This window comes from Lichenostomus cassidix, chromosome 2 (genome assembly GCF_008360975.1).
Source record: "Lichenostomus cassidix isolate B80296 chromosome 2, HeHo_3.0, whole genome shotgun sequence".
In the NCBI taxonomy this organism is placed as follows: Eukaryota; Metazoa; Chordata; class Aves; order Passeriformes; family Meliphagidae; genus Lichenostomus; species Lichenostomus cassidix.
The window spans coordinates 108282729-108426831 of record NC_139482.1 but is presented as its reverse complement, the minus strand read 5'-3'; the positions used below and the strand labels follow the sequence as shown (position 1 = coordinate 108426831).

The window sequence follows — 144103 nt, the reverse complement described above, 5'->3', positions numbered from 1 at the left end:
ATTGCAATTATAGTGTAATACTGCTCTCTGTACTAAGCTCTCTTGTGATGAACATACAGGTAAGTATCTCATGTAATCTGGATTTCAAAAATATAAGTGATCTCTACAGTCACAAATCTGGTACTTCGCATTTGAAATTTTAAAATGTTCACAGTTTATAATGTTAAGGATTGTAGCCATGGTTGAATTTATGAACAGTCTCATTTGTGTCTTCTTAACTCCATGTAAATCTATGTGCATATCTTAATTGAAAGCGCATTTGCAGGATTATTTGCATGAAAACTGCTGATGAAGACGTGTGGAAATAGGAAAGTTATTTTAAGACAGCTATAGTAGGGTATTTTCCTATCCAGGATGTTTGTTAGCTCTGACAAATCTTTGTTAATTTTGTCTGGCTGTTTTCATGAATCTTTGGATTCCAACAAAAGCTAATAAATCCAGCTATGAATGCTTTAAATACAACTACATTTCAGAGAATATGAATCAGAGAAGGACTACATATATAGCATCGATACAGAAGAATACACATTTGTTGCTTTGTGCTGTGCAGTAGCATTTGGAGGAAGACTTGCTCCCTCATCAAATTTCCATACATTTGAGCTGCTCTTGCCCAAAGTTAGGGTAAATTGCATGACAAATGTTAAGATCATCAACACCCGTCCCAGGGAATCAAAGTAGCTGCTGACCTTTAAATGTGAACACATTCACACACCAGTCTCCCAACCATCTGGTGTGACCTGACATTTCCATTACTGGCACTCCTGTCTCTCACAGCCCCCCTCCAAAACATCACAAATTTGATGATTTGGGCCCATGCTGACTGCCATCTCCCTCTGCAAAGTGTCCTCAGGGAGGGACATTTTTCTTCCTCTGTCCCTTTCATTCCCATGTTTACTTTTTTTTCTAAATCCTACTGAATCATAGCCCTATTTGTCAGGGGTGTTAAGGGAGCCACTAAATCTCCCAATCCCAGGATCTGGCCAACATGCCCAGCCCAGGAATGGTCCTAGGTGATCTCTACATCCCAGTCCTAAGGATATGACTGCTGCTTTTCTTCCTGCCAGGTCTGGCTACCAGCAGGGTTGTATCTGATACACACTCACACACAGAGAGGGGTCCCTAAAGTGGCTGTGTGGTCAGGCTGCTGCACACACACAGAGCAGTGTGGGCAACACAACCCCTCTGTAATGCTACCCAAACTCACAAGGGCACACAACCCTGTCCTCTTCCTCCCATCCAGGAAATCAGAATGAAGGCTCTCTGGGAAAAAACTGCATGCCCTTATTCTCCACACCCATAAACACATCCAAACATGCACAGTCCCTTTGGATGTTAGCATGGCCTCTAAACCTGTTTAATATCTGTGTCTGGGGGTCCTGGCAGTGGTATATAAGTCACCTTCTGCTTGACAGATAGGGCAAGTCCTCCAGATGTGGAAATGTTTCCTCCAAGTCATCAGCTAGTCCAGCTTGAAGCTTGCTAGTGAGTTATGTGCACATACTGAGAATTAAATTCACTGAAGAAATATCAACACACACAGATCTCTCCAGTTGCTAGCACTTAGACCTCTCACACACCCACACGTAATGTGATCCCTTTGGCTGCTGCTGGCACATGGACCTTTCAAGAGACACACAAAACACACCCACCAGCCCCTCCAGTTGCTGGTCTTTACACCTACAAGCCCTATGGCCCACAGTCCCCCAGTTCCTGGCACACAGACCCTTCCATGCAAGTCCCTCCATATGCTAGTACCTAGATCCATGAGCCCTAAGACCTGTGGTCTCCCCTGGTCATTGGCACACAGATCTCTTCTGCATGTGGGTCTCTCCAGGTACTGGCCCCATTTCCCCCAGCTTTTCTTTATATCTTCTGATCCTTCCCCTAAACACCTTATAGTCATTTTTGCATAAATCTACAAGCATTTTATGATAGCCTGTATCTCAAGCAGCCTCAACTTTTCCACAACACTTATGTTAATCATATTTTCCCCTTCCTATCAGTTAATAATTGCTCAGGTTGACATTCTTGAGGGTTCTGCCCGAGTAGTTCCTCTAATGGACCATCAATCAGTGGCTGAAGCATTCTGGATCCTCATTATTGTCTCTGTTGTGACTTCCTCATTAATGTTTGTGTGTCTGTGAGGCTCATTTATCACTTTCCTCATTACTTGTTATTTCTTTTATAGTGAGTAGATCACAACCAAGTAACTTAATGAACCAGACGCTCCCACACTCCACAAACTCTCACACTAATGACTGACAGCTGCAGCAGGAGAACTACTGAGAACTGCTGGGCACCCTGTGAAAACAGGTCCAGCTCGCCTTTATTACAGAAAACTGCATAATGATAATATAGCAAACTTAGACTTTGCTGTGTTGACTGAAAGTCAGGATGCAGTTTTCATGTTTTCTGCATGTTCAGGTAGACTTGAAGGACAGGGCAGACATGTTACACAACATATTTCCATTTTTCTCCATTGCATGACGGTACACAGCACTAAGTCAGACACTTCAGTGACTTTAGCACAGTATTTTATCCAGATGATGAATTATTTTCCAGACTTTATGAACTTTTATCATGATGGTTGAGATAAAAGGAATAGAAAGAACGATGATGTAGTTGTGGTTTGCAGTGATGTTCATCTTGTGTCTTTGATGCTTGCTTGCATTATCTTCAGAAGGATGTTTTAGTCTAAGTGGGGAAGAAAAAACAAACCCACATCTTAAAAGTGTGTAGGGAAGAGAAATATGTGTACAATGTAAGAGCATTAGTTGCAAAGAAACCAAAACAATTTACTGGAAGGTCATAAAGTAACAGTGTCAAGTTTCTGACACTGCACAGGGGTACTGCAACTCAGTGGAGTATCACACAAAGAATATTAGTGTAAAATTAAAAATGGAACTTTGCTGTCTGGAAGGACTTTTTCCTTCAGTTTGTTTACAAAATTTCTCCTGTGCCCTGTGAGACCCTCTAAACTATGTCACACTTGCTATTTCCAAGACAAGCCTCTATTTAAAGTAGGAGTCCATGTGTCTCAGACTGTATGAAATTTCCTATGAAGACCTGCCCAAAAGTTGCTTCTATCCAGTACACGGCATTTCTGATCTGTCATTCAGACAGTTTTAAGTGCTGTCTTCTTTTACCTTTCCCTACTTTTACCTTTCCATGGCTACTTCATGCCTTGCATAAAAAATGGCCTTTGATGATGGAAAATTATTTCTAGATTTGCTTTTTGTTTTGACATTATGGGATACATTTTTTAGCACTATATCCAAGTATTTTAAGGGGAGATCTTTAGTGGAATAGGCAGTAATAGATGAAATACAAGTATACTGTGTAGAAAATATGGTTTAATTGTGAATTGAAAATTAACTCCTTTGTTCACACTATCCCACTCAATGTAGGCTCTCATTGGGGCAAATTGGAGGGGGATGGAGTAGAACAGACTTTGAATTAAGTGGGGTTTTGGTGTTTGATAAACTAGTGGCACTTAATGGAGCTCTTTAATTTCCCAGCTTGAGTCTTTAGACTTCGAAAAGGTGACATTTTCCCATTTACTTCTTACCGAATTTGATTGTTTACTTTTTAGTGAATATAGACAGGTGTGCACATGTATGTGTATATTTGTTGGAAGGGGCAAAATACTTACTTCTTCTAGAGTCATGGCCTCCTTATTCTCCCTTTCTTTTCTGTATTTCTTTTTAAGGCACACTGCAGTTGTGATGGTGACAATAAGCATTACCACAAATACAGTTATGGTTGAAGAAACAGCTATTACAATATTTTCTCGGGTTGAGCCTTTCCTTTCACACTTTTCTCCCATGTACCACCAGTTGTCACCTGCTGGACATCTAGAAAGCAAAAGAACAAACAAACATGTTATCACCTAAAGATTAAAGACATCAGAAAATGTCTGCTTCAGAAAAATGGCATCTCTGATGCAGTTTCTATATCCCAAAGCATAATGAAGTTATTTCAAAATGGATTTGTATTTTAAAGTTGTTTTGAGTGGCCCACTGTCCTTACACACCCGAATGTGCTTCTTTCAGCTTCCTGCTGTTTCACAGGTTGTGCCTTCAGAGAAAGCCTTTGCCAGAAAACCCAAGTGCCTTGCTGGTCTTCTTGACTGCTTAATGCTTGGATGCAGCTGATCTAGAGAGGTTTTCTTCGGCTTTTTTTAGTTTTTGAATTTAAAGAACTTGTAAGAGCTGCCTCTGCCCTCCCCCAAGAAAGAGGAAAGAAAAGAAATGAACAGTCCAGCAGTCATTTGGTTTTAGGACTGAAAACAACCTCTGGGCTTTGACTTCATCACCTTACCCAGCACCACAATCAACTCTGAAACATTTTATAGTGAGCTCACGAGGGTCCAAATGATCTAACTGCAAAAAAATATATATCCATGCAGTACTGCTGAATGCACACCCATCCCCATCTTTCTAACCTTGGTTATTCCTTATGTATTGATTTTCTAGCTCCTCTCTAAGCCACTTATTCAGAACTACCTCAGTCCTGAAAACAAGTCTGTTTGCAGTGTGCTGAAAAGATACTGCCTGCTGGGGGGACTCCAGGTGATTCAGCTTGAGCAGATGTATCTCATTCCCACCCATTTCCCAACAGAAAATTGGGATGGAAACTCACTGCTGGTCACACATTTCTGTAGGACAGAAAGTAGGTCACAAAAGCACTAAAGCTTCAAATAGTCCAAAGATGTCAGAAAATAAATGTTCTGTTTCCATAATTTTGAAATGAGGCATAACATTCAGCATATTTTTTATTTTTGTCTTTTTGGAACCACGTCTTGACATTTACTCATATTTGTGACCTGCTTCTGATGAGTTGCACAAGAATTATTTTTAAAAGGTTTCTAAATGGGGAGATATAACACTGAATGAGTCATCCTGAGTCTTGTGGAACTCTGCCTTTATGTTTTCCTCACAGCACTCCAGTCTACCTGCCCTGGCACAGCATATAAGTCTACTGTCTTCAGCCTTGGAGCTTATTTGAGAGCTGGAACAATGGTAATCAGGCAGGTGGGTTATGTAAATGTATCCACAGAGAATTAAATGAAAATTGATATTAATCTTGTTGCAGGGCAAACAATATTTTAGTCCTTAGCTTTCACTGCTGCTTTCAAAGGTGAATGACTACACTTTGGTAATTCATGGTCATAATTTGCACTGTACAATACTCCTGAATCAAATTTTAAAATAATGTCTATGCTGCTTCCTATCTGATAAGTATTAAAAATCTTCTCTACTGATATAAATGCTCTTTTCTTTCAATTACATTTATTCAACTCTTCTACATTTTGCTATAGAGAATAATAAGGACTTGGAGTAATACATTGCTGAAAATAATAAACACATTTAAAATATAATTTACAGGGAAGTCAAGCAGAGTACTTCAAAATGATCAGATGCTGAGGTTAGGAGCTTTGTTGCCCAAATTGGCCATAAGTTCAGTCTCACAGGAGCAGTTGCAAATACTTGCCTTAATCAGCTACAATCTGTCTTTCCTTTCATTAGGAGCAGAGATTTATTTTGTTAGAAACTTTCATTACTCATCCTAAAATTGCATTTGAGAGTGAATAAAGGCAGTTACCTGCACACTGGTGCTCTGTCTACCAGAACACACACACCATCATTTTCACAGGGGTTGTCTGGGCAGAAAGTTGGAACCTCTGGATCTTCAGGCTGGGTGGTGCTGCCCGTGGTGGTGGTGGTGGTGGATGCACTGGTGGTGGGGGGCTTGTTGGTGGCAGTAGGGCCAGGGCCAGGTTTGGTGGTGCTGGCACTTGTAGTCGTAACAACAGGGGGTGAAACACTCGGCTTAGCTGGCAGGAGATGCGATATATCTGCACAGTGAACCCACAAGACATCAGGCCTTTGCTTCACGTTATTTTTCTTCCTATTCTAATCACAATTTCTAGTAATAAAGAGCAATAAGTCTGTTCATGGGTATAATGGATAAACAGTCGTTTTTACCTTTCAAGAGCATGATGTACTTTGGAAATGTGCTCTAGATTTTTTTTCAGAAACAGGTAGTTTTACTCAAATTACTCTATTGAAAATAATTTGCACAGGATTAGCATTGTTTTATACACCTTCACATGAGATAAAGGAATTATACTGTGCATGTACCTGTTCACAAATTTATTAAAATGTATGATTTGACTTCAGATACAGGCATAATTCAAATACTGCTCATGTACAAAGTACATCATGTGTATTTACATCTACAGAACCAGTGACTTAGTATCTAACACTGTGTTTATTGCATTGTAAAGAGTACCATCCATGTTTACATACCTTCCAGTGTTAAAAGAATATAAACACCATCTTCTTTAATAAAGTTGCGGCTTCTAAGTCTCTCATGAGTTAAAAATGCACTTGTTCCAATTCCTGGGCCTCTCATGTATTTAGTTCCATTGGGAAAAGTTGCTTCAGATCCCACTATATCTGGCCTATCCCAAATAAAACCTGAAGAGGATCCTGGGAAAAAAAAAAGGTAAAAAGAATGTGAATGTGAGACCACTCTGGATTTGTCTCTCAGCAGAAACCTCAATTGCCTGAAATTTCCCACTGATGAGAGGCACAAGACAATGGAGATCTTCAATGATTTGGCTTAGCCTGAGGTACTGAGAAAAGACTCTACTGGAGATGAGGTTATTGGAGAGCTAGTTGAAAACCTGTTGTATTGTCTTTTTATTTATTTAAAGTGTAGCGATCAAGAAGGTAGGTAGCACATGAATCATCTGTAATGTGAGTTAATGCAGTTCTTCTCAAAAGAGAGCATCTCCTGCAGTAGATGTTAGCAGGGCACAAGATATTTGAACAACCTGAATGATCATGGATCACTGATGCCTGCAAACCTGTTCTAAATCTCAAAGCTGAGCCTGATTATCCATGAAAGAATCTGACAGAGGGAGAAAGAACTGCCTGCTCCAATGCTTCTCTGGTTAGAGAATGTGTGTTGCAAGGCTTCTCTTGGGAATCTGAGACTGTTTGCAATATATGAATAAACAATGGAGAAGGAGCAGAATGCAAACAGGCTGCACATCCACAGATCAGGGAAGGAAAAGGGATGAGCACTGTAGCTGTAACAGCAGAAAGCACAGGGAAAATGTCAAACATCTATGGAAGATCTGGTGTGGTGTGTGTTTCACTTACAGAGAGGGCATTAAGTCTTTCTAGATTATCCACTTTGTTTTCATGTAGAGCCAGTGTCATAGGAAAAGGAACGTAAAACATATTATTTTTAAAATAATAATGTGAATTGGGCATTTTTGTGCCTTCCTTCCTTTCTAGTCTGAAAGCCCAGAAGACCAATTCAGTGGTAGAGATGGTTTCTTTGGCAAAATGCAGAAAGTCATGGTGGCTTAAATCCAAACTTCATCCAGGGATGAATATGGGTGTTTTCTTTAATCTCTCTCTATAGAGATTCCTACCATTTCTCAGAGTTACATTTTACTGCAAGTGCCTCCTTTCCAAGTTATTGTGGACAACAGCCCTTATCTTCTCACACCTTGAACAAGTACAGATTACATAATATGAATCAGTACTTTGTCCATCTGGAGGCTTGTGCTGACACCACTGTACCTTTGACAAGGAAGGCAGGAATTTGTTTGATAGCTGCACTTTTATCTGGTATGAACTTCCTATTTGTTAATTCAGTATTTTATTTTCATGCCTTCCGGAAAACTTCTATTCTCATTAAAGCAGAAATAAATGCATCCTTACCATATGAAAGAAACTTTAGGAATAGATCAGCCACCTGTTTCTTATACAAATGTAAAAGAGAGAGAGACCCAGAGTCCCAGCTTAATTTGCTTGTAGGTCTAATTTTTTTTGTCTGTGGATCAGTATTATTGTTGCTGCAAACATGTGAAACATTCCAGAAGCTAATACACTAACTTACACAGAGAGGTGACCCCTAGTCTTTTTCCTGTGTTCTACATGCTTGATTTTAACTAACCTGATAATGTCTCAGGGTCTGTTGTTACACTTCTTTGGTTTGACATCCGTTGACGAATATCAGGGTGCTGGTCGAGCAGGATCATGGTACCTTGTTGCCATGGGCAGGGCCATTGCAAATGATCATCATTGGCTCCAGAAATCAAGGACAAGTATATTCCTAAATTAGATGGGTTATCAGTGGTACCATTTACATACAAGGTGACCTGAAAAGCATATCCTTTACTAGAGTAAAAAGGTGGACTGTATACTGTCCCATTTCTCCCTGCTGGACTTGTGTTGAGGAGATGTGTGAAATTTCTGATATGCCAGACGTGGTGGGGACACTGAGTTTCTGACAAGTTGATGTCATCAATAGAGAGGCCTCCATTTGATGAGCCACTTCCTCTCACGCCTTCAAACACAACTCGGAATTTACTTGTGATGTTCAAAGAAACATGATGGAGCTGCCAGTAAGTCTCAGGTGAACCTGAAAAACAAGGGTAGAGATTTCTGAATCAGCAGTACAGACAAACACTGCACAGGTCTGTGGATTCTATACCAACATTGTCTAAGAATTTTTCATGTCCACTGCCACTGATGTGATGGAATATTTCTTCTGTAGATGTTACTTTGCAGTGCAAGACCATATTTGCTCAATAAAATATTTCAACAGAATTAATATGCATAATAGTGCTTGCTGAAGGGTCTTAAAACTGCTTTTTCTTTCACATTTTAAAATAAAATTTCATTAAATTAATCCAGATGCTGTGATAATTAAATGCACAAAAATAGTTTCACCTGTATTATTAAAAGGAAAAAATTCAGAACAAGTTTTATTTAAAAAACTGAACAACAATGTGCCTCACCAAAAAATATTCCAGAGGATTCTGGGAGCCTAGAACTACAAGACTAGTTCATTCATTTGTTTTTGTATTTTTAAATGGCTTGTTGGAAGTTTGCCTATGCAGAAGCACTATTCACCCATCAAATGATTAATGGTACTAAGGTCAAATTAAAGCCAGCCATTTGCAAAACCTACTTCATGCAATAAAACCTCACAGCAAGTTTGATGTTGCATCCAAAATTGCCTGCACTAGCAAATTCCACTTGACTCCAAGAGCAGTGTACACAAAAGCAAAGACCTCTGCATAGGGGCCTTGTGAGGTCAATGGAAGTAGAAAACCCTTTTTTAAAAGTACGTTAGGCAAAACAATTTCTTTTACTGTCTGGTTTTTGCTCATCTGCACAGAGGACCAGCTGCATTTATTGAACAAGCAGTGCCAATTCCAGGTACAGAACTCATGCATCACTCTCCTAACAACCCTAAACACAACGCAGTAGATCTTAAACATGAGTCTTAATTTCTTGACATTTTTCATTACTGTTATAATTAGGAGGTAAAAAGTTAACCCAGAAACAAGAAAAATACCCCACTGTTTTCCATGAAATCGTCTTCTGCATAAGTGAAATTATTTTTACATGTAATATGTGCAGTTCAAAAATCTCCATCTGCCACAAACCAGTGGGAAGGGTTCAGGGATTGTCCCTAAGCTTCTTGAACGTTGTGGTTCAGTGCAAACCCATGAGCAGCTGAGCCAGGCTGTCAGACATGGGTGGAAGAGGCTGTAGTGTCACTGCTTCTTCCAGGTTGTTGACTGCATTTGTAACTTCTCACATGAGAGAAGTGAAACAGCTTGGAGGAAAAATGATCTTAAGCCATTCCTGAAAGTTTTGCCAGAGATTGTCCAAATAGGGTGCCTGTTTGGACACATGTGAGATCAGAGACTTCAAAGGAAATTATGGACTTGAAAAGCAGCAATGGGAGATTGGACCTAACAGACACACAAGAGTGTTTGTCAGGAAGGCAGAAGTCTGGAGAAATTAATCTTGGTTCAAAGTACGGTTTGTAAGAGTCTGATAGGGCTCAGACTGATGTGAAGTCTACATTTGCTTCCCTGTCAGCAACCCTGACACTTACAGTGAAGATGCTTGTTAGCACAGAGGGCACAGAGGGTGAAGCCATAGAGGTGAAGAGTGGAAAAAAAGAAAAGAAAAGAAAATCAGACACCAGCAGCAGCTGAGCCTAAAGGGACAAAAGGAGAAAGAAATTATGTCTATTTGATAAAAGAACCTGCTCAAACCCTTCAGCAAGACTGAACTTGGTGTAGCTGCAATGGACACCACATAACAGTTAAATATATGTGAAAGTAATTTAATCATAAGGTGACTTTGGAAATTCTAGCTTCAAGAGCTCTTGTCCATTAACTGACCTCAATTACTCATTCTGTAGGCCATAGGTTCCTAAAACCACAAGAATTTAATCTTCAAACTACAACTCAAGACATGATCTGCTGTCCATATATTTCAGTTAAGTGATTTCAAAACTTGTTTTAAAAAATAATTTAAATTTTATCTTTTTTGAAATTGTTTATTAGATATTCCAGGGCACTTATGCTTTCCATTTCTTTATTATTACTTATTCTAATACTCCAGCTTCATCAGTTGCTATTGATACCAGCAATTCTAGAACAGTTAAAATGATTGCTCATGGAATTTTAGCTATTTTGGTGAGAAAGCCATCTTGATAATGTGAGAGTTTGAAATTTGTGGTAATTTATTATATTATAGGAAAACAGCTGACTGAGGATCCATCAGGTATAATTTCAACAGCAACGAACCAATTATGTAGATAGAGAAGAAGCCAAAGAACACTAGGAAATTAGTAACTTTGCCACAATAATTTCCCCCAGTACTTTGAAAAATATTAAGTGCAGATTAAAACAAAATGCTATTTTATTCCATACCTTTTATCTCTTCAATGAATCTCAGAGTACCATTTGGATTGGCTGATGTGTACTCCTTGACCCAGACATTCAGACGGTCATTTTCATTACCACTGTTGTATAAATAGAATTGTAAGCACTGAAAGCCCCTTTTGGGATACAGAATTCGGCTCTCCAGGACAGCTTTGCTTCCTTCTCCTCCAGCACTGGTGTTGAAATGCATGAAGTAGCCAGAATCTGCCAAAAGTCAATGAGAAATGAGCATTAGAGGGGAGAGAAGACAGAATTTTCTTGGTGTACTGATTTTCTTAATGCTGTATTGTAATAACTCTAAAAGACAGAGTCAGGTCAGGGTTAGGTAAATCTTGTGCAAATCTCTGACTGAGGACTGGGTCCTGTTCGCATTCTCCAAAGGCAAAACTATTTTATTTGCAGCTTTTGTCCTCATTTCATTGTCTCTAGCAAATTGTACTCAAAACCATGGGTTTTTACTCTTTATGCAGTGTCAGTAACTCACAGTTGACTCTCTGGAGGACTAGTTTAAGGTCTTGAACTCTTGAAGCTTTCTGACAGGTTCAGATAAATCTAGCTAGATTGTCAATTAATTTTTCATTTCAGCCCTGGTAATATACATAATTTCAAAATCCTACTCCTTTCCAAGGACTTATTGAGCACTTATTCAGGAAAGCAGCAGTCTATCTGGTGTGGCTGTACCACAGGTATCTCTCATGCCAGGATGAGACACTAAGACTGAAAAACAGATCAAAAGAGATAAGGACATTCGGTCTCCTCAAATAAGCAGAAGATCGAACATATCACATGATGTCCTTAAGTATGTAGATTTATGTTGCTTAGTTAAAAAATAAACTGTAATTTGTCAAAAAATAAACAGATAAGAAGGCCAAGCTTGAAGCAAACTCGCACACCTCTGCAGAAAACCCTTCCCAGAAAGATAAGAGTTTTTTTCTCATACCTTTGCATTCTCCCATATGAGTGTGATCAGTATTTGGCCCAGCAGGAACCTGAGACAAACGCTGCCAGTCACTGTTATCATCTGAACTTTGAATCATGCCACATATATTTTCAAGTTCAAAACTGCATGTGTCCATGAAACTTAGGGAGGAGGCTATGGCATTAAAAAAAAAAAAAGTTAATCTCTATTACATAACACATTTTAATTCTGAAGGTCTAAAGCCATGAGCAGAGAAAGACTAAATGCAAGCACCAAATACTCAGTGGCTTCAAATATGATCAGCATTCATATATACAATGTTCAGGAACTCAAAACACTGGGTGGTTAGCACTGACACTGATAAGATGTCATCAGGAACACTCTGGGCCCTTAGCAAGCACAGGAGGGCATCTGCTAATTATCATATTACATCTTTTAATTATAACAGGAACACTAATACCAACCCAATTCACACACCTTCATATTACAGTAAAAAGGTCCTGACACTTTCCATCCATTCCTCTGTTTGTTTGGGCCAGTCTACACACGGACACAGATTTTCGTAAAAGTTCACTAATGTATCAGCTGGAGTGCTTATTTTGAAATACAGAAGAGCAGAAGCTATTTCACTGTAATAAAAAAGCCTTGATTTTTCAAATGCTGAATTGATAAAAGGACCAAAAATACATTTGGCAAAAGTATATTTTGGACCAGTGGATATTTCATGTCATACAAATTTTACAATGTCTTTCATGTAACAAGTTAAAAATTAAGTGAAGAAAGACTGTGCAGTTGAATATGAAAGGGAGAACACCATATGAAATATTTTCTCTGTCTAAAGCAACCTCTGGATATGTGAAAGGTAGCACAGTCCAGGTTTATCCCTGTTCTTATTTTTGTTTCCCATAGTACCATGTCTGAGCTCTGTGTAATACCAGCCATGATTTGAAAACAACTAAGTTAATGAAATGCTTTTTAAACTATGTATAAAATAGTGTGGCTTAAAGGTTTAAAGGTTTACAGGTTTCATTGCATAACAAAAAGACCTTGAGTATCACAAAACTCAACTTCAATAACATGCCAAATGCTTCACTTTAGCTGTAGCTCTGACTCTGGGAAGCACTTAAGTATGAACTGCTGCCAAATCAGTTCTACTGCTGAAATATTTTTTGCTGTCCTCATGCAAAGGTAACAATCCTCTAGAGGCTGCAAGGTAATTACAGGTGTTGTATGACTGATATTTTTTAAGATACAGTATCGGTATGATGTTGTAAAAACTAAGAAAAGGCCTTCACAGCAAATGTTATATTGACTGCTGGAGAAAGAAGGTAAGAAAAACAGAGAATTATTAGATGGAGTGTTGACCTGAATGACAGGAAGAGACAAAAGCAAGACTCAGTAGCTTACAAAGTATTTCTGAGATTCATTCCTGAAACAGAGGAAGGGGCAATGAGTGAGGCAGTTTGTGAACTCCATCTGCACCAAGAGCCAGATACTTTTGTGGTATGCAGTGAAAGACTGGACTTGGGAGAAAATACATGGGGAATGAGTGCAAGTCCTGACTTTCAGAGGCCAAGGGAAACCTCATGGTCAGTTCTGTTAAGCAGGATGCTCTAAGGAGAAAGCAGACTAAAATCTACAGTAATCACATGGCCTGAAAGACAGCAATGAAGTACAGATTGGAGCAGCACTAAACTATCAGTCAGTATTTCTTATTGTGTGGGTTGTTTTCTTCAGTTTAAGATACAAGATTCACGTCTTTTATGCAATTTCCTGTCTGCATGGGCCCCTAGCAGAAATTCAGCTTAAACTTTTCCTTAAATCATGTTCAGCAAATGAAGTAATCTTTTGCATGGGTCAAGGCTGGGACCTGTGAAGCACCATTCTCCCTGGCACAGGTGGGTGATCTGACAATATGTATGTCTCTGCAAATATCATCCACACTATACACATTATATGAAGCCAAGAGATGGACTGAGGAGCAGGGCAGATCCTGATTGCATTGAATGTGGTGGCAGTTTTGTCACTGATTTCAACAGCACTGGGGCTTTTTTTCATTTAGGGAATGTGCCTATGGGTCAAGAATAAAGATAAATTGTCATTAGGTATTTCTGTAATGCACAAGAATGATGGAAAATATATAAGATTAATGGAGAGGAAGAAGGACCCCATCCCCTGTTAAAGACATTCTTAGCTGTAAACACTTTTATAATTCCTAATTGACTGTGCAATGAGTGCTAGAATCTAAGGCTGCCTGTAACTGTGTGTTCAGTTTAGACCTACATGAATAGAAATATTTTCATCAGAACTGTACACTCAAAAAACCTGCACCATTTTAATAAACCAAGTTGATAATTGTTTAAGGTAACTGTATAATGAGGCTTAACATATAATTGTAAGCTAGTACTCACTACTTGGGATACTGTGAAAGTTTTCATCTGAATGCCAGGGCACACTGCATGCAGCAACAATTACAGAATCATATTCCAGTTTGATAATAGAACTATCTAGATTTCTTTCTCTTACTTTAATTCAGCTTTGTAAAATAAACCCTACCTGAGCAAAATAACTCTTTTGCCCACTTTTGTAAGAGACCAGGTTTGAAACTAAACACAAAAATTTTAAAAGCTTGCCTTTTATTCATAACAGTATGTGCACCCTATTTGCATGAATACCCACTCTGTCTCACAGGTTCCATGAAAGTGGAGTAGATATGACAGCCATGGCAAAAATACTCATTTCTGTGCAGTGCCTGAGCAACAGGTGTGGAATAATACAGGGGAAAACAAAAGGCTTTGTGCAGAAGCACACATTTTAAACAGCCACCCAAGGGATGAACAAAAATCAGCTGCTGAGCAAAGCTGGTTTTTAACTAAAGGTCAGATAAAATTACACAGAAACCTCTGCTACTCAGCAGTGTTTCTGCAGGAGGGCTATTATTTCTAGCTTCACCATTATATCTGGTGTTTTTAACACAATTCACTTCTCTAAATATGTTAGCATCTCTTTCACTTATGTCTGGTTGCATCCAGCATGTATGTATCCACCCTCATTTCTTTCAAATGCCAGAGGCATATAATGAAAAATAAATGGAGAAACTTACTGCAATTGTACAGTCGGTTCAGCTTCTGGAGGTCGTACTCACTGAAATCCATCCGCTGTCCTATGACATCCATGAACTCTGGGATGTTGGTGAGGATGGTTGGCTCAGTTCCATTCCTGAATGCTGTCTTGCTGTAGTGCATCACAGAATTGTAGTCATAGGGAACATTCAGGAAGTCTGATCTTTTATCATCATATTTATTGAAATTATGCTCTTTACCTAAGAGGCAAAATTAAAAGGAAAGATTGTCTGTTGCCCAAGAGAATCAAGTTTTGATATAAAGACTTACAGTGACAGAGAATCTATCAGATCTCCAAATATTTTTTTGTAGTCATTTACTTGTACTTACTCTGTAAAATAGTTTTATTTCCAGTATAGGGCTATTTACTTTCATCTTTCAGCCACTGATGACTTCTGCTGAAAGAAGCAAAACTTTTGCTACCAGAAAACCTTTTTCTGTGCAACTTCTTTTAAACTTTGATGGGCTTGTGATACCCAAAAGTGGAGAGAGTGTTTCAGTACTCAAATTAGTGCAATTTGCAACTGTTTCTACTCTGTATTCTCTTCTCTTTAATTGCTAGTCATTTTAAGTAACAATAAACAAGTTAGAGTTGTTATCAGATAAGCTTCCAGAATTTAACTTCACAGATATTTTCTGGACTATGAGCAAAAAAAACAATTGCTCACTACCCAAAGGAGAGTAAAGATTTAAATCAGTCAAAATACAGTAACTGTATTCTGGCCAGTGTAAAACAATTGCAGCAGTTTCAAATGGCCAACAATAGTGCAGCTTGTCACTAAAGAGTCAGCAAAATATAATGGAAATCAAATAACAGAGTCTAAGTCATTTTCTGTAATATATAATTGCATATGCACCTGACTATTGATCACAGCTAAATAAGAATGCATTAGATTTAGTCATTATCTACTTTTTCAGACTTCTGTGTGCACCTATGCACCTATGTTAGGAAAACATCAAGTCTGTGTATATAACTGTTTTTGAACAGCCTGAAAATCACAGAGGACAACAACAAGCTAAAGAAGCAGAGACAGAGCAAAGTCCTGAGGAATTCTGTGCAAACTCTCAGGGTTGTGCCAAATATGCCAACACTTACAATTCACAAGCTGCATTGCTAAAGTAACTGCTGGTGTGACACAGACCCTGAAAGGTCTCTCTTGCCTGCCCACCCTCTCCACACTCTGCTATCTCAGCTCTGCTGCCTGCACCAGGTGTAGCAGACAAGCAGAAAGCACTAGTGTTTTCACTGGAGATTTTTTACTGGCTTTGGTCAGACTGGGTTTTTCAGGGTGGGGAGTGTTTAGTTACTTTTATTTCATTAAGGGCTGCTAGAGTAAGCATGCTTTTAGAGTATTCATTTAAAAAAACTAAATTATCCTCTTCTGCTGCTCTGTGGTACAACATGCAGCATAAGAGGATTCAGATGTCTAACTAGGGCTTCGGAAACTGTCATGACACAAGGGATTACCACAGCAACAACAAATGGGGATTTCTGTCTCAAATAGATATCTCTTGATATTTAATTATTGATATATTGGCTTTGAAAAGTAAGCCCAGGTGAAAAAATAGCATGACCACCAAAGGATGGCTGGAAAGGATGTACCCCAGCTAAATCCCCTAACACCAGAGCCTGAAAGGAAAAACAGAGGAGTGACTGACCAGACTGAATCCTGTCCCAGACAATGGTCACGTAGTCATCCCGGTCAGACCGTGACTGCTCATGCCAGAATCCCAGGGCATGCAGGAATTCATGCTGGATTGTCCCAATCCTGTCACAGTTGGCTCCAATGGAGAGCTGCTGCAGCCCCATCTGTATGTTTCCCACCGAGGACCAGCAGCTGGCATTGATATAAAATGAAAGAGAGCTCTGTGAGATCCACACCATCCCCATGCCATGTGAACCCCAGACCCAGTCTGTTCAACAGGTGTATTTTTAAACTGAGCATTGAAGTCACATTTTGTTACAGAGAGAACTTTTCCATTGATCTGTTCCTTGTCATATCCCTTCCTCTCACACTTAGCTCTGTTTTGATGAACAAGAAGTTTTTTGCCTCTGGCTCTGCTAGACGAAAAATGTTGAGGTATTTGTGACAAAAGAAAGCTGATGAGGATTTCTGTGGTACTCTGGAACATCAAAGGCCATGGGCACATAATTTAGAGCAGTTAAGTCACTGCAAATTAACAACATTCAGCTAGACTACAGTATGTGACTGTAGTCACACTTGGAGCCTGTCCCTGTCATAAGGAGAAGGGGGTCCATGAATATTCTCTCCTCTGCCTGATTTTCTCTGTTCTATTTTGGCATTTTGCTGTGGCTACCAGGCAAGGTGTGCTTCTGCATGGTGGTTTTACCTTCTGACAGTTTAGTGAATTTGACAGTGCTTTTCACAAGCTCTTTTCTTTCTGGCTCTCTGTGAGATGCTGTGCTACAGCACTTGCTGCTGTCATACACTCCCAAGTAAGAGCAAAACTGCAGCTGTGCTGGAACTTTTTATTAAAGGATGAAAGAATTTAGTGAGTTATATGCACAGGCCAATAAAATGGCACCCCATGTCCACAAAGTAGCAGGCATGGAGAGCTACATTTAAATTGATATTTTATGCAGCAAATAAATCAATACTTACCCAATGAAGAACATAAAATTAATCAGGCACAAAATATGCCATAGGATTTGCAGTTCTATCACCCCAGAAATTTAAAAATACAAGCACACCATGTGCTTTCAAATTCTGTAACTTATTAGTGCAACATATTCCCCAGTATTTCATTTTCCACAGAGCAACACAGGCCTTACCTATTGATTACTCATTAGAATCACAACATGAGACCTGGTAAGGAGAACATGTAGCATCCATAATTTCAAGGTCTTTCCTTGATCAAGGCCTCATACTGGTTCTTGTGTTGTGCAGAAATCTAAGTCCATCACAGGCCTGGGTCCACCTCGTACCAAAGCCACTTCTGGCTTCACAGCTGCTGCACAGTGCACAGCAGGCTACAGACACATCCTGGACACTTGGCAAAACTAATGTCCAACTGACAGAGGATCCAGCTTCCCCTCGCCTTTAGTCTGCCAAATGCCTACAGCACTGTCATTCTACAGCCACAGGGGGAGTAAATACCTGGTCTGTGTCACCCTGCAGTGAGAATAAAGCTTAAATGAGTGGGACATGGCAGTCCAGAGCAATGGGCACCTAGAACCCTGTGTCAGCAGTGTCTTCAGGAGGGGAGAAAGTGGCAGAAAGTCCCAGCTTTCCCCAGGTGTGTGAGAGCTGTATTGCCTCTGACTCAGTGTTTTCTGCATTGCTGTCAGAGGCTAGAGGAACAGGGAAGTACCTGCTCTGACTAATCCCACAATCCCTCTTTCTGGGCTGTAAATAGACACATGCCATCAGTAGCAACCATCCCACTTGTTTCAGGCACATTTTTATACTAATGTCCTGCTAATCATTTTCTTCCCACAGCATCACAGATCACCAATATCAGCTCACAGACACTTTGACATACTAGCACCAAGCTGGTTAGCCAGGGATCTGTGTCAATCCACTCCTGCATGGATTCCCTTTGCTATGTGCCACAGTGGCAAAGAGCTGAAGTGGCCTTCTGGGAGTACTCCATGAAAACCTGATTGTCCACTTGCAAATACTAGAGATGATGTTGGTCCTCCCTGGTCTGCTAATCATTTGATTCTAGCACACCATGCTAGTTTTCCTGCTGAATGAATCCTGCTCTTCATGAGAAGAGTGAGGAGAAATGGCACATCCACTGCAGGTTTCCAGACTCTTCTGTGAACTTTGCAGACACATCTTGCCTCATCTGATGATCCTTCATTTCTGTGACTCACAACCAGCCCTCATGTATTTTGCTCAGCACTTAGGGTGGAGCCAACATAGTAGAGGTAGTAGCCAAGGTGAAAGGTGGATGAAGAATGTGTACAGGGAGAGGCTCTTTGTACAGGGTCTTGATACACTCTGTACCTACACCAAAGACTACAAGTGTATTTTCACACAGGACAGTCGACACAACAAAAGACAGCTGGCTTCTTTTGTGGCTCACTTCATTTGAATCCAAAAGGGTAACACACATGAGGACTTTACAGCCTGCTACAAATCCTTTGGACCCAAAGCTCCCCCACATTCCTATTTTATAGATGCAAGCCAAGATCAGAAAAGGAAAGATGATTTATCAACCTTTACTTGGTGTGGTAAAATTTTATGTTGCCAGGAACTTTGTGCGCCTATCTGCACTGTACCCTCTGGACTGAGGTCTTTAGTCAGCAGACAGAAGATTCCTAGCTGATTAAAAAAAACTCCAAAACGTTAGGAACGACAGAGCAAAATTGGGTTGGTTCACCCAGCTTACACCTTCCATTACGCCAGAAGTGAGGAATGGCATGAAATGAAAGCAGTTAGTTCAGGGTCAGTCCTGATTTCTTTGTATAGCCCAAGCTGACTCACTGAAACTGGATGGCCATTTTCAGGAGACCGCACCATTTAGCTCCAATCTTTTAAAAAGTTTTCTGCTGTGGATGTGTCAGCTGAGGTGATAGAAATATTTCAGGGCAAGCCATGTGCCAGGCAGGGAGGGCAAGATATGTTATCCAACCAGAACAGGTCATCTTCTTCATCACCATGACTCATCTATGTTTAATAGATGTACAAATGAAACATTGCGCAAAGGCCTCCTACTTGCCATCGGCTAAATATTGTGGTTCTTTTTCAGGTACAATTATTAGCAAATTCAGTGCATATTTTAGGGGATGAAGGATTACAAAATTCAGCTAAGTGAGATTCCCATTTAGCTCAAAAAGCCAAAGTCATTAGCACAGGAAAAAGCACTGCTCCAATTATATATCTTTTAGAGCTGAGTTTCAGTGTCATGTGTACAGCACAAACAGCAGCAAATATAAAGAGCCAGACACCAAAGAGATTTTGAAACAATTATCTGCTACAAATATCTCAGAACAAGCCAAAGGGAAAGAGAAACATTTTTACTATCAGAAAATCTTTTCCCATTTATGAATGCATTCTCATACCAGGAAATTATTTTCTGAAAGCAAATTTCCTCACCAGGCTATCAAGCTCAACCCTGTTCTCCTTTTCTAAAAGAGAAATGATTCAGAATGGATGGAGATTTGTTCTTGTTGCACAATTTTGACAGAGACTGTCTTAGAAGGGAAGAAGTTGAGGCAATTTTGACTTCTTTACTGGACTCTTATTTTGCAAAATTTTAGATTAAATAGTATGACTATTCATCAAAAAAGGTAAATAAAGTGAAACATCAGTAAAATAGATCAGTGCTGTACAGCATTTAAAAATGCTGCTTTTTTATCTGAATGCTCATGTGACATTGTTGAAATGCAATTCAATTTTTACATTCAAATTCATTGCCCCTCAGTCAGAACTATCATATTTCTCCTTGTTTTTCACTTTCCCCCTAAAAGCCAAGGTATACTAAGAATGACCATCTGAAGGTGATCTCCATATATCCAAAGATCAGTCAAGAACATAATTGCCTTGTTTCTGATATCTTTTACCATGTGCAGAAAATTACCTCTAAAAGGACTGGATTTCTTCTTGTATTTAAGAATAAATATCAGTAAAAATTGTTCATTACTTCTAAAGTAATATCTGTTTTGGAAACTATGACAGTTTAAAAAGGACTGGGAAAATGGAAACAACAAAAATGCAAAGTTATAATCATATACATGAGTTTCAGAGTGAATACTGTCCACAAAAGTAGTCTGAAAACAAACAGAATGAAAGTTATTTTGAATTGCTTCTCTTACCCACTTCCTTTGAACACAGATATGTAATTCTTCTCCCCTTCCCAAGGTTTGAAGTCAATACAGGTTTTCAGTCGATACTGTTCAAATGCCTTGAGGATGAGTCCCTTAGCATTCATTTCTGCAAAGCAAACAGTTCTTGTCAATACTGAACTCATAGATTTCTACTGTTATCCATATGGAGCAAGTCCCAAGGGTGGGTCTTGCTCCAGCAATCTTTGATGAAAATAAATGGGCTTTTGTTGGATTAAGACCCAAGTAGGGACCTAAAAACATAAATTAAGGTCTTGCATCACTGTATCTTGCTCTTGTTTTTCTCCTGTGTAATTTTCCTTTGATACTTATGTATAAAATATACATCATGAGTTTATAAAAGGGTAGTGTGGGGGTGTCTTAATTTTGTAGATTCTTTAATTTAATTTTTTGAGATTTATGTAAACAAGTATTAAATAGATAGGAAATTAAGACTTCATCTTTTACCTAGTGTAGAATGCAGGCTACAGATCTCTCACTGAATTTCTCCAGGATTTGAATTGCTCACATTATATCTGTGTTATCTCCTCTAAGCAAATTGCATAGTTTCAACTCAAAGATTTAAAGGATGGAGTCAAACTATGATGTGTCCCTGGCTCACGTTAGAGGATTTGGCAATGTGCCATTGCAAACTGTCTGTCAGAATGCCATTTAGCCTTCACTCCTGTGAATGATGCAAATGGCCAGGTAAGCTTCCTGCCCATAAAAATATATTCAGTGCCTTCTTTTCACTTCTGCTTAGTAGAGTTTCATGTCTCAGCCACAAGATTTCAAAACCAAAACAATCTGCTGGGCTGTAGCAGGAAAACAATTCAAGAAAGGAGGTGAGAACTGGCACTGATACCAAGATTACAGATCCTGTTTGTGCACACTCAGCCCCATTCCTGCTGTGGGAAATGGACTGCTCCAGACTAAAAGAGGAAAGGATGCCTCAGGAGCTTTATCAACCTGTGTTTAACGTTTCAATCAACACAACACAAAGATATTGTGAAGGGCAAATACTGTACCCAGGCTGTCCTCAAGGACGTAAGGGATAACATGGGGCCACCGGTAGTTGTCACCAATGATGGAGTTTCGTTCCTGCATCCAAGAAAGAAAACAAGTATGCAGTCCTCACTAAAAGCTGATTCGGCATCAGGGACTACAATAGTGCTAAAGCAAACCTACAATTCCAAGTAAGACATAAAAGAAAATAATGAGCTCAAAGACCTTGAAAGTTTACTCATAGGTCTAAGGTTTGGGCTTGTAATCCCTTTACTTCCTTCTATCAGTGGCTCCAACTTCCTGCAGCATTTTCTCCACAGAAATAACCTGAGATTTTGATGCATGTACATGGGAGCTTCAGCTCCTGTGGGAAGCATTAAGATCAAAAGTCCTGAATACTGTACAGAGATTAATAATTTTGTAATTTTCTCTTGCAAGGGTTTCTTTCTGTGCCTTTAGCAAGTGCTGTCCTTGCTTCCAGTGACACATTCAGCGTATTTCCCAAAAGGGAGAGTAAAACTCTATTTTCAGAGTACTCTCATAGTGCAAGACACATTGGGGGTTTCCTACTAGATATTTTTGAGATGTAAATTATTGGTTTTTTAGTTGATCAGATAAGGATGCTGGCCAGATGCTTTAAAATGTGGTATTACAGATCTAAATTTTTCATTGGTTTTAGTCAATCCACTTATAGGATGAAGGTTTTGCAGTTCTGCTCAGTGAATTTAATTGGCTCAGAATAAATATTGTACAGCTAAATGAAGTTTTTTTTTAAACAAACATGCCTGGATGATGATCGGTGCTGCTTAATCTCTCAAAAGTGCAAATATAAAAAAGGAAACAAGAAGCTAATAATATTGATCTAATCACTGAAGAGATCTCATGCTGGATAATGTTTCTGCAAATGCTGCTGACTCCTTCGCTGTCTATGACATTTTGTAGAATTCCATCCCTGATCATCTTCAGTTTATTGTTTCATAAACAGCATTTATTGCTTGTAGGAGCAGGATGAATCTATCATTTTCATGCCAGCAGTACTTTACATTTAAGTCAATGACATATTTTTGGCTTTGTATTTTATATTTGAACTCACCCCCTGAAGTTTGATGTCTCCCTCAAAAAGGTCTAGTCCTAAAGCTAAAGGGAAGAGGAGATGAACATTCGGTTATTGTATTGATCTGAGACTAATGAAAATTATAAAATAAAATTAAAAAAAGAGATTGAATTTTGAAAAACCTTCATTTATGTTGAAGATGTCCTGATCAATTCCTCCATCTATGTCTATTTCTGAAAAATAAAAAGACAAGTGAGGTAGGACATTAGCCCTTGCTGTTATCTTTATGAAGTGTGAAAATTAATGCAATAACAATAACAGTAATTATAAATCTGTGTCTGTCCTAGCGATGTTTATGAGCAGCTGGTTTTGTTGACTGCCTCCCGTGCATACAAATAGATCTCTAAACAGAACTCACCAGTTGTCTCTGGAGCAGGCTGGGGAGGGGGAAGAAAAAAAAAAGATATTATTAGAAAGGCACATAATGAAATGCAGCTCGCATTACTTTCTCAACATTATTAGAGATGTGATTCAAGCTCAACTGACAGCACTTAGCGCATGGCTTTGTATTGGATTGACTGCACCCACTGCCTCCTCATTTGACTGGAAATCTTTATTTGCTCATGGGGCAGTTTTGTGCCCTTCCCACCTCAGGCTGCCCAACAAGTAATTCACCCAGTACTGCTTCTGTGGAGGTTTTAGAGCTGCTTTTCTCTCAGAACTAAGGTAATGCTGAAATGTCCTTCACAAATGGGAAAAAACCAGAGACTATAATTTCTATGGAATCAAGTATTGCTACTGGTCAGCAGCTGTGCAGAGCCTATGGAAATTATGCTTAGCTTCCCATCACAAATCTGAAGACTGTGGGAGAGAATGAGTGGTCTGGTGTCACACAGAAAAGCTTTGAAGGACTGGGTACACAGCCCAGGTCATCTCAGCTCCAGTTCAGTGCCCTGTCTGGACTCAATTTATCTAAGCAATAACAATTCAAACACTCCCTTTGCAACATGGAGAATCCACAGATCATGGTGAGATATGATGAGATATACATAGAACACTTCTCCTTGCCAAAACATGCCTATAAAACATAACCTTAATTCTTTTATTTGACTAGAAAATTCATTTTTGGACTGCCTTGGACATACTTGACATAATACTATGCAACTATTTCTCATACAGTGAGTAAAATAATGAACAGCCTTTCTAAGCCATCACTACTGGGTGTCTTTTATTTGTATGTTTGAATAGAAGCTCACAAATTGAAGATAAAAAGCATTTTTGTATTCTCAGATGTAATATAGGTTGCAGATATAGCAAATGGAATAATATCACAGCAATTCTGGAAAAAAAGTGTGGGATTTTTGCTTTTATTTTTACTGCAGTTTCTGCCCTGTTTTTCTTTCTCCATATAAACAATTTGTTTTCTGTACTTGCAGCTTTGCGTGTAGGACTTCCTTTACCAGTCTGATAAACATCTGCAACTTCCACTAAAAGCAATGAACAACACAAGATCAAAATGCTGAAAGCCAGCAAAAATCAAGTCCATGCAGTCCCTAAGACAATTAATTGTGGTAATTTCTAACATCTGTATGATGTGTAAGACAACAGTATGGCCAGAATATTCAAGAGATATTCAAATGCACATGTTCTTCTAGACCTGAGTTCCCACACATAATGATGGGAATGATTTTGAGGGAAACAACTGTGAGCCCTAGATCTGGCTTCATATAAAAATTTTAAGCAAACACAGAAAAACAATCCTACCTCCCATTAAATTTCAAGGTTCAGAAAGAAAGATTTGACATTATCAGAATGTCCTATTTTAGCTTCATAATGAGAGGTTAATTTTTAATCTGGAATTAATGTCTTTTAAAAACTTCGGCAAATAGCAGAAAAAAAAATATTGTAAATACAAAGGCCAGAAATCTTATTTTATTATTTTGATTCACCTGAACTAAAATTAACTCAAGGTGTTGCTTCACAGTTTTTGTCAGATTTTGATGATTTAATATGATTGCCTAAGGGAGGAAAACCATTTTTGCCAAACCAAGTGGAGGCTACAATTTATACATCTAAGAGAGATAATTCCTAATTGGTATCAGCTGACACATGCAAACAATATCTAACTGTTATATAACAGGCAAAATTTTTATTAGACTTTTCTGCTTCTTTTTCTTTTCCTAATGAAAACTATCACCCACATATATCCTTGCTTAGTCTAAAGGAAGGATTTTGACCTAGAAGGATCAGTTACAGAAAACACTGAGTAGCATCTGTTTCCTCACTGAATTTCTCCTGAAACAGCTATGTATCAGCATTTTGCACTATGAGATATTTTTAAAATTTATCAGACTTTAAGATAGGTGACTCTTAAAAACCCAGTATCATTGGGGAAAAGTGACTGACTCCATTGAGAAACTGCTTCCAGAGTTGGGCAGATGCAAATGCTGAAGGATTGATATTGATCTCACATTTCAAAATTAACTGGCATCATTCAGGTTTACATTGATATATGAGAAAAAAGATGGGAACTTTAGGAAAAAAACCACAATCATATACACATATGGTTTAATAACTGCAGATACCTTCTTCAGACAAACCATCCATACATTTGAAATGTCAATAGACTCCTCCTACATGTTGTTGTTTTATTGCACATATATTGTATTATTTATTGCACTTTGTTATCGCTGCATAAGACAATTCATTATCACCGTGCATAAAACAGTATCTACATATTCAAGTTTTGAAATGAAAGTGCAGCTTGTAAAACAAGCTGCAAATACATGGGCAAAGTGTGTAACACATGTTTTGAAGAATTAATTTACTCCTAAACTATTGCATTTTATGTCAAAGATTATTGATGGAGGAGAGGAATCACACCCATATATGCTGAATCCCCTCATAACCCTTAATGATGAGAAAAAGGTTTCTGCAGTTCAAATAACTATAAATTACAATGTACCCATACCTAATCAGAAAGTATAACTGTGTTAAAGGTACAAACTGTCTCACTCCTGGAAGAGTTTGTGAGCAGCAAAAGCTCATAAACTGAAATCAGTAGCTAAGTACAGTGGTACTGTTGATGCACAAATCAAAATATGAGCCCCTGACTGAACAATACCAAATTCAACAACTCAGTGAAATCCATGCTGGTCCTCAGTGTCTGTAAACTGCCACTGAATGTTTTATACTGAAGGAATCCCTTCCAACACTTCTTTCCACTACGTTCCCAACAAAATTAGGTCTTTAGTCCTGTGAATATCAATAGCAAAATAATCTGTTTCAAAAGGAGCATCTCTGCATACAAGTATTACTTGTTCATATGGCAGTGACTTTGGTCTCAATACCAGCCTGATAAACTATATGATGCATTTCTAGTATCTGAAAGTATTGTAAATACACAACAAATTCATAGTCTTATGAAGAGGAAGGTTGTGTTAACTGAGGTATACCAAAGAGGAATGTAATCAATTGTATTTTTAAATCTACAAACACACAAATTTCTCATCATTTTTAGTATCAGTCCCTAATTTTGGACATGGACAACATGTGAATTAAGATATAGCAATGGTTGGTTAAACCATAGCTTGTGAGCACATTTAACTGACTAATAATTCAAGTGCCTCTTGGACAGGCGGGAGGAATCTCACCTACTGTAATCACGTTGTAAAGTGCATTAGGTAAAGGGACTTGCTCAGTAATCAGTGAAAAAACAAATGGGTAATTCCTATGTGCCTAGAATATCTATGGCACCACCATGATGCCCTGGCATCTCCATAAGATGATCCACCTCACCTAGCTTGGACATCTATTCAGATGGAATATACTAATTGAGTTGGATGAGACTCCCTAACCTACCAGTGTTTACTCCAGACTATAGTACTTTATTATTGGCATCCGGAAATTTGAGATTAGCCCTTCCTGGCCTTAGAACACATGGAAATGAAATAATTAGCTCTGGTGATCTGAAGCCACTCTCTCACACTAGACCTAGTTATTAGAAATCAGTTCAGTGTGAGATAACTTCTAGATATTAGCAGCACCCTGCATCACCTACTCTAGGGTTTGAGAAAGCCTGCAGTAGAACCTAAACAAGGCTGAGATTTGAGCTTCCAAAAGGTTGGGGCATACACACAGGTAGTAGAAATAGTAGGGAAGTGTGGGATTGGGGTAGTGGGGGATACAGGGGGACTATGTGAAAGTAAGGAATGTGAGGCTGAGTGCTTAATTCAGGGAGATGTATGAGCATGCGTTAGTGGAGAGGAAGACAATAAGGCTGCCACAGATTATTAAGCTGCATAACTTAGATAATGTTATTGCACTTAGGTGCTGTCATAAAAAGTAATACCTTACTCTGTAAATTCCCCTGAGGTTCTGAACATCTGAAACAAACTTTCAAGAACCTCTTGGTTTCTGTTCTCTGAATTAATTATTTTGTTTATTACCAAAAGTTCCTGACCTCTACAACAAAGCCTCCCAGCATGAGCAAAATGCTGTATTTCACTACAAAAGACAGGTAATATCAAAATCTCAACTGTTAGTTTTTGACCTGAAATATTTCAGCTGGATTGGAGGAACAGGGAGCAGTCATTTCCAAGTATATGCAGTGGCTAAAAAGGTATAAATTTCAATATCAATTATATAGTGTTATAGCAAACAAAAAAAAAAAATCCATTCAGATATGGAGTACTAAAATAAATTTCAATACTTGCTTCTAACCCCCAGACTTGATGTTCTGCTAACTTTGAGTACTAGTTGAACACATTTTGCTTAAATGGGGAACACAAGATAATCTATTTCCATGTCTAGCCAGGTCTGTGAAAAATAGCAACACTAAGACCCCAGGGAAACAGAAATAATTTATCTCTCCCACGCAAAAAACAACAGAATTCTTATTTTGCAGAATTAATAAAATTAAGTCTTTTCCTCTCAAGCTCATTTTAAGCTGCATCACTTAGTCATATAAAGAATATATATTCTTTGTTCTCTTACCAGACTCCAGACCATCTGAAGAAGAAGACAAGTTAGAAGCCCAGGCACAGAAAACAAGCCCATGTTGTTCTCCAGTTAGCAGTCTCATGGACAGAATTTTACACCAACTTGGTATTTAAGACAGTAAATATCATAAATCAAAACCTTTGTCCTCTCAACAACGATTAACTCACCTACCTTACCTACCTTTTTCTTGTCAAGTAAGCACATCATTGTCAAGTAAGTCCATCATTACTGCATTACAGTAACTAACATAAATACTTTAACTATCTTTAAGAACTGCTGTGAGAAAAAGCAATGGAGAGAAATTCATTGGATGAAATGGAAACAAGAAAAATGAAATACAGGGGAAATAGACACAGTGAAACATATGAAATTCCATCCAAATTTAGGAAAAAAAAAATATTTTCATTGTCAGTGAAATAAAGCACTGGGACAAGTTGCCCAGAGAAGTTGTGGAGTCTGTCTCCTTGATGACAATAAAAACACAACCAGACACAGATCTGAGTGACCTGCTGCAGGGAAATTGAACTAGGAGATCTCCAGAGGTGCCTTCCCACCTCAATCATTCTGTGATTCAGAGAATAAAGCTGACACTAAAACCTTTTGAACAACAGAAAACCAGCAAGACTCCTGGCAAGACATTAATATATTAATAATTGTGCATTTTTTGACAGAAAGTGAAAATGAGAAATGTGTGTACATAAAAAATATCTGTCAGCAACATAAATTCAGTATCCTGCTTTTGGAAAATGCAAAGCTATTTCTATTGTTGAAATGTATGACACACTGCATTTATCACTAGCTTAAATAATGACATCCTTATGTATTACTTAAAGATTCCATACAAATTAATTTTTTAAATGTCAGTACCATTGTGTGATCACCACTGTCAGTGACTCTTGGGTATTTCTTTCAGCTTTAAATGTCTCTTTTACTTCCTAGCTGTCAGTGAGGGCTGGAATTGCCACAGCTTCTTATTATGCTTAAACTGCAGGTACTTGTGGTAATTAAATGATGAGGCTTTGCTAACATTTTACATTCCCAGACTAACTACTTGCATTGACCAACACAAAAATTAAGAATGGCATTTAGATTTCGTATTGTAAATTCAGACTCACAAATTATTATATCAAACCTAATGGTATGTTGCATTCTGTTTTAAGTGTCAGAGCTGATAAGAAAGAAAGAAAGATCCTAAGTAATGAGGACACCTGAGCCATTTATAGCTGCTCAGATCCATACTTGTTTCATTGCTGATGCATTGAGAACTAGCAGTTGTAGATATTACTGCTCTTATAATGGTAGGGTCATTTTCTATGAAAGTAACTAAATATTATAATCCCCTACTCACCAATACTGATCGTGTCAACTGCTCTCAAATCAGTGATGTTTGGTAGGTCAAAAAGCTCTTTTGTCAAGATTCCTTCTGCAAGTTCAGCAGCCCTTGAATTCTGCACACTGTCACCCCCATGTGCTGGGAGATGATTGTTACGGGTTCTGGAGGATGCCCGTGCACAGAGAAACCTGAAATGCAACTGTGATTGCAAAGCAGATGTATTTTTATTAGTTGCAGCACCAAATAATACATACCGACCCCTGGATTTATTGGAAAGCTGCTGAGCAGGAGAAGGAGATGGAGCATGGTGCCCAGGCAGGAGGGGCAGGCAGGCACTGCACCTTCAGGGAGTCCCCTGGGTAGAAATGGCATGCATCCTGTCCTTTTCAGCCCCTCCACCCCAGAACCACACCTCATATCTCCTCCTCTTGGAGTGGAATTTTTCCAGTTACGACACCATCTCACACTTGGCCAGAGTGGGAGATGAGGCCACGATGGCTCAGGATACTACCTCCATATTAACAACAGCTCCATTGTATATTGCTTTTCTTTCACAGATTAAATTCTCAATACATTTTTTCTCTTAAGGGCCAAATTCCCAAATAAACAATAAGGTTTTCTTCATTGTCTTTTATTCGTTATCTTGTCAACATGCACAACAGCAACCCAAATATGGCAGGGCCTTAGACATGGTCCATGACACATACTACTGCATGGTCCATGGTTGGAACATGTTGATATTCCACCATATGAACAGCAGTATGATGCAACATGCAATCTATTAAAGATTGGATTAATGGTACTAAACAAGAAATATAACAAATAATACACGGAGACCCAATACTTAAGGCACAAAGTAATACTAATCCTTTTTTAACCAATTCCAACCCCATCCATTTTTTAACCAATTCCATGTCCATCCAGCAAATGGATTCCAGCTGGTGTCTTCTACAAAGTGTTTGGTAAGTGTCTCTAATTTCTGTAGTTGTGCATGGGCAGAGTTAGAATGGTCACTTAAGTTTATGCAACACAACTTATCAAAATCTTCACACTCATGCTCATGTGTTAAAAGCAAAAAATCAATTTATGCTCAATTTTGGAGCATAGCATATCTAATGCTGTCTACATCAATTAACAAATCAGACATAGCTGTGCTGGTAGTATTGCTAAACTTTGCTAACCAACAATTAAGTCTATTCAGGTTCATGAGGGCTTGTGCACTTGCAACCCCAGGGGCCAACGAAGAGGCAGTGATTATCTTCTCAGTGTTATAAAATTCAGATGTGTCTCTGCAATCAGGAGTAAAAAAATATGTTCTGAGTATAGCAGTGGTGAGTTTGATTTTGCTGGATCCATATTGCAGTAGTTATATTTGGAGATAAGAGGGTTAGTTTCCTTAAGGTGCATGGACTACCTTTAATTGCCATTGGCACTCTGACCCATGCTCGGTCCCCACAGATTAAGAAGATACTTTGTGGGAGTTGCATGTGTATACTTAAACTCAGGGTTAGCTATGCTGTGGTTGAATTATACCACTGTGAAGCATTTTGATCCCACAGTGTTGTGACATTGACCCACCAAGTTATAGGGCTATTTCTTGTGCTGACCAATTTAAAGATGGTACAACTACCTGCATTCAAGGTGCCTAAAATCCACAACTCCTGTGGGTGTAAAGCAGGGGATTTCCCGAGGTGGCACAGCTGTTGCCACACTCCAATAGCCAGGCAGGGATGCTGTTACACAGCTGCTGCAGCTCACAGAGAGTGAGAAGCATGCCAGTTAGACACCTTGTGGATGGGTTCTGAGGCATAGCAGTGCTAAGGCATGAGGTAGCCTGGCCGGTTGCCTTAGCCAGGGTCACCTAGATGTTTTGTTCCAGGGAGCTATGAGTCTGAGCTACCCTGTTAAAACACAAACAGAAGAATAGTTACTTCCCCCCACCCTCCTCCTGCTCCCACCTGTTACTCCTGCTTACATAAGTACTGAGCAGGTACTCAGTGCCAGTGCTGTTCCCCTGGAATGGCAATAGGAACTACCTGATTTGTTTCTGCTGCCATCACTTCAGAGGTGATAGGACCAGGCACCATGGAGGGTTGATACTATACCTTGGCACCTGAAAAGTAAAACTGCACTGGACCTTGAATGGATAGGGAGGGCATAATCCAAAAGAAAGTTGACCAAATAGCTCCACTAGGGAGTATATGAGTAGGAGTGGTGTTCCTAATGCCTAAAGTGAGTGGACTTTAATTTTCCCATAGTTTAAACCAGTGCAACTATACAATAATTCCTCTGAAACAAAGGTAAAATCAATTTTAAAAACAAACATACCTCTGAAAACTTCTCTGCTTTTCTCATCCCTCCTCTACACAAAGAGGCTTTTAATTAGGAGGATTTTCACTTTATCCAAAGGCACCCAGCCCATATGTGCCTAAACCATCCCACAATGATAAGCAAAGTACAGTCAGTAGGGACAATAGGGAGTGTTGTTTCAACATTGGCATACGCTGTGAAGGAGAGGAAAGATAACTTCCAGAACAATAGTTTTATTCAACAATGGTGAGAAATATGAACTGAGTTTTGTTTTAAATCAATAGTGAAGGCAGTTCAGTATAAAATTACAAATCACAAAAATAGAAGAAGTATGAAAATGACTTAAAGTGATGATTATAAGTAAAGTAATATTATTAAAAAGTTATATCAAGCTATGGAAAATGTTTCTTTAAGTTTCTTGTGCTGCTCTAAGCCTTATTTTCTTTGTGGACAGGTTTATGACCAAGGCTATGAAAACTGCGAAGGTCATAATTTTCAGACCTGATGAAACTTGGTGATTTACATCAGAAGCACTAACAACTCCAGAAAACTGCTGTAGGAGCTGGGTATTCTGCTTTGTATCCTGCAATGCCCCAGTATGACATTATGTCTTTCAGCAGATGAACTACATCACACCAGGACCTTGGTGGACATGTTCACATTGTGCTTAGCTCCTTGACAATCTCCCAGTTAGAGGTCACCTGGCTACCTTACTCTCCAGTTTTCCTTGAAGGGAAATCAGCTAGCTCTGTTCACATCAAAGCACGAGGGCAGCTCTGTGGGTAGCTCACTAGCAACTCTTCCCTAAAGACAGCACACACCAGCCTGCACTCTATAGGTTCTGACTAGTGTAGCTCTCCAACACTATTGCAAATAAACTCACATTCTTTTCTGTCATACTTCGGAACTTGCAGCACATGCTTTAAGATTCATATAATGAAATCTCCACTCTGGAAGACTAAAACAAAAATTACATCTTTCACTTTGATTGGAAAAACACATCAAAATTAGCAACTTGTAAGGCCACTCAGTGCTGCAGGTATACAGAATTTAACACAACAAAGCAGGGGGAAAAGAAAAATATGAAAAATACTTGCTTGTAACAAATCATTAATAGTTGCTTGGATTTCTGCATCTCTTCCTGGTATCTTAATTCTGGCATGTAGCCACCATGTGGTGTTAAAAGCCCAATAGGTAGGGTTTTTCAATTTCCAGCACTTCCCTGGGGGTTCCACTCCCCAAGGTCACCTAGCTGCTGTATTTTTTAAATTATCTCACCCAGAGGATTTCCTGTTTCATTAATCAAAAGGGTTATTATCACATTTTCATATGCTGGGGAAGCAGTCTTGTTTCTCATAGTAACAGACAGTGATTTTGCATCAGAGTATCAGCCTCCCCAATAAAATCTCTGCTTTCATCTCTTCCTCCTTCATTCTGTGTATACAACCTCACAAGGTGTACCACAGATGATCAGACCCTGGCCAATCATTTTCTGTGTGGCATTTAATACTATATCCCGGAGTAGCCAGGACAAGCAAATCAGTATTCTGTGCATTAGTTTTAAATACATTCTGCTTAAAAGAAATTTGGGCTTAGCACCAAGAATTTCTTTGAATCTTCTACATCCAAGGTTACGAATGAGAGTTTGAGATTGCTTAAAAAATCATCAGCAAGGGTATCAGCAAAAACTAGATTTAATATAAAGTGACAGCACGACAAAGTTTGTTGACAAGATTCACTCTACTACTTACAGAACAGTTAAGGCACACCAAAAAAAAGCAAGCAACAACAAAGCCAAATAAAATCCAGACAATCAAAACAGAAATTAACCAGGAACCATCTCTGTGTGTGTGTGACAAAAGGACAGTGAGGCAAGGATAAAAAGGAACATGGCTTAAAAGCTTAACAGCACTCAACAGTACTTTAACTTAACATACTTTAAACTTAAAAATTTAACAAAGGAACAACACTTAACTTATACCTAACTTATAACTTAAGCTTAAGTAACCTTAACTGAAATTATTTAACAGAGGAGTAACACTTAACAGCACTTAACCTTATCATTTACGTCTTAACCTTACTTACACGCCCAGTTTACTGAGATCTCAGATTGCAGTGCAGCAGCAGCTACAAACATTTTCCTTTGCAACATTATATTAGCCCTCAGCAGTTGGACATCCTTGTCGTTTGACTGTTTTTCAAGCTCTGTATTCTTTTCAACTGCAACTTTGTATGCAAATAACAGACATTCAGCCATGTGTCCACATGAATAAGCCGCTCTTTAGACCGTGTTTGAGGAGTTTGCACTAACTCTCCCTAATTTTTCAACACTCCCATGGGATCTTTAGCCTCCTACAGTTCAGGCCCAATACTTGTATAAGTTTCTAGCTTGTCCCATAAATGTGCTCCATGGTTCCTGTGTCCACCTGGTTGCTCCACTGGTGGAGCCATGGCCCGAGGCTCCTTTTTATGAAACATCTTTACTGATGCACTCACACAAGGATGTGACAATGACAACAAAAATAGTGAGGCCAATAACTCTGTTCTACTGGTATCATCCAGCAGCACCACAAACACAAAGGACTAAGAGTTCTTCCTGAAAGTACTGAAAAGTACTTGAGTTGTGTTTACAATATCCACATTGCACAACAAGAAGTGTATGACACTGATTATGCTTCAGACATAGAAAAACATTACTAAGTTCCCACACACAGCTGGGTACCCAGACTTAAATCTTGACCTCCCACATGCCACACCCACACACAGAACAGTCTGTCAGTACAGCTATGCACTTCGCTCTTGGCACAGCCTTGTGCTTTGCTGGCCAAGCCCTGTTCTTCTTTCACACACATACAGAACAGCACCTCTTGGTGCAGCCATGCTCTCCACTGCCCAGCACTGTCAATTTTTTGAGTCAGTTTTTGTGCTCTGGGCATCCCATTCTCACCACCATTAATGTTACGGGTTCTGGAGGATGCCCATGCACAAATAAACCCTGAAACGCAACTGTGATTGCAAAGCAGATGTATTTTTATTAGTTGCAGTAGCAAATAATACATACCAACCCCTGGATTTTCTGAAAAACTGCTGAGCAGGAGAAGGAGATGGAGCATGATGCCCAGGCAGGAGGGGCAGGCAGGCACTGCACCTTCAGGGAGTCCCCTGGGTCGAAATGGCATGCAACCTGTCCTTTTCAGCCCCTCCACCCCAGAACCACACATATCTCCTCCTCTTGGAGTGGAATTTTTCCAGTTACAATGATATCTCATGCTTGGCCAGAGTGGGCATTGAGGCCAAAGAGCTCATGATACCACCTCCATGTTAACAACAGCTCCATTGTACATTGCTCTTCTGTCACAGGTGAAGTTCCCATCAATTGACCAAATACATTGCTTCTCTTAAGGGTCAAATTCCCACCAGTGAAACAATAAGGTTTTCTTAATTGTTTTTTTCATAATCTTGTCAACATGCACAATACAAACCAAATATGGCAGGGCTTTAGACACGACTTTGGTCCCTGACACAATGATGGCAATGCTTTTGAAGGCTCTCTGGGTTAGACTGGCCATGCCCACAGCAATCATTACTTCAAACCAACTGGAACAGATCCATACATTGAAACCTCTGGTGGTAAGAACCTGGCATCTATGCTGTACAAATCTCAAAGGGCTCTGCTTTAGGCTAGCTCTGATTTGATCCCAAGGAGAGGGCATCAGTTGTGAGATCTGGACTGTATTAGGTAGGAATATGCAGAACATATTCTGGCTTAATTTCAAAACAAAGGAATTCAGTTTGGACACTCCAAAACTGCACTGGGATGTGAGCAGAAGTGTGGTAAATAGGAATGGTGATGCTGATAACACTTGCTTAAAAAAATACACTCCTGATCAAAAAGAATAGTGCAGCTGTAGCCATTATTTCTTGATTATAGTATCCTACAAGGGCCTTCCATAGATGGTGAATTCAACAGAAATAACACAATTTTGGTTTTACTACTTGGTGTTGGAAGAAAGCCTAAAACTCTGCTTTTCTGCTTCTTGTCAGCTCCCCTTTAGATGGAAATAATTGCTACAATTGCTCTCTGTTCCCTATCCCCACTTCTAAGACGTATCCACCACTGCTGGGAGCTCACAACAAATCCTTGTCAGTAGTAGATAGAGGGAAGAAGAGTTGTATGAACCTCTGTGTCATGACCACTGCTGATTTCAGGAATGCCTAAAAAGTAGAGTTACCAAAAAAAATGTATTAGAAGGTGTTGGCATATAGTGACAACAAACAGAGAAGGCACAAATATTATATGCTAATTCACACTGCTTTTTCATTAAATAAACTCAGAGTTTTGACACCTCAACCAGTCATCTGATAAAATAAACCAGGATGCAATGGAAAAATAAATAATATGTTAAGAACAGAACATCAGGACTTTTAATATAGAAGCTCTTGGCAGAAAATTCAGTGCCACTGAGCAAGTAGCTGAAATAGGATTTTGGATACATGTTGAGAAGAAAGTAATTCATATAGGGGCAGTCTTCAGGACATTCCTGTCTAACTATGGAAGATCTTCACAACAGATTTTATCGACTTTTGTGAACATGTTCTCTACAATGACAAACATCTTGCTTTATCACTGACTTACTGTCTATGTTCAGGCAATATACCTACCCCTTATTTTCCTTATGGGGTTTCCTACAGCACTCCTTGCATTTTTCTTACCGGATGATTATAGCCATATCATACCTCCGAGACTGAGGCCCACAGTAAGAAATAACTGAGTATTACTGGAGATGAATTAATAAAGAGTAGTGCAACTCATTTGAATAGACAGTGTGCATTTTCAGATGGACAAAAAAATGGCAGTCTTAGATTGTCTTTACTCCACAGTTAAAAGACATGAGAGTCTTGTGAATGGTCAGTCTATGAAGCTTCCTTAACATATAACAGCCAAAATAATACATGTCCTTTCTTGACATAGTCAGGGACCTGTGGAATTCAAGGATGTTTGCATTAACATTTTGATCTGAAGGTAGACTCCACCAGTACCTGGATTGCAAGCTCTGAGTTTGAAGAAAAATAAAAACATTAAATGCAAAGGAGAATGAGCAGGTCTTTAACCAGTCGATTGCTTTTTCCATTCTTGCAATTCTTTGCCTCGAACATGTTTCACAACTTTTACGAGTGCTAAGATATCTAATGAGCCCTGAGTAACTATAAGAGACACCTGCAAAATCTGAGCTTTTGCCAGTCAATTACATTTCTTTCCCCACAGACTCTCATGCTCTCGTGCTGCTAGTAGAAACAAGGAAAATGAAAGACATCAGAACTTGTTGTGGATCTTGCTGCAGATCTATTGCAAGTGACTGCCTGGATCTCCTGCTGAGTTCACTTTGCAAGCAGTAGACAGATGGAAAGCATCCCAGAGCAGACTGCATGTCCCCTGGGACAGGCACCATGTCATCATGCCTTCCTAGTGGCACTGTTGCCTGTGGGCTCTACCACAGCACAGTAATAAAGCAATAAAGTGCAGCGCTTTCCCCCTGCCTTGCTGCAGAAGAAGGAACATTCATCAGGCACTGTCCAATGCAGATGGGAAGCATCACCTGTTTTACTCTTCTTTGCAAAGCTATGTCTGTGGTAATAATCTGGGAAGAGACTGTAATAGGGGCAGAGAGATTGGGAAAAATGAGTGGAGAAGGGCAAGAAACTTAATTTCAAAACACAATATCAGCTAACTACTGAGAACCATAAACCCAAGTACAATTAGCTCCACAGATACAGTGAGTTCCTAGAATTTTTGGTAGGTAGTTTCATATTTGAATAGTTTTGTTAATCTTCTGTAAGGCAGCAGAGATGCTTTGATAACTTTGCCATCTGTATACTGCTCAGCAAACAATGGTGATTCATGATTGCTCGTTGACATTTGGGTGGAACCTTTCTGATCACAAACTTCAGTGTCAGCTTCAAGTGACATGAATTCATTACATAACATGAAAAGTGCTGGTTTGCAGAGCATGATGTATCCCACTTACAGCAGTGCTTACAGATCAAATGTAAAAGAGCAGGAGGATACTCAGATGGTCTATTACTCTCAGATAGTGGATTGTCCCTTGCCCTACCTTGTACAAATTAGGTTCACTTTCTCAGTTAATCTCCCAAACTGAGATACTATTGCAGTGTTATCTCCTTGGCTGATGAGGCAAAAGCAGCAATGAAGATAAGAGCTGTCAGATAAACCTCCAAGATAACAGACCCTTGATCAAATCCAGAATGTTACAAGTTACATGCCTAAATATTTAATGTAAGGAAACCCCAGTGTTTACAAACCTAGCAAGTGTCATGTGGGATGTAAGGTAAAAAAGTGAAAATTACATCAGATACCAAATACAAGTGTTCTAACCACTTGCAGAGGAGCAAACAAGACGTGTTTGCTTTCATTAAGAGTTTATCAAGAAAAAGAAGCAGACCTTCAGTTTCCTCACACTGCTTAGCTACAGGTAAATTAAAAAGCAAGGTTAAAAAGCAAATGGCAGATGCTTGGGTATAACACTGCACACCTTCCTGCCCACTGCCATTTCAGACATACTTTAACCATTATTTTTTGCATGTGTAAGAAAACAGTATTTTGTAAATTAAATAACTACTCATATGGGATTGCACCTCCCTCCCTCTCCCAGGGATCTGAATCATGTCTGACATGTTTTCACACAAACACATTTCACGGCAAATATGAATCAGATTACGGTGTGAAACAAACTGTCACTGATAGGCAGCTACTAAAGTGCCTGTGGCTGGCCACTATCATGCCACAGCAGAAGCACTCTCCAGGGAGACTTAGTTCTTTCTCAGATGAGGGAATGTAAGCCATGGCTGGGAGAATTTCTCTCTTCACAGCAGAGGACTGTGCCACCCCCAAACTGTTGTGAACGCTGCGAAGGGATAAGGCAGCACACCCGGACGGGGCACCTGGCAGACCTCACCGCCGCGGCTGATGGAATTAGCGAGGGCGATGAGGAATCTCACAAAGCAAGAAGGCAGCAGTCAGCACCAAGCCTTTGTCACTGCCACAGGATGCATCAGTCCTCAGCTGCCCCCGTGTGCCTCCTGCCTGCACTACAGCGCCCGAGCTCCAGAGGCCTCTGGCGAACGCCCTTGGGCAAGGAAAGGTCTCGCAAGCGAATGGCGTCCGCAAGAACGTGTCGCATTATATGCTCACTCGTGAATAGAGGAGCACTCCGTTCTTCCCAGAGCAGAACTATGCTTATTTGGCACAGACGATAAAGCAACATAAGCCAATCTGTAATTTTGAGATTTTAAAGTAAGTTGCAAATATTCTTTCTGTAGAACGGAATGACCCCAGCCAATCTCTTCAACCAAAAAAAATCCCATAAAATATTTACTACATTTTCTGACACGTCTAGAGAGAGTTTCCATATCTAATAGTGCTTCAGAGTACAAATACTTATTGAATTATCACCCTTAAATACTTATTTAGAGAGTACCCAAAAATATTCAGTGCCCTCTGGTGGTTTGAATTATGAAAGAAGAAAAATTCATAAAAGAAACTACTCAGGTTTGATCAGCCTCACAACTAAGGCGGCGTAAGGCACTAGGGCCACAGCAGTTAGCCTGAAAAAACATCCCACACTCTTCTGTCCATACCTGCAAAACCAGAGAACCTAACACAAGGTTTTCAGGGGAAAAAAGAGTGTTATTACCATCAAAGAACTGGTCCTTGTGAAAAGTTTTTCATTTTCAAACTTATCATAATCTCTCCAACCCAAAACCAGATCCTCCCCCTGCATAAAAAACCAAAGTACATGCTTTAAAATGCATTTTAAAGCAATAAAAAAAACTATCTGGTAAGACTGTCAGATTCTTTCCAAGTGCAAACACATTCTGAGAAACAAACTCTTCTAGGCAGAGAAGTAAACATGTCTGGAGAACTCTGGAAATTATTGGTGTTAAGCTTCTTAGTTACTGTATTTTCCCCTACAGCCCACACCAGCCCCATATTAAGGGCACAGCCAGAGTAGCTTATAAAACATACAGAATATGAAACAATAATTAGTAGCCAAGTAATATAATCATAGCAATTTAATTGCTGACTACTTTAAAAGACAGTAAAGGGAGTGGGAAGGAAGTGCATGGTGTAAATTTATGAGAACTGCTGTAGGGAAATGCATATAGAGGAAAAGAGCAGTTCTCACCCAAAAAAGCTGTGGATGTCCCACCCCTGGAAGTGTTCAAGGCCTGGCTACACTCTGAGCTACCTGGTTCAGTGGAAGGTGTCCTTGCTCACAGCAGGGGATTGGAATGAGATGATCTTTATGGTTCATTCCAACCCAAGCCATTCAATGAACAAATGAGAGACAGAAATAGAATGGCAGACAAAGAATGTACAAGTGAGAAGCCCTTCTCTCAGTGACTACGCATCCTTGTAAGATTAAGCAAGTTCATAAAAACAGTATTCTCTGTCTAAGCCCTGGGAAATAACCTACAGCTTCACAGAGCTGAGGAATGCTGACGAACGCATACAGAGTACTTGAGGCACAGATTTGAAATAGAATTAAATGTTATTCCACAGAATGCATCCGGCAATGATGACTCCTCCCTCCCTCCTTGCCCTCAATTCCCTAACAGTGTGAGGTGTGGTGAGGGAATAAACATAAAATTCACTCTTAGCTCTTTCCTGATCATGTCCACAAAAATGTTACAGATAAAGGCTGGTTAGAGCTGGAAAATAAAGAGATGAAAACTGGTCCTTCCCAGAGCAGACCTAGAGTTTGAGAAATATAAGAAACAGTACAGACTTACTCTACTCATGAGACAAAAAACCCTCAAACTTCCAAAACAGAAAGCCTTCTAGTCCCGACTACCTGTCAGAAGATGATCTGGGTGCACAAAACTCCCCCTTTCTCCCCGGGAATGAGACCCTGGCTTAAGACTAGAGAACAAAGGGCAGTTTTATAGAGCTCAAGTATCCTATAACCAAGATACTGCCAATGAGAATTAAACATATCACATGCATTCTAAGTACTGAAATATGAATTGCTGTAATCAAATCAAATCAAATGAAATTTCTAACAAAGGGCTTATAAACAGATTCAGAAGATACAGTGGTTTACTTAGAGAACAGAAAATTGGATTCTGTGGGGAAAGAATAAATTTACAAAAAGGAAATTTACATGATTTTGTTACATTTCTGTCATTCAGAATAACACATTAAGTTAGTTTTATTACTGTATTATCATCTGTGTGTTCTTATAATGTAAAAGCACAAGAAATAACCAAAGGTTTTCTCAGCACAAAAACAAAGAGCAGAAGGATAAATCATCTAGCTGCCACCTTGCTGGTTAAAACTTGCTACCAGCCCAAACTTACTGGCAATTCTTTCCTAAGAAAAGCATTAAATCTTCTCAAAAAATCTACCTTTAAACAACAAGGTTTGCTAATGACTCCAAGTGTTAAAAACCTCTTTCCCCCTCTTTTTAGGATATTATTCCTCTACTAACATTACAAGGGACCGCAACATACAAATACGGAAGCGAGAAAAGTAATTTTGGCCAACCTATTATCTTTTCTGCTTGCTGGAAATACCCAAGATACGATATAAGGTAACTTGTCAGCTCACAGATGCATCTTCAGTGGCATCTCATCATTTCAGCAGCATACACACCATTCCAATAATTCAAAGTGCATACACATACAACTGACCACATATTTAAGTTTTAGAAAGCATCTGAAAAGAAAGAAGTAGCACCAAGGGAACTGATCATCTTTATTATGCAACAAAAAGACAAATAGAAAATAAAATACTTTAATAGGAGAAAAACCAGAAGGTACAATTCAAACATAACATATTGAAACCATACATAATGCAACGTGAACATGAAAACATTGTTAAGAAGCAATCTTCTAGTCAAGATTCCATGTTTTGAGCATCACCCATCACAAATACACAGCTTTTTGTGCATGTCTGAGTTTCAGTGAGAAAGATCATGACCAGCAGCAACATATTTAAATAGTTTAATTTTCATTAAATGCTTACCTAGCGAATGTATTGGATGCAATCTCTTCATATTAAAAGTACAAAATCTTAAGCAAGGCAGCACCTGCCAGTACAGATTTTAAATAGAGGATAAACATTTTGAAAGGTTTTTTTTGTATTGCATTAATACACATTTGTAGCTTTAAAATGTGTATTCTCTCAACATTTAAACATGACTAAAATGCTCAGCAATTATGCATCAAGTGACAACTAATTATTGCTGTAGAAAAAATTGTTTCCCAGAGTTTTAACATAGATGTCATTTCACTTGAAATTCTCAAGATATATTCAAGTAATAGAAATAACTAGTTCCAGTGTCCATGAGGCATTCAGAATCTGTATTGGCTGTAGGCATTTATTGCCAGATCATATAAACATTTTATTGAATCTAAAAAAGTTAACTAATTGTACATGTAACTGTTAAACTCCTTAGGAAATGTATGCAGTAACAAACCACCATAGTATGTGTTTTTATTTTAAAAAGGTAAAACTTCAGCATCAGGTACCCTGAAGTTCCTGTATGTATAAGGGCACTGCTTCATAGTTTGCTTTACAGAGCAAAAGTAAAAATCGACATTTTTTTCTGTTGGCTCAGTGAACCACTCCCAATCAGCATGTGGTCACACAAGCACTAGAGCTGACAGACAAGTGAGAATACACAGATAAGAGTATAGGGGCAAATAGGGAAGTTGGAATACAAGTTCCAAGTGTGGTCTGCTGTCAAAATACTGTAGTGAGATGGTAACAAAATGCAAGAAATGTTGTTATAAAAAAGGATATAACCTTCAGACAAGGTTTTTGAAATAGACAGCTATTTCTGAAATACACAACTTTCTTTGTATTTTAGCCAGCAATGCCTTCAGTAATGTTTTACACTCATAAAAAAAATTAAGATAGAAAAGTCAAGTTACAATGTATAGTGGTTTAGTTCCAACACTCAATAAATTAGAACTTTCAGTTCTGAAACACATTACATTGTAAAATGAGGCATTTCAACTTTACCAGTTTTGGAATATGAAATATCCCAGCACTTAAAGAATAATCAAAAGCTGTTTGGAGAGGAACAGGGAGGCAGGGCACAAGAAGCAGATTGTACTTTGGTTGCACAACTGATATTACTACACATAAATCACCAACTAGACTAAGAAAATTACTGGGGATGTTTTTAACCACATATGCAATGCTCATTCGTAACAATAGCTTGACAATGGGTGATGGCAACACAGGATGTAGAGTCAGTCCTAACAGGCATATGTTCAGAACACTTTCTACTTAAACCTCCAAAATGTATGCTGTGCAGCCTTCTTTCTCCTTCTCCTTTTTAGTATTTAATAAAATATCTTAAAGTTTTTACAAATTGATTTTCCATTTAAATTCTGAATGCATTATGAATTTTCTCCAATTTTCTCCAATTGTAATTATATTTCTCCCATTTTAATTATATTCTTGCTGGGAAGGTGGAACTCTAGAACTGGAATTCTTAAAATATGTTGGTAACTATTTCAAAGCTTTTTCTTCTCAACTATTTTTTTAAGCCTTTGGATGCAAGAGATGTACAAGTTTTAAACAGCTTTACCAAATAAAGAGTTTTGGTAGGTGTGAAGCCAGGTAGTTATTTAGCTACACAGCCTTCCATGAGAGACAAGACAGACCGAAACTTCAATTCCAAATGCAAAACCAGAAGTTCTTAAAAAACTCCAACAAAATCTGGTCACAGTCATAGGCCAAAAAAGTATACCTTCTGCATGTCATCTTGAATTGCTCAGAAAATATGTAATCTTCCTTAGGAGTTGGAAGTACAGAGAATACTCCTCACTCATCACATTAGTAAGCAAGCATCCTATTTTAGTTATGCTCCCAAAGAGGAAAAAATAAATGTAATTATTCCTAGGCAATGGCATCATTCTTTCTCAATGAAAGGTGAAAAAAGCCCTGCTCTGCATTGTTCATCTATAGAAAAGAAATATTTTAGTATTTTAAGCTGTTGTTATTTTCAGTCACATAGCAATGGTAAAAAACAAATCACAACATCAAAATAAAATTAGTTCTTGGCAGTACAAATACCTGTCCTTGGCAGGAAGAAAAAAAAAATAAATTACCATCTCATAGGATACCTTAAAAGACAGCTTGAAGAAACCCAACAGTGCAACAGAACATCCTTGCATGTCTTTCTAAATATACTTTCAAAGTTGGTTTTGGTGAATTAAAACACACTACATTAATCATATGAACATGTAATTAACAGAGTAGTAAAAGTTAGAGAAAACCAAGACAAGAGTGAGAAGTTCCAAAAATGTCCCTAATTCCACAGAGGCAGATCTCAAGTAAAGATGTCAAGCTTGAGTTTCAGCAAAATCGTTTATCAGAAGTCCTTATGAGGGTGAAAAGAAGCTTAGCCCAAAGAGTGGTTACTGAACATTTTTATTAATACACACTTCAGATCGCCAACAGAATAAAGTAATTTTTCTCAGAAAATCAGTATGAAGATGTAGGGGCTCTACTTTAAAAGTTCACATGACAGGATTCTTGAACTGCATTTTGGTATTGGGCTTCCTCATCAAGCTGAAGATTCTAAACAAAATGAAAACATCATCAAAATGGACAAATACTCAAGATGCAGTATAGTCATTAGTTTAATTATTCATCTGCTACGTTTTTACATAGGAAGTGGCACCTAGATGAAGACTCTTATCTTTATGCTACTAGATGATTGTTTATATTGCACAGTATCTTTTATTGAATCAAGTGCCAAGAGACACATGAGACAGGAGAAGAATCAGTTGAGTGGGACAAGGCTCATTAAGCAGAAGGGTCCATCTTCTCTCCCTGGCTCAATTACATTATGGAACTGCCAGCTCAGGAAAGCTGACTGTGTCACACAATTCTTTTAACAGGCTTCTAACCAGCCATAACATCCTCCATTAATAAAACCAGAATGGGATCCCCAGACAACACTAATCATAGATTGTTGAGAATATACTGCTTAAAATGAGCAAGCAAACACAGAACACAAAAAGTCTGCTACTTTTGCAGAAATATCTTCCGGGTTCTTAATATGCCAGAGTAATGCATCTTTTAAGTGCAATTCTGACAGTTTCCCCAAATCAGGATTCCTGTCACCAGTTTTATGTCATCAAAGATGTACTTATGGGGAAGAGTCCAATCCCCTGTATCAAACCCTAGTTCTTCAGGCCTTTATCACAGCTAACTCAACTCAAAGGACTATACACTTTATCTTTGCCATCCTGACCCTGTGACTCAAATACTATGCCTGTCCCACACAACGCTAAAGCAGCACACCTCAAAGCCTGTCAAACTCTGTAAAAACCACAAACTCTTTAGCTCTCTGATCCCACATATAGAATCCAAATGACTGGCTTGATTCATGAATCACCCACTGTCTACATCTGTGTATGTAGTTCTGCACATACTTCAAGGTAGATTTACTCAAAGAGAGCCTAAAAAGAGGCAACCTGAACATTGATTAAATGACACATCTCTTTTTCAGTCTCTCTCACAACATACTGGAAGAGAGGCTGTAGCAGCAATAACAGCTAGTCAAGCTGCACTTTGAGTCCTGAGAATATAATTTAGCAATTTCTGCATTAAAAGGTCAATAATGTCAATAAAATAGAGTAGCCTTTATTTTATTTCCCCCAGAAACAGCAGTAATAAAGTGTTCTAATAAACAGACTAAAAGTAATAAATAGTTCAGATTGAGAACACTAAGCCAAAGACTTAACTCATCAGTTGGAGCACTTTAACTGTTGACACTTCTCCCAATAGCACTTCACATTGATAACAAAGTTTAAGAACAGATAGGTCTGATTTTGAGTTCCATACAGAACAGGAACATAGCATGTCCAGAGCACAAGTTTGGTACAAAATTTTTATTTGGCTTTTTTATTTTTAGAAAAAAAAAGTTACCATTTATTCCTCCACACATCAAAGAAGAAAAAGCTTACCACAAATTCTCCGTAGTCAAACCGGTGTCTTAGATTTAGATGGCTAACAAGATTTCTAGTAACCTGGTTAGTATCTGCCCAAGGAAGAGATACACAAATAGGACAGATCTGAATTTGGAGGGGGAGGGGAAGAGACAGAATGAAAAAAAAAAAACAACAACAAATAGTTATTGGCAATACAGAAGGCATTAAAGACATGTTCTACAGGAATAACTAGTCTATTACTCATCCACTACCAAAATACAGTAAGGGACATTAACATCAAACAATACTTCTAAGTGTACTTTTCCTCAATTGTGTAACATTCAAAAACTACAACTAGGTAGATTTCCAGAGTATTTCTCTTAGGAGTGGAAGATTATCATATCTGTCTGAGTCAAGTTAGAAAAGAAAGTGATTACTGTATCCCAATAATCACTTATTGCTTGGGAGAATTTTCATACAATTGAGATGATCAAGCAAGCCAAAAGAAAAAATAACACACCCTATACAGATGAAAATAACAGAGAACCGAACAGATTTTTCTCCTTCAGACCCTTTGGTTACCTCGAATTATTTTTCAAGTAACTGTAGGTTTCACATGAAACAAGTTACGTTACAAATGGGATTCTATAGAAACAGACCTGAACTACTAAATAAAGAAGAGTTAAGTGTCAGGCTCAAAAACTGAGCCTGTTTCACATCAAGATAAATGAGACAGCTAAGTCAGAAATGCCTTAGAACCAGCAGGCTGGACATGAAACGTTTGCAGATCAAAGTCACTCCTCAATTTAAATGCACTGCATGAAGTATATTGTCTGTCTTTCTCAAACCACAGTGATTGTTACAGATATAGAGTAGCGACTGCACATTTAAAATTGTCCACATAATTACAATGAAAGTAGCTTAAGAAACATACATAAGCAACTCTACTTACCACAGGAACAATCTGATAAAGATGTCTATTATTACAATGATCCAGCAAGCGCTGTCTGGTAAAATTGGCTTCCTGACACAGGGGGCATTTGAAGGTTGGGTGTCCACTGTAAACAGAAATCCAACAGTATTAAAAAGAGTTTCAGAAGTAGTGTTAAGAAGGCACATGAAGGGAGCTATCTCATTGCTTTCCCTTGCTTTGATAACAACAGAAAAACCCCAAAACCCCCCCATACCCCCACTGACAAAGTAGCAGAATCTCAAGGAGCCCCAGTGCTATTACCCAATTTCAATTTTGAAGTACATTAACAACTGGTATGCTTAAATGCACTCTGAGACTTGGGCTTCTTTTGTTCCCATTGCTTTTTTGTAACACCTTTTAGCACAAATCCTTCAGGAAAGTACTAAAAACTCTAAATTCTAACATATAGATACAAATGTACAAGAAACGATGGGATTCTATAAATACAGCTCCTGGTATTTTTGTGGGGGCTTTTTGTGTTTTGTTTCTTGAGTTAGTAGAAGTTTGCACTGTGACTATCTGAATCTATTTTAATAATAACTGTAGACAAGTAAGCAACACACCTTGTTTCTCCTTGAAGTATTTGATTATTAGCCATCTCGCCAGTATCAGATATTGCATCACTCCTGCTACTTTAAATGAAGAAAAAGAACTCAATGAAAATTGGGAATATTTTACTCCACTACCAACATTTTTTAAAGTTTAACAGTAATGGACATGGTGGGGGGAAACACATTAAGTCCCATGAATTTCAAGGCAACATACAATAGCACATATCCTACCCTGCCCAACTTTTCCTTTGGATCACGGTATGTCTTAGTATTTACAGAATCACCAAGGTTAAAAGAAACCTTCAAGATCATCTGTCCAACTGCCAACTCAGCACCATCATAATCACCCCTAAACCATATCCCCAAGTGCTACATCCAGACACCTCTTGAACACTTCCAGAGATAGTAACTCCACCATTGCCCCGGGGCAATTTATTCCAATGCCTAACCATTGTCTCACTAAAAAATGTTTCTACTATCTAATCTGAACCTCCCCTGGCACAACTTCAGGCCATTTCATCTTGTTCTTTCACTTTGAGACTACAATCTCCTCTAAGGTAGTTGTAGAGAGCAATGAGGTTTTCCCTGAGCCTCATTTTCTCCAGGATAAACAACCCCTGCTCCGTCAGCTGCTCCTCACAGGACTTGTGCTCCAGACCCTTCACCAGCTCCATGGCCCTTCTCTGGACACACTCCAGCCCCTCCATGTCCTTCCTGGATTGAGAGGCCTAGAACAGAACACAGGATTCGAGGTATGGCCTCCCCAGTGCTGAGTACAGGGGACTATCACCAGCCTGGTCCTGCTACCCACACTACTTCTGATACAGTCCAACATGCCAGTGGCATCTGGACACACTGTGGGATCATGGCTCAGCCGCTGTCAACCAACACCCCCAGGTCCTTTTCCACAGTGCAGTTTCCAGCCACTCTTCCCAGCCTGTGGCACTGCCTGGGTTGGTGTGACCCAGATGCAGGACATGGCACTTTGCCTTGTTGAACCTCACACCACTGGCCTCAGTCCATTGATCCAGCCTGTCCAGATCCCTCTGCAGAGCCTTCCCACCCTCCAACACTCCCACCCAGTTTGGTGTCATCTGCAAACTCACTGAAGGAGCACTCAATGCCCTCACCCAAATCATCAATAAAGGTTTTAAACAGGAGTGGCCCCAAACCAAACCCTGGGGAACACCACTGGTGACCAGGTGCCAACTGGATGTAACTCCATTCACTGCCACTCTCTGGACCTGGCCATACAGACAGTTTGTTCACCCAGTGAAGAGTACACCCACCCAAGCCATAGGCTGCCAGCTTCTCCAGGAGAATACTGTGGGAAACTGTGCCAAATGCTTTCCTGAAATCTAGACAGACAACATCCACAGTCTTTCCCTCAGGTCACTTTGTCACAGAAGTAGATCAGGCTGGCCAACCAGGACCTGGCTTTTGTAAACCCATGCTGGCTGTGCCTGATCCCCTTTTAGTCCTGTGTGTGCCACATGATGGCACTCAGGATGATCTGCTCCATGACCCTCCCTGATACACCGAGGTCAGTCTGACAGGCCTGTAGTTCCCTGGATCATCCTTCTGATCCTGCTGGTCAATGGGCATTTGCTAGTTCCCAGGCAACTGGAACCTCTCTGGATAATTTATTTACCTTGGTGATGCTTGGTGGCACAGTACACAACTTTACAGGAAAATGGTGTATAATACAACAAACATTTAGTCAACAAGAATGACAATGCAGGTGACAGCCAAGTAGCTCAAAAAGCATTATGAACTACATGAATGTAAGACAGGTAGCACCTTCTAAGTTTTTTGACTTAGGAAGGGGTAAATAGGTCTTTAACTGCCTATTTAAAGACAGTTAAATAATTTGCAACTTTCAACTACATCAAGGTAAGTTTTCTTATGCTGAGCACAAAATAAACTTTTTCCTAAAGTAAGAGTAAAGCAGATGAACATTTTAGAAAGTAAATTTTACCATATATGCACCTCTAGCTAAGCCAGAATAAACTGTTCAGACATGCTAAGAACATGAATATTTATACTCACGAATATGGTAATGGTAATTTTTTTTATACTTCTGTGATATTATAATCAGAGGTATTCTACTGTGGCATACTGCATAAATAGTGATATCAGAATATCCAGATACTTTGGTGAAACATTGCTGTAGCTAATTCCAGTAACAGCTTCAACTTTCAATAGACTGATGGATTGAAAATCAAACAGAGAAGTTGAGACTGCTAAAAATAGAAAATCAATGGCAAAATAAAGTAAATAAAGAATGTGATACATATAATAAAGCTCCGTGAAATGAACTCATGAAATGGCTTTTCAAAAATAACCAAAAATCCTCAACCCTACCATCAATGAGAATATATGAAAAAAAAAAAAGGTTAGCTTTACTGCCTGAAAACAAATGGCAAGTCATTTGATTTTACGGTGTGTAACGTACTGGAGTTCCTTATATATTTCGTAAGAGCTCTGCTCAAAATAAATTCAATCAGAAAGCAAAAGCTTGCACAGTAATGTTTTGAAACAGGATACCCACTAAAACAAACTAAGGAAAGGGGAGGGATAATAAAAATAGACAGGAACTTCTCCAGAGGTAAATATTATGAAATATATTACAAAGTAAGCTGCTCAAATGCTGCCAAGGCAAGGAAAGCAAGCTACAAATGTTAAATACTTTTTAGGAGAATCTCTAGAAGACATTTCAAAGCCATCATGCAGAAAGGTTTTCTTCTGCCTGCTAAGAGTAAAGAAAAGGACCTGGAAAAACTCATATTTTGAAGCACAAAAATATGGGCAATAATTATTGCAAAAAGAAGGAATGCCCTGGAAAAAAAGTTTCCATGGGGTGAGGGAGCAGGGAAAGAAGATGCACTGTTACACACAGAACGCCCTGATTACCTGTTCCCTGTTGCATCTTGGGAAATCTGTAAGTTTGGAATAATTGAAGAAACACCATATTCATCCTGATACTTCTTACACGTTTTATAATGCTGTCTCATCCATGAAAATCTAACCTGAAAATAAAATGCCAAATTACTGAAATCATACTAGACAATCTAGGGATAGAAGGAAGAGATAATTCTGCCAACAGAAAGCAATGCATGCAGGAATTATGTAAACATGATATGCAGCAGAAACCAGAACTTGTGTCTCTTCCTCTGAGCTTGAACACTTTCTTCACCAACAGGACATCTCCAATTCCTCTCTCCTCAGAGCCAGTGTCACTCTGTGAGACTGGAGAACACTGTGAGTCAAACTGCTAGACATCTGAGAGCTCTCTCAGGGATGAAAGATGCAAGAAAACACCATTCAACTGAAACAAAGTCACTGGAACTACACCTCCCAGATGCAGGATCAGTAATACCTGATGAGGTATAACAGAGAGGGGCTGTGAGGATGGGATAAGCACCACTGTTCCTTCAGTCTTCTCTGGCCTGCTGTTACCTCATGCAGATGAACACTTTCTTTTTGCATTAGGTGGGTTCCTTTTCTCTTTGACGGGGGAGGGGAAAAAAAATAGGTGAATGATCACAAACTTAAGGCTGCCTATTCACCTTTAATTCAAATCAAGAGAATGAGTTCCTCACATTTGTCAGAAGACCACTGTGTTGGACATGCCCTAAATCTGAACTTCAGGTCCAACAGCACTGTCAGAAGGTGCTCACAGGTGTAGAGGCTGAACAAGATCATATCTCACACTAAATTCCATTAAATTTAGTCTGTTTGGTTCTTCCTTCCAGTTTACCAACTTGCTATCAGTTTCTTTTTCCCCACTTTTCATCCTAATGAATCATGTGGAACAAAGCAAGCAGCTGAGGATTCCATTAGTGCTGATATTCACACTGGCAGAAGTCCCAAATGAAATGAAACCAACATAAAGACTACCTGGATTTGATGCATTTTGTTATAACCAAAAAGTATGGCTAAAATCCTGCATCCGTTTATATCAAAAGAGACATTACTCTTGGTTTCAGTGGGGGGTCAAGATTTCACCCAGTGTTCCAAAAATAATGACCCCTTTAGAAAGGAAATGAAGGGAATGTAAAAAGATTGATGGCCAAGGAGGAAATTACATATGATTGATCATGCGGGCACTGCAAGTAATCAACTCACATCTTTTGGGTTTTAAATTAAGTTTAACGGCAACCCGAAGCAGTTGCATTTCCATACTGAAAGTTTCTGAGGTTTTCCATATATCTGCAATTTTCATGTTCAGCTCTTTAACTTTCCTTTTGCCAGCTTTATAGCTATACCCAGTTTTTTCCATCTTTTTGAGGACAAACTGGCACTCCACTTAAAATGCCTTTATTGACAATTCAAGATGCTCTTTCAGTTTACACCTCTTAGGTACAGCTAGCAGGCACTGCATGCCCAGTATATGCATGCACAAGCCATCCAAAGGTAAGTTTAAACTGCTATAGGCTTTTCAGCTCCAAGACAAGAATGACACACACAGTAAAGGAGTGTCTGGACAAAAACACAAAAAACTTATTCAACTTTTTAAAAAGTTTTACTCTACCTGCTTCTCACAGCATCTACAGCCCCCAGAAGCTTTCTTCATACTGTTTTCAACATCTAGAGCCCTTTTGGGATACGTTCTTTCTTTTTTAGTCACGCTCCCCCGGCAGAGAGGACAATGTGTTCCACTTTCTCTTATAGCTGTCAAGAAGCACTTCCTGCAAAACCTAAATTGAAAAGTTACCACAAACACAGGTTAGTAAAATATACAGAGTTAAGATACTTTGTCCTTGAAGAGAGCTGGGTGACTGCTAGGAAAAAAAAAAAGAGAGCTATCAGAGTAACAGTTCACCGAATACAAAGTTTTATATTTAGGAGAAAAATGAAATAACGGTGTTTACAATGAAGTATATGGAAATCAGGGGAGCTTGGCAAGGCACTCTAGGTAAAACTCTTATTACTTATTGACTCGTATTACCGAGCTGCACACCAGATTGATCGCTAATGAGATATTAAATGGTGCAGCAAGCACGTGATTTTGGACAATCTTATCAGAGTAACTCCTGTTTATTGTCCTTAAGCAGTGCCAAAACCACCGCAAAGCTTCATTCAGCACGCAGGTCCAGAGACCTCAGTTCACCAGCTTTTGCAGCTCTCTTTCCTTACGCACCAGCTGCCAAAGCTATTTTGCTTGTCTACAAAGTAGCACGTTGTAATCAAAGGTCCCTCTGGAAAAAAAATGCTGAATAGATGAACTGAAAAGAGAGAACAACTCACACTACCCTCCTTGTTCGAAAAGGAACGGGGAAAACCATGGAGTTAAAAATCGCGAGTTAGGTCAGACAGCACAGCAAAACCCCCACCGCAAACCAGACACACGGGGGGGCTTCTCCTAAATGCCCGGTCGGCTACAAAAGAAAGGGGCGAGGGGAGGCTGGGGCAGCACTGGGCTCGCATCCTCACCGCCAGCGGCTCCAGGCCGAGGGTCCGTGCGCCGGCAGCGGGGGGAGCAGAGGAGCACAAGGCGGAGAGCCGGAGGAGGCGAGGAAAAGGCTTGGGAAGGAGCGGGGGGTCGGGATACCCACACGTGCTGGCAGTTGGCGGTCCTCACGGGCGTTTTGAACACCTCCTGGCACACCGGGCAGTAAAAATCATCCTCGCTGAAGCACGCCGGGGCCGCCGCGGCCCCCTCGGCCATGGCAACACGTAAGGGCCTCTCCGTCACGATCGCGGACTAGGAACAAGCCCCGCCCTGGCGGGCTGAGGAGAGCCCGGCCCTGCTCAGCTCCTAGGGGCGCCGCCGGCCGTCCGGGAGCCGATGGCTGGGGGCAGCGGCGCCGGTCGCGATCCGGGCCGGGCTGCGGCGGGGCAACGGAGAGAGCCGGGCCTGCGCTCCGCCAGCCGCCCCTCGCGGCTCCTCCCGCCCGGGCCGGGGCTGCCCCCGCCCCGCGCTCTACCTGGCGCTGCCCGGGGAGGAGGGACCCGGCAGCTCCGGCCGCGCTCCCGGCGGCACCCGGGGGGGCAGGGGCGGGGCCGGGGTTTCCATGGCGATCGCCTCCCGGCACGGCGGGGCTGCTACGACACGGCCGCCGCTCCGCCCCGGCCGTGAGGCTTCCCCGCTCCGCCCAGCGCGCTGCGCCCGCCCCGCCGCCCGCCCGCTGCGCTTCCGCGAGCAGCGGCACTCCTAACAGCTGCTGCACGGTGACACCGCTCGTGCTCTGGGGTGTTTCTGGATCGAATCGTCCACTCGGCACCGGGCAGGCCGCCCTCAAATCCTCTGTTCAGTTCTGGGCCCCTTAATCCGGGAAGGACATTGAGGGGCTGGAGCGGGTCCAGAGAACAGCCATGGAGCTGGGGAAGGGTCTGGAGCACAAGTCCTGTGAGGAGCGGCTGAGGGAGCAGGGGTTGTTTATCGTGGAGAAAATGAGGCTCAGGGGAGACTTTATTGCTCTCCATCTGGAGGGTGTAGTCAGGTGGGAATTGGCCTCTTCTCCCAGGTAACCATTGACAGGACAAGAGGAATTAGCTTCAAGCCATGCCAGAGGAGGCTTAGGTTGGACATCAGGAGGAGTTTCTTCAGCGTGATTAATCACTGGAATGGGCTTTCCAGGGAGGTGGTGTTCACTTGTTGAAGTTCAGGTTAAACGCCCTATTGAAGGAAAGACGGGACATGGCACTTAGTGCCATGGTCTAGCTGACGTGATGTTCAGTCATAGGTTGGATTTGATTATTTCAGAGGTCTTCTCCAACCTAATTGATGCTGGAATTCTGTGACTGTGACTGTGACTAGCAGTGATTTTATGGAGTAGTTTTAGTGGTATTACTGAGATTTGGGACAGGTTTTCATTCCCCTGAATGATCGTGACCAAAAAAAAAAATCTTAATTCAGTGGTATGACTGTGCACTTTTCTTCCAGAATAAGGACTTTTAAGAATATCCATCTAATATAGTGATGCCAGTGGATTTCTCCAGGTAGAGAAGACTTTGGACCTGTCAAGCACATCTAGCACTGACCTCATCTGGACATAACTCTTGGCATATAAACTAAAACCAAAATGTTGGAAATGCTTTAAAAAGAAACAGATTTGTATGGAATATATCAATTATATTACTTTCAAAATATTGTAATCATAATAAATATGAGATTCAGTCTAGGCCTGGTCTTTTGTGCTCGAAGATTATAGAATGGTTTGGGTTGGAAAGAACCTTAAAGATCATCTAGTTCCATCTGCTCTGCCTTGGGCAGGGACACCTTTCACTAGGTCAAGTTGCTCAGAGCTCCATCTAAACCTGGGCTTGAACACTTCAAGGAATGGAGCATCCACCACTTCTCTGGACAACCTGTTCCAGTGCCAGGGCTGAGAGGAAAGAGATCCTTCATCTTGGTTTCCTCTGTCTCTTTGACTGCAGCTGTCTGTATTATAGCTAGATGTTCCGAGGAGATGACTAAGTGGGGAGATCCCCCTCTCTCTCTAGCCTGAGGTTAGACTTTTAGGAAAGAGAGAGTGCAAAACATTGAGACCTGTGGTTTGCATATGCTTGCAGACTTCAGACATCCATCAGAGCTGCTTGTAGCTGCTAGTGATCAGCAGCAAGAGGCAATGCCCATGACACCATCTGGGCTCATGGTTTGGGAGGGAGAGGGAACTACAGGAGGTGAAGTTCCTGTGAAGTGAACTAAGCTCTCTCTTCAGGTGAAGATGACAGACAAACCATCCTGTGATTCCATGAAGGATGCTGGCTCTGTGTTCTTGTTCAGTATCTGTCACAATTACTATTACCTATTAATGTTAGTATCTTCCTAAGCAAAAGCAGAGGCAGTGGAACAAAAGCCAATTGCTGCCTAAAAACCTTCTTTTTAGACCACATGGAGACAAAATTTGCATGCCTCTTAGGAGCAGGAGATCTGAAGCTCTGAAAGGAAGCACTTCCAAAGCCTTGGGCCCATAGTGAGTTAAGTTGCCTGGGCTGGGGTATTTGCTGCCCATGCTTCAGGTTGGGAGAAAATCTGGTGAAAAAGGCAGAACTCCTTGGGTAGGGATCTCCCAGGAGAAGACAGGCCTGGAATTTGAGGTGTTGTGGTAAGATGTCCTCTGGTAACTGTGGCTGTACTAGCTTAGGAGGTTACTGCCATCCTGCTTTCATCACTGCTGCTAAGAGTTATCTGGGCTGTGCATAGGCTGGCAAAACCCCCTACTATTTAAAGTGATTGATTATCTTCTTCCATGAAATGAAGCAGGAAGCCAGACCAGTCAATCAGGGTAGGCATGATGGGTGATCAGCAGCAGTTGGTGGCAGTAACCTCATCAGCACTGCAGGGGCAGCCAGAAGAAGACACAGAACTACACTTTAAGTGGTAAATAGCCTGCAGAGTGGTTCTTGTATATGTTTGTGTCAGTGAGGATGACACCACAGCTGTATATCAGCTTCAGGTGTAGCCTAGCCAGGCTGTGACAGTACATGTAAAAGAATTACAGATGTCTCAGTTCAGATGCTACACAACTACCATTGGGATGCAGGCAGCATGGCCTTCAGCCTCAGCACACAGGAGGCTGGCAGAGATGGGCTTCCAAGCCTTTTTATTCTTCTTGTATGACTTCAGCAAAGCATGCCCATATGCATCAGTTTCTCAGTCTTTAAAAAGGGAGCAGGTTTTAATCACCAAATAAGGCTGTTAGGAAGTTTAATTACTGCAGGTAAAGAAGGTTATGTCTTTTGAAAGCAGGTGTTAAACAAAAGCAAAGATTTATTACTAAAGCAACATGATAGATCCATTTGAACTTTGTTCAGGAGACCACAGTATTTATCGATTAGTAGCTTTGGCAGGGGAGAAATAGTGCAGGTGACTTCAGGGAAGTAAACTACAGGAAGGTGTCTGTGAAGGCATTAATGCTCTTGTTAACGTTATTGTAAATCTTGATCCTTTAATAAAGCTGTGTCCTTGGAGCTGACAACTGGTGTGCTGTGGAGCAATATAGAGCATGGCACCAGCCTTGTAAATCTTATGTAGTTTTTGCCATTCACATAAACAACATGTAAAGAGAAATCAGGCAGCTGAAGTTTATGAAACACATTTATTTGAAGGAGAGCATTTTAAATCAGACATTTTAGATGAAATGAAACCAACGGCCCTTCCAGCTTTTTATTCCTTGTGATAAAATGTGTTTGTGAAATGAAATCTCAACAGTGAAAACTTTTAGAACTGCTCGTAAACTTCTATTGTTCACAGGATAAACTGCCACTCAAAAGGCACATTTTAGATCACCTTTGCACAGCTATTGTACAACTTTGTACAAATACTTTTCATACAACTATCATTCTGGTTGTTTTCTTGACAATGCTGCTGCAAGAACAGCACACCTACTTGCCAATATGAAATTGCAGATATTTGTTCTGTTGGAGCAGTCAAAGATGGATGTGAGCAGAAGGGGAAAGAAACAAAGCTATGTAACTGCAGAGGGGTCAGAAGGTGCCATGTAGGAGGGGAGTGACATCTTTTTTGCTCTTGCTGGGTGTATCCCTACAAACACTGGCAGCCACAGACAAAACTAAGGACAACACTCATACAACTTATTTCTTACATGTTTTTCAGATGTCCAGAAAGCCATAAATCAAATAACTTTTCCCCCATGTTTTTTGGCTACTTTGCTCTGGCAAACTAGATGTTTTTTCAGTTAAGTCAGATGTTCTCACCGTATCATGCCCTTTGGAGCAACACTGCCCATCTTTCTGACTGAGGAATTTTCTTTCCCGAGGGCAGATCTCAAAGAAAAGGGAAGCAACTTTCTCAAGCACATGACCCATTGAACCTTTCTCTTCCCCAACTGGAAGAGATTTCACGTTTTGATTTCAAAACCTTAAGGCTAAAGGGCAGTTTCCTTGTTAACAGGTTCCCATGTGAGTAAAGCTGTTTTACTTGGTGTATATGCTTCAATGCATGAACGTGAATTTTAATTTCTTACAGATCAAGCACTTCTTTGAAAGATCCTGTGTTATACTGCACATGGAAAAAAAATGGATATACTTTTTTTAACATACATAGTAAGACTAGAGATTTGTTAAAAGACCCTGTTCTCTTGAACAGGTTTCAATTTTTTTTCTTATTATAAACAGAATGTTTACTTCATGCTATCCTTTAAAAACAGTGTTCACTTAATCAACTTTGCTTATTTTAAGCCTCATCCTGCACTTTAAATGGAAACTTACGTGCAGCCTTTGGCAGTAGGTAGTACACCCAGTACTGTTTCAAGGGGTGATTTGTTCCAATTTGTTTGGTCCTGTAGCATCTGAAATGCTGTTGTTTGTCATCCACCTCCAGCATTGCATTGTTGTCATCAATATGCACAAGATTGGCCTTGGAATTGCTCCTGGAATGGAGCTGCAAACAAATAGGAAAGGCTGCTGTAAAAGCCAGTGTACCTGTATACTGTAAACATTAAAGCATTAACTTATATAAAGGTACAAACTGCATACACTCTGTGTGAATATTTCCTTTAATTTACTCAGGTTCTGTCTTATATGATCATGGATAAAGTGGTGAAAACTAACATGCAGTGTAAGAGGGAACAGAGCATATTCCCCCCATCCCACCTGCTGCGGGAAATGGCAGTGCTGGTTGATTTGTCTACAGGTCCTTGAGTCTGTAACCTCTCTAAAACACCTCTTCTGTGAGATGGGAGAGTCAGAGTTTGAAATGCCATGGCAAATAATGATCAGAGGAGTAAATTACCTTTGTTGAGATCCGAGTCTACACCCCGTTGACCTCAAACCTACAAACAGAGTCACAGTAAGACCTTGCAACATCCATGGACCTTCAGAATGACGCTGTTTATGTGAAGCTATCAAAACTTAGGAAAAAAAAATTAACCCTCCTGCTCTGACAAACTCCTATATAAGACTACATAAGCATTTTCAGATTATAAGTTCAAAACCCAGACAAGAATACACAAGAAATGCTACACAAAACTGAGTTAAGGTGGTAGAAATAGGACATGCTGGATTTAAAATCAGGCAAGTCACTGCACCTAATAATGCTCTTTGTCTTGGCTATAAGTAACTGTTTGTTGTATCCATCATAAGACTTACTACACATTTTCAGTGGTTTGACCAGCACTCACAATGATAGGAATGCTAAAATTTTAAATACTGTGTGCATACATGCTTGTCTGTGAGAGATAGGGAGAGGGAACAAATATACGTACATTTGTCCTCTGCTGTCAAAACCAATTAAACAATTAATATATTTTCTCTTTGTCTATTATTTCCTATCAGCAATGGTTGCTAGAATTAATCAGTTTAATGTGCAAATTCAGTAAAATAATATGCTTATGTACATTACCACTGCTCTCCCTTCTGATCTGTGGTGCATGAGACATGGTCCATTAGCTCACCCTCATCGACTTTGCACTGGCAATAAGGACAGGAGGATCTGCGAAAAAGAAGTAGTACATTTTTAGTGGATGCTGAGTAACTGATACATTTTTGGTACTACAAACCATAAAAGAAGTATTGGGATTTCCTGGGCCAGACATCATAGGGATCTTCTTTTGCCATGCCAGACTGCAACACGGGTGTGTAACAGCACCTAATGTATGCTATGCTGGCAAAAGGTCAGCCTTGCTAATGGATGCTGCACAGAACTGTGCCAACATGTCAGGATATCGATCCAGAAATGCACTCAACTTGTGTTATGGTTATCCATGACCTTAGAGAAGAACAAATGAAAATACTGAACACTACCACTACAGGCATTTTCTAAAAGCATAATTTAATTGCTGAGATATTCTTGGAGCAGGCGTGACCAAACTTTCAATTCTCAGGAGCGCTCATTGAGTATCGACACCTCTTAGCAGAGGATTCCTACTCATTCAGTACAGAACATGGTCTTGTTGCATGTTGGAGACAAATTTTCAGGTCAGTGCAATTCTCAAATGTGTGTGGACAAATGTTCAAGTTTTTCTGAGCGTCAGAACAGTAACTGATAAGAATAACATGTTATTTAGGAATTCAAACAGCAAAGAGTATTGGGATTTTAAATTAATAAATAAAAGCATTTCAATAATGATATCAAAATTGCTCCTAATCATTAATGGACAAAACTAAAAGCCGTTGCACTTCAAGACCTGAGTAATTTTAGAATGGCTACACACATAATTGAATTCTCTAACAGGTCCTGTCCTGAAAGTGAATGAAAGGGAGAAAGACTTTGAACTTTTGACATACAACACACACATTTTTTTTTTTAATATATTCTTTCTATATACTATATAAGTAGTATTTATATACTACTTATATAAATAAGAAAAGCTGCCAATCTTGGTAATTCAAAACTATTTCCAAAGCACAAATTATTAGGAGAGGGTCAATTATATTCAGATTATGATCAGTCTTGTTCAACATTTTCAAGGAGTTTTATTTGAAAATGAACATAATTCTCCCCCAAGAAAAACAGCAAAACCCAAATTTAATAGACTACATTGGAATAACAAATTCAAAAGTGCTTTTACAAAGCCTCAACACTGAGGTCTACCTTGTTACAGCATCTCCAAGCTTTTGTATAGGTCCACATTTTTCTACTTATTCTTCATAAGTTCTTAAATGAGGTCTCATTTTACTCAGACATACCTAAGCAGTGAGAAGCAGCAGCTTGTTATGTTTTATACCATGACACATTCATGCTAATACATCACTCAATATTTTCTAGTTCAAACCTTATTACAACATTGTGGCTATACCAAGGGAAGCCACATATACCTAGGTCTTCAACTCCTAGCTCAGTTTCTCAAGCATTTTATTACTGGTTTAGTATTGCACTAATGCATTATATAATAATAACATTCAGTTTATAAAAATAAAGTCCATTTAGGTGAAATAAGTATTAGTTTTTGTGGTGAATTTATGTGTCCATTATTGTGGCTCTTAATATTTTGGAAATAAATCTGGAAAGGAAAAATTTTTATTTTGGGGAGGGGGACCCTCCCAGTTCACATCTTGCTCGTTTCTCCTAATGAAAATCTACACCAGCTTTGCTAAAACCAAAAGATATTCTAATGTGAGGGTCTGATTCTGACATCAGAAAAGTCATCAGCCAAACTTTCTGATGATTGATTAATTAATGATGAAATTGGAGTTTGATATTGCTGCTGCTACTGGCTGTCTGATTTCCATGAACTCAGAACTTCCATATAACAGTGAAATACTATACTTCTGATGAAACACAATCATGAGGTATTTTCTATGTCCTTTATCCAGTCAAAGCCAACGTAGGGGGTCAAGAAGATTTGCCTCCCATAGGTTTAGATCTGAGCTTAATATTTGCAATGGCACTGACAGAATGTTTTAGAACTCTTTTAGATATGAGCTTGGTGAATTATAAAAATTTATTCTTCCATCATCATGCTGGTGATGATGCTGGATGATTTTTTGTCTTTTTCTTTTATATATTTGTAGCCTTCTCAGTACTTCTTCCCCAGCGAGAAAGACCAAACACATTCCAAAGCTCCAAGCCCCAGGGAGTACAGGGCCCTCCCCTGTCTTCCTTATCCCTGGGAACCAAGGTTGAGAACAAACGTCTTTGACACACATTTTCATGAACAAGTACAGCTAATACCAAGGGGGGGCAGCTCCAGGGAAAGGGCTTGACGTGGGGGGAATCACGTCACCACTTGTCCTCCTAATGGATGCTTTTTATCAACTATGCTAATGTCCTAAAACCTATAAAACTATATTCACCCCTGTCGGGGTGGGCTTTTGAGGATATTCTTCCATAACTGCCCCTGGAGCGCAAATAAAGATCCACCAATCTATTACCTCCTATACTAAAATTATCTCAAGTTTCATTTCTAGGCTCAAAAGGCAACAGTGGAATTGCTGTTTATACCTTCCATTAAAAAGGGATCTTAATAGTGTTAGTTGTCATGCATGGAGACATCTCTGGAATTATTTAGTAGTTAGTGTTGAATGCTTCAAAGTCATATTTTGCATTCTGTGCAATTTCGGTATGTACTTTCTGTCTTCTTGGCAATATCAGTGGCTGGAATTCCTTCAGAAGGAAGATAAGTGCAGCAGTAAGGGCATGTCCGTGCAGTATTTTTTAAACTTGCAGAAATATAGAAATGACAAAATCTATAAATGGAAAGAAACAAAACCAAATGCTTCAAAATAGGCTTCCAATAATGCAGGCTATATAAAAAAAAAAAAAAAAGTTTTGCACAACATGACATCCCTCGTGTAACACACAGGGCATTTGTTCTTCCTAGGATATATTGTTAAGATTGTGCATATTGCTCCTGCAGCCCTGCTTGCATCAAGCAGAGCACTGAAAACAGACAAGCTGAGCCTCGTGGTAGCACGAAAACACATGTGAGTGTGAGGACTCACTGAGAGCAGAAGTGAGGAATTCATCCTCCATGGGCCAGGAGAAGCCTCCAGTCAATTATTTTAAAACTTTACATCACAGCAAATATTATTTCATTTTTGTAGTGTTGCTGCTGGACAATGTCACAAATATGCACACCAACAGCTTACTGAAAGTCTTCCTCAGCCCAGAAACAGAAGAATACTTCATGCTGCTTCTATAAGGGACAAACATTTTGGGGTTGTCCTGTGCAGGGCCAGGAGCTGGACTCCATGATCCTTGTGGGTCCCTTCCAACTCAGGATATTCTGTGATGCTATAAACCATCCAGGTTGTTGAGACAAGGCAATTTCTCCAACACATGATTAAGTCGGGAGATGGAGAGTTACACTTGGGGGTTTTAGGCAGCAGTTATAGGGGAAGTGTTTGGCTGTTGTGTGCCAAGTGGTTCCCTGATTTAGTCATCTCGGGTCTGGCTTGGGTAAAGGCATACCGACCTCTGGGAGTGGCTTAGCCACTTCCCTGGTTTCAGGAATAACGGCAGATTGAATTAGTGGTCATCGAAGCTGCTTTTGAAAGCTTTTTGTCAGCTTTTGTCAAATTTGTTGGATATGACAGATAAGCTTTGGTGAATTTTCTTGCAGAGATGTAGAAAAAACATTGCTTCCCTTTAACTGTCTGAGCACCATTGAAAACTCCTGGTGCTAATGGGAGAGGAAAGGGCCTTTCTTTACATTACCTTACTGCTCTCCTATCTCATGTAGAGATAGGAATCTGAAGCTCAAAATGACAGCCTGGGGCTGCATGAAAAGACAAAAGAATGGATACACATTGACTGACTGAGACTGACTGACAGATAGCCCCTCTGGCTTTGGAGGAGCTAGAAGAAACTGTTCTACCAGACTGCAACCTGCAGTGTATCACAGGCTTTTCCTCAGGTACTTCTACTCAGTTTGCCATTTTAGAGTAAATCCACCTGTTTTCCCCGTTGCTAAAATGCAAGTCTTTGCACCAGCACTACTAAGGCAGGAGTCCACATTGCTCCCTCCAGCTCTGTTATGTAGAAGGCAACTCCGGCAGAGAGTGAGTTTGGATACTGAGGCAAAACCTTCTGAAACCACTGTAAAATAACCTGCCAAGCTTGCCAGAGCACTCTGCAACAGCATTTCTAACATACTTAACAGCCTGGAATCGATCTATAGGAGGATTGCAGATGTTATCTCTTCTTTGGAAGGCGCCATCATCTATAGCTCCATGGAGCCATATAAAACACAATCAAAGCCTAAGTCAGACAAAAGGTGGTATTTTGCAGTTATTTCACAGAAGTATAAATGATTGCGCAAAGTGCAAAGAGAGTACAGCAGAGACCCAACATGCTCCCTGTCCAAGGATAAACTCTGAATTGTTACATAGTGTTTGCCCTCAGGCAGGTTTTAACTTAGATCATTCCTGTACTTTAGACAGGGTTGAAAAGGTTTCTTTGTTTCCCTGAGGAACAGATGAATCTTCTATAAATAACCCTATACAAGGTTCGCATATGCAGTCTGAGAGCTTTCCCCTTTTAATGTAACAGAATATAAAATCAATTACCTTTGCCAGTTTGTTCACCCTCCCTCTAAAACTGTCAGTAGCAGGAAAAATAGTTGATATAAAGGATACAAGGATTGGTGAAGAACAACTGCACTCATGCATTATATGCAAATTTTCTTTTGCTGTTAGTCAGTGATTTGTTCGCTTGACTATAAAAACACTTGGCAAAAATTTCAGGTTCAACCACAGAAACCCCTCCACCCTTAACCCAATTGATCACTTTATTTGCTCAGACCACACCTAAACACATAAAGCAAATAAACAAACAAAACTTGACACAGTGCAGGTAGATTAAATAGGATACTGACACTGAACACTGCTAAACCCCTACATTTTTTCCCTTCCTGTCTAGCCTCCACACAATTGTCATGAGTTTCTAGCCAGAGGCTGCTTAACACTTCCCAAATCCAGGAAAAGCTAATACATTAGTTCAAGAAGATACTAAGTCTGCTCTAAACAGTTGCATTTTTAGACATGCATGCATACATATATATATATATGTGTCTCAGCTCAGGAGCACCTAATTTTCCATAATCTGTGACCTGGCATAAATAGTGAAAACAAACCCCACCAGATGAATAGCAGAAAAGGCACAACTGCTTAGCTCTTAGGATCACTGTTGGGAAGGAGCATGGCAAAGCTGACTAAGCTTCTGAGGCCAGTGAGTGATCCTGGAAACAAAGAAGCTCAGAAACATGCAAGGAAACCTTTCATCCTTTTTTCTCATTTTTCTCCCCCCCAAATTATTCCTGAACACTGGCTTCAGTGACACTTCTGCCTGCTGTTATCAGCAGAAGGAGGCCTGTGCCAAGTGCCAGGCTTGGAAAGGGAGCAACTGTGGAGCACAGATGTAACTGACAAGGCACTTAAAATAGTGGTAGGCAGAGGTAGGTTGTCTCAAAGCTGATGATTCAGTCATTGATTACTTTTAAAAACACATTTCCATTAGCAGTGGAGATGGCATTTTCTCAGGTGTGGGTTGCTGTGGCCCACAGTCCTTATGCCAGCATGATAGACCATCAGCTACCACTGTCAAAGAAAATAGGGAAAGAGCATAATGGCTAAAAGTTACAAACAATGACAACAGATATTTCAGAGACATTTATTTTGCTCTATTTGTAAGGGTTATGAAGGATTCTAATTTTTATCTGTTTTCACCCAGTACTCTGATGATAGCTGTGTGGGGATGTCTATGGCAAATAACAACATAGGGCAGCAGAAGACAAAAGACATGTCCTTGTGTTAGCAAATGGACACAAATGTAAGTTAATTTTAGTGAAAGTTAAGGTGCTCAAGGAGTGCTGAGCTGTGCAAACAAAGCTGTGATTTTTCTTGTCATATTCTCTCACAACATGCATCCGTGTGCATGGAGCTTCTCTGCCCACAGTGGAAATGAACGCTGAAGCCAAGTGAAAATCATGGAAGGAGTTGAACATGTACAAACATCACATGGTGAACTTAATGCAGCTGTCAAAGCAATCTACCAAAGCAACTGTTGGGTTGTGTTTGCCTGTGATGAGGAAAAAGAAAAGCAGATTCCTTCTGTGAACGCTCATGTGAACACTCCAAGAACACAGATAGTGTTCCTACTTATTTCTGCAAGTACTGGAAAACAATATGGTACATTCAGTAATGCATGTAAGTGAGTTGGGATCTGTCTAGGTTCTTCTCATTGGGCTAAAAGTTGCATCTGCTCTATTAAATACAGTTAGAATTAGAATAGGTTTAAATATCTTTTGGGCAGTGTATTTTTTATCATGACAGAATATTATTTTTTTTAATTGAGGAAATTTGAATATGGAACCATAAAACCTAATATCTGCCAATTTATGTATATATTTTCCAGTATCCAATGCATTTTATGCAGCTTGATATTTTTACAGAAGCAAAGTCAAGTATGACCCACTTTTGAGCAAGAAATAAAATGGGAAATGCAGTAGACTTGGCACCTCCAAGATGAAAGCATCAACACATTCAGTTATCTTTCAGTTTGCATCTGGCCTGCAGTAAAGCTAGTAATCTCCTGTCAAAGTGATTTTCTTGGAAATTTCCATCACAGATTTGATTTTGGAGAAGTTACCAGCATTTTCTGGGTCCAAAATCTGCAGTGATTATTATCTCATGTAAACAGCCTTTACAGTCATGTTATTAACTTGCTAAATCAAACATGTAATGACAGCAGAAGGACAGCAATATTTCATGTACTTGCTATTTACTCCTATGCTACCCCACTGATGAATAATAAAAGCAGATCTAACAAGAATTATGTGTCATCTTAGGTAAAACCCACAAAAATCAGGATAGCAGCACGCATTGTTACAGAAACTGCAACAAAGGATGTTCCAGCACATGTGAAATCTTGTCAGTCTGAATCAAATCAATGAATGTCCTCTGACTGCTACTGGTTTTCTTTAGTATCCAATAAATCATGAGGACAATAGTAATACCATGCAACTGGCTGAACTCTAATTTTGTCTATTAGTGCATTACATTTGGTGTCACTTGGTTAAGATTTAGATCTGCGTTACACCAAAATTCAATTTCTTTGCATATGATTGAATTAATAATATAATGTGATAAAAGGTCATTAGCCTCTGTAAGATAATTAAGTGCAAAGATTATTAAAAAAATCAATCAGGGACTAAATCTGAAAGGGTTTTCTTCTGGTAAATCCCACAGACATTTAAAATCTTACAATGTAAGAATGAATAATATATGGAAAACATTAAATCAGGAAGGTTAAAAGTAAAATAGTTTAAAAAAAAGTATTAAAATACCTAGCAAATAAGCCCTTAAGTGCCTGTCAATAATATGTGAAAATAGAAATAGCATTGTCATTGATGACATGGAGAGTGGAAGTCTCATGAAGACTGAAGTGGTAAAACTGCGTTAGATTTCAGGGATTACTGATGATATTTTTCTAGTATTCAATAGATGACACACATGGAAACCTGACTATGGTGGGAAGGGCTGTAATGATCACAAGGCTGGAAACTTGTGGTGGCCTGAAGACACACTGCTCACAACCAATTACATCAAATGAGGTCACACAGAGAACAGGTTCAGCCAACCTCTGTTACATGTGTACGTGTTTATGGCTGAGTAGGCATTTGCAGAAGTTTGTGCATTTATGAGATACACAGATACAAATAAATTGTCTACCTATGCCTGATTTTAAGCTTCCTAGAAAAAATATTTAAAAAATAAGAAAAACTAAGAATGTATCAGATGAGAAAATTAACAATATTAATGAAAATTAGGGTGTGTAACAGAAGACATCATTACAGGGTGTTAAGCAGTATTTTAAATATTAAAATGAACAATTTTATTAAAAGCCTTTGCAGGAAAAGGAAGGAAAGACAATAGTTAGAAGTAGATAGCAAACATAAGTATGTAAATAAAAATGACCACACAAATCCAAAGAAAGTTCAAGCCTAGTAAAATGAGGGACAACAGAGTGAAATCTAATGTAGGAACAAAAGAAGGTAAAACAGCAGATAAGATTTGGTGCTAGATTGATTGGACAGTGCTAATACTAGCCACAGTATTTGGTAAGGAGCAAAAGGATATATTTACATCTGATTAGGGTACTGGATAATTTGCCAGGCCAAAATGGAAATGTAAGTTTTAAATCACATTAATAAATATTCTAAAAATAAATAAATAAATATTCTAAAATGAAGGAAGAGAAAACTTTTGTGCAATAATCCCAGACTAACTGGCTGAAGAGTTTTCTTTCTTGCTGTTAATTCATTGTTAATAATTCTGAGCATGCAATGGAAGTCCTCCAATGCTGGACTCAAACAACATGGTTGACCCCATCAGTTACAAAATGTAGAAGATGAAGTACCATCAATAGAAGTATACTGATGCTCACTAATTTGGTTTTAGAAACAGGACTTGGCAAGCTGAATTCAGGTTGTACTCTGATGAACTTCAATTATAATTGGGTTTTGGAACTGTGCTGATGTAATGCACTTCTGTAGGGTATTTAACTTAGTCTTTCATGGTCTTCAAACTAAGATAAATTAACATTATATAATAGAAGTAAGATACTCAGGAAATAAGAAAGGCTGTATGACATCTTACAAAGTAGCATCAGAAATGTACATACCTAACCTTACCTTAGGTAATATTTTTATTAACATTCTGGAAACAAATACACAACCACCTGTATTTGTGACTATATTTGCAGATGCTGGAAGCACAGATGAAGGGATAAATCATGATGGCAATATACATCGCACGGCGCAATCTGGATTCCAGGATAAATTGGACCCATTCAGAGAAAGCGTATCCTAAAATGTCAAGTGCAACCTCATATATCCAGGAGAAAAGAATGTGTACTATACTTCTGGATGATTAACTAGTGACTGAACACAACCTGGCAGCAGGGTGGAGAAGCAGGGTGCACTTCCCAGGTAGCACTGCTATCAACCAAGGCAAATGACTTTTGATAGGAATAACAATGGTAAAAGCTGAAAAACAGAATATTTATTGCATTAGATTCACTGCTCTTAAATGCAGAGCAAGTGAAAGAAACTCTGCTAGTGCTACTTGACTGAATTTTTTTTCTTATTCAAGACATAGACACATCAGATAACCTGTTCCCACAGACAGTCTGCACAAGGACAAGGGGATAATCGAAGGGGAAGAGAAACTGGGCAACGGTTCCCAAGCGGAGGGTCTGGGATATATTCTTCTGGTGTAACCTGAGTGTACATGTAATAAACAGCCACAGGGCATTTTCCCACCCACACAGAAGCCATGGCTTTACAGTTGAGGATACATGTTGAAGCACAGCAAGGGATGTTTGTTGATCGACCTAAAAAGAGCACACCGAGTTGCCTTTCCTCTTTGTTCCCTTGTCCTAGTTGAAAATGCTAAGATTGTAGAGGATTTCCTCGTATGAGTTTCCTGTCATTTATGCAAGTCAGAAAGAGGCAAGAATTTCCTTCTTCCAAAAGGGAGACATTACAGCATGCACGTAGGTCAGACAGCAGTGCTGTTGCCTTGAAATATGAATTTTAATTTCACTGCGCTTATTTACATTGTGACCCTTCATCTATTTACCTGTTTTTAATAACACTATTATGAGAAAGTAATCTCTGACAATTATATTATTTGGTGTAACTTTCTAAAACCTTAATGTCTTAACCTTTGTTAGAGTGAGTCATAAAATTAAGTAATTGGGTAAGGTCAATTGAAGTAGACACATGGTGCCTGCTGAAAGCTTGTGTTGACATGAAGCTGGTTTTATAAAATCATGGTGTAATTTCTAACTTCTGCTTATACCTTGAGAAACTATAGTCCCCCCAGGGAATTCCCTTGTGAATAAGAAAAGATGGCTGAAAAGATAAACCATGTAACTACAGATATCTTTAATGACTAGGATTTTAAGAGAAAGTTTAAAATCCTTTTTTTAATTTATGAAATCACTTCTTTCATGGCAAAGTGACAATACAGTGCCCAAAATTTATTTTTTGGCATCAACATATATGAAAACTTTTGAAGCTTTCTTTGGTATTTTGATTTCCCCGTTCCTCATATTTGCCTCTAGCTCATCCTATCTGTAGCTGTGGCTTCCATACAGACTCATTGACCATCCCACTGCTGTCGCAAGGACCTTCCCTCCTGCCTGTCCTTCACTTACCCCCAGAGTATTGCTCTGTCATCCTCACCTGAGATTTGAGTCCAATGCTTTTTCCTTGCGGTATTTTCCTTCTGAGTCCAGCTTTGTTCATCAGTGTGGTTTTTTCCCCCCACCCATGTTTCTTTGCAAGTTATAACCTGTGTCTGCTGGCTTAGCTTTCTAGATTTGTCTATTGTTTTGTCAAGTAGTGCTGCCTGACCAGCACCACTCCCTGCTTTCCTGATCAATCTGAAGTAGGAATTATTGGCAATGAGTAAATTATTCTTCTCCATGCTGGAATGCACGCTTGTGTGAATGTTCAGTTTTTCTCTGTACCTACCCTGCAATTTCCTCTGAAGAAATTTCTCCTGGGAAAGAACCAGCAGGACTGAGTTGGTGACTAGCTGAGGAATCTAGACAGTTTGACTGATCCATTTACCCTAAATCACACCAGGCTGGACTTTTGGAAAGTGAACCAGACTGAAAAGAGACCCTGGGGAATCATGAAGAGGCGGGGAGGGGGAAACAAGATATCACAAAAATTTTAAATTGCCTTACAAGGGCGTAGCCACAGTGATCATACTCAGATTAGTGGCATTACATCACTTTGCCAGTCTCAGCTCAGGAGCATATGATGACTTTGATGAAGTATAATAGGTATAGAACTAACAGTTAATTTCTGTTCTTCAAGAAATTACCTCATTAATTTTTCTCCCCTTAAACTGGAGCAAGAGTTGAATTTTGAAATCTCCTACCAACTGGCATTTTGGGGGTAGAAAAAGTCTGCTAGAATGTGAAATACGTTTCTGAATTAAACAGAATTACTAAATGCAAAAATTTAAGCAGGCTCTTTAGAAGTGGTTGGAAAGTTTGGACTTCACCTTGCCATGTCTGGTACAGGGCAAAAACACAGAAGAAAAAAGATTATATCCTCTGGTCAGGGCTTTCTAATTTGGGAGCCAGTATTGTCATGCTGATTCTATCACACTCCTTTCCTTCCTCCATTTCCCTTCTTTCCCAAACAACAAAAACATAATTATGCATTCAATTCTAATTCTTAGCAGGGAGGATGGCTCTCTCATGTGCTTGCATTGTGCTGTCTGGAAGCTGCTGGAGTGGAGTGCTCTGACTCTGTATTCACTATGACCCTCATCTCTTCCCAATATGAGCTCTATATCCCTACAAAAAATACAGGAGCAATCATGACTTGCACACTAAATCCAGTGACTCAAGGTATAATTCAGATGAGAATTACTTCCTTTGTGTATCAAATGATTATGCAGCAATTGAGATGTTGAATAATATCATAAACTAAAACACACATGATGGCTCCTAAGATAAACAGAAACTCCCAGTAGTTATTTTTAATGCTGATTTTATTCAGCGAGCACTATGGTTGAAAGATACATTGAAATGAGTAGCTATTAAGATATATTAAAACCTCATAGATTTTACATGCTAGTTGGAAAGTTTTGTATTTCCCAAAACTTTCCAGGCACAGAGGATAAAAGGAATATGTAACTTGAACATTTTCCAAGAGAATTTTTGATAATGACATTAGTAAAAAAATAACAAATCTCTTAAGTAGCATTTCTCTTTTGCTTTTCTCCTCCTCTTCAATGACTTTTTTTTTTTTTGCCAAACGTTATAATTTACAGTCACAGAGAATCTAAACAAGGCACTTTCTAGGAATACAGTGAATTCTATTAATTAGAACCCAGACAACAAATTATTTGTTTGGAAACACTACTTCTCACACCTTTAAGCATACCATAAAGATAGTTTTTTAAATTTCTGTCTATTCAATCAGCCCATGGTGTGATAGATGAATTGCATCTACTTGACCATTGCAACTGTTATATTCTAGCAAGCTCAAAATGGGCTTTCTATGGCTACCTATTCTTTCTAATGCATTGAAATACCTTTTGCAGTAAAAATCTGAACTTCTGATTCAATGACTAAATTTCTTTAAATGACAAGGAGAAGTTTATTAAGACTTTTATTTGTTTAATCTCTTAAATGTGGTAAAATAAGTATGTTTGTGGAAAGACAGAGAGGTAATTCTAATTATAGAAAAGACAGGAAATCTCAAATTGATTTTATCCCCAGGAGTAATGTGAGGTGAACAATGGAAAACTGATGTTATCATCTCTCAGCATTTTATTATTATTGCATGACTTTGCAATACTTAGCACTTTATTTATGTAACTAAAAATCCTGGAAAAAATACTCTTTGTGGACCAGGAAAATACTGATTTTTAAGTGCGAACCTACTGTTTGGCTCCTTTTTGTCTTCTGTCTTCAAGAGTAATTACTTAAATATGTTGAAAAGCAGAAGAGAAAATCTGGTTTGACAGCAATAATGTGCCACAACTTTGTTTTAAGGACAAAGATGAGAAAAATTTAGTATTTAGATGTCTTGGCAAATTCCTCTGCATAAAGAACATTGCCAATGGACTTTATATATCTACAAATCTATGTATCTACATATCTATATACCTATGTATCTATATAAAAACCTGAATAGCAGAAATTTAATTTAGGGACTTTTAGTGTGGATTCACCTCAGGTGAACAGATGTGGTATGTTCATGACTACCTCATGAAAAGTTCTGAAATCACATATCCATTTGACAATGCATTTTCACATCCCCAGTTGTCATTTCTCCAATTGTTGCTCCAGTGATGTTTTTTTTTTCCCTTTATCTTTATATTGTTTAAATTTAACATCACTCTGATAGCTAAGCTCAGTGAAAACAGAGTGGAATCTGAGGAATCAGATTTAATTAATCAATTTTAATTCATACTTTCAGTTATTTGCCTACATTTCTGTGTATGTATACTGTAACCACTGCTTGCCTCCCATCCACTGAAACATACCTGCTTGCTTTTGACCACCTACAAATCAAAATATACACATCGTAAGCCATAAATTCTCAAACAGACACCTTGTTATAGGGACACATTATGTGTAGAGCTTTTGCATGTGGCTAAGACTGCAAAAATGAAACTGGTTTGGGGAAATTAGTACAAATGTTGCCTACAAATGAAGAACCAATTTGTTAGCCATCCTTTGTTAGTTTAGTGACTCAGTTTCAGCAAGTGAGGGGTAACAAATGCAGGAATTTCCCTGTCACAGGGACCCCCAGCATCAGGAATATTATCTGACTACAGTTTAAAAGAAATGAGCCGCAAGGATGACTGTTTTAAGTTTAAAAATCGCTGAGATAATTAGGAAAAGGGAAGTATGAGTGTGTGTGAGAGACTGAGCATGAAAACTTTTTCTTACAAGGATAGTGAGAAGATTTATTTATGTCCAAAGTTTTGAGGTGAATAGATCTAAGGACTCTGTTGCTCAGTTCTGATCCACTTGTTTAACTTAATTTTTTCTTTTTTTCTACTTGTTGCTCTCTTTTGTTAAGTCCAGGCGCCATATTTGTATGAAAAACTTATATTGATTCTTATGGAGTTTTCTTAGATTTAATAAAAAGAGGCTGATAATGTAAAAGCCTTGGGGCAATACCGACAAAGAATAGAAGATTGCTGCCATTCTTGGGATGAGTCAGGGGAGCGGTAGACGGCTGGTTGCAAGGGGAACAAAAGAGAGGCTATAGCGAATGATTACCTCGGAATTCCCAGACAAAGCAGGATCATCACGAGCTACTAATTCTTCCTAGATCACTCTAAATACCAGGAGCTGTTCACCGGAAGGGCTGTATTATCATGCCTGGAACGAGAACTGCATGACCACTCATTCCCATTCCATGCCCATCAATGGCATTGGGATCCCGAGCTGTCAGGGAGAGTGTACCATTGATTCAGAAGAGCTGGAGACTGACCTCCTGCGACCACCTAGAAGCATGGCTGGGCAAACCTTTTCCATTAATCCTGGCAGCTTCAGATCTGACCTTCTGCTTCAGCCAGCAGACTCTGTCCAGAGCATCACCTGGACCATGTTCCAGGCATCCTGGCCTGAGTACACACTTGAGGTCCCTGGAACAGTTCCTACTGCCTTGCTGTCTAAAATATGCCTTCAGAATTGTTTTCGTTCCTTGTCTTTTAGGAAAATGTGTGTTGATTCATCACAGGAAGAGTTCCTCTTTCTTCTGTGCTCATGTGTTGTTTTGCCTTTGTCTTGCAAGCTGCAGAAGGGCATTTCAAGATCTGTGGAAGGCAGTGAAACTCAGAGGGCTACTGATGCATGGCAGACTGTAGAGACCACAGCCTCAGACACCACAGCCTCACCCTGGCAGCAATTAATCTTTCGTACAAGTGACTGCTGACACAGAGGACCACATTGTTTGGGAGGATTGTGAAGGCCACCAGCAAATCCAAAAGTTGGGAAATCAGGGTCCCAGGTTAACCTTGAGGAGTTACCACACAACAGCCTGGTGGTTGTCAATCTACATTGGTACCTAACTTGAAATTATTTGTGTATTGCTGTGATTTATATAAAAAATCCTCAAGCAACCAACTCCACCCCCAACACGTAGCTTCTTGAGTGGTTTTACGTAAATCCTAAAAATCCCATTTCAAGCTATACTGCAGTTGATTGCTGTGAAAAACATCAATTTTGTGACTCAGAAATTGAGCTTGTGCTCTGAACTGAGCATAAACTCAAATATGCAGTTGAAGTTTGCAAACAGCTAGGAGTCCATGATGCAAGCTTTCAAGGATATAGTTTAGCCTGTAACTACCACAGGGAAACAACCACATTTAAATGGCTGCAAATGAAAGCATTGGATTCAACCTTAGATTGCAGTTCTTGCAATTCCATATTCTTTTCCCTCTGTTTTAATACAGTAATACAAATAGCATTTTAATAACAGATGAAAAAACCCTTTCAAATAAATTTCCTCAGTAGTAGCTGAGTTCAGCAGAAAGATTGAGCTTGGCTATCTGCATAAAGGAATTGCAAAACTTACAAGTTCAGGAAGCTTCCAGCCCAAAGGAGTATAAAAGCACAACTGGCAGCAGCAAAGAAACAGCAAAGGGTAGAGGCTAAGGAGTTTCAACTCCAAATTTTACAGTCATGTTCTGGTTATTTTTACAATTGAAGCAGTGTACATATTTTTCTGTTTCTGTGATGTTTATGCTCTGATCTATTCATGACACTTTCTTATTATTTGTTTTCTGTTTCTGTTCTGTTCCTTCCGACTAGGCCTTCCCTGTCCCTTTCCATCCTATACACTCTGACTTCTGTTCAAATGCTGTTTCCTTTGATCCACTGCTTTCTCTGTAATAGCCAGTATTTTCAGTTAAAGAATTCAGTTAAAACATGGATTCATATCATTATATTGTCCCTTTCTACTTCTGTCCACTGTCTATCTATTTGTACACTGTCAGAATTTGTAAGTAAAATGTTGTATACACATTGCCAGACTTAGGATGCTACAAATCGTTAGCAATGATATATTATATTCCTTCTAATGTGCCTTCTATCTTGTAAATAGAGGTGATATTATTTGAATCCTAGTTGACTACCCCATTTTTTAGTAACAGATCTGGGATGTAACCCCCTGAGCTGCTGTGTTCATTGAAGATGGGGCTGCTCATCCCTCCTTAGTACTTCAAGCAAGTCCAAGGCTACATCTAAAGGTTCTCAATCACAGTCCCTGGAGGTGTTCAAGAAACAACTGGACATGGCACTTGGTGCTATGGTTTAGTTGACAAGATGGTATTCTGTCAAAGGTTGGACTCGATGATCTCAGAGGTCTCCTCCAACCTAAATGATTCTGCGATTCTGTGACCTTGTGTTAGGAGAGCAGTCCATGAGATGGAAGAGCAGCATTAAATTAGTGTGACAAAGCCAATCCTTTAAACAGTGTCATACTGAGAGATCATCAGAAAAGAGAAATTCTAAGCTCAAAATTTTTAATACTGGGTGAAACGAATGTGTACAAGATGTTTTCATTCACAGAGAATAAATTCTGAACACACAAATGTAAGTTTAGAGCTGCTATTGATGCCTGATGATTTTTGTCTTTTCTTTTTATAATATTTTTATACGCTTTCTCTTCCCTTTTACCCTCTATACACACTCCTTGTACCTAGCCCCACATGTTTATAATTCTTGTAGTCTGATATTTAGCTTAGTTTGGGGGTTTTGCAAAGTTAAAAGACCAAACATTCACAGTATCTCAAAACTAGAGGCTCCAACCTTGGATGGAGCCTTCTCTCCTGAACATAATCTGTAAACTGGACTGTAGCCTCATTTGGATGGGGGTAATTAGAATAGAGGGACAATTACTTCATCTATTAAGTTTCTTATTGGGGATTTTAGGTAGATATGCTAATTTGTGAGGTCCATAAAATTCTATATACATTGTACGGAGTGTGCATTTCGGCGTGTTTCCACCTTTGATGAGTGTTCACCTTGGATCCTATTAAATGAGGTAATATCCTTTTTTTCTCTTTACTGCTGTGTCTGCTTCATATTTCTACCAGCTGAAAAGGCACCGCTATAATAAAAAAAACTCCGACACTATTACAATAAGAATGAATGATTTGTCATTCTGTAGTGGCTGCTGAAGATTGGTAACAGCCACATGAAATTTGAATCTCTGGCAGAAATTTGAATAAAAAATCAAATCTCTGCCAGAAGGACATGATTATGGTCAGAATTTTAAAATAATTTTCAATCTTAAGTCATGTGTGCACAGGATCAGGACTTCTGATCCACTTCAGTCTACTGGATATAACTTGTGTAGTGTTCAGAAGTAATGGATTATGAGGAATGGGAGGCAACCACCATTCTCCCAAAGAGTCTGTGTGGAGGTCCTAGTTTAAGGTATCTGCAGAAACATGAGTTTGGAATATCTTTGGGTAATTTCCAAATGTGGATAAGCCATAAACATTTCTGGAATGTTGGCCTTCCCCTTGTTCTAATATTCTATCAAAAGCAAAATACTGTTTTCTGCAATATTTAGTAGCTTTTAGATAACATTCTGGAAAAACAGCATCTTTTATGGCCTATTGGATTTTTTTTCTTACTGTCTCCATTAAAACTATTTTTCCATTCACAGAGGATGGGCTTTTTTGTGATGTTTACAAACCCTGTCCCAAGGACTATTCCTGGCAGGGCGTTAGAAATCAGCCCTACTACAGTACTCCCTGTTTGTAAAGATGATGTTCAAAATTACTTATTTCATCATGGATAATCACTGTAGTCTTGCTTCCACATAATTTCCTTACTCAGGTGACAAATGCAAAAGGACTTCTAATAATAATCATGCTTTAACAGGCAGATCTTAAAAAGTAAATGGAGCTATTTCGCCCCATTTGAATTTCATGCATACAACTGGTCAGTGACAGGTCTGTCAGACAAGACCCAAACAACTACTTAATTTTTAACAGAATCACAGAATGGGTCAGGTTGGAAGGGACCCCAGTGGGTCATCTGGTCCAACCTCTCTGCTCAGACAGGATCATCCCAGAGCACATGGCACAGGATTGCATCTAGACTGTTCTGAAATATTTCTGGTGAGGGAGACTCCAAACCTCTTTGGAAAATTACATCAGATTCATCCACACAGTAAGGAAGTTCTTCCTCATATTCAAGTGGAACCTCCTGTGCATCAGTTAATAATTCTGGGGGGTTTTGTGTGGGTTTATTTGTTTTTTTCCAAGTATTTTTTTCTGCTTTTATTGCTGTTATATTGTTGTTGTTGTGGGGGTTTTGTTTCTTTCGTTCCTTTTTTTTTTTTTTTTTTTTTTTTAAATAAAACTGACAGAACTGCTTCCCTTTGGGGGAGGTTTTGGGGCCAATTGCCAGCCCTCGTCCTGCCACAAACCAGCTTCCTGGCGCCAGGGAGTCCCTCAGGACAGCCACCCACCACGCCGTACAAAAGGATTTTGTTTAAAATCATGCTTTAATGGGCAAATCTCAAAAAATGAAGCCATTCTGCCCAGTTCAAATGTCCTGCATACAACTGAGCACTGACAGATCTGCCAGAGAACACCCCAGCAACTCTCCACATTTTAACAGAATCTCAGAATTGTTAGGGTTGCAAGGGATCTCTGGAGATCATCCAGTCCAAGCCCCCTGCCAAGGCAGGGTCACCTGCAGCAGGTGACACAGGAATGTGTGCAGGTGGGTTTGGAATGTCTCCAGAGAAGGAGACTCCATGACCTCCCAGGGCAGCCTGCTCCAGTGCTCTGTCACCCCCAGTGGAAAGAAGTTCTTCATGTCAAAGGCGAACTTGAGTTTTAGTTTATGACGAACCATTCAGGGGTTTATGTGTGTAGATTTATTCGTGTCTGTGTGGTTTTTGTTTTGTTTCAGGGCTACTTTGGTGTGCTTCCCCCCCTTTTTTTGGTGGTTGTTTTTGATTTCCCCCCATTTTTTTGTTTGTTTTGGGGTAATTCTGGCACTTTTTTGTTCCTGTTCTGGGTATTTTTCTCGTTTTCTTTTGTGGTTATTTCAGTGCTTTTATGGTTGTTGCTTTGGGGCTTTTTTTTTTGTTTGGTTGTTTTGGTTTGTTTGTTTTGCTTTTTGTTCTTGTTTGTTACTTTTTGCCCCCCTTGTTCTTTTTTGGGGGGGGAGTAATTTTGGCCCTTTTTTCTTGTTCAGGTTTTTTTTTTTTCAATTTTCTTGTTTTGATTTGTTTAATTTTTGGCGCTTTTTTGTTGTTGTTGTAGTTTTGGGGCTCTTCCCCCCACCCCCTTGTTTTGTTATTATTTTGGCGCTTTTTGTTGCTGTTTTGGGGCTTTTCGTTTGTGTTTTTTTGTTTTGTTTTGGTTTCTTTTTGGTTTGTTTTTGTTTTAATCCAGCCGACAGCCCGGTTTCCCCGGGGGAGGTTTGGCGGCCAAATCCCCTCCCGGCCTCCCTCAGGAACATCCCGCCGCCCCGCGCTCCCCCCGGACCGCACCAACTGTCCGCTGAGCGGGGGGGGGAGAGGAAAACCATACCGCCCTCCCCCCCCGGCCGGCCACCGTCGCCTCCCCCTCCCCGGCCCGGCGCCGCCCCTTCGGCCAATCACATGAGCGGGCGCGGGGGCCGCCGGGAGCGGGCGCTCCCCGAGGGGCTCGGCTGAGGCGCAACATGGCGGCGCTCGGCGGGCGCTGAGCGGGGCCGGGGCGGGAGCCGCGGACAGGCACCGGCCTGGGAAGGAGGGAGCGAGTAATCCGGAGAATTGCGGAGAAAGGTGGCGGGGCCGTCTCGGGCGGCCCCGAGCGGCGGCGGCGATGGCCCAGTGCGTGCAGTCGGTGCAGGAGTTCATCCAGGACTCGTTCGTGCCCTTGGTGGCCGCGCTGTGCAGCGAGGAGGCGGAGCGGCTCACCCGGAGGAACAACCTCAGCTTCGCCGAGCTGGTCAGGCCCTTCTGCCGCCTCACCTCGGAAGGTCGGTGCCGGGAGCGGAGCGTGTTGTTTACACGGGGCGGGGGAGGCGGCGCCGCTCCCTTCCGCCCGCGGCCTCCGGGGGTCCGCACGGCTGAGCGCCCCACACCCGCTCCGGGGCCGCCGGGTGGGTGTCACCCGGAGCCGTGACAGCCTTGGCGGGGACACGCGTTTGCCGGGCTTGTCGCAGGTGACAGCTGTTAAGTCAGCTTAATTTCATTCGGTGTGTGGAGCCTGGGAAGTTTGGCTTGTCCTAGAGACATTCCGCGGCTGAAGAGGAAGGTGTCTGTAAGTTCAGCTCTTCCAGGCGGATTTTTGTCTTCCATTAAAACCACTTTTGCAGTTACCTCCTTAGTACTCGTACCTGACTCCTGCTGGATTTCACATTTGCGGTACTCAGGTGTTGAAAGTACGGCCAGTCTTTGAGAAACATTAATTGTAATTTCAGTTGCACGGCTTTGCTTTCTCTCTCCTGTAGCTTTATCCTATATGCTTTTTTTGTTGACATTTCTGCGAGTAAGACTAGTGCAAAGAAGAGGTGGGAATCGAGCTGCTTGTGTGACATCTGTAATATGACCACGTGAAGCAGCAGGAGAACTGGAGGTTGACCACTTAAAAGAAACAGTAGGATTCTTTAGCTGTGATGCTTTAACTTACTATCTAAAATCGTTTTTTTTTTTTTTGGGTTTTTTTTTAAAATTTAAGTAAGCTATGCGTTTCGAGGCGCTGCTCATCAAAATAATGTGCAGGATAGCAGTTTGAATAGAACTGCTTGTCAGAATAGTGATGCAATGACATTTGTAAGATGTAGTTTCTGGCAGACATGCAGCTCAGACTTCAGCCTCTGCATGTCATGTGCTGAGGAAAGAGCGCAAGGAAATGAAGCTTGTACTGTCATTCTCATTAGATTTTTGCATTTCTCTTGTAAAAAATAGCAACAGCTTGAAAGCTACTTGGTGTTAAAAATCTGCCTTAATTTTGTGGTGAGTCTTAGTAATTGATCAACTGTAACTTGTTTATAAATGTTTTTTGTTTTTGTCTAGCACACTCATGAGCTATGTGAAAACACAGCAGAGATAAAAATAATAGATGCAGATGCTCACATCCTAAGAGCTCTGAAGTTGATTACCTCTTTCTTTTGGTGAAAGGCTCTCAAAATGCATCTAGCAAACAAAACCAGGCAGACTATTCAAAATGAAGCATTCACTTTGAAGAATACTTAATTCTTGTGTTACTTAGTTGCAACTATTTTTTTCCAATTATTGTTACACTTAAGGAAATTGCAAACCTGACTTATCGTCAGTGTTCCCCGTGTGAAACTTGGTACAGTGGGTTCTGTTGCTGCACTGCTGTGTGTGTATTGTGATCCAGCCAGCCACAGGCCTGACTCCAGTTCCTCACTCCCAAGCGTGAGTTCCTCTTCTGACATCCTGGAAAAAGTGTTGCTGCATGCTGGCTGTAAGTTCTTGTGTTGGAAGCAGCATGTGTAGGATAAGGACAGAGACGAAGAAAAGCATGATTAAATGATCTGATCGTGGTGCAGCAGAATGTGTGTACATGACATCCCTCCACAACTGTGTGCTTTACTGCTTATGGTTATTGTTATTCAAATAGATGATTGTATTATTCTGATAACTATTTCAGGGTTCTGTTAGGAGCAATGGCCATAAGCTAAAATACAAAAAGTTCAGCTTCAGCATGAGGAAAACCTTCTTTTCATAAGGGTAGCAAAACACTGGAACAGGCTGCCCGGGGGTTGCAGAGTTTCCCTCTCTGGAGGGAAACTCTCTGGTTGCAGAGTTTTCTCTCTGGAGACACTCCAAACCCACCAGAATGGTTCCTGTGTTACCTGCTCGAGGTGACTGCCTGGGAAGGGGGGTTGGTCTAGATGATCTCCAGAGGCCCCTTCCAACCCTAACAATTCTGTGATTCCATAATTCTGTTTTGGTGTCTTCATTTCTAAGCATAGAAATGAAGGGAGTGTGAAATGCTGTCCATTTAAAATTAATCCTCAACTCTTTACTTAATGGCTATTTTATTGAATTTGTAATATAAAATTGGATTGATTGGTATTTCATCCCTTTAGAAATTAGCTGTCCCTTATGCAAAATTCTAAAGTACTTTTATTGCTTCCTGGACTCTTCTATAACTTGAAAAGCTTAGCCATGGATTCCCTTTTGCATTTTTAGGGTCCTGTTACGATCCACATTTTTCTCTGAAATTAGGAGTTACTTGGCTTATGAGCTAACTGAAGGCTGTGTATTCATCAGTATTCTTGTGTAGAGAAGCAGTGCAGTTATAAAACGAATTTGCTGATACATGTGCAAAACAATTCTGATAAACGGGAACTAAGCTGAGCTCTCTACTGTGCACATATCAGTTGTCCTACATGTGTTAACAGAGATGTGAAGAACCAGAACACTGCTTGATTCTTCAGCTAGTGTAAAACCACACACTGCTGAGGTTGCTCAATCCAAGGAGGCCAGATTCTATGTAATTTCAAGTAGAACCCCACAAAGATATGTCATGTAGATGTAGGGGGCCGCCCTCTGCACTAATCAGTATTTAATCTGACTTGCTAATGTTGGTGTAGCCAAAAATACCTTTGCAATACAGCAAATTGTGATGGTAGGATATCCTGAGCACAGATACAGAGTGCTCTGTCCTGTAATTTTTAGCCTCTTGACTTCCGTAAGTAAATTGCCTCCTGTTACTGAAGGAGAAATGTGTAAAAAAAGTGAGAGGACAGCTTTACTGTATCCATAAATCTTTACTTTAGAGGACAGCAAAACTGAAACCCTTCCCAAAATTTGAAGTTCCTTTAATAAAAGAAATCAAAAGTATATTGAAGATTTTATGCCTTCATATTTATTCTCAAAGTGGCTCTCTTTCTTAACTGTTGTGTTTGTTAGCAACAATTGATGCCTAATTTAACAAGTGTATGCATTATGTAGACAGGCTTTCTTTAAAATAGGATCCTCTTTTTAAGAATCTTTAAAAAAAACCTCTATGAACTAATACTGTCTTAATGGGAAAGAGAATTACAGTGTACACTTGAATTAGCAAGTATCGCTTTAAGATAGCATTGGTTACTATTAAACCAAAGTGTTTGACCTTAAAAAAAAAAAGGCGGGGAGCTTCTGATAACTATCTGATTCTTAGCCTTAAATATGTGCAAGATGTAAGGAAGTATAATGGGAGCACTGTGCTTATTGGACCTTACTGCGATGTTGGGAATTCCTTGTTCATGCATATCTTAGCATCTGATTGTTTTCAACTTCTGATGAGAATGATATTGTTCTAATATATGCTACTGCTGCCACATTTGGCAAAGTACTTTCTGAAATGATCTTGTAAACTCTTGAAGGAAATTTATAACACTAGATGTTTTTTATTGAATATTAAGACAAGCGCTTTTTGAGGTTCCAAGTGTGTCTGTTATTTCAGTCCTTAACATTGAACATATGCCGGAGATGTCATCTGCCTTCTGTGTGGAAATACGGTTGCTCTTCGTTATTATGGCTGTTGTATTTTAGGACAGACACCAAGGATGAATTGTAGCTCTGGTGAAGCTGCACTGGTGAAGGTGAACTACTTTCCTAGTTGTTTGTCCCTGCCACTTCCTTTACATTTGATAACTTCAGCATTGTATGGCAGTAGGGTTGATAATTTACCTATGTGATAAGATGGAAAAAACCAACCCAAAACAACTTCTTCAGCTTTCTGATAGAAATGCTGAGCTGGACAGGTTAAATTTAGCCAGCACAATTGCCCTTCCCTATGTTGACATACCCTTATGATATACAAGTTCAGTCTGAAACATATAGCTGAAAAACTTGCACATTTTCAGGTTGTTTTTGGCAGGATGAGTTTTCTAACCTGCTTTCCTGTGTTTTCCTATGAGCTTGAGTGCTGGGTAAAGGTTGGGAGTGAATATGTGATGGAGGAAGGTAGAACTATGCAGTCAGGATTTGAACCGCATTAGAAATTTGTTTTAACATTTAAGATGGATTGTAAACAAATCTAGTGTGGTCTGACTTTAGCTGTTCACTTGTACTTTTGAAAAGGCTTGTGGAAAAGTTGTGGAGTGCTTTGCAGGCTGGAGGAGATGGAATACTCAATTTCAGACCTTTACAGCGTGATTTCTGTGGTTAGTTGAAAGATGAGAACATCAAGGATTTTCCTTTGTGCTGCCTTTTATATGCTATACAGGGATTTGTGAAAATAAGATGTGGAGGAGTCAAGGCCTGTACTGTGGGGCACGTGGTAGCACCAGGTGGCTTAGGCAGCCACAGTCAGTGTGTCCTGCCTGCACTCACAGTCTGGCTTGCTTGGTGGTAGTGCCTCTGGTTTGAAATAGGGGAAAATTACATGAAAAATCACAGCAGGCCCAGAATTGTAATGAGTGTTGAAAATGTTGTGAATATTCTTTTAAAAACAGATGGCTTGAGGGAGCAAGTTTTGCATAGATTATACAAAGGAAGCTATAGTATTAAAAGTCATAGAATGGTTTAAGTTTAAAGGGACCTTAATGAACATCTAGTTCTTCACCTTGCCATGGTCAGGATCATCTTCCACTAGACCAGGTTGCTCACATCCCCATCCAGCCAGGCCTTGAACTGTTCCAGTGTTGGGGCATCCACAGCTTTTTTGGGAAACCTGTTCCAGTGCTTCACCACGCTTACAGTAAAGAATTTCTTCCCAATATCTGATCTAAATTTGCCCTCTTTAAGTTTTGAACCATTCCCACTTGTCCTGTCACTACATGCACTTGCATCTCCCCAGCTCTCTTGCAAGCTCTCTTTAGGTACTGGAAGGCTTCTCTAAGGGCTCTCCAGAGCCCTGTCTTCTCCAGGATGAGCAATCCCAACTCTCTGAGCCTGTCTTACAGGATATGTTCATTTTGGATGAATGAAAGCTGTGTTTATCCCTGTCAAGTTTCTTAAATGCTATTTACTGTGTGCTGGGGGTTTCTTGGAAACTGGTGATTCCTTGAAACGTGATGTCATGTGAAATCCATCCATGGTTCCTCTAGCTTTCCTGTGAAAGTTATGTTCCACAAGGAAGGGGATGCATCAGTACAGGATGTGCATGTACTATGTTACAGGGAGGGGATACTCTTACACACTAAGATCCTATGCTCTGCTTTAATCAATCTGCCTAGGTGAGCCTAATGTTGAACATGAAGTAACTTTTTGTTATCACCTTCACCCCTCCATTTTTAATAGTCATGCAGTCCATAGGCTGTGATGTAGAATTGATAATGGAGAGATTTAGTGGCGTAATCGTTACTCTTTTTCCAATACATTTTTTCTTTAATTTATGACAACTGTTTTAACTGTCTGTTATATTCCTCAACAAATCCTTTTCTTTTTCCCTTTTAGTTCACATGAGAGATCCTAATAATCAGCTTCACATCATTAAAAATTTGAAGATTGCTGTCAACAACATCATTACTCACCCCCCTCAGCCTGGTGCCATTCGGAAACTTTTGCATGATGTTGTGTCTGTCAGTCAGCCTGCTGAAGGACTGGTAGCTAATGTGATCACAGCTGGAGATTATGATCTCAACATTAGTGGTATGTAATGATATTGTATTTTTCATAATGTGAACTGAAATTGGCTGTAAGGTTTCTAACCTTCATTTCAGCTTTGTGGCATGTACTAAAATTATTCACAGTTGATCAGTTTTGAGTCATTGCTTTCCCTGAAATTTTGGATTTATCAAATAGTTTTGGTTTTATATAATGCTGAAAGAGTGGTTGAATTTAATAATTTTAATCTTCCTAATGTTTTAATTCCTCTGAACTTGTGTTAAATCATTATTTTAATGTAGCAATTACTGATGCTTTGGTTTTGTTATTTCTTGTTACAAAACTGATACAGTGACTTGTACTTGGCTTAATACATATCAGAACTTATTTACAGTGTTGGTACTAATGTACAGCTTTATTTTGAAGTTAGTCCTCCTGCCTTCTTTTATTTTTATGATAAAGTCCTAAAAAGTTTAAGGAAAAAGGATTTTGAGGAAAGGTGCATGACTCCTTTGATTCTTTGTCTTTTATGGTTTTTTTCCTTATATGAAACTCAGACTTCATATTTCACTGTCTAAATGACTAGAGTATTCTAAAAACATTTTTTTCTCAGATCTCTGAGGGATGAGGCATTGTGAATAATGCTAAATGAGACCTGATCTTATGAGCTGAGAAGATTAAACTCCTCCCAATTAAGACCCTAATCCATTAAAACCTCTGAGCACATACTTAGTTCAAAGCATGTATGCACTGCCCTATTTAAACATGCGTGATTTATTGTATTTAAAGTTCAGCCTGCAGTGAAGAGTTTGGCTCTGCTATAGCAAGAGACTGATAAAACTTCATCAGGAACTTCATGAGGATTAGTAACTGATGTTGCTGTAGTAGATTTTTTTTTTTAATGTTGATGGAAAAGTGGCATAATTCTTACATCTTTGATACCTAATTTATGAGGTACATCTTTCAACTTGAAGTCAAGTGTTGGTAACAAAGGAAAAGACCTGAGCCTGGATACCTCTTGTTTTTGAGATCTGTTGAAAACCCCACATCTTTTTTGATTTCTATGTCTTTGTTTATAGGTCACATTGGTGAATTGCCATTTTGTTATGAAAGTTTTTCTGATGGAGAGTTTGCTTCAATTCTAGAGATGGAAAGACCCTAAGAAAGCAGAATGGTTTCAGTGAAGAGACTTTCCCATAAGGTTTCTAATGATCTCAGTTTACCTCAGAGTGAGGTGTTGAAAGAAGGGAAAAAAAGAGTGGCTATATTAAGCCATGTCTTGTAGTTATAGAAGCAAATGTCTCATTTTGTTTTCCGTATTTGCTTCTGGAGCCTCGGATGTACCAATTACTGTGTTTGACTGTCTTCTGTCTCTCAGTGATTAGGATCTCATTTCCTTTCAGACTGGCTATATGCTTATTTGGCAGGAGAAGTATGAGCTGCTTAGGATCATACAGAAGGACAAAATCCTGTAATACCTTTGTAGTTCAATGGAACCCTGTTTCAGGGTTTTAGCACAAAATACTGGCATTGTTCTTGGAGAAGGAACTTGTGTCCCATTACATTGTAAGAGGGTATGAGGAAGTATCAAGTAGGGTTCCTTTATGCTTAGATGACTATGCATATTTACTAAGACATTTAGGGCTTTCTTCTCAACTTTTCTTAGAGCATTTTATTCAAACCAATGGATGTATTCATTCCTGACAGCAGATTGTAATAATTTTGCATGTAAATGTGAAATACTCTTATCAGTTCTTTAATTTGTTTTTTTGGGGGTGAATTAGTTTTCCAGGATAATGATATTAAATGATATTTATATATAATTTAATGATGATGAAGTGCAGTCTGTTTTGAAGAGAGACACAAACATTAAGAAGCTGAGGTATGACTGTTTCTGGCACTGGGGTCAAGACCCAGCACTTTTTATCAGAAGTTTTGGAACTGCTGTGTTGTATTGATTTGTTTCTAATCCTTCGTTACAATTCTTGTTTAATATTCTTGTAGTTCCATAATCTAGTGCTGAGAGACTTGTTTGATTGCTGAAAAGTTGCTTATGTTCAGCCATGCCTGCTTTTCCTGTGTACTGATGCATGTAGAAAGTGAAAAAAATGATCCCACTAAAGAATTAAATTATTTGAGAGAAGAAAAAAAAAATTCAGCTGGATCAGTTCCCTGACTCTGTTTGTTCAGGGTTGCATGGTGTGAATGCTGGCATAAGGCACTGGAGGAACATGACTGAGATGAAGGAGAATGTTGGGGCAATCACTTTCAGCAGCTAATGCATTCAGCTACTTTAAACTAGTATTATAGATGGGGAAATCTCACAAGTTAGTGCCTTAGATTTAGAGTATCTTCCAACTAGTAAAACAGAAGTAACATCTGGCTATAACTTAAATCTTTGCTACTTGATAGAATTTCCATTTTTGTTCAAGTCTAGAATTGGGGCCAAACTAGAAATTAATATTGATTTCCATTAAAGTACACTGTCAAATGTTGAGGAGCCTGAAATGTTCATGATTAAGGTTAGCTGGAATCAAATCTCTTCAGTGCCCTTGATGAGCCTGCATGATGCATAGATTTTTTTTTTTTCCTACTTCACGCTACCAGAGTGTAAAAGCCAAGAGTATGTTTGCATCTGACCCTTTTTAGTATAATAATATCATGTTTTTTCTATCAGATCGCTCAGTTAAAGCTAGTGTTCCTTGGTACAGTAATTGGAAAGAGACACTGATGGAACTGAACACATCCACGTTTTATTCAGGTATTTTTTTGTGGTTGGTGCCGATTTGCCAAATTGCCCTTTACTCCTTTTCCATGTGCCCCATCCACCTTTCCTTACCATCTGGTACAACTGTTTAGCACTTTTCTGGACGTAGATGTGTGTTCCTCCATTTTTTTCCCCTAACTGAAAAATCAGTGGTGGTGGTTGTTTTAATTTTTCTTTTAATCACATTTCTGCTCTTGTTAATCAAAATCATCTGGTCTTTCCATACAATCAAAAAGGGTGGTGGTGGTAAATTACCTGATGCTGTAAAAACACTGGATGGTTCGATCCTATGGAACTGTGTACTGTCACTGTGCTGTATTTCAAATGTACTTTCTGCTTCTCTAGAGAACTTCCTTCTCAGAGGATAGTAACACTTTTTAAGGTGGAACTCAAGTGCTGACTGTACTTAGAGTACATATGCCTGTGCTCTGTTGATGTTATTTCTGGAGTATGACTGTTAGAAAAAGCTTCCTAATATATTTTTATGTAGCTTATAAGACTTATTGCTAACTTATTGCTACCAAACTACATTGGCTACTGGCCTCTCAAGGCTCTGTGCTGTGGTCTATAAGAGCCAGGTTTTGATGTTTTGCAGTTTTAGCTATTAATATAGTTTACCTTTGGTTAATAATAGCTATCCTTTCAACAGTGTCTGTTCAGATACTGCTAAATGCCTAAGGAGTATAAAACTTCATGAAGTAGAATTTCTGTTGTTAAGCTGTTATGTAAAAATATTACTTACAATTTTTTTCTTAACAAGTTCTGAACATGTTAGCAAGTTTGCCAACACTTCAGTTTTGTTCTAGCGTACTGGAAAAATGCAAAACATACAGGTCTGGGTACCTAAATGATGCAGTGTTCTTATGCACTGCTGTAACATGTTATGAGATGTTACAGTGGTGAAATTCTTTTCAAATACTGCTTTTGTTTTGAATATGGTGTGTGTTTATCAAGTATCTATGATACATGATGACAGCCCTGTAAATGCTCAAATGAGTCCTGTTAATGTTGTGGTTGTGTAGAGGGAATCCACTTGCCTTTGAGGCCACTTCCAAGGTTTCTAGTAGCCTAATGAGAAAAGAGGGTGGGGGAGCCAGTCCACAAAACAAAGTAGTACTTCCCTGTTTGTAACTGTCATTTTTTTAAAAAATGTTTTTTTTTTCTTTTGCTGTGATTCAGCTGTAAAACAGGAGTGAAAATTTGAAGACAGTGCTTGAAACTACAGTGTGGTTGAAAATTCTGCCTTAGGTTGTTTAACAGTGTTTGCGTTAAACCCGAGTTACTGCACGGCTTGTTATACTTGTGAAAAATGTGTGTGAGTCACTTTCTTATGGCTTGTTTTTAATAATAGCAAGCTGTGTTTTCCTTAATTTAAATAGTTGGCATGTTTAAATGTAAGATTCAGTAAAGCCAAGAGCTTTTTATACTGTGGATGAGTGCTCAGAGAGCAGTTTCTAGAAAGGCTGTAATCAAAAGCTGGAAGTTTGTCTTCTATTAATCTTTTTTCTTTTTTTTTTAATGTGAGATGTGCTGACTGCTAGAATGATTTCAGTTATGAAGTGTGACTATATCTGACTTCTGTGTGTCTGAAGCCAATCTAAGACATGACAACGTAGGATTAAACACAATGCATTAAATGAATGTCCTAGAAGATAACTGCAAAATAAAAATTAACCTGTTTCCTAAAGTCAGCTTAAGAAATCAAGTTGGTGTTTTGGCTTGGTTTTTTTTTTGAGGTGGTGCATGAGAGCTTTAGAAAGCATTAGAAATTTTTATGGGACTAAAGTCTAGCAATGTGGGTTTTTTAGGGTCATAGAAAGAAAACACCTTCAGATTTTCCTACAATTTTTTTTTCTCTACTAGTTACTGCTTTCTAGTTTGCAGGTGAGTTGACACTAGATTCTAGTTACTTCACTGTGAAAATAAAGTTTTTGAAAGTGGATTGATGTTGCCCTGGGGATCTAGGGAAAGGAGTTGAAGAATGAAGATGGCATGAAACAGGCTTAATAGAAGAAATAGTAGTTAATTGTTTGACCCATAGCTGGAGTGGAAAGAAATGGACAATATTAGGTTCACGTATTTTTTTGATGTCGCAGACATCCTTGGTTTCCCTTGATTTGTTACTCTAAGGAAAATGCAATCTGTATTGTAAAAGGGCATTTAACATGGCATGTTAAAATTTTAAGGCATTAATGGCACAATTTGGATCTGAGGTTTTATTTTCTTGGATCTTTGCTGGCTGAAGTGTTTATTTTAACAAGGCATGGGAAGGGGACTTCTGTCAAGCCAAGTCAACACTTGCAGAAAACAGGCACGATAGGGTTTTGCTAATCCTTAGCTCCTCTACATACTCAAAAATTAATTTTGTTTCTTGGTCAATTCTTACATCCCTAGCCCAGAAATTCAATGACTGCTAGAAAAATTTATTTCCCTCTTTGCCAAATGTATGGGTGTTTAAACAGGTTGGTAGAGAGTAGTCAGTTTAACAAGGAGTGAATGCATTTCAGCCTACAGTGTTGAGGAATGTGGTGTTCAAGGTGCTATTCAGTTTCACCGGATTTGATTCAAGTGTTACTGTTTCTTCTACTTGTGTAGCATCTAAAATACTTTTTCCTTGGACTGTACTCCCTTCTTTCCCCTGCCATGCAAACCTTGTCAGAGTTTGCAAGCTTCACTTTTAGGTGTAGTCTTTCATACTTCCTTTTCATTAATGGGTAAACAGGTTTCATTGAATAGTCTAATTTGTCCTATTTTATTGTGTATTTCAGCTACTACTCCTTGGTTTGAGTCTTACAGAGAGTGCTTTCTTCAGTCCATGCCTGCATCAGATCATGAATTCTTAAACCACTACATTGCATGTATCCTTTGAGTATTAGAGACTGCTCCAGGGAAGCCTGTTACAAAACGTAATGTAGGAGACTCTTCCTTTTTTTGCAGTAAATCTTTTGCAATTTGGGTTTGAAGCCTATATATTTTTTCAACGTCTGACTACAGAGACTGATTCCAAAAGGGCGTCAGTGTTTTCTCTATGGTTGTTTGGTCTGAGTGTTTTTGTGCTGTTCGTATTGGGGTTTTTCCCCTTCTCCACACACTCTTTTTGTGGCGAGGTGAGCTCAGAGCCAGTACTTGTAAATGAAACTCCATCATCCTAAGACACTTTCTGCTCTAGCTCTTTAGGCATCTGTTGACTGTCCCTTATCTACAACAGGGGAATGTGTGTTTGGGATGCATCTACTGCTTTTTAATAGCTTTTTGCATGCCAATGGAGTTGTGGAGGTTGAGGAGAGGGAGGGTGTTTTGGAAAATTGGTCAACTTAGAGCTATTCTGGACAAAAAGAAGTCTGGAAAGACTGGAACAATGCCTGAATGATTTCACTTTTTTCTTTTTTACCAAAGCTTAGGCCCAATTTGCTTGTCTACAGGGAAATTAAAAATAATCAGTGTTTCATGATGTAGCTGGTGTTTAGCTTTACAGTAATTATAATGCTGCAGGTTTCATGACACTGTTCCTAACTCTCTACTGTACATTATAATTTCAGTATGGTGGAAAGTTAATGGCCACACTTGTGCAGAATTAACTTCACAAAATACTGATTCTGAATTTTAGTAGCATTTGAAGTATAACTTTGCTTTCTGGCTTCTCTGAATTAATGGCTTCTGATTTGGTGAGTAGATGCAGCAGAGCAGGATGTTCCTTACTAATGACTGTGTAGTTGCATTGAGGTAAAAATCTGAACAGTTCTGCTTTTTACTTGAGTGATGTTGCTGTGTTTGTGAATATTGGTCATCGCTGTTGTTCAGGTGATTACTTAAAGCTCCAGCTCTCCTTGGAAGGTGAAAACTGAAATACAGTGGGGTTGAATTTCAGCTACATGTTTGCTATGTGAACATCTGGTCACTATCTAAAATATTAAATGAGCTGTAGTGTAGCAGCTTACACTTAGATTCACTGTCAGAATTGGAGCAAACTCCTGTTGCATCTCATTTTACAGATATTAATTAACCACTAGTTTTTTATGGAGACTAAGGGCAAATTCTAATTGCACATACTTTTGTTGTAGCATGTTTTATGTGCTTAAGTATTGTACTAATCAATTCAGTTTTATACACTTCCTGCTTTATTCTGTGATCAGTGGTTGTCCCTGTGTTCTTTGAGTATATATCCTTAATAATGAATTCAGGTATGCTGGTAGTTTCTTCTAGTGAACCTGACCCTGTGGAGCAGTTCCTGAAGCTGTCCCAAGAACAACATCGGATTCAGCACAGTAGTGAATACTCATATCCCAAGTGGTTTATACCAAACACGCTCAAATATTATGTGTTACTGCATGATGTGAGCGCAGGAGAAGAACAAAGGTAGGTTATCTGCCTTCAGTGAACTTAGAGATGAGCTCTTTGACTGAAATGTTTACATTGATAAATTCTGTTGAGATTAGACATGCAACAGGATCTATTAACCATTATGCTATTATCAGGGCAGATTTTTAAAAGTATTATTTTCATATCTTGTGTTCATGTAAAATGAAACAAATCATAATGGATTGTCTTAAAAATAGGACAATTTTCCTTTTAAGTACTATGTATAATAGTCTCAAATAGCTTGTTGCAGTACACAGTTTAAAGTTAGTTTGATATCAAGACAGGATAAATGTTGTTTTACTGTTTCAGAGCTGACTCCATTTATGAAGAGATGAAACAGAGGTATGGAACTCAGGGTTGCTATTTGCTGAAAATAAATTCTCGGGTGTCTAATAGAGGAGCAGACGAACAGATACCAGATCCTTGGAGTCAATACCTTCAGAAAAACACTATCCAGAACCAGGTATTACCGTATTCTAAAACCAGTTTTTAAGGCGCATATGAAAGTCTATTTTAGTTGCATTAAGTTTCGCCTTAGTGTTACATGTGTATTTCCACAGAAGGAGCTAATAGGCAGACAGGATACTTCTGACACAGGTATGACTTTTTGTGAGGGCATAAGATGAGTCCTCAGTAAGAACTGTCCTCTGTGCTACTTAATATGACAGTAAGGAGCACTGAAATACTGGACTGTCTGAAATAGAATGACAGAAGCACAGAAATAATAGACTTGTGCCTTAAGAGCTGTAAGAGGAAGTAACCTCAGAAATGTCCTGTTTGTAGTAGCTTTCTGCTTTCATTTTTATTTGTCTTATTGTGGTGGTTTTGATTGGCCCAAAACATCAGTAAAGTATTTCTAACATCTAGGAGAAATTTGGACCCCTCAGAAGCTGTTGTGGTAGGCCTGGGGGGGTGTCTGAGGGGTGGGGAGTGGCACAAAGATGGCTCAAACAAAATAGTGTGAACAAAAATAGTGTATGAAAAGTTTATTTTTGCCTTTCATTTATCCTCCAACTCTTTTAGGTAATTAAATCACTTTTTTGCAACTTTAAGTGGAACCTGTTTGCCCTCTTTTCGTGCATCCTTCTGACAATGTCCTATCTCATTTGACTCACGAGTTTGATGTGTATTTTTACAGTTTTTTTCTGTAGCAAGAGAGAGCTGGAGTGTCAGCGTTTAGTCAGGGTCAAACCCTGACATTATTCACTCTTAAATTTTTTTTCCTGGGCCTTCTGCACTTCACTAAATAGTGTGGGTGTGTTGTTTTGTGGGACTAAGTTGTGATAACTTCTTGTGGTCTAGCCTGGTCTATCATCTGCTAAGATTGCAACTGGTAGTGTGTTTTGAGTTTCCCGTAAATGTCTGTATTTTTGGCTTTAGAACCAAAAATACTCTTTGTTTGCTTTTGACTGACCTGCAGTTATAACTCCTTATAATTAAAAGGTTTTTGGAATCAGATTTCTTTACCAAATGTAGCTGGTACTGGAAAGTCAAAACGTTTCATATTCTCTAAGCTAAGAGGATCAGTGAGTTATAGTCCACCATAAACTAATCAGATATTTTTCTTTTTTGCTGTCCCATGTCAACTGTGTAGTATAGTTTTTTGTGTGTGTGTGTGTGTGAGCTTATTCAGGAACTGCTTTAGGGTATATATTTCTGCTACTGTAGGCATTGCTGTGTAAGAGTTGGAGTTGCTTTGGTTGACAGGGAAGCTAGCTGAGCAAGTCAGAAGGTACTTGCTTCATTTGGTTAATATAACTTCCATCTTTAAAATAAGGCAATTTCTTAAAGCCTCAGAAACTATTTAGACAAGTTAATATGTATGAACAAGCATGCTGTTGTAGTAATTCATTTAGCTTCCTGAAGTTTACAACTGCTATTTACTGACTTTGGTATGTGGTTGAGTGGTCTTAAAGTTCTGACTTTTTTCCCCACTTTTTTGTAGGATTGCTATGAAGATTATACTGTTGTTTCAAACAAGAATACTGATCACTTGATAGCAGATGGCATAGAGAGTGAAATTAAAGGTATTTTTGTAACTTTATGAAAAACTTGATGTTATAGCATTTACACAACTGTCTTGTGTCTTGGACAGCAATTAATTAGGTGATTTGTTAGGGAATTTTTAGTAATGGTTTTCTAAGTATTCTAAGTGTCCTCAAAGAAAAATGCTGTGGTACTGACCTACTGGATTGGTGGCATCCCCTTAATGAGATGGCTAATGATGTACTGGGCTCATACTTTGTAAGACTGAGCATATTGTCTGCAAACTCTGGTAATTAGTAAAAATAACATAGGATTAAATGGTCAATTTTCCTAATAATGAAAATTTTGATTTGTGTGCTCTGCTGTAACTTGAAAGCTGAGGTTTTAGAGGTTTTTTTGTCCTTGGTTTTGGTGTTAAATCTGTAAATGTCAGGGAAGTGCTTAGTTTGTAAGTTGTTTGGAAGCACTTGCCTTGGAGCTCAGCTTGTGGATGGCAAAGGATCATAAATGAAATTGAGTGCAAATTAATGCACCCTTAAAAAATAATTAAGATAGCTGTGTAGGGTTCAGATGAGAGGCATCATGAAATGGGGAAGACTTGAGGTACTTGCATTGTCTGGCCTGCCTCAGCCCAGGTCCCTGGTACCTGACCTGAGAGGCATGTGGAGACCTAGCATGTGTAGGAGAGCCTACAGTTTCCATCTTTCTAAGGCCTTGCAGCCCAGATGTAGTCTGGGAGCTGCTGCTTGAACTTTACAAACTCAGCTTTACCTTTCATGAGTAAAATTCATTAAGGGTTTGCATTCACTCAGCTCAGCTTTGCTCAGTGCCAGGTAGGGCAAGCTGATTTTCTTATAAGTAGGAGAACTGCTTAAGTCTTAGAGTGAAGCAGCATTTCAGTCTGTTTCACTAAATGCAATAGTGGTCAGCAGCCCTTCTCACTGAACAAAGAGGACTTTGAAGGAAATTGTTTTACATCACGATTGCTTGGAAGGACATGGAAAATTAGGTTTGTTTTGTTGTGGTTTTTTTACCTTAAAACATAAGCAGAAGGAAAAAAAGGACCCAGTGGAGCCATTGTATAGTAATTGCTGCATTTCCAACTTTCAATTAATATTTTATTTCGATTTTAATGTTGCTATAGTTTTCCTTCAGTGTTGTTGATACTAGTCAGCATACTGGAATTGAGAACCAAAACAGTACATATTTAGCCATGTTGTTGTTCTTGAGATTCTCTGAACTTTCTGAAGAATTCCAAGAACAATGCAATGCTCGCAACGTGCTCTTGCCTCTGCCTGCTCAGCATTGATCTGTAGTGCAGAATAGTTGGTGAATAGCTTCGCTTGACAGAGTTCTGAGTAAGGAAAACTTTGAAGTAGGTTAGTAAAAATGACCTTTAAAACCCAAAATGTTTAGGTAACTTTGTACTTAATGGGGTTTTTGTTTCGATCTTTCAACAGATGGCTTGTCAAATAATTTTAAGACTCACCCCCTTCAACTGGATCATCCCAGTGGCAGTTTGGATAGCACTGATTACATGAAGGCTTCTACATCTCTGCAAGACTCAAAGAAGTCAAATTCTGGGACACCGCATGGTGCTTGTTTAACTCTCACAGATCACGATCGAATTAGGCAGTTCATACAGGAATTCACATTTCGGGGACTTTTGCCACACATAGAGAAGACAATTCGTCAGCTCAATGATCAGGTCAGTTTACCCTTAAAAACACTTTGTGCTGCAATAAGGAAAAACGGTTGAAGTACAAATCCAGTTATCTAAAAACCTGTTTTGACAGTGTTACTTGCTTCTGTGTCTAATGGTTCAGTGTTCTTGCTGAAAACTGTAAGTAGATTTAAGGGAAGTAACTGAAGTTATCTTTTTTTTCTCAATTTGTGTTTAAAAAAAACTAAGAACTAATTTGTATCAACAACTCCAGTACAAGGTGGCTTCTTGGTGAAAGCGTTTCTGAGCTGCTTTCAAGGAAATCTGTCCTTGACCCGAAAATCTTAAAATTCTATGCTCTCGGATGATTCTGGCAGGGGGAGCAAAATGGACTTTGTATTTCCACATCAGAATACACAGCTAAAGTTAAGAAATGTATTTCATCAATACATCTGCAAGAAAAAAAAAGTTGCATACTTCAGTTGCTACTCAGCAGGGAAGAAATGCAGGAACACCCTGAATTGTGTAATTCTGTTGATCTCAGCAGTTTCTGCAGCTGAATGTGCTTCTCTCAAACTAGGAGTTTTTGGAGGTGTGATTGTTAATATGACCATGTTAAGTCAAGGACATGTATTAAAGTAACTTGCATCACAATGAAGTCCTCTCTTTTACAAGTGTGTCACTCTTATATGCTCTCAAACAGCTGCAGAGATGGATTGACTTACATAAGTACAGTCAAATCACTGTATTTAGCATTAGGTATTGGACCCAAATGTCAGTCTTTTGTCTGAGTTCTGATTTTGTTTTGATTTAATTGTCTGTTCATAATTAAAATATTCAATTAATTTGATTTAATTGTCTGTTTATATTGATTTAATTGTTTTAAGTGTGAGGGGTTTTCGTACTGCGGATCGTGTCCTGTAAGGATCACTCGCTCCCTGAATTGACTTTTGGGAGTTTGTATGTGCTGAACATGTTTACACTTAGGAAGTTTTGTGAAGAAACATTAAAAAGAAGTTGTTATGTAAAATGTAGCAAACATTTAAAAGAAGTGGTTACATAAAATATAACAAACAGGAATGCAGTGGTAAGTTCCTAGTCCTCGTGAGAAAAGAGAGGTGTTCTGCTTTTTAAAATTATCTTTCCAGAGGGATGTAGTTTGCCTTATAGGATGATAGTGGTAGTTTCCTGTGGAAGTTTCCTTCTAAGTGGAAATTATGTGAAAGAATGAGGTTATGTAACCTTGCTTGCAGGTGTGCCTCATAGCTTTGGCACTTGAAATTGATGGTCATGCTTTATCTAGACGGTGACAGGGAAAGGGTTCTTTCTTGTAGTATGCATTTAGCCTAGATTTTATGTTGGACTAATACCTAAAATGACAGATCCTAATTATTTAGAATTTAGTTTTCAAACAGATGTATCAAATGTTTCAGTACTTAAGATGGAGATGTCTGCAGTTTACAGGAGTAATAGTGAACTTCAGTTGTCTGAAATAGAAGCTTCAGTTTGTATATTTATTTTATCTTTGTGTCAGTGATTAATTCTAAAGAAGAGTGCTCTTAGTTATTTTACTTCTTTTATATTTTTCTGTTTTATGGGACAGAAACAATTTAGAAAGCCTTTGTAAAGCTTGACTTGTTAGATTAGTTTAACTTACATCTCTTGCAATGTAGTGCTCTAATTCAATGTCTCTCTCCAGTTAATATCCAGGAAAGGCTTGAGTCGGTCACTGTTTTCTGCTACTAAAAAATGGTTTAGCGGCAGCAAGGTTCCAGAGAAAAGTATAAATGAGCTCAAGAATACTTCTGGTTTGTTGTAAGTAAACTCAGTCCTTATTTTTACATCTTAACTGGAAATGTACCTTTTTTGGGGGAGGAGAAAATGCATGTGTTTATCTGATGTGTTCTGCAAAGTGAACTAAACCAGCAATGTTGTGAATGACTTTAATGAGAAAAATCATGAAAAGTACTATGCTTAAACATGTACAATAAAGGAGTAGCAGAACTTAAAAAAAGGGGATAGAATAAACTGTTTGCAGAGTCATCTGCCTGCTCTATTTACAGTGAAGCTTTCTAAGTTAAAGTGAATTCTGAAGAGTAATAGTAATAAAAAGAAACCATGGTTTGCCATGAGGGTTTTTTTTTTTTTTTAATTTGTGCAAGCCTTTTCATTTTTCATTACAACCAAACCCCATGTATAGGTGTTTTTGCTTATGGAACTGTGCAATTTACTCCAGTAGAGTATTAAATGAATTGATTTTGCAATGTGTTCAAGGGCTGAGCTGAAGGGACTTTCATACTTTCTGCACCGTATCTTACTCTACATTAAAACCAGGTTTTAAGTGTTACCAAAATACTAATTCTGTATGTTTTTTGTGATTTCCCTCTGTGAATTATAATGTATAATCACAAAAATCACTCTCCAGCTGTCTTTACCACAGAAAGCTAAATAATTTTTGGTCATTATGTACTGAAAGTTAATGCCCTTGATGTGCACATACAGTTTCAAATGTCTGTGTTGCGTGTCTTTGGATTCATAATCAAAATGCTGCTGATTCCAGCTTTCTGTGTAAGCGCAGTTTACTTCCTATAAAGTTTGACATACAAGTGTTTGTGAAAATGTATTTGATTATTACTGAAGTGAATCATATATATGTATATTGGATTAACCAAAAATTAGATTGATGCTTAGAGGATAGGAACTTGCTCAGTGTTTTGGCATAAAGCATAATTTTTTAGTGGACTTATTTCAAGAGAAATGTGGAGAAATAGCAACTTACAGCCAAGTGAGCAGTCAAAGTCTTACTTTTTTCCTTCTCATACAGCTCTGCTTAGCTCTTGTGGATAAGCAGTTTCAGTGATAGTTATATACTCTATTCAGTGTTTCTTGGCTCAGAGGAATGCTTGCTTTGAATGTTACTGTAACAGTGAATCTCGTTAATCAGAAAGTCGGATGTGAAACCAAGTTACAAGTGGCAAAAAGGAAGCAGCTTCACTTCTCTTAGCTGTTTATGGGCAAGGCTGAAGCAATGTAGGTTTTATTACTACTTGATGAATAGATACTACGATGAGAGAGGATGACTCTGAGTTTAAATATTTGTATTTATAGGTATCCACCAGAAGCGCCAGAGCTTCAAATCCGGAAAATGGCAGACTTGTGCTTTTTGGTGCAACACTATGAACTTGCATATAGCTGTTACCATACAGCAAAGAAAGACTTCTTAAATGATCAGGCAATGCTTTATGCAGCTGGAGCACTGGTTGGTACTTCACATAACATGAACATTCTGTGAACTTTTTCTAATAATCTTTAATATTTTTCTGAAGGTAACAGAATGCAATTTCTCCCTTCCACCTCCAAATTTATAAGGGTTTCCCCAAATTTGCTGCTTATCTTTAGGAAACCCTGAATTGTTGTAAAATCTGGTTTCTGGTTTTGTATGTAGGGAATAAGTGTGAATAAAAACTGGAGAGTTAATTCTTAAAATGTGGAAAGGAGAAAACTTAGAATGCAACCTTGAGAAAAATGGATCTTAAAACTGATACCTCAAAAGCCAGATGTAAAATAGCTTTATAGTAACTCTTTTAGACTTTGGCAAAATTTTTATTTGCCAGAAAGTCAAGACTCTTGTCACTGTAAATCTGGTATTGTACCTGTTTTGGAGGGACCTAAGACTTGAGTGCTATACTTTGAGTATAGTACTGAATTTCAGTGTAAGCACATACTCATTATTTCCTCCTAAGAATGAAGGTATTTATGACTAAAGTCATTTTCAACAAGATAAGTGGGAGTTCTGGGGGAAAATGAGTAATTTTATCAATTTTTAGAAGCTATGTTTTGTAGGCTTTAGTCTGGTTAACTTGCTAAAATTTGGAACTCTGTTTCATAGAGCTGTGGAAACATTCTTGTACACCTTTGCGTCTTAAAATTTCTACATTAATGTGTGTTTTTACAGTTCTGATAGTTACTCTGCATTTGGATAATCTGAATAATCAGAAAAATATTAGGAACTCTTAATTTCCAAATGAATTGCTTGAAGCAGTCTTAATTATGAATTCATTGCAATCTACTAGTCTCGGACTTTACTTTCTGCAGAAAAACTTTGATATCATATTTTAAACCTATGAGAAAAGTAAAATTTCAGACTGCATGTTTACTGGAGTTTCCTGGGAAGCTGATAATGTAATTTTGTTTATGCATAACTCAAAAAACAGTCCTTGTCTTAAAATACATCATAGTGCTACTTTATCAGGAAGATTGTTCCTGCAATAGGAAATTCTTTTGGATTTGTGAAACAGTACTGAATCAATGCTTCTGTGCAATGTTGGGGGTACAGTCAGCTGCAAACACTTCTGTGTGTAACACTTGCTGCTGTCTTAGCTGTCCGGCTAATTACAAGCAGAACCATAAATAGGCTGTTAAGCATTTTGTCAGTTACAACGTGTTGGATACTTTTATATGCCAGTAACTGATTAGATGATCTTGATCTAGTAGTTGTTAAAATGTGTTCCTCAGCATTCTGAATTTTACTGTTTGTTGAAGAAACTACAGTGACAGCACAGAATTTCTCTTGTAGGAAATGGCAGCAGTATCAGCTTTTCTTCAGCCTGGAGCTCCTAGACCATATCCTGCTCATTATATGGAGACAGCAATTCAGACCTATCGAGATATCTGCAAGTATGTTGTGTACTTTTTGTATTGATCCAATGCAAGTTGAAAGATCTGGTGTTTTAACTTTCTTGCCGTGCACAGTAGTAGTGCCAGATGATCACAGTGATGGTGACTTTTTAAAGAGTAAGATAAATGGACATACCTAGGGTAGCATGAAAGAAGATCTGGACTGTTCTTAACAGAGTGCTTATTGAACTTGTGTATTGAGTTCACATGGTAGATTTTTTTTTTTGGTAGTGGGGTGACTGCAGGGATGCTTTTTGTGAGAAGACAGCAGGAGCTGCCTGTGCAGGGTCAGTTTTCACTCAGCTCCAAAATGGACCTGCTGCTGCTCAAGATGGCAGTGCTGGTGCTGGTGTTGCCTCTGTGATAACGATAACACATTTAAGAAAGGGTAAAAATAGCCGTGCAGCAGCTATGAGAAAGGAGTGAGAAAATAAGAGAAACAGCCCTGTGGACACCAAGGTCAGAGGAGAAGGCTGTGCTTCCCTGCAGCCTGTGGTGAAGACCATGCTGAAGCAGATTTTCCCCTTGCAGCCCACAGAGGGGCATGGGGAAGCAGGGATCTACTGTGCAGCCTGTCCCACTGCCAGAGCAGGTGGATGTGCCCTGATGATGGCTGCACATAGCCTTTGCCACAGCAGGTTCCTGGCAGGAACTTTGACTTATAGGGAAACCACCCTGGAACAGTCATTTCCTGAAAGGATACAGCCTGGAACAATTCTTGAAGAACTCTGTCTGTAGGAGGAACTCCACACTGGAACAGGGGAGGAAGAATCAACTTTTCCCAGTTCCCCTCCCTGCTTGCAGAGAGAAGGAGGTAGAAGAGTTGGGAGTGAAGATGAGCCTCGAAAGTAGGATTTGTCAGGAGAAGGTGTTAGATTTCTGTTTTTATTTATTACTATGCTATTCAGTTATTAATTGCCAATAAATTAATTTAATATTCCTCAAAACAAATCTGTTTTGCCCGTGACTAGCTGGTGAGTGATCTCCCTGTCCCTGTCTCGACACATGAGGTTTTTAGTTTGAACTTCTTCTGTGTTGCTGAGCACGGGGGTGTGATAGAGCAGCTTGGTGGGCCCCTGGTACCCAGGTACAGCTTGCCAGTACAACCTGCTTCTGGCCGTTGGACTTCTTGTTTATCAGATCATTTTAGTTGGTATTTTTATAAATGCAATGCTCTTCTCAAAAATGCTCTCCAGCTTTGACTTCCATAGAGCTCCTATTGTAGTAGGATTGGACCCTTAATGTGTCAATCTTTATGTGGTTGTTTTGTGGGAAGTGAACTTCCACATATTTTGCTTTAAGAAAGATAAGCATCAGAACCTCAGTCTGATGCCATATGGAGAAAATTTGTGAGATTTGAGGTGAAAAGTTTTCTGGGGTTTATTTTGATAAATATTTATTAATACATGTATGTTTTTACTTTAGGAACATGGTTCTGGCTGAACGCTGTGTACTGCTTAGTGCTGAAATCTTAAAAAGTCAAAGCAAATATTCAGAGGCAGCTGCTCTTCTGATTCGTTTGACCAGTGAGGTAAAACTTAGTAACTTTTTTCCATTTTTGCCCTCTTCGTATTTGTTTTCTTATCTAAGAACTTCTAGCTTGTTTTCTGATTCTTGTCCTACAATGTTTTCTAGCCAACTGTAGCAAATGAGCAGGTATAGAGCATGAAGTAAAGAAAACTGTTTATGCTGTAGGTGGAGGAACTAGTACAGTTACTCTTTTTCTAGTCAAATAACTTGTTTCACTTCCTTAACCGTGCAAAATATGTTATCTTTGGCTTTGGAACTAATTTTCTTTGACATCTGCTTAGCTCTTGGATGGTGTAGCTTAAGAACTCACATGTTAAAAGTATCAGCATGGCTTGCCAGACCCATAATGGATGCTATCCCATATATAATCAGAAGTTCTCTGTAGTTTAAGCAACTAAAGCATTACTGTAGCTCAGCTGGTATGAATCATTAGAACCTTACTGCATGACTGAAACCCTACACTTCTGTGATATTAATTGGTGGAAATTAAGCATGGAATCAGCTTCTAACCCAGAAATTGTCTTACTTGAAAAGGAGTGAAGAAAAATGTAATATCAGTAATTTGTAGCTTGGAGGAAAGTTTAACTGCCAGTTCTGACTTTGTGGCCAGCTGCACCAAATGTGATGTTTCTGAGACTTTCATGGGACAGATGAAGTATGGAATAAACTTGTTTGTTCTGTGATTTTTCTCTTTCAAGTTTCTCTGTAGCTTTATTCTTGCTCTTTCAACTTAAGCTTGCTACCAATGTTTGAGGGGAGTATAAGATATTTTAGCAAGGAATTTATTACTGTTAGCTCTGCAGAATCATTCTACAACTTAAAATTACATGTAGTATGCCTGTGGTGCATTTTGGTAGTTGCAAGAAAAATCTTCATAGGATAATGTGTTGTTGTCTCAGAGTATATTTGTTGTCAAGATATGTGCTTGAACATCACTGATAGCTTGGTGTTCAGCTGTAGTAAAATCAAGCAGATTCTGTTCTGATTGGTTAAAGTAATATAGCTGTATCTTGACAGGAGAAGAGGGTAATAGTAAGAAATTGTACATTATTAAGAAACCAATAGGTTCAAAAGGTTCATGTGGTAAAAATTGACCAAGTATCATTGCTCCCTCTATTTTTGTGTCATCCTGGTAGAGGTCTTATATTTTGTTTCTAGCTTTAATATCTGCAGGGGAGGGAGGGAAAAAGGTAGCAGGGTGCTTCAGAGGTAATGGTAAGTGTTTGCAACTGTAGCCTGAGTAACTGAAAAAGCAGAAAATATTTCTTCTGTCACTCAAGAGGTTCATATATTCACAAGAAAAAATAAGAATATGATGATATTGAACACTATACCTATAACAAAGTCAAAAATACTTTTAGTCTTATTTTTATATGCTCACGTATGTATATAAGGTTTGCATATAGAAGAATCTTCAACTTCACAGTATTCTTATGACTTACTGTCCCTCTTAGCGTTAAACCAAGGCCCTTGTTACCTTTAAGTTTTTATTCAACTCTGAGGCTAATTCTTCTCTTTTCCTTTTAAATAGGATTCAGATCTTCGCAGTGCACTCCTGTTGGAGCAGGCAGCCCATTGTTTTATAAACATGAAAAGTCCCATGGTTAGAAAGTTTGCGTTTCACATGATATTGGCTGGCCACAGGTTTAGTAAAGCTGGCCAGGTAAGTATTATCTCTCCACATGGAAAATATGCCTGGTATTTGATACTTTAAAAACATGTTAAATGTGTCATTAGTCTTGAAAAAGATGCTTGGCTTCTGACACTTCTGTGTAAATCAGCAGTATGCTGCTCTGTAATCTTCTGAAGATGACTTCTGCATTAATCACCATAGCCATTTACTTCTGGTTTTGAAGTAATGCTTCAGATTACTGATGTGAAAATTAAGTGATGTGTGTTTTCATGTCTGAGTCTCATTTTATACACAGTAACATGCAAGGCTTTTTGGGGCAAAGGTGTATTTTTACTCTTGAGATAAGAGTGAATTGCAGGAGTTAGGTATTTGTTAAACTCAATTTATTAGAATAATAGCAAAATTTAGATATTTGTTTTTCCTGGTGCCTTAAATATGTGTTCTTTATCAGAGGTGCAGGTGTGTGAGCAATTAGTACATGACAAACCAAAGCATCTCTATGACTGTTAGACTTAAGTGGAAGTTAAACCAATACAAATCAGATCGTTTTTACTCCCATTCACTTTCCTTGGTGGGCAGCTCTAACTGTGGTAGATAAACTTTGTTGGACAGAATTTTTGTGCCTTGTTTCTGCCTCATGTGGGATGCACTGTGAAGATAGCTTTTGCTTGATTCCTGCTGAGGTGGTTGTTGCAAAACAATAATGCAGGAAAACGAAGTCATCAAAATTCTGGAACAAAGCCCTGGGGGTGGGGGATTTTTCTCCCACCCTGCCCATCTTCAGTTTCATTGTCCTGGTAGGGACTAAAAGAAAGTATTGTTGCATTCTTGGCTTCTGTGATGTGAAAAATAGGAGTACTTCTCCCCCTCCTTGGTTTTCTTCATGCAATAGTCTCCCTCTTTCTTGTTATGACAGGGTAGTACTACAGGAAGCTATTGATGAGTTTTTCATTTATTTGTTCTTTTGTATCTTGTTCCTTTGCCTGGAAAAGTGAATGCGTTTTGTAAAGTTTTGACTTTGAGTAACAGCTCTCTTTGTTGTTTGTGTCTAATATTTGTAAGGATTCTGGTTTCCAAGAAATACTTTTTCAGTGTTAAAGGAAATGTAGCTTACTTTTTTTTTCAGTTCCTTAGAGGTACCAAAATACAAAGTGCTACTGAAGAGAAATCAGGCAGGCTTTTTAGCTGCAGACCATACCCCATATTTTAAAGTGTCATTAGTATGTGCTGATGTTATGGATTTACTGCTTGTACTCTGCTGTCATCACCACACCAACATGAACATACATTAGATTTTTTCCCCCATTACTGTAAGTAAGGGAATGCTGTTGCCATTTTTTAGAAGCTGAGACTTAGCTGTACAGTGAATGTCTATCCAGCTGTTCAGTACCTGGGAGTTGAGATTGAATGCCTGGGTCCTGATGTATGTACAGGAAAGGAACTGTGGAGCTGATTGGAAGCAGAACATCTGTCTCCCAGTGGCTGATAGGATTGGTGATTTTTCTTGTATGTACTGTAGGGCTGTGTTTTGTTGGTTTTCTTGGCATGTATTTTGTCCCATGTATATCTACTGGGCAACAGTTGGCTGAAAGTATAACACTAGAAGTTCAGTTTGGGTGGAAGGAAATGTGTTAAATCCAGTTTATGGCCTGAGGCTTGGCAGTAGAGCTCTGTAGACTTTAGCAATCTGTCCTAAAGGAACTTCAAACACTGTTTTAAAAGTAGTCTTTTCTTGTTATTTGCTTTTTTAACTTACTGCCTGTTACTCTAGTCTTTGAAAATGTGAGCCTAATCTGGAGGCCAGCCTCTGTACTGCAGGAACAAACATTCTGTGCTTAGATTAGTGTTGACAAGATGTTATGAGGCACAGTTCCGAAACATTACACTTTGCATTGTGGCCGGGATGTAGTAAAAACTACTTTTGACTTACTGTTCAGTCTTCGTAATGTTATAATTACAATCAGTGGATAATGGGATTATTTGAAAAAATTAACTTTTTTCTTGCAGAAGAAACATGCCTTACGTTGCTACTGTCAAGCCATGCAGGTTTACAAAGGGAAAGGCTGGTCTCTTGCAGAAGACCACATTAACTTCACCATTGGTCGTCAGTCCTTTACACTTCGTCAGCTGGACAATGCTGTGTCTGCCTTCAGGCATATTTTGATCAATGATAGTAAACAACCTCCAGCTCAGCAAGGAGCTTTTTTAAGAGAATATCTTTATGTCTATAAGGTAAATGACTTCCTTGTCTCTGTTTCTTGAGTAATAAGCAATTTTATTACCACTAATTTTGCATTAAATCATTACGTGATTTTGTTTTATCTGCTTTGTTCCATGGTTGGTTTTTTTTTTGATCTAGTTAATGTGTTCAATTCTTTACTTCAGACTTCAAAAAACCCACATGCGCTGCATCTCATATGTGTAGTACTTTCAGAGATGGGCGTTAGTATGGGTTATTATTACAGTAATGTATGTGTTTTTATTACAATAAAGTGAACTCATCTTTTGAGGGTCATGGCTGAATTGTAGTTGTGATAAGTTTTGTACATTTTTTAGAGCAAATGGATCTATTTTGTTTTGATCCATTTATAATAATTTTGGGGGCTTTTGATAACACATGCCAGGTGGCTCTGTCAACATCCATGTAGTGAATTTCATTCTTTAATAAGGATAAAATTTGATGGATCAAGTTACTGAGTTGTGTTTAAGTTCATGGGTGATTCTGGACTGCAGTATACCATATACATTATGGCGTGTTTAGTGCTGATACTGCCACACAATATGCAGCCATATAGATACTGTCTTTTAAAGCTCATGAACAGAATTTCGGTGGTGTTTGCTAGGTTATGGTAGACTTTATTCAAAGGCTGGTGCTTGAGTCCACAGCTTGGTTTGGTGAGAGTCCTGTTTAATGGTAGTGGGGTAATGAATGTAGTTTATCAAATTCTGAATTAGAGACTCAGGCTTTGTATCAAATAAAGTTTAAAACAGCCATGCAGCCACAGCAGTGACTAGATTTCAGGTTTAAGATAATTATTCTCCCTTTCATATAAAGATTTCACAAACTTTAAACTCCTATTGAAGAAAAAAAATCTACATCAGATGGAATAAATAATTTTCAATTAACTGTTTAGACAATCTTAAAAGTGCTCTGTGTTTAAGCACTAAGTGTTCTTAACTTGGCTTCCTTATCATTCAACCATTGGTGATGTACATGACGCTTTTTTTTTTTTGCTCCTTTGCTGCAGAATGCAACCCAGCTGTCACCTGATGGTCCCTTACCACAGCTTCCTTTACCATATATTAACAGCTCAGCAACTCGTGTTTTCTTTGGGCATGATCGACGACCAGCAGAAGGTTAGAAAATTTTGTGTAAACAATTTCAAATCCCTGTTTTAAGGAACCCAAATACATTTAAGAGTTGTTGCCATTTAAATGAAGTCTGTCATTATGTAAAACTTAAGTGACCAAGTAACATAATATTGCAGAAGAAAAGCTTGAGCTTACTGTCAACTTTCTGGATGTTTTCAGACTTCCTGTGTAAATACTAAATCTGTGTATGTGGTTGTGCTGGCTATCACTGGTTTTCATATCTGGAAAGCTTCAGTGCAAGTCTGTAATGAACTTCATGAAAGGGATTATTATTAGTAATAATTTGCTATAGCAAATACTTGATGCTAGTGGCAATGCTAGGAATTAGCTTTACAATTAACTTCCTCTTGGATGAAATATTTGAAAGACTCTGATTCCTGAATGTTAAGAAAACTGAGTGGAAATTCTTACATAAACCAGAACTGTAGTGTGGGGTTGTAGTCTGTTACAATGTAAAAATGATCTGTAGCCCGAGTATACAGTGTAGCATGCTAAAATCTGAGTATGCCATGGTATCCAAATTGAGCTATATTCAAATTATCCTCAGTGTTGTCTTCCATGTGTATTTCAAAATGTCTTGCAATTCACTTTTTAAAATCAATCATAGCATAAGAATGATCATGACCTAGAACTTAAACCATTTTAAGAATAGTTTCCAAATTGCCAATGCAGCCCTCTGATGCAGCTGTCACATGTTGTCTTGCCTTGTAAGACTGCCTTTCTCTCACCAGGTGAAAAGCAGGCAGCTACACATGTAAGTCTGGATCAGGAGTATGACTCGGAGTCATCACAGCAGTGGAAGGAACTCGAGGAGCAGGTTGTGTCTGTGATAAATAAAGGAACAATACCTCCAAACTTTCAACCAACGCAGTTCTGTTTAAATCGCCACTCAGATAACTCCAAATTTCCGCTTGCTGTGATAGAAGGTAAAATTAAGATTTTTACACTTGGGAAATAAACTGAGTTAGATAAATTTGTATAATATTTCCTCTCTTATAGATTTGAACTAACATTCTTGTGCAAGTTGTTTGTAAGTGAATACTCTGAGATAGATGAGCTTTCATATTGTGATGCTTAAAGCCTGTTATTATTTTCTTGCACTTTTTTTGATAGAACCAATAACTGTAGAAGTGTCCTTCCGAAACCCTCTGAAAGTTCCACTTCTTTTGACTGACCTTTCATTGCTGTGGAAGTTTCAACCTAAAGACTTCAGTGCAAAGCAGGATGGAGAAACAAAAGAGCGGGTAAGGAAAACTTCATCCTTTTCCAACTCAAACAGCTACAGGTATGGAGTATATGTTAAGTATTCAAAATTCTGTAGTCTGAAAAGACTTAAGCGTAAACATTAAACATGAAGGTTGAAGTGTAAACTGAGAAAAAAGGCAAGAAAAAAGTAGCTATTGAAACTCTTCTTACATTAGTTAGATTTTCCTAAATTTGTAGGGCACAAAGGAACCAAGTCAACAGACATAATGCAATGTGTATTGTAAAGTTGAATGCAAAACAAAATACTTCCAAGATTACATTGTATGTGTCCTACATCTATTTTGAGTCACAGTAGCCTTGACCAGCAAATATGACAAATAAGAATGTCAGTAGGTAGATTACCAAATACCTTTTTCTTGTTTGAGCTACTCTAAATAGCGAAATGTGTGTTCTGAAAAACTGTGCTTTTATAACATAGGAACATCTTGTATCTTGGTTAAAAGAAAAATGAAAATTTATTGTATTAAATGTTTTGAATACTTCAGATGAGTATTGTACTGTTTAATGCTTCAGCTAATGCTGTCATAACCTCTGATGGCTTGTTCCCATGTCCATGTTTTAAAGGTTTTAGTGTATTCTAATACTGAATATTACAGTAAATTCCTAAATAATTTGTTTTCCTGTCCAAAAGCATTTGGAACATAGTGATCTCTAAAGGTGCTGTAATTATTTGCCAGAGTTGTAAATGTGGGTTCATGTAACTCTCAGGGCTTCCCACACACTTTACCTTCTGCTCTGATCTCAACTGCTTCTTTAATGGTGTGGTAAATACTTCTGTGAATGTCAGTGAAATTGACTGGGAATGGTTCCAATTTATAGTGCTAAATCTTAAATTTCTCTTAAATAAATGTTTACTGAGCTCTCAAGCTGCTTTTTTAATTCAGAAATTCTGAGAAGCTGGGCATGTAGCACTTGCTTGTCCTAACCATCTGCAGTTTGAAATTTGTATGCTTTTGCCCTTTGAACACTCCAGTAAAGGTATTGGAAATATTATTTATGGCACTTTTTCTGCTTAGGAGTAGTAGTATCTAAAGAGCTGTTTCTTCTTTTCAGGGTATGTGTGATGAAGATATGGTAGGAACTGAAGCAATAGCAGAATTTTTAATTAATAGTGAGGAGACAAAAGTGGTGAGTACTACACTTCGTTTTAAAAACAGGCTTTTCAGTGTTGAACTTCAGTGTGCATTTCAGACTTGTTATGATCTGAACTTAATGCTAAACTTAGAGAAGGCATGATGAATCAGAAGTTCTAGTACCTCATATATCTTATCACTGTGTATAAATGTGACAGGACCAGAGGCAATGGACACAAGAGGCTCCACCTGAACATCAGGAAACATTTATTTATAACTTTATTTGTAACACTTTCTTATTTTGTAACTGTGGTGGTGTTTGAGCACTTGGCGCAGGCTGCCCAGAGAGACTCTGGAGTTTCAGTCTTTGGAGATATTAAGAGCCATTTGGATGTGGTCCTGGGCAGCTGGCTCTAGATGGCCCTGCTTGAGCAGGCAAGATGGACAAGATGACCTCCAGAGATCCATTCCAACTTCAGCCATTCTGTGATTCTGCCCCTGTTAATCATAGTAAAAGTTAACTTTTAGGATTCTTTCCTAATGAGTGTTTCTCAGCTGTGAACTGATTTATTAAATTCTGCATCTGTGAAATTTTGAATCTAGTAAGTGATCTGTATTTACTGTGCGGTTATATCTGACACACCTATAAAAGTAAGTGTAGCTATGAGTGTTTAGCAATTGGACATTTAAATGTAATAATACTTCTTCCTAGTAGCAACAACAACAAAAATTTAACATATCTCCACAGGCAAGACTAAAGCTCTTTCCCCATCAAACAGGGGAGCTACATATTCTGGGCGTCGTTTATAATCTTGGCACTGTTCAAGGTGCTGTGTCATTAGATGGGATAGATCCTTCTATTGGATTACAGACAGGTAAGTGTATTATTACCTTAAATTGTGTGTTTCTGGAAGGAGGAGACATGGCTTCTGTAGAGTAGAACTAAATTCTAGTGTTTAGTGTTTGACTACCATGATGCAAGGCCTTCCATCAGGTAGGGATGTAGAAACATGAGAAACAACTGAAATGGGAAAAGCAAACTGGTTTTTGTAGGAGTCCCATGAGGAAGGATGTCGGGCTCATACTTTATTGCTCCTTTTAAATCTGTTGAAGTTTTGAAACTGGTAAAAAAATCAAAATGTGAATATTCTATCAATGCCATGTTGAATCTATAACAACTTTCATTGACTCTCTTGCCATTAATTTTTCTTCTGCATCTTTTTGCTTTGTTAACTTTCAACTTTTGTCTGATTGTTGCCCTGAAGTTCTTTTCATAGATTCCCACATTTAAATTTAGCTGATATACTTTTTTGTTGTAGCGTCTTGAATTCTCTTTCCTTTATATTAATATTATAAATGGCCAATTAATTGGATGCTGCTTGATCTGTTTTGTTGCATCATTCATCTGAAACTGTCTCACATGGAAAAGTTAGTTGTTAGATGAAATGGAGATTAAAACATGTGAAAATATCTGAAAGAAATAGAAGCTTGTTTATCTAGAGGCTGGAAACCTTTTGAATGAAAACCATTTGGAGAGTGGTGGCTGTCTTTAAAGGAAATAATCACTTAACTAAGTTTTCCAGCCTGGCAGAAGTTGGGAAAAAGAATAAATGCATCAACTTCATGCACTATGTCTGCTGCTCCCCTTCCAGTTGTAGTCAAACTGTTGAAGGGCAGAATAAGTCTATAACGATGGATAACTGGCTGTTGGAACTTGGGCAAGCTATGTGTTGTGTGGCTGTAAACTTTGACTAGTTTGTTGGTGATGCTGCTTAATCAGTGAACACTCCATGTGCCCAATAACAAAAATCAGAATGACTTCAAAGATTGGATTGGGAGCTTTGGGTCATTTCATAGAGACAAAGTTAGGAATTTTAAAAACCCAACTTAACAAATGTTATAAAAATTATTTCAGGAAAGTTTGTTTCCAATGGGTTATCTGTACGAGGACGACAAGATTTAGAAATCCAAGGACCTCGACTTAATAACACAAAAGAGGAAAAAACATCGATTAAGTATGGACCCGATCGGCGTTTAGATCCCATTATTACAGAAGAAATGCCTTTGTTGGAGGTATGTAGCTACTTATATTGGCAGTTTTGAGAAAATAGTGGAATGCAGAGTTTATAAATGCAATTCTAACAGCGAAGGTTTGGATTTTGTTAATGCCTAAATCATTCCAAGTGATTTCTGATCTGTCAGTGACAAACCTGTGTGGGTTTTTTTCAACTGAAACTTGAAGCCTCAAAATTAATATCCTTCTGAAACTGCTATATTCCGTGTAGAATTTTGGTTGGCAACAGCTTTGGTAGTCAGATTTTAAGGTGAAGGGGGAACAGGCAAAGAAGCATTTTTCTGTTTACATGCCATTCATCTAGAGTAGTTATTCCAGTTGGTTAATTAAAACACAGTGCTTTTCCCTACTAGGGGTATTTAAATGGTCTGGCTAACTGGTCAATGACAGTGCCCTGCAGAGTGTGGTATTTCAGCTAGAAGGCACTACAGTAATCATCCAGTCCAGCTGCCTCACCAAGCTACAGGATGTTAATGGCTTTGTCCAAACACCTTTTGAATGAGGCTTGGGGCATTGGCCAGCTATCCAGGAAGCCTCTTCCATTGTTTGATCACCCTCTCCATACAGAAATACATTTAAATGTTCAGTCTAGACCTCCCCGGTGCAGCTTTGAGCCATTCCCACATGTGCAGTCACTGGATTTCAGGGAGAAGAGATATGCGCCTCCATCTCCACTTCCCCTCCTCAGGAAACTCTAGGCAGCAGTATAGTTTGGATACATTAATGGCTGTTTTCATGGGCACTCCTAACTTGGCTCAGTGTTCAGGTTTTTATTTTCTCCTTTTCTTTCCCCCATACAGGTATTTTTTATAAATTTTCCTACAGGGCTTCTCTGTGGAGAAATCAGGAAAGCATATGTAGAATTTGTGAACGTAAGCAAGTGTCCTCTTACTGCACTGAAGGTCGTGTCCAAGCATCCAGAATTTTTCACTTTTGGTGGAAATACTGCTGTTCTAACGCCACTAAGTCCTTCAGCCTCTGAGAACTGTAGTGCTTACAAGACTGTTGTGACAGATCCTACCTCTGTGCGAACAGCACTGCTGTCTTCAGCCTCTTCTGCAGACTTTGGGGTTGGCACAGGAGGTTCACCTGAAGTAATACAGGTTCCACTTCCTGATGCTGTTCTTCTTCCTGGGGCTTCAGTGCAGCTGCCAATGTGGTTACGGGGACCAGATGAAGAAGGGGTTCATGAAATTAACTTCTTGTTTTACTATGAAAGTATTAAAAAGCACTCAAAAATGTGGTAAGTTTTTCTGATCTACCTTTTCTGTAATACTTTAGACACATTATAAACATTTTAATGGTAAAAGTGAATGTTATTGAATTTCTCTCAGTCATTGTGATGATGTGAAAATGGCCTATTATCTGCTATTCAAAGCAATATTTTTTCTACTATATGATCTAATTTCCATATGAAATTGTGTAGCCCTCACTGCTTTTATTGAAGTAGTAAATATTAAATTACTACATAATTTAATAAAAGGGTTAATGAGCATTCCGTTAATACAAACTTTCTTCCTATTTAGTTCCTCTGGAACGTCTTTCTGAGGCATGGGGTGAAAAACTATAACCTAATTTATTTTTACATTTTATAAAACAAAATCTTGTCTACCTTGAAGAAAGGATTTTATTCTTAGTTAATATTTGATTAGTAATTATATTGTGTTTAAAGTTTTTCTCTTGGGGGGCTTAAATACCAAGTTTGACTTGCATGCTGTTGTATAGTTCTTTTTTGGACCATCTTGGGAGAGTGCACAGTCAAGTTTGACACCACAAACTAAAAAAAACTCGAAGAAATTCATTCACCACTTCCTGTGGACAGGCAGGTTTCCAGGAAAGGAGGGCTCTATCATGTGTAATGATTACTTGGGAAGACGCGTCATCAGGCCCTGCTTTCTCCTTCTCCCTCGTTCTATTGCTGAGCATGACACCATATGGTATGGAATATCCCTTTGGTCAGTTGTGGGTCAGCTGTCCCAGTATGTCCCTTCCCACCTTTTTGTGCAACCCCAGCCTGCAAGCTGGTGGGGTGAGGAGCAGATACTGTCTTGATGCTGTGCAAGCCCTGCTCAGCAATAACAAAAAATTCCTATTTTAGAGCTATTTCTAGCACAAATCCTAAATGTGGCCACTTACCAGCTACTGTGAAGAAAATTAACTATCCCAAACTAAACCTTGACACTTGGTGTCTGTACCAGGGTTACTTCAGATAAGCTCTAGTAACATGGACTGAATGTATTCTTGTGGCTGAAGCTTGTTTTCCAGGCTAATTCTGAGAGAGTAGCAAAGTTCATATGCTGTGAGACTGGTTTGTGGTGTAAACCAAAGCGGGGTAAATTGAAGATGGTTGAGAGAGTGGATCAATAGCATATTCTCAAAACTGAAGTCATGCAAATGCACCCTTGGTTTAGATTTTTCTGCAGCTTCTGAAATACCCAAGTTAGCATTTCATTTGGCTTCAGGCTAGTCTGTAGGAACAGGGAATTCATCCCCTTACCACTCATAGTATTCAGAAATGGAAGTGTTTGAGAGATAGAAGAGGGTTGTTTGGGGAGTGTACTTGTTCCCTACTGTCCTGAAGTTTTGAGGGAAACTTAAGCAAAGCAAAATGCTCTGGGTTTATCAGTGCTATTTGTAGACTGAGCATAGCTTCTAAGTGTTCAAAAAATTATTTAATTTGTGCCACTTGAAAGCTGTGCAGGCATCTGTATATCTCAATATTAACTGCAAAACTTCTAAGTTTCTGTAATTGTGACACTATGAAGCAGAGTTTAAGAAGCCACTGATTTTCCCTCCCAAAAACAAGTGTCACATGATGTTTCAACATACTTAGTAGGTAATGCATATCAAATTTTTACATGCCTCTAAAATGTTTCCACGTGTAAATTATAGTAACTAAAAGCTTCCATGTAGGAAAAGCTCATGTGTTTTGATGGTCTAAGAACGGAATTCTACTCATCTTTAAAAAAACAGGAAGATAACTTTCACAAAGGGTGTGCTGTCCTGGACATTGAGCATGCCTGGAAAAAGGCAGAGTACCATTTGTTTGGTTCTCTTTTTTTTTATTCCCTTTTCAGGAGAATTTACTGAATGCAGTGGTATTCTAAGTGCTTTCCAATAAATATTTATGGCAAGAGATGTGATTAAGTAGTGATCTATGTATGGCTTATTTACTCAAAAACTATTTTCTAAAGCATTTGGTGGCATCAGATAGCTTATTGATATCCATGTGCCAATACATGTCTATTTGCTTTCACTCTGTCAGTTGTCTTCCATCTGAAACATTTTTGATGTATTTTTTGTCACTGTAATGCCTGAACCTTTTTCTCCAGTATTTCGCACTGGCTAAGAAACTTTGTGTTTAAAGGGGACCTACCCATGCAGCAACATGGTTAAAAATAATGTAGTATTGATAGGGTATCTTCTGTGAAAAGTGTATCTTTGGTGGTTGAAACAAATAAGTTGTCTAATGGCCTTAATATTGACAAAAATAAAACCTAAATGTCTTGATGTCATGTTCTGGGCAGTCCTGGTTGTTCAGAATGTTGTCTTTTTTTCCCCTCTTCCCTTCTCTCTTCCCCCTTCCTTCCTTTCCTAGTCACAGAGTATTAAGGCACACTGCAGTTATTTGTACCAGCCGGTCTCTGCACATTCGGGCTACTGTCTGCAGAAGTAATGCACTTGGGGATGAAGAAGGCAGAGGGGACAACATGTTGCTGTTTGTGGATGTAGAAAATATCAATACTGTAAGTTCTTATTTTTATTAATAATAATACTTTTCTGTAGCTCAGCAGATGTGAGTTACCACAGGAACCAAGACTCAAGTAAAAAGGTTTTTCTATAGTAACTTTGCAAACACTAAATAAACCTTGCATATGTGATCATTCCGCTTATTGTTGGAAAGAATATTAATGTTAAGTTATATCTCAACTCTTTGGAAGTCTCCTATACTAATCAAATTCCAGGACTATAGTTCAGAGTGTTTTTTAGGAAGATTTATTCCAAACTGATGAATGTTCTTGATTGCAGCTTTCAAGATTCTCATTCAGACCTATGTATGCTTCCTGCAATCTTTCAGTGAAAACACTGGTAGAATTAGTGGTAATGTCAAAGTCAGAATTTAAGCTCCAATTTGAAGGAAGTTTCTGTGTTTACATTTATCACCAAACTAAAGACATTTTTGGTAGTATAATCCAAATACAGTGTGATCTATTGACTTAGTAAAGCAGATGAAAACACTCAGTTTTTCTTACTGTGCTAATTTAAATTTACTTGTTTTTTTGGTAAAGCTGCTCCCACTTTTTCAATCACAAAGCAAGATAATTTAATCATCTATTCATAGAATTAATAGATGCTTAGTTAGTAATGGAACCACTGAGCTGATTTGCCATTTTCTTTTAAAGGTGTGTATGCTCTGTTTTTATTTCAGTTACTGAAGTGAATATTGTCCACTTCTTAAGGAGGGACGAGTGTTTTTATGAAGTACTTACCAAGTTAACAGTGTGTAGCTTAGTTTTCCACTACCACCTCACTCTTTTACAAGAAAGGAAGCCAACTCTGAAAGCTATTTTTTATTGTGTGTGTATATGTGTAAAACCAAATTAAATATATCTTCAATTTTTAGGATTTATGACCTAACAATGCTCCTAAAGTAATCCTAGAAACTAAGTAGCCTTGTGGACAGTGTTCTGCATTGGAGTTGAAAAGCCTAGTTTTTGTTAAAGTCATTCTTCATCTAAAATACTAGCTTGTGGGTCTTTTTCTGGGTGATCCTTATTTCTTCTTTGTGTGGCTTTGTTTACTGGAATTGGAAGTTGCTGTGATCTGGAACTGTTGCTTTGCTTTACAGTGGGTCTGAAATTTCTCCTTGTCTCTAAGTACTGAATGTTATGAATGGTGTGAATAATGTGTTATGAATGGTGTGAATAATGAGTTAAATTAAGATTCTAACAGTGCCACCTTTCAGTGTACACTTACTGTGCAATGTAGCACATCACAATTGTGATTGGTTTTCTTTGATGTAACTTTTGTCTCTTCTTTAGAGTGAGACGGGTGTTAAGGAATTCCATATAGTGCAAGTTTCAAGCAATAGCAAGCACTGGAAGCTTCAAAAATCTGTTAACATCTCTGGAGACAAAGGTGTGTATCTTTATCACCAAAGTGATGGCAAGTCTCGTTTCTGCCTAATAAAAACTTTAAAAGAATCTTATAAGGAGCTGCATTTGGCTTTCAGAATAATTAGTTTCCAAAACCTTTGTCTATTTCAAGCATACGAAAGCCCTTCTTTTGTTTGTGTTTCAATAAATGTATATTTACAGGTAAGTTATTTTAAAAACCAGGTTAATTTACAGGTAAATTATTACTGTGATGTAGAGAAATCCATATCTGGGGTGGCTGATAACTTTCCTCACCAGAAATATGGTTGTGTTGTGTGCAGTTGCTATTCCTGATTAGCTGTGCTTGTTGGGTGTCGTCAGTGTGGTTCCTGTTTGTGAATGTTCAAGACCGACTTTTGTCTAGGGAGACTCTGATTATGCTTAGAGTGAAAAAAAATGTCTTGAAACTTTTTTCTTTCAGATACTAAACTCGCTAGCAGAGAGAGAGCAAAGTTATGTTTTAAAGCAGTGAGATGCAAAAACTCAGAAGGTAGGTGCTTTCCTGAATGTAGTAACTTTTTGAAAAGAATACTCTTTGGATACTGTGTGCTGAAGTTGTGGCTTCTCATGACGCTAAAACAGTGCTTTCTCTTTTTATCCCTTAGAAAATTACACATTTGCAGATATTGTCTTTGGAAATGAACAGGTAGGTGGATGGTTACAACGGCATATTTTGTCTTGTGCAAGGTGTCCCTGTCATGTGAAAGGACAAAGAGGTGATAAGGTAACATAGGCTAGCGTATAGTCAAGAATTTTAGGATCTGAGCTCCACAGCTGAACTACTTTGGGATCACATTGCAATACCAGCTTTTTTTATGAATGCTTTTTCTTCCTTTTCAGCTCTTCAGAGTAGTTATTTTAATTAAGTTGATAGTTATTTTAAATAAGTTAAATAAGATACTAAATATTTTAAATATCCTAGCTCATTAGTTTTCTCATAGAGGTCTGTAGGTATCAAATTCTTGTTCCTTATTTTATTTTTACTAAGAGAAGTTAAAAATTATAAAATTACAGCTTATTTTAAAAACTGGGAAACTAATGGATGTCAGTACCAGAATTTCAAAACTACTATGGTACGTTGCAGTCAGTTCAAGGAGTCTGATTTTTCTAGAAGTTTAGGATTCTACACTACCATGCTCTTCTAATCTTTTTTAAACATACAGGTATTGGATAATCCTTTTAGCAAATTATCTTAGTACAGCAAATGCTTTTCTAAAATCTAAGCAAAGTAGGCCACTTCCATCGGATCAAAAATCTGCATAGTGGATTTAGTTAGTTGGATGTCAGATTGCTTATTTTATGCTGAGTGTGCAGTTTTCCTATATGTGCTCAGTTTTTAAAGGCCAAAGAAAACTTACTCACTGCCATTTCATCTCATAGTCATATAAATTGAAGTTAGGACTAAAAATCTGAGGTAGATGATCCCTCTTGACATTTTTGAAGTTGCAGTCTGAGCTGTTGGAACTTCAGCTTTCCTAGAGAACATTTTATTACAGTGGGGGAAAAGGGGTTCCCTCCCTTCTGGATAGTTACTCCTAAAAAGCAGGTTGTCTTCCTGGGTGTCAGCATTCTGCTAGTGCAATAATCAGCAACTCTGCAATGGCATAGTCTGGAAAATTTGGCATTTTTGAAAGGGAGGTGTTGGGAAGCTAAAGTTGCTTGGTTATCCTGTTGTCTCCAACAGGAGACAAGTATCAGTTAAAAACCAGTTTCCTTACCATGTGTTGGTTTCTTTTGGTATTGGAAGGGCTTGGCACAAATGATTGACAAACAGCACCACACTTCTGTTTGTGCACCGGGATATGCTATTGCTAGCAGAGTGTATCTTTCCAACTTTGACAAATCTAGCTAACCTGAGGAAAATATTGATCAACAGAAATGAGTTGCATGTGACTTAGTTGGATGCTTCAGCTCTCTCTACTAGACTTGGTATATCCCAGCAGCCTGCTTGGTGATAATAAAAGCCCCTATTTCCAAGTTTTTTATTTGTAGTTTTAAAGTAGCAAGTTATAGCTCTGTTTCCCTATGTTGTCTTAGAGAGCCCTTTATGTAAGGCTGATCTCTAACAGGTCAGGCACTGACACCAAGGTGTCTGTCATCCTGTAGGCATGCAAAGGGAAGCAAAGTGGGATAATGGAACTGAAATGCTACAGTGATCAGCTCTGTTAGAGCTACTTGTGTCAGCTTGCATCCTGTTCTGAACACTTTCTTCCTTTTTTTTTTTTCTTGTAGATCATAAGTTCAGCCAGTCCTTGTGCAGACTTCTTTTTCCAAAGCTTATCCTCTGAATTTAAAAGTACACATGTGCAGTCTCATACTCATGCATCTCAAAGGGCAGTGAAACAATCGTTTGATGAAACAGTTAGATTGATACAAAGATGCAGTGAAGTCGATTTGAACATTGTGGTACTGTGGAAGGTATGTATGGTTGTGGCCTTTGCGGTAATTTGGACATGAAACATTACTGTTAGGAAATAATTTAATATGGCATCCTGAACTTCAGGCATATGCATATGAAATTTATGGGTGATTTTTTTTTTTTTTCTGAAAACAGTCAAATTAACTCTAATGATGCAAGAAGCAAAGATAGTCTTCGTATCTATTACTGTAATAAATGTCCTTAAATGGTTTACATTACTCAGGATGCACCCAGTTCTTCTAAGTTTTCTTTTAAAAGAGAAAATTATGAAATCTTAAACTAAGAGGTTTGTTAATACTTGCTCTTATAGAACTGTAAGGGTGGCCCACTCTGCTTTGAAGAAGAGAGTCTCGTTTCCCGGGATGCAGATATTAAGCATTGGCATAAATATGTCATGCTAGCCTCTAAGTTTTGATCATTACAGCATGTTCCACTTAAGGGGCAGTCAGTAATTCTGTGTTATGAATCTTGTGATACTTTCTGGTCTGCAAATGTCCTTGTACTATGTTCTGTAGGCATATGTTGTGGAAGACAACAAGCAGCTTATTTTGGAGGGCCAGCATCATGTTGCCCTTAACACAGTTGGGAAGGAGGCCGTTTCATTTCCTCAGAAGCAGGTAATCTACTGTGAAGTTTTCCTTTACAATTGCTCTTTCTCTAAATGGACTTAATGAATTCTCTTGTATGTAAGTGGAAGCTTTTGTAAAATCTTAACATCAGATACATGTTATTGCTAAATAATTAATATTGACTGACTTCAGGTTTGCTTAGTTGTCTGTATTGAAATAGCCAGGCTGAGTTGAAACATGAGAAGAGCAATATGCAGGTAAGTATATTGATGAGCAGTTGTTGGAGTAAACTGTTCTGTAGCATTTCTGGGTGGAACCTGAAACTTTTTAATGAACCTGAGGTAATGATTATTTCATAGCAAAATTAATAGTAAAATGGTGATATTTACAGTTGTTTTGCTTCATGAAAGAAAACAGCATCTATAAGAAACTGGTGGCTGTCTTCTGATACATGAATCGGTAACAGCTGTGGAAGTTACAGATAAGGTTCTGTAAAAGCATCTGTACTAGATTCAGTTTACATGGTTGAAGAAGATTAATGTGCAGAATAAGAGAGAAAGTCTTGCACATGTTTAGTCTTCTGCTGAGCAGCACATTACTGTTCCTTCTTGTTTTGTAGCCATTCTTCTTATGTTTTTACCAACATTGCAAACATAATATGTAGCTTTTAGTGACCTCTTACTTAAAGTTGCAGCAAAGAGTACTACTTATTAATTTAGTCAAGAAAACAATGCAAGACAAATGTCTTCCTATAAATACCATTCTATAATGCAAGTAGTGAATTACTCTGAACCTGTGCATTTGGCTTTGGTTCATAAGCCTTTAAGTGTTTGTACATCGCTAAGATAATTTTTTCTATTTAATTCTTTGTGCTATGAAATAAATGGGATTTGCATACATGGGCTCTAGCTATGCTGAGTAGTACAAGAGGCTGTATTAGTCTTACGACAATTGCCCCCTCAGGTATTACTTTTCTTGTCTTAATGTGTAGTAGAACAGTAGATCACACTGTAGACATCTAAGTTTAGGAGAGAAAATACCGTGAACTTCTGATTCTCACAAATGGATAGGAAGAGAAAATAGAAATGAATCACATCTGCATCCTAAAATAAACAAATGACTGAATGTACTATGGGTAGAAATTTGCATTTGTTGTTGACTGGAACTCCGTCTGTATCACATGCAATTTCAAACTAAAGAAAGTAATCCTGCCAGCAATAAGGAGCATCCGTATGTACCCTCCTTTTTTTTTTTTTTTTTGAGTAATGTATGCTACTATATTAGCATTCTCTAAAATCTGTTTCTGAACAGGTTTTATTACAATTATCTTCCTATAGATTCTACATTGATTATTGTATTCACTTCCTTCAGCATGAGGAGCATACTTCCTTTGAAGCATTCTGTACATTGGTTGGAAGCAAAAAAGCATCTGCATTATCATGCAGTTGAAATCTGGTATAAGTAGTTGGTGGTTAGGTTTTTTTTTAATCAACATGTAAATTCTGTGTCTTCATGATAACCAAAGCCCAGAGTTAGCATGAATTTTAAGAACCTGTGATTTCAGGACTGCTAAGAATTGAGAAATTGCCTATTCTTGTGTACTGCTTTTTTTAATTGGCTCTTGATACTGTGAGGAGAGCAGATATACTGCCCTGAGGTAGAAGGTGAGGTATAACAATTAATTTGAGATTTTGCAGCAGTTTACTTCATTCAGTCCGCATTTCAGAATTAAAATAATCACCAAAATAAAATTAAATGAGGTTAGATAGGAAAGTTAATATACTTAGGCTCTTCAGAATTGGATATTGTTTTTCAATTATCTTGCTTTTGCATTAAAGTAACACAAGCAGTAAAAAGCTGGAGAGGACTGGTGGTAGAAAATCCCAAATCCAAATTTTACTTCTGGCTTAATATTTTCAGTATATAGTTTTATCTTGTAAGCCTGTATTTATTCTCTTAAGTCATGAGCAGGATTGGAAGGTCTAGACTGTTCTTGATTTGCCTTGTGCTGACAGTATTGAAGTTGTTTTCTGAGGACTTGACAGCAGAGGGAGATGGAGGAGCATGCTTTTTACCAGCACATTCGGGTTACCAGTTCATAAATGATAGAGGCCTGCTCTGATCTCGGGGAAAAAAAAATAATTGCAGATTCTGAACAGGGTGTCACCTAGGATACAAGAGTCCACTCTGCATTTATTGCTGAGTTTTATTTGTTGCTCCTCCACAGTGACTTTCTTCTTAACTTAATTGCCTTCTGCTCCATACTGCTGTATCCAGCAAAGGAATTTTTGTGTAGCAGAAACAGAGACCTATCCCCAGCCAAGAGCAGTCTCTCAGTGGTCATGGAAGAAACACGAACAAAATCTCTCTCTGCACCGCCTTTATTGCTTTTAGTTCTCTGAGAAATGGCTCAAATCTTTGCTAAATTAATCAGATAACTCTGTTGAACAAATTGAGATCACTTACTTTATCTTTTGGTCAAATTCTCTGTACTGGTTGGCTTCTGCTGTGTGGTCAGTTATAGTGTATCTCAGATTAACTCTTTGCCAGCTTCTAAAGATGTAGTTTTGGATTTACACAAGCTTCTTCTACTTCAGGGAAACAAAGCTGCAGTAAAGCACTGTAGTAAATAGAGGAGACTGATATTCTTTGGCACTGTTATGTTTGTTGTTCCAGCAATTGCTGGTAGATTGGGTTAACTGATAAAAAGTCATCCTAATTATGTAAGATGTTAGGCTGCTGACTGAGCCACAGTGATGGGTGGTTATTTCTGCCTGGTTCCTTGTGCGACATTTAATGCACGACAGGGATGTGGAACAGACAGCAGGGTGCAAGTATTCCTGTATTGCAGTAGCATAACTTACTGTAGTACAAAATCAAGATAAAACCTCTGGATACAATGGGGTGTGGTTAAAGGCTAAAACGTTTTTTCTGGGCAAAATTTCTGTATGTACCCATGTATTAAAAACGTAAATAATGATAGAATTCTGTGCAAGTTCGTGATGCTCAAATGCATGTGCCACCTTTTCCCATGTTTGTTCAAAATAAAATTATGAATTCTAATATTTTTTCATTCCAACCACTACAGTAAATATGACTTTAAAACTGATTTGTGTCACTGAATACAGATTGGTGGTGGTATTTGCACTGCAGGGTTTTTTTGTATAACAAGTATCACCACTTTTGAGCATAGGCTACTGGATACAGTAGACTTGCCAGGAGATGTGATGAGCTACGTACACCTTTGTGTTCCAGAAGTTTGGAGTCATAACATGTAGTATGCTGAAGGAACATTCACGGAATATTGATTTTGTTAGTGTTTAGTTGTTTCATACAGTAATCTCTAGATAATATGCAAAGCGTTTATCTTCTTATCCTTCCTCTCATTTGCATTTTTGAGAAAATGTCCTTTGGCTAAAGGTAGGGGAAGAATGCTAAATATAGTTTGTTGCCTTGAATCTGAAACACTGAAGGTGCCACAAAGTGATATGTTAATTGTTGCAGGCAACAATATATGAAGAAAAAAAAATCACATCAAGGTCTAAGTAAAGTGAATAGCTTTGAATGGATCCATTTCAGTCCAAGTAATAAAAGCCTCACCTGTAAAATCAGCTGAGTATTTGTAAAACATGGCTGATTTTTTTGACAATGATACTGCTATAGGTTCTGTCTTTCTTCTAAAACATGCTTTTTGGTAGTTAATCAGGTAGTTTTAACTGAAGATCAGCATAAGATTGTATCTGAAATGCAGTTATTCTGTCTCTTCTTGATCTCTCTGACTTAAATTAGTGAAGGGACAAACTTAAATGCATTAAACATCCAGTCACAGTCAGGGCTGTTGATTAATATTATTTCCTACTGCACTCTTCCCTGGTTTTGTAATCTGGTGAATTCAATCCAAAAGATTCCAAAGGCAAAGTGCAGTGTAATATGGTTGGAAGGAAGTAATAGTGTGATACCTAGGGCATTTGCCATACTTCTGGTTTGCAAAGACTTCACACTGATGGAAGGTGAGAAGCAGCCTAGAGGTTTGTCATTTGAATGTTGGCATGTTGGGAGTAGCATCCATCTTTTCCAGATGTGCTTCAGGACTGCACATCATGCACATGTTCTTCTGGGCTGCACATTTAGTCCTGTGAATTAGACCAGTGCTAGCCCAAAGTAAAATCTATAAAATCATCCAGGATGGATGCAGGCTTTTTGGCAGTATTTCACTTCAGAGAGAATAATTTTTGGTAACACCGCTTCTTAAAAAATGTGCAGCTTAGTGAATCAGCAACCGTTTCGTTGGAAGCAGGAATTCTTGAAATGTAGGAGAATAGGATTTAAATAACTGTTTTTCCTAACTATTACTGGAAGTGACATCTTTTGCTAGTTCCAGATTTTTTTTACAGAATACGTGGGAAGAGATGCTTGCATAAAACACAGATTGTTGGAATGGATTTAAGACTTTCCTTAAACCGCCTTGGTAGGGAAAAAGCAAACTTCTTAAGAGTAAATTACATCAAGAGCTGAACATTTTTCACTGTGTTGTATCAATTAATGTATCAGATACAGTACCAATTTGGGAGGACCAGCTTACATTATTGTCATGAATTAAATATTCCCAATAGCTGCAGCATTTGATCTGCTGCTTTACCCATTATAGACCACAGAGCTGATGGTATTTGTTTTCAAATTTATTATTCTTGGTGTCAGTAAAATACTGTTCCTGGAGTTGTAATTTCTGTAGTTGAGAACTAGAATGAATGTAGATGAGTCACATGTTGAAGGAAGCAATTTAAAACTGAGGTTTTAAAGTTGAAGTTCTCAGATCTAAAATGGCAAAGGGAAAAAAAAGCACATCACTTAGATGTCTCACTCTCATTCTGTTCCTTTCATATATTCTGCTTTTACTTATGCTTAGCTTAACCAAAAGAGGAAACTCCTGAATTTTCTTCTGTGCTGTGCATATTGGTTCTTAATACTTGACAAAGCATGTCGTCAATAATCCTTTTGGCTATGTGTGACTTGTGGTTTATGGGGCAAATATGCTAATTTTCCATAAAACCTGAAAATCAAATTGCAGTGCTTACCTTTTCCTGGTGTGCTTAAGAGCACATTGATCCAGTTTTTAAGAATATTGTTTTTGAAGCTGAAAAGTTTTAAGTTGTGTAGTATTATGTATAAAAAGTCTTTTGAAGTGACTGTATGTTAGGATACCATCACTTCATCGATCTGATGGAAAAGGAAGAACTTTTGAATTTGAAAATGCAGTCTGAAATATTAAGGAGTGTATTATGGGTAGATGTCTATTTATCAAAAGATGCTTTGAACAGTTTAAATGTTGCCTTTTTAGCTTTTAGCGTAGTATAAGCGCCGGAGAGATCTGAAACCACTGTAAATAACTAAAATACAATTACAGAAGTCTATGTAGGGATGGTATATAACTATTTCAAAGTAGCAAGATACCAGACTCTGAATGTCTGGACTTTTTTGGTAACTACCAAATAAGTGACGATTTTGAGATTATTCTATTTGAAACAGTAAGCCTGTGTCTAGCTTTGAGTGTATTTGTTTGGAACTGGCCTTTTGTAAATGGTTTTGGGCAGCAAGAAGCTCTCTAAAAATTAAAAAAACTTTCCAAGCACCATTTGTGCAGTTTGTAGCTTTTGGAACATAACTGAGGGACCACTGCAGTTCTGGTGCTAATGCCTGTTGTGTATTTCTAGTCAAAACCCAGAAAGCTTAAAAATGCAGCTTAAAAATGAAATTTAGAACAATAACAAAAACACACTCTTCTTCCGATCTCTTGTTATGCATTCTCTTTCAGTCAAGCCTCTCTACCTCTACCAGTTTGTATGGACGAGACACTCAAATTACACCATAACTGGTTTTTGAAAGGGACGATCTTAAGCATTGATGTGGCCTTCTTGTATGCAGTTTATGCTGGCTACTGGATCTTGTGACACTTTTGGAGGCTTTGCAAAGAACCACACTGGGTTAACAAGCAGATTTTAGGTGTCAGAATTTCTTCTTTTGTTTTTTTTTTTTTTTTTTCTTTTTGAAGGCAATATTCCACTTGGGCTGATAATCTAGGAGTTCAGTGACAAAATATCACCTGTTTAGTTTTTGATTTTTCTTTTACTTTTTTTCTAAGTATAGGGCTGTTTCTGCTTGGTGTAAGTTCTTGAAGGGAGGGTACAGGTGCCAGGTAGGTATGGGCTTTTGGTTCGGTTTTTTATAAGCCCTGATCCAATTTCACAATCTCCAGAGTAAGGCAGGAGTTCAATGTGTCCTTAAAGTTAGTATTTATAAGCTGTCTCTATTAGCTGTCTCTAAGTATCTTCTTACTTAACATTTTGAAGTGCTTAATTCTTTCCTGAACCATGCGTTAGGTAAGAGAAGCACGGGCTAAATGGCATATCTTAGCCTTTGTTCTAGGTACACAATCACAAAAAGCCTAGAGTTTGAGCAGCTGAACCTGGAGAGATAGACATCTTTTCTGACTCTCTGTTGGTAAATTATTAATTTTACTGCTTTCCAGTCCTTCAACAGAGGTGTAATATTAGAACTAAAGGTTTGAAATATTAATGGAACTCTGCAGTTTCATCAGTAAATGTTCCTGCTGCATTTCGTGATGTTCTTGTCTGCTTGTAGAGGTAAATATTCGTATTTGTCTTTTGTAGGGTTTTAAAAAAATACTCGGGAATTCTGATTGGGAGGACTTGGAACAGGTAATTGATTCTAGGGCAAACTACAGTATGCAGAGTATTGCTGTGTGGTTGAAGGCAGCCTTGAAAATTGGTTGGACTGTTATTTGAGAGGAGAGAGCAATTTAAATGAAAACCTATAATCTCTGCTGTGTTTCATGCTGTCAAGTTTTGTTAGATGCCTGTACGGTAGGATGGAAACACCAAATTCATTCAACACTTAAAATACATTTTATTGTTACTATGGAATATCCTTTTTTCTTCTCAAATTACTTTTTGAGAAAACTACTATTCCTTTTGAAGGAAAGAATTGCAAGCCTGTTAAAACATTTGGTGTCTTCCTGGTGTTATCAGCATGGTGACTAAGGTGTTCATACATGTTTCAGAATGCTCAGTGTGTTTGATTTTTAGGTCAGGTTTCATTGTCTGTAGTGTTTCTTTTCAACTTAGAAGGTACAATCTATCACCTTTTCATTAAAAGTATTAATTTTTTTACCTTGTACCAACTTAAACCAACCCGGTGGCTTTTTAAAAATCTTGTTTCATGCATTTTTAGTAGGCAGTCACATTTACTGCTTCAAATTCTTTTTTTCTTTTAAGCATGGACTTTCTGCAGAATAGGTTCAAAAGAAAATACTAAAAGGCAACCCCTTTCTGAATAAATCCTGCTCACAAAACAGATTAGATCATGTTGGACAGAAATGCTGCACCAAATGCAGGCTGGTTGCAGCTTTCTGTATTACATAATTTCTTCTGCTTCAGAGACTCATTCCATCCAAAGGGTTAGAGGTAATCCCAAGCAGTGTGCCAGTGCTTGTCTTGGGCTTTCAGCTGGGGACAAAAGTGACTTTCACATCTGCAAGTGCTTGTTATGCAATTTTAAAGATACTCAGTTATTAAATCATTCTGTCAGCATTAACATGTTCCTCTAAATTTGTTTGCTGTACTTTGGATCTATTCTGGGAAACTTGTGCATTGGCTTTCTGATTTTGAACTTCCTAAGGCAGGTGATGAATTTTTTTGTTGTCAGGTACAGCTGCTGGGTAAGGAACAGTGTAAGTGCTGTCCCTTTTCCCTAGAAGCAAACCCAAACACTAACAAACCACTGCAATAGCGTGCTTTTGTGAAACTTGCAGAAATACGTGTTTTCACAAGCAACTTTGAAATCTGTCTCAAAAGAAGGTAATAGCTAAATGGTATCAGTTCCTCATCCAGCATGCTTAAATACAAACCATGTTGGAAAAAAATGGGAGCTTCGTGATGCTGCAGACTTGTTTCCCTTACAAGCTATAATTCATAATGGAAAATTATAACTTCTGTGGCTGGACTTTTTGTACTTTATGTTACTATTTTGAATGTTATTCTGAATTTGTTTCAGGAACTACCACAAACAGTTCTCTTAAAGTTTTTTCGGCCAGAAAACACACCGGTACCTGCAAGACCAACACCAGAGCAGCTTTCTAATCTTATTAAGACAAGTCTTCATTATCCAGAGTCTTTCAATCATTCTTTTCATCAAAAAAGGTTAGTGGAACATTACCTTTAGAAACTTTAGAAATAGTTTTAATTGGACATAAATCCTTTTGAGAGATGCTATGTGGGTTATAATATAAAAATCTCGTATGCAAGTGTGAAATCTTGTTCAGTTTTTAAACTCACTGCTTCAGAATTTTATAGGTAAAAGGGAAGTTCCATGTAAAAAAAAAAATGCGCTGTAATACCATAGCTCAGAGTTTTAATGTTAACAAGTAATGTTATCTAACTTAGTGAAGGAAAAACAGTCTGCTCCCTTTGTGTTTATTTTTGTTATCAGAGTAAACAGTGTGATTTCTTTGAGAAGCCAGACAGAAGGAAAGACTTACTTCTAGGTCAAAGGAACTGTTATGTCTACAGCATCTCACTTGCCGAGATTAGCTGCACACAGTGCTGACTTGTGTCAGAAGAAAAGGTGGTAACAGTTTAGATCACAGAGGCTTGTCTCCTGGAAGAATATCAGAATTAACCTCTGTCAGAAAGCCTGCTGCTAGAGTGAATTAGTTGGAGCCTGTAAAATCATTGTGTCTTTCAAAATTGGAGTGATATGAACAAAGCCCCCTGGCTTAGGTTCCAAATATTACATGAGTTGTACTTGAAATATGAAGGGTACCTGTTTAGGTTCGAGTTGTTTTATCAGAAAACTCTGCTGTGTTACAGTTCTTTATAACAGTTAATGTAAGTTGTGAAAAGAAAGGTATTTCTTTCTAGAATCTAACATTTAAATGTTTTATAAGGTGCCATGTTTTGAGGACACGTGCTTTTTTTTAAGCATGCATTATCCATGTAAGACATTCTCCTCTTATTGGTTATAGATGCTAATTGTTCTTTTGTTACAATTCAAATTTAGGATATTTAACCTGTTAAGCAATGACAAAGCATTCCAGTGACACAGATCGCTTACTGAATACACAGAGGTGTTTCAGCTGCAGTCGTTTGTGTTCCTGCCTGTCAGTATCTTGGGGTCTTTCTTGTTGCAGCATTATTTTAAGAAACAGTAATACTAATGGTGAACAAGCACAGTATCAATTAGCTGTATTGAAGATAAAAGCTTACATTAAATGCAGATGTGCATGTGCTGTCTGTTCTGTTTCGGAACTGTTCAGACTATAACTTAAGGCTCAATGCCAGCAATTCCTCTACAGGAGGCAGTGCAGAAGAAAAATATATGGTCAAAATGTGCCAAGCAGAAATTCAGAAAATATCATACTGGACCATGTTATCCCATTCTGAAATGTCTCTTGTCACACAAGCAGACTTCTTGTAAAAGTGAGGTGGTATTTATGCTTTTGCTGTCCTTTGTCAGCTGGATGAAGGGAGTTGCTAACTTCATGTGGCCCAAATGAGCCAATGCTGCTTGCCTTAATTGACACGTTTTATTTTAAGTAGTTCTAGTCAGTGTAAGTGATTATATTGCTACCTAGGCTGTCTTGACTCTGGCATAATTAACTGTGTATAAGCTCCACGTTACTGGAATTAATTTTAACTATTTAAGAGTATTATTAGGACTATCCAAAATAAGATTTTTTTTTTTCCTTTAATATGGAACTGTTTCTCTTTGCAGCCTCTGTCTGGTACCTGTCACTCTCCTGCTTTCCAATTGTTCCCAGGCTGTTGTAGATGTGATGATTGATTTGCGGCATAAACCAACAAGGTAGTGTGCACATGTTAATAAAACAATATTTTTAAGAACCCTTGCTACCTTGGGGAGTCCTGTAATATTTTAACTATATGGAATATCTAGAATAGGGTTTTTTCAACAGTGGCTTCTTTGAAAGAATGGAAGTCATGCTGTAGGTCTTCAGTCCCTACTTACTTTGCTAAGACAGGGGCTTTAATTGTGACTCTTGAATAGTTAAAACTCTGCAGATCTTTTCTAGAAAAGTGGAAATGCTTTTCAACTAGTGAAATAGGAGCTTCACAAACCTTTATTAAACATATGTTGTTGGGTTTTCACTTTTAAAATACTGAGTAATTTGTAGAAAACAACTTTCTCCTGCAATTTGGTTTAGTGTAAAATTTCATAGGACCTTCGATATTTTTAAGACTTCCTCTAGATTTAGCAGCTGATTCTTATGGCTGCCTTTTTGCTTATAACTGTTGTATTATGTGTGAAAATATTAGCATTGAGTAAGCGTTTATGAATTGCTTCTAAAAATTTTACTGAAATTTTTTTTGTGGGTTAGAGAATTCAGTACCATAATATATATACCGTTGTAATTCTGCCACTTCTGTTTAAACAAGGTAACTTTAACTCATGGGTCATGCAGGTGACAGCTCCCCTTCCTCACTTCTGTCCTCTTGGATATAATACTACCTGGTCTGTTTGCCACCAGGGAGGGGAGAAAGATTGTGAAGACTTTGAGGGGGGCTTAGTCATGGGGGAACATTGGCTTCTTGCCAACAGTCCATGGAGGCAAGTAAGATATTAAAAGCCCAGAGCCTAATACACAAGTTCAGAAATGGAAGACAGAAGATTTAAGTGTGGTTTACTTTCCAGGTGCAATTAGGAAGCCATTCACTGATCTGTTGGTTTTTAACAAGATGGTCATGTTTGGTTACATTGTGAGGCATGCCTTTGGGAGGATAGTGTACTCATGAGCCCTGAAACTTAAAAACAAGGAAAACCCCAACACACTCTCTCCCAATGTATTCATGCAATGTATCTAAAGCTGTGACTATCCTGTTGACTATTGTTGTTGCATCCAACAGTCTGATTTAACTCTAGATCATGGATTGGGCCTAAGAATGCCTTAAGTAGGAATTCCTTAAACTGTGATAGTTTGTTACTACATCTAGTGTTAGTGTTACATTCCAGTTATGTAGAAATCTGAGAATACACTGAATTCTTCATTTTACATGTATGTGTAATTGATGTTCTGTGTACAGTGTACAGTACATTAGGAACTACAGAAATGCTTTAAAGCTTTATAATGATTCATCTGTGCTGAGGGGAGAGCCAATCTAAGGTGTTAAAAGTGTGAGTCAGAGAACTTAAAAAGGTATTTGGGAAGACTCAGAGTTACACTGAGCTGATGGTCATAAGCATCCATAAATTTACCCAAGGGAATCCTAAGTACTCTGAGTCTGCACATGTTTGTGGGAACCCGTGTGCATGGATATGGATGCGGTAGGAAAGAAGACAGATACATGATTTTTTTTTTTTTTTTTAACCTGTATTTAGTATCTTGATAAAATGGTAAGTGCAGTTCCTTCTATAGCTATGCTAGCAGCTGTTAATCCTTGCAAAGTCTAGCTTGGCTTGCTAGAAAAACCTAAATCTCTTAAATATAAAGGAGGGTGTGCAGAACAAAGACAGCAGTATGCATTGGGGAAGTGAGTTAAGGGTAGTGATTGTAGGCAAGCAGTTAAAAAGACTTGGCAGCATCCAAGACGTCAGAAGAGAAATATGGCAGTGGGCAGTCATCCAGAGAGAGCCAGAATAGTAACATGAGTTCCCATCCCCTGACTTCTGAAAAGAAGATTTTAGAAAGTATGAATTGTTGTAAGGGCCTGGTGAGGGACACACAGCGCATTGTGAAATCTTGGGGAAAACTTGAGGTTAGAGGGAGTCCTGTAAATTGGTAATACATGCTTCAAGTGCAGAGAGTTAACATTTTAATTTTTTTTTCAGCTCCGAAGCACTAGAAATACATGGATCTTTTACATGGCTTGGGCAAACGCAGTACAAGCTTCAACTTAAAGGCCAGGAGGTCTATAGCTTGCAGCTCAAGGCTTGCTTTGTTCATACAGGTGTCTATAACCTTGGAACCCCCAGAGTATTTGCCAAGCTCGTGGACCAAGTTACTTTGTTTGAAACAAGTCAGCAGAACTCCATGCCTGCACTGATTATTATCAATAATATCTGACCACTTCCTGAAAAAAAAAAAAGCACTAAAAGACAAAATAAATGGATTCTTTTCTTACATTGCTGGTTGACATTTTGCTGCAGTTTTTTTGGAATAGCACCTCAAACATCTAACTTGTTACTAAAGATTGTGTAGAAAAGAAAATAGCAAAATATTCAGATGACTTGTCAATTTGTTTCTCAATGCAATGCACGTTGGACTGAAAATACGTTTATCCTTTTATAATGTATTTCTTCTCTGGTTATTAAGATACTCCTAACACAAAATACTCTAACTCCGGATCTGAACATACTTGTTTGTCCAATGCCCTGTCAAAAATGCAGCTTGACTGCTGTTACAACTTCCAGCATGGTGTGTTTAATATTTGTGGCTGTATTAGGATGTGGTTCAGGAAGAAAACCTCATTGGCTTTTTCCTGTCTGAAGCCATTATTCATGGTAAATCCCAACCTTACTGTGAAGTTCAGTAAGGCCTCTCAAATCCATTTCCGATTCTCAGTTCGTTAGTTCAAAATTTTGTTTTCATATTTATGGAAACTGGTGACTTTTCAAGGTTTACATAAAAGTCCACCTAGGGTGTTTAAAAAAATAATTTCTAGAACCAGTTTGAGTATTTTCTCATTCATCTCAAAACAGAATGCACTATTTCACAACCATGAGATTGTCAATTAAATTGTCACTTACTTTATTATGTAACTATAACAACTGATCTGTTTAAAAAAAATCTACTCAAGATTTTCAAGAAATGTATTATATTTATAACAAATGTACTGTAAATAGAATAAAGCATACACCATATTCACTGTATAGACTGGTTGCGTTTTTGCTTCTCTTTGTATACAGCTGTAGCAATCCACAGGTGCTGCTGTGATAGGACAGCACTGGTGTAAGAGTGCATCTACCTACTGATGCATTTTATTCTTTTTAGGTAAGGTTTCCAATTTTACTTGTATTTGGTACTACTGTATGACAGTCTCCAGGACTTTAGACTTCCTGAAAGTCTTGGAACCCAATCACAGCACATGACCTTTCATAGTCAAACTCGATAGGACTGTGGATCATGTTGATAAATCAATAGAATACTGAAATATTCTCTGAGTGTTGCTTCAGGGCTCAAGTTCTTATCTGCTGTTGTATAGCTCGAAAGAATTATCTAAAAGATTCTCAGCATTGTAGCCTTAAGCTATGTTATCATTGCTTTTTCTGTCTCACACCCATTTAGAGAAAGTCATTATTGATGCCATTCAGCTGTGCACTGTAGGGCACAATGTTCTAAGTCACAGTTGGTGTGTATTTTAAGATGGCGTGTCCAAAGCATATTATCAAGAAAATCATGTTTAGAAACTGGATGAAAAGAAGAAACACCCTGTAGAGGGAGCTAGGCTTGTCTGATGGAGGCTGGAGACGGTGCAAATAGCAATTCACAGTGAGATCTGGCCATTGAGCAGTGGCTGGCAGGTAAAAAGCAGGTGAAGATTTGAGAATATCTGAATGACAGAGCAGTGAGATGAGATGATGCAGGGCAAAGCAGTTCCTGTAGCTTCTCAGCACTCCAGACCCAAATGTGTGAGCTCTGACGTTCATCTGCATGTCTCTGAGCAGTCTGTGATTCAGCACTCACAGCTCTTGCTGGGTCTGACTGATAAGGGGGGGAGGAGGGTCCTTGGCAGCCTGCTTTTGTGGATTTCAGATACACCAGTGGAGCTTTTCCTTTCTTGGAATTGCAGTAGCAATAGTTAGTTGGAGACATGCTTTGTCTCTTTTGGTGTGTCATGAGAAATTCTAAGTGTGTCTTCGGGAGCTCTAAACCCAGAATTTTAGTCTAAGATTGCTTAAGAGAGGAGCTAGCATGGAGATAGAGCTAAGTCTGCCTCCTTAGTGGATTCTCACATGGGAAACTCTGTCCGCTCTGTTGACTCCCAGTGATGATGAAAACCACTTCTATTGAAATGGAAACTAACCTTGCTGTGAGTAAATAAGTATATCTGCAAAGGCATGCTTGTGCTTCTGTCATAGCAATGTTGCAGCTCAGAGTCTTATCATAATATTGCATCTTACTTTGAGATAGCTAGAAAAGTCTCTCAAAGACAATGAGATCTAGGGGATCTTTGTTGTATTAGGAATCTACTGAATTTCCCTTTGTTGATACCTTTATAACAAAAACCATGAAACTTGCGAAGCTGGAGGTTTGGTGAAAAATAAAATGCCCTGTTTCAATCTGGGAAATTTGGAAGCAATTTAATCTTGTATTACTTAAAATACAGAAATAATTCCATATAATTATAGGCATAAAATTAGGTTTTTGATTCCAGCTGTCAGCAGCAAACCTGTTCCTGAGATGAGGTGAATTCTGCTATCCCTTCCATATTTCATGGCATGCATTGCTCCAGTCTTTGCTAGGGGAATTCAGGTGGTTGTAGGCTGCTTTGCCAAAAATTGCTGAAATGCTGCACTGACAGGTGACTATTTTGTGCAAAGCAAATCTGGAGTGATAAGGTTTTACAGAGTCAGTCATAGTCTGTGATTGCTATAGGAGATTACTATGATAACGTAGCAAGTTATTGTGCTTTTAATTGTCTCAAGCAGCAGTCCCTGTATATTTCCTCAAAAATAGTAGAAATCATTCTAAATGGAGTATTCTTTTTAGATTTTTAATATTGGGTGCTTGTCCTGGCTGAAACTAGGACAGTTCTTTATTCTAGAAGTTTTTTGGAAGGAGTGGTTGTGCTACTATAGCTGTGGAGTTTTCTGAACTAGTTGCCTTGTCTTAACTTGTAACCTAAACTTTTCTGTACTTCAAAACAGGGAAATCTATCATAACCTTAAAATAATACTTAAATTACTTGTGACAGAAACTCAGTGTTTCTATCTGAAACTACATTATTTAAATCCTGTCTAAATATTGAGCAATGGAATAATGACATAACTAGTAATAAATACCTGAAAGTTTGCAGAAAGAGCAGTATTAATTGTGTAACTTGTAAACAAAATGGCCATTACTTACTCTTGTGGTTGGTGCAATTTTAGTTAATTATTGCTGTCTTACTAGGAAAGTGTCTGTCAAATTACATAAAAAGTCCATCCCTACTATGGTTTAAGGTAATATTCTCCTAATACTCATCATGTGTGAAAACCTGTGCTCTCTGCAGGAGTTGGTTACAACTCCAGGTTTAGAAGTTTGAAGATAGTTGAACTTTGTCACACAGCCTGGCTTGATACCCATTAGTAAGAAATCCACTGAGGTCCACTTAACTTAAAAACAGTTTCCTAAAGTTTAAAAGCTGCTGCGTTTCTGAAATTATTCATTGTCTAGGAAAGACTGTCTGTACAGTGAAACAAGTAGGACTAGACACATAGGGTCAGTGAGAAATTTAGAATCAAAAATGAGAGAAAAAAAAGTAAAATTATCGTTTTTGATTTCAAAATAATAAAACATTAACATTCTAAGTAGAAAAAGGACATTGAACCGGTTTCTCCATTACATTTTTATAACAAAAAAAAATTTCTAAATAAAAGGAAATTTCTCTTGCGAGATTTCAAAGAGACTTCCAAAAACTCCACTCAAAATAATTTAACTTTTTCATCCCATTTTTTTACAGTAATAAATGAGATAGGGAGCATGTAAAAAAATGAAAAGTAAAATCACAAAGAGTGACTGTGATGCCCAAAAATCTGGGTAGTTTTTGGGAAAAGCACAGTAGATGTGCACTGGGAAGGTTGTGGATAAATTGCAATAACTGTAAGGAGTACACACTGCAATGGCTTTAAAGATATGGACTGTTATAGGGAGGGAAAAGGAATATAATGTTATCTCTATCAAGAACCTAATACTTGACTGAGGACAGATTCAGCAACTCTTACCCTCCTTTGGGTATCATTCAAAAATTCAAGTAAAAATAGCAGAGGGGAAAATAATGTAGGGAGAGGTCAGTTCTGTATTTAGAAACTTATCAATAGAAGAGCTGGAGATCTGTTTCTCTTCCCCTGAGTCCTTAAACAGAATGCCAAATGATACTATTCTTATTATCCTTCATATCATAGGTCTTTGAGAATTGTTACTGACTCTCAGGATCCAAGACTTGAAGCTAACAAAAAAATGAGCACCAATTCACTTCCAGTTTTGACTGTAACTAGTTTTTGTTCAGAGACAAATGCTCTAGTGATCTGTGCCTTGAAACTTCAGCTTTTCCCTTAAAAAACGTCAGTTTTATTTACTAAATAACTTTGGACTCCTTCTGGAGTTACATTTCTTCCCTCTGGACAGGGAAGGCATGTAAGCTATTAAGTATAATTTCATGATGTTTTGGAAAAGTTCTTAGTATTAGGAAATTCTACTGTTTCTTGAGGCATAAACTCAGCTGCACTTTAGTTTTACTTTCGTGATTGGGTTTTGCCAAGTCCAGTAGCAGAATAGAGAAGTTCAAAGTAACTGTTCTTTGGCAGTCACTAAATTGTGTGCTGCTCCAGAAGAAATGCATGAAGTTCCAATATAAAAACAGAAGAATTTCATGTTTGGATTCACTGACACAGTTCCTGTTCAGCAGAAATAATACTTGATACCCATGGCCAGTGTGGGCCCCACTGCATAGATTGTATTTTGAGTTGTTGTCAAATCTTTCCTTGTATAACACAGAGACATACATGTATAGCACATTTGTTAAGATAAAAATATAATTATGTTAAATTGTGAGAAAAATTCTGTCAAAGTGCTAGAGTAGTGAAAAATGCCTATGCCTTGGGAAGGAGGATATTGTATAGCGTATAAGTGGAATAATGAAAATATATTAAAAAAAATTGTTGATGGTTTTCATTATTGAAGCCTGAGGTCACAATAACCATGCAATGTTACAACTTGACTTTAGACCTCGGTAATATACCAAAGCTTTCTTCTTGCTCTCAAGTTAAGTTTTCTCACCACTGACTAAACCACAAAATCAACATTTTCATCATTCTTCAGCTGTAAAGTGTAAGTACAGTTGCCTTACTGAAAAGCCATCCCCCTGCCAGTGAGACTGCCTGGAGGAGAATGGAACCACGTGGTGCAATGACAGCCACAGTCAGATTAACGGGGACAGAACTTTTAAAGACTGTCTTCTAATTCAGAATCTACTGTGACATAGAGCTCTCTACCCCAAAAGTGCCACCCAGCCTAGGTGTATCAGAGGTCAGGTCTGTGAATTGCAATGGCTGCAGTAGAGACTTCTGGATGTTTTTCACTTGTGGCACTTTTGCTCCAGTGAGATAAGGGGTTATTTCTGAGTATACTAAATTATAAAGATGTCTACAGTAATGGAAATCCACTGAGGGAACTTCAGTCTTTCTTCATATGCACACTGCCTTTTCTTCAGTCCCTTAAAATCTTAATATTTGCTGTCTTTTCAAAATTACCCTTTAATGATGTCATGGCAAAAACGACTCTTACAGAGTAAAAGCTAGGCTGGAACAGAAGATAATAATTTTCTCAACACTTCTGTTTTTAAAACCATAGATGCAGATTAAACACTGAATGTTTCCTGATCCTATTTAACTCAAGATTTATTTACTAAGCAGTTCTACTTTACAGGAGTAAAACATTAATTTGTAAAATGTCACTTGGATAATGAGTTCTGCTAATTGCTTAGTGGTAGCTGAAGAAGTGGAAAGATGAACACAGTTTAAAACTGTTGCTTGTAGACTATTGCAGTGTATAAATCAATTCAGCTGATGCTTGCAAGTGTTATTCCTCTGGGTTTTCTTCTTTGTAAGTTAGAATAGATGTGGTGTTCTCCTCCTGATTTTTGTGGCGGGGTTCCTTACTCTGTTTCCTCCAGAATGATGAAAATTCCACTTTAAAAAAAAAAGAAACAAGTCTAACTATAGATTTTTACTTACTGAAGAAAATAACTTAGTGATAATCTTTATAAATAGCTGCCCCATGATCCCCAGCTACTTTGGAGTCCTAGGATAAAGGAGGTATTTCTGTATGTTGAGGAGTCTGTAAAGAAAGTAAGAACCCCTTCTGACCAAGAAAAAAATACTTCCTAAAATTCACAGGCAAAATATTTCTTCCTATCCTTGTGAAGAAAGCATCAGTGATATACCCAGCTTTGCCCACTTCTCAGTGCAGATGCTGCTGGGGGCATGCCAGAGGGAGGGAAAAAAGTGTGTTTGGGACATGGGCTCCACTTTTAATAGGTGCTGACACCAGGTTTGTATTAGTTGCATTAACTTTAGTGGCAGCTAAACCCAAAGCTCTCACATCCAGGAGATGCTTTGAAAAGGTCAGGTTTTTGTAATATGCACTGCTAGTTTTCATGATCTCAGGAAAATACTTGAAAACATTATTCTCTTGTACCAAAAGTTCTGCAGCCATGAGAGAAGTTTAAAAAACAAACAAAACCAAAAAAAACCTCTATAAAAATCCCTCTGGATTGTAATGCCATAGGCAACTGAAGGGAGCTGCTGGAGAGAGGAAAGGGCAGTGGCAGTTCAGAGCACTTCTGGCTCTGCGTGGGAGGAGCAGTGGGAGGCCTGCGAGAGAAGACTATCCCAGAAAGTTTTCCTGCTGTGACAGAACTGATTGAACATGTCAGTTAGGTTAAGAGGACAAGGCTCAGGAATCACAGCTAATAGTGTTTTTCACTTTAACATCTGTCCTCAAGGATCACAGCTTTTATTCTCCAGCCCACAGAGGGGAGATGTCACTGCCTTTCTGGCTGCCTTTCAAATTCACTCTCTTCATCTGTAGGTCACGTGAGTGCTAAGCATTCTTGAAGACTTGTATCCTCAGATGCACTAAAAGCACTATTGATTTCATTTATTGTGTTGTAGATGCAAATTAGAGCAGAATATTTCATTAACTTACTGAAATGCCTCTTAGAAATATGTATCCTTTTAAAGAAATATCAAGAACCTTTTCAGGAACAGATCTGTAGAAGATTGCAAGGAGATGAGGAATAATTTATTGTTGCTTGTCCCCACATTTTTTCCTGCCAGCTAAGATTTTTTTTTTACTCTGCAAGTCAGAGTTCAGCAAATATGAGCGAATGTTGAACATAGTCCTCAGAAAAGTTTTCTTTTGTCCAAAGCAATATTGTAGTTGGTTTCAGTCTTTTACACAACTGGCTACGGGCTAGAATTTCTCAGAAGACTTGGTAGGTATTTTCAGCATTTTACAGTATAGATTCGGAGTGTGTGAAACTTGACACTGAGGAAAGTTGCCTTGATAATGTGTTCATTTCCTTAGCATGGAGGAATTCCAGTTAAACATGGGATGTTTAAATCCCTTTCAGTGGAGGTCATGGCACAGTGGTGTGGCTCTTTTGCACAAGACTAACAAGAATGTGTGCATTGGGATGACAGTGGAAGGGCAGACATATAGAGGAAACCTCCTTCACTGTGCTACCATCCTCACTTTGGCTGCTACAAGTATTGGTGAAAATGAGGAGCAGTGGTGAAGAAGCAGCTTTGTGGCTTTTTCCCTTCTGTCCTGAATGGAATCTTTACAATGAAAAAGTGTACATTTAAGAGTGTTGGTTTGAAATAACCTTTCTGTGAGTTGATGCTCTGCCTGAGCTCTCAGTGCTCTATATCTCAGTGCGAGTGAGGAGAGCATGACAGAACATTCCAGCCTTGTGGAATCCCTGCATTGCAGGGAAGCTCTGGAAAAGGGTATGCAAACAAGAGCTCAAGCACCTGCACTTTTGCTGATCACATGAAACAATCCCAGAGTGAGCTGTGAGACCAGCACACCCAGATCAGCATCCTCAGGGCCAAATGAGAGAGCAGTCCAGAAACTCCTGCTTGCTAGAAGAGTTTAGGAGTAATTTAGCAACTGAAAGCAAGTTGCTAAATTCCAACACTTTGGGGACTAAATGAAATGAGGACTAGGTTACCCACATCCTTAATCAGGGCAGTTTACCAAATAAAATTGTCTGCAGCGAGTATAGTTAGTCCTGCTCATTATGAATGCCCGGCATCAAATATCTTAGTAAAAATCCTGTATGATGCTGTAGACAGTTAAGTTTGTTAAATAGGTAATTATTCCTGTCAGAGGTGTTTAGTCATGTGTGGCAGTTTATCGTTGTACAGTCAGGCCTGGTGTTACCTATGCAGTACCTGTATGATGGATGCATTGATCAGTGCAGCATTTCCAAAGACACAGAAATGAGAAATGATAGCACTGAAAGCACTGGCTCCTGACTGAGGAGAGAAACAGTCAACGTCTTAATTTCAAAATGCAGCTTTTACACATTAGTAGTCCCAAACCAACTGTTGTTTGACATTGGAAACCACTGTTTAACACAGTGTCTGTGTCTATGAAATTAATTGAAGTTTGCCATATTTCTTCAGGAGCAAGTTCAAAAATCCCCAAGCCCATAGTCTCAGTCTACATCTAAAACACCACTGCTAAGAAAAAATGAACTCCATCCCAAATGAGAGGAGAACAGTCACTAGTCAACTAAAAAGGGTCAGAGGGTGAAAAAATCCAGATAAATACTTAATCCCAGTTAAATTTATCCTGTCCTGATAGTGGAGCTAAGACAAAGTGGTGGGGTAAATGAGAACTCTGAGCAGTTATTGCACCTGTGGTCAAGAGAAGGAAGAGCAGAGAGTGGAAAATAGTATCTGGTAAGTTTTATAGGTTTACTATTTGAAATTGCTTGTTCTCAGTTCATTATCAGAATGGAAGAAGGACAGATATGACCATGATTCGTCAACTTAGATGGGAAAAGGAGATAAGGATGAAAGCCTTAGCTTCCCTCTCCTTCAGATTCCTGTAGAAATATCAGGAAACACCAGTAAGGGCAGATATTCTCTGGTGGCTATTTCTGGCAAAACCCAAAGAATGTGCTGATAGACCTTTTCAGAAGCTAATCCACTTGTATACATTTGACCTGTGTCCTATAATAAAGAGCTTTTCCAGGTTGTTTTTTTTTTTTTTTGAGATTAAATCTGTATTATCCTTTATGCTGCTTTAAAGAATATTAGGCTGCAAGTCAGAAGGCTTTGATGGATAATCGCAGACCTCTCAAAAATTGCTTCTCATGACAACTGTCTTTTGCAAAAGCAAAATGAAACTGGCAAACCAAACCTAAAAATTACAGAAGGAGATGTATTGGTGTTTTGGCCCAGATAGAAATCTGAGTCAGGAAGGTTTGGGACAGAACTTCAAAAGACGGAGGGGCACGTTAAAAAGCAGGGGAGGTAGTGACTTTCAGGATTCATAGTATTTTTCTTTGCATTCCATCAAAGTATTACTTCACTTTAATTATCAGTGCAAATCAATTCAAACTTCCTGACTACTGATTTTTCAGGTCAAAAATGACAATAAGGTTATACTGCTTCCTAAGAAACCCAGTTTCTTTAAAAGTGTTACTTTTTGGGAGGCAAGAGAATGTTTCAGTACATGTTGCCACTCTGCCTCCTATCTCGTGAATTCAGAGACTGGTAATATTTTGGAGGCTAGTTGTTATAGAACAGTTTTTAGGTGTGCATTGAAAACAAGATTTAAGTTTTTATGTGCTTATATTGGGAATTGTAGACTACACCATAATTTTGCTTGTAACATCAACAGTCTATGTGACTTCTTGCTTTGCAGGAACTGGAATAAATCAAAATAAAGGCATGTCTCAATGGAGAAAGAAGAAGTATGGTGAGAAGGCTTTGATTTACATTCACCTCTGCTTCATTATCATATTTTGATAGGAATAAAATGTGAATTTTAAGGAAAATATTTCCTTTTTTTTGGTACAAAAATCAGTGTAAGGATGATTTTAAGTAGAGGGTTTTTTAAATCCACACCTGGAAACTGTTCTGAGATGTGATTAATGAAGATGCAGGAGATGGATTTGTTCATCATTTTTTTAGCACCTCATAAACCGGTTGTACTTTGACCTGAAACAAAAAATGTTTCTTAGCTATTAAATACATCTCAGCTGTGAGTTTTCAACTCGCTTTTTGTGAATGGTAAATAGAAATTAAATTCAGACAAGTTCTGATGCAAATAAATTTGAGCATCAGCAAGTGTGGTTTTATTCCCATGTGGTAATAGAAAGCTGGATTTGACATTTTTTCTGCAGTTCATCTTCAGTTTTTCACTAATAGTCAGTCATATGGTGAAAGGATAACATCACTTTTTAGAGCAATGTGGACTAAGCTTTTCCAACACAGAGAAGCAAGATGTGTGACAGTGGGAAATGTGAGCAGTTGTGCACAATCAGTGTCACATTTGGGCAGATTTTTTCAGAGGTCTAAACCAAATTACAGACAGGGAGTCAGTTCAAAGTGTGTAACCACCATCAGAGGATTTCAAAGCCTTTGACTGCAGCATAGAGGGTGTGCATGACCTCACACACATTCAGGATGCTGCAAGGATGTTCTGTGAGCAGTATTTTTCCTTTAGGTTAGGGAGTTGCAAATTATTTATTCTGGGAGATAAACCAGCCTGTAAGGCAGAGTATGAAAAGAAACCTCTTTACAAAGTTAGCTGAAGTGGCTAAAGACATCTGTTGAGGAGAGAAAACCCAAAGTTAAGCTATTCACTTCTTTGCCTCACCTTCCTCCTTTTTCCCCAAAGTTGAGGAAATTATTCTTCAGGGAGTAGATATCATAGAATCACAGTATATTCTGAGATGGAAGGGACCCACAAGGATCATCAAAGTGCAACTCCTGACCCTGCCCAGGACGGCCCTAAGAATTACACCATGTGCCTGAAAGCATTGTATGGAATTACCAGGGAGGAGATATAATCCAGGTAGCATTAATTTTAAAGCCACAAATATTTTACATGGTTTAATATAGGTCTGTGCAGGTTCCTTTAGCACCCTGTAATGTTTCTGCACCTGCATGTTTATGGTGCCTTACCTAGACTCACTGATGTTTTGAAAGCCTCTCAGAACTCCAGAAACTCTCACTTATGAGAAAAACCTTGAAGCAGCTTTCCAAACATCCTGCAAGACCTCAGGGCTCACAGAACGTCATATGAGACATAAGAAATGTTCCTTTAAGTCACAGAGAATTAGACTCCATGCAGAAAAGATTCTTCAGGCAGTGAATGACTAAGCCTAACGCCATGAAGATGATCTGGGGGCTCTGTTATAGCAGTCCTGCTGGAAGGTCATGGAAGGAGAGCTCCTTATAATTTTTCCTGTGACCTGATGTAAGTTCTATAATGTCAAGATACTACAGCCAATAAAAATGTTTACAAAGGAATATGAGGGAAAAGGCTGAAGAGATATATAGTCGTCAAACCTGTCTTTAAAGTACAAAAGGGTACCAACTGGAAAAAACTTCTAAATATATTTGGTGGGCAGGAAGGTAGAGAAGGGACAGCTAAGAGAAGCAGTTGAGGACAATGACAAATGCAGAAATGATGCAGTTAGGTGAAAAGATTGTACCTGTCCTTTTAAGAAGCTGGACAAAATAAAGAAGACAAGAGAAATCCTTCAACACTTAAGTTAGAGCTTGAGGGAGAAAACGGAATGTTTTAAGTATTTGGTGTAGAGCAAAATCCTTTGAAGGGCTGATGGACTTCGTGTGAGAGCAGCTGTGACTCAGCTACAGGTGGGGAGTTCCACAATATATTGGTATTATCTGTGGTTGCAGTCTCTGCATCCCAAAACATAACAAGATGAGAAAAGGCACAGTGAAGATCAAAGGTAAAGAAAAGAATTCCTATAAAAAGGAATTTCCTCGTAACTGCACTCCACTATTTTATGTCTGCCATTACTTTCTGTGGGCAAAATGCCAGAAAAATGAAGCTTCTAAAGAGAACTGTCATTTGTGATCTGGTTTGAGATTGTGCACCACTGATCTAGGCCTGCTTCATAATTAATTTGTGCATTCTGCAGGTGTCTTCAAGAGATGCTTTTCACAATTGCACAGAGACTTTACCAGATCCCTGGTGAGAGTGGTTAGGTTTCCCTGTGGTGCTTCTCATCTCCAACACTTCAGGAACATCCTCTGCCCCTGAGACAGAACAGCAGCATGCAGAAGTAGCTAGGTGTAGTGTGTGCATTGCTAGTAAAAGGGGTGATTTGGGTGTTGGCTTGCCCTGCCCCTCCCTTTAAAAAAAAAAAAAATTCTAAAGAACAGAAGACAAAGTGAAGTTCTCTGTGAAGCTGAGTTTTGCCTCACTGGTACAATCATCACAGAGTAACTCCTGAGACGTTATGGCTACAGAAGGAAAAAAACAGCCTGAGGGATGGCAATAGGATCAGGGCATGAGGTGCTAATGTTTATAACCCACTGTGACTTTTACTGATCTCTGTTAAACACAGGGGGGAAAACTTCTGATGAAAGAGTGGAAAATCTGTAAAACTACCCATTTCCAAAGCCAGCAGTGACTGCAGAGGGATTCCAGGTTTTCATAAACAGAATAAAAAAGGGAGCAGAACTTTTTCCAAATTTTTGCCTTGTTAAGGAGCAGCACCAGTACAAAAAGGATTTTGTACTGCAAAAAGAGACTGAATGGATGTGGTGTGAAAAATAAAATGTGAAGAGAAATTGACTAAATGCAACTAACTCTGAAAGGAAAATTTGGCACCTCTAGAGTCATCAGCTCCTACTCCCTGGTGTCTTCAAAAACTTTCTGTATTCCTGGTTATTTTTTAGAAGTATGACAACAAGAAAGCACAGTCCTGCCTTTTCACTTTGATTTTCTTAGTGGTTCAGAACAGGCAATATTTGCTAAAGATACTCTTTTTTCACCATGTGCAGAGTTGTCTCAAATATTTCAAATGTCTCAAAATATTTTCAATTATGGACTGAAATGCTTTTTTCTGCCTGTATGATTCTGTGTATCTGGATGGTGTGAGATCTATGACAATTCATTTTGTGTCCTGTGATTCCTTTTTTAATTTTTTGTTTTCCAGGAAGGACATAAAGAAGTCTGTGGACAATAACTACCTCTTGGTTGTTGGGGAAAAACAGGAAAATGGAAACATTTTCTTGAAGTGAGAAAACTCCCAGCTATGACAAGCATATTTGTGAACAAACTTCAATATAACGTGACATTTCTCTTGAAAGAAGGTCTCGCTAGGATACTGGTTCAGAAAGGATGACCTGAAATTTGGCACACCACATCACCATCCCATATCAAGATGTCTTAAAGGTGAATTATGTCCCATTATTTGTAGAGCAGCTTGCGCACAGCTCTCTCTTGAAATCTCAGGTCATTCTGGTGGGTGATACAGGTGCAATAAATTAGGCCAAAATGTGAGTTTTCAAGCTGTCACACAGAAATTACAGATGGGTTAGAGAAGTACTAAGAATTGAGAGAAACTGTATTCAGTATCTTTCGCTGAGACCATAGCTGATTGATATACCAATTTTGTGTGGTTTGTGATCCAGAAAGCTCCTTGTAGAGGTCAGGCTCTATTCTGCCCTGGCTGCTTGAGGTGCCCAGTTGTATTAGCAGAGAGGAGAAACCACAGATATGTTGCTATGTCTTATAAAGTTCAGAGCCACAACTTTAAGGCTATAGACTGAAGGATGAAGTGTAGAGTGAAGAAAAACAGTGGGTTAGGAGCTTAAAGAAAATACCACCTAAAAGGAAAGTATGAAAAATATTGAAGAAGGAGTTGTTGAGCTCTGAGGTAGAAGTGGGAGTGGAATGTAACAACATTTTATCTATGATTCAAGGCTGTTGCAAAGAGGAAGGGGATAATTTATTTTGGGTAGCCATCCTGGATAGATCAGGAAGACATTAGGATAAACTTTCTAACAGTAAAATATTTTTGAGCCTAGTAGGACACGAACCCTGCCGTAAGGGGACCAGACAATTTCCCTCATGTTACACTTTTAAAAATGTTCAGCAAAAGTATCTATCAGGAAGAACAAACTAGAGCTGGCCATGTTTTGTCACCCTGCAGGCGAGACCCACATTGAACAATCAGAAATTAGGACTGTTTCTACAAAACCAGGCAATGCCAAACCTTAAGGTTTTGTGTGTGGAATGGGGTGGGTGGTGACCTTGCAACTGAAATAAGTGTTCACTGCACTGCACAGAGGTTTCAGCTGAGCATGCAGGAAGATCTTAGTTGCCTGAGCACATGCTGGTCTCATATCACTTTTCTAGTAATCTGTTTTCTGTGAAGTGAAAGCTCTTTATTTTTGTTTCCGATCAGTCCCAACACTTCAAGGAATGCTCTTAGAGCTTAAAGACCTTGTGCCTCTTTTGAAAGACTTTCTTACAGGGAAGTGAAGGAAGAGCAGAATGGATGCTTGAAAACGGCTATCAGGTGAAGATATTC

At 38.7% G+C, this 144103-nt stretch overlaps 3 protein-coding genes across 9 annotated transcripts; 1 reads left to right on the top strand and 2 right to left on the bottom strand.

Moving 5' to 3' along the window:
- Positions 1–2283: 2283 nt before the first annotated feature.
- MEP1B (meprin A subunit beta) lies at positions 2284–33483 on the bottom strand. Of its 3 annotated transcripts, XM_085052753.1 has the most exons (16): positions 33398–33483; positions 29018–29201; positions 23087–23105; positions 22851–22901; positions 22708–22751; positions 21638–21710; positions 20601–20718; positions 16475–16653; positions 14797–15015; positions 11715–11867; positions 10763–10978; positions 7978–8445; positions 6312–6494; positions 5605–5857; positions 3653–3854; positions 2284–2694 (listed from the first exon to the last, which is right to left on the bottom strand). In XM_085052753.1, exons 7-16 carry the CDS (start codon positions 20714–20716, stop codon positions 2677–2679), a joined length of 2007 nt encoding a protein of 668 aa, XP_084908879.1. In that variant the 5' UTR covers positions 20717–20718; positions 21638–21710; positions 22708–22751; positions 22851–22901; positions 23087–23105; positions 29018–29201; positions 33398–33483; the 3' UTR covers positions 2284–2676. The 3 variants fall into 3 exon arrangements, 2 of the variants coding, with proteins under 2 accessions (XP_084908879.1, XP_084908878.1); XM_085052752.1 differs by lacking the exons at positions 29018–29201; positions 33398–33483 and adding an exon at positions 27664–27769; XR_014850094.1 differs by lacking the exons at positions 5605–5857; positions 29018–29201; positions 33398–33483 and adding an exon at positions 27664–27778.
- Positions 33484–41063: 7580 nt separating this feature from the next.
- On the bottom strand, positions 41064–52896 carry RNF138 (ring finger protein 138). Of its 2 annotated transcripts, none has more exons than XM_085052751.1 (7): positions 52369–52896; positions 51345–51510; positions 49724–49839; positions 46823–46888; positions 46239–46344; positions 45323–45430; positions 41064–43928 (listed from the first exon to the last, which is right to left on the bottom strand). In XM_085052751.1, the coding sequence occupies exons 1-7, from the start codon at positions 52479–52481 to the stop codon at positions 43860–43862; spliced, it is 744 nt and encodes a 247-aa protein (XP_084908877.1). In that variant the 5' UTR covers positions 52482–52896; the 3' UTR covers positions 41064–43859. The 2 variants fall into 2 exon arrangements, with proteins under 2 accessions (XP_084908877.1, XP_084908876.1); XM_085052750.1 differs by having other exon boundaries at positions 46823–46891; positions 52369–52892.
- A 24463-nt stretch (positions 52897–77359) lies between these two features.
- TRAPPC8 (trafficking protein particle complex subunit 8) lies at positions 77360–130676 on the top strand. 4 transcript variants are annotated; one of them, XM_085052745.1, is made up of 31 exons: positions 77360–77702; positions 83083–83277; positions 85910–85993; positions 88768–88857; positions 90181–90355; positions 90668–90821; positions 92304–92385; positions 93805–94052; positions 95707–95822; positions 97116–97266; positions 98584–98684; positions 100110–100215; positions 101746–101877; positions 103855–104079; positions 105096–105204; positions 105951–106145; positions 106333–106463; positions 107539–107613; positions 108307–108433; positions 109474–109631; positions 110433–110875; positions 113231–113378; positions 114675–114771; positions 115210–115278; positions 115394–115434; positions 117021–117206; positions 117723–117824; positions 124445–124492; positions 125847–125992; positions 127566–127655; positions 129636–130676. In XM_085052745.1, exons 1-31 carry the CDS (start codon positions 77546–77548, stop codon positions 129868–129870), a joined length of 4416 nt encoding a protein of 1471 aa, XP_084908871.1. In that variant the 5' UTR covers positions 77360–77545; the 3' UTR covers positions 129871–130676. The 4 variants fall into 4 exon arrangements, with proteins under 4 accessions (XP_084908871.1, XP_084908873.1, XP_084908872.1 ...); XM_085052747.1 differs by lacking the exon at positions 85910–85993; XM_085052746.1 differs by lacking the exon at positions 124445–124492.
- Positions 130677–144103: the final 13427 nt, after the last annotated feature.

Excerpts from the sequence above, each read along its gene's own strand:
- MEP1B (XM_085052752.1), bottom strand. The coding sequence starts at position 27,726 with ATGGGCTTGTTTTCTGTGCCTGGGCTTCTAACTTGTCTTCTTCTTCAG. Across the intron at positions 20,719-21,637 it reads CGTCCTTGAGGACAGCCTGG|AAATGAATGCTAAGGGACTC; the intron begins GTACAGTATTTG and ends TTTGCTTTGCAG. Across the intron at positions 5,858-6,311 it reads TATTCTTTTAACACTGGAAG|ATATATCGCATCTCCTGCCA; the intron begins GTATGTAAACAT and ends TTCACTGTGCAG.
- RNF138 (XM_085052750.1), bottom strand. The coding sequence starts at position 52,481 with ATGGCCGAGGGGGCCGCGGCGGCCCCGGCGTGCTTCAGCGAGGATGAT. Across the intron at positions 46,345-46,822 it reads ATACTTCAAGGAGAAACAAG|TGGACACCCAACCTTCAAAT; the intron begins GTGTGTTGCTTA and ends TTCTGTTTACAG. Across the intron at positions 43,929-45,322 it reads TTGACTACGGAGAATTTGTG|AATCTTCAGCTTGATGAGGA; the intron begins GTAAGCTTTTTC and ends CATTTTGTTTAG.
- TRAPPC8 (XM_085052745.1), top strand. The coding sequence starts at position 77,546 with ATGGCCCAGTGCGTGCAGTCGGTGCAGGAGTTCATCCAGGACTCGTTC. Across the intron at positions 109,632-110,432 it reads AAGAAATGCCTTTGTTGGAG|GTATTTTTTATAAATTTTCC; the intron begins GTATGTAGCTAC and ends TCCCCCATACAG. Across the intron at positions 117,207-117,722 it reads ACATTGTGGTACTGTGGAAG|GCATATGTTGTGGAAGACAA; the intron begins GTATGTATGGTT and ends TATGTTCTGTAG.